At 39.1% G+C, this 144179-nt stretch overlaps 1 protein-coding gene across 3 annotated transcripts; it reads left to right on the plus strand.

The window, feature by feature from the left end:
• Positions 1-37784: 37784 nt before the first annotated feature.
• ST8SIA4 (ST8 alpha-N-acetyl-neuraminide alpha-2,8-sialyltransferase 4) lies at positions 37785-99052 on the plus strand. Of its 3 annotated transcripts, XM_068666515.1 has the most exons (5): positions 37785-38217; positions 42721-42852; positions 52823-53080; positions 62785-63078; positions 93885-99052. In XM_068666515.1, exons 1-5 carry the CDS (start codon positions 38105-38107, stop codon positions 94165-94167), a joined length of 1080 nt encoding a protein of 359 aa, XP_068522616.1. In that variant the 5' UTR covers positions 37785-38104; the 3' UTR covers positions 94168-99052. The 3 variants fall into 3 exon arrangements, with proteins under 3 accessions (XP_068522616.1, XP_068522617.1, XP_068522618.1); XM_068666516.1 differs by lacking the exons at positions 37785-38217; positions 42721-42852 and adding an exon at positions 43281-43393; XM_068666517.1 differs by lacking the exons at positions 37785-38217; positions 42721-42852 and adding an exon at positions 51738-51866.
• Positions 99053-144179: the final 45127 nt, after the last annotated feature.

Here is a 144179-nt window from a genome sequence, read left to right on the forward strand (position 1 = left end):
AAGCTCATTAAAGTTCCTGGTGTAGAGACTATCAGTGTTTCCATGAAAAAGAGCAGAATCTTCCCAAGAATGACCACAAGTCCACAAATTTTATTGTTTAACAATCAGTGACTGAAAATATCACTGGTGCATCTGATAGGCATCTGGAAAGACAGATGCATATCAGAAGCATAGCTTTTTTGAAAGCCCTAAGCCAAAATGACCTTCTAGTTACCTTGTAGTCTCAGGACTTCTTTCACTTGCGTCATTCTTGCTTAATTCTTTCTTACTTCTTTCTTTTTCCTTTCTTTTTCCTGAATTTAACAGAACTATATCAATGCACATCAGCAAGAAAATTGGTTTTCTGAAAAGCTGAGAAAATGAAATTGCCTCACTATTTTGTTCCTTACTGCAATGGTACAAGCATTTACATTACTGTTTTGGGTCAATTAGCGAGGGAACAGGAGTTGTGCTGAATGAGAGGTGAACAATTGTTTACATCAACACTTTTCTTATAATTACAGCTTCCTTAGATGCTTCTCAGAGAAGATTACACCAAGAAAGGATGCCAAGTAGAAAAATATTTCTGCTTGCTAGAGTTAAAGATCTCAGCTAACAATGAACCAGCTAGCATATGAAAAATATCAAAAGTAAACCTGACTATTTCTGAAATGACATATTATTTATAAAGGATACCTTTCAACAGGCTACTAGCATAGGTTTTCCCAAAGATAGGTACAAAATGTTAACAAAAGCAATTCTTGTTTTGTTATGTTCTGTTTTGGTTTCCTCAGAGACTCTGTTTAACCTGAATTTAATTTCATTTTTGTACAATTCTCTCAATTTCAATCAAAAGCTTCCCAGAGGGACATTTTTTAAAGTGCCTAGTGTTACCTTTAGATTAAAGTTAATTTTAGAATATTTTCAAATTTTGTATTAATATCTTTTTATTTTGATACAATTTTGATTAAAATTTTATCTTAAGCTATTTTGCTGTGAACATTACACTGGTTTATTTTATCACAAACAGGTGGCACTTAGTTACAAAAAAAAAAAAAAAAAAAAAAGCTGTTTCTTTGGGTCACACATGTAAAATAACAAGAACATAATATAATATTTACACTATCATATTGCTATGTGGTCACTGGACATAAATCCTCTATAAAGGATCATAAATGAATGATCCTTTAAAGCATAACAATGAAATATTTTGAAATAAAGGACAAATTGCAATGTGAAAATTGAGGTTTTTCACATTCCCTTTTAAGAGACATTCTTAAATACTTATTAGCTCTGTTAATTAAAATGGTGAAATATTGAGTGAAATATCTGGCACAAGATGGAAATTCTGAATTTTTAATATTTTTATTTTTAATTGAGCAAAATTCAGATTTTTAAAATAATATTCTAAATTTAGAAGTAAAAAAATTCAGACAGCATGAAATGTGCTGTAAAAATAAATTAATAACCTCGTAAAGTAGCTTTTATGACTAGAACACTTATTCCAATCTTATACATATATAACGGATGTGGAAGCAAGTTGTTGTAGTCCTTCTTTTTCTTCCTTTTTTGTTTGTTTGTTTGTTTTGTTTTGTTTTGTTTTGTTTTGTTTTGTTTTTCATATGAATTATGATTTTCCATTTTACAATCGATCCTTTATGACACAACAACCTTTTTGTATTGAATTATTTTTGGCTGTGATTCAGTAGTTGAATGTTTTTGAATATGGTCTAAAACTACTTTTAAAATAGAAAATGTACTATGATATCATATTTTAAAGACGACAACAGTGGCGAGTAAATCTTGATATTTATCAAGACAATATGGTCAAATCTTTTTATTTGCCTAGGCTTCCAGCTATGAAACTAGTCACTGATTTAGTGATGGAACATTTATTATTTTTTAAAGAGAGTACCTTGAAATGGTTTTATGGATTATATCTTGTTGCTTTGCAGGAAATGTATTTTTTTCCTAAACAAATATATTTTAATTTAAAGCAAATGTTAACTTTCTTTTCTTTCTTCCACTGTTAAATATTTTCAACTAAATTTGTCAGTAAATCCTTTGTTTAAATAAAAATTAATTTTATTTTACAGTTGTGGACAAGAAATTTAACTTCCTCGGGCTTCTTTGGCTGTATCACTATAGATTTGTATATAATGTGTGAGTTCTTTTGTTTATGCATTCTAATATCTCAAATTTATTAAAAGAATTATAATAAAAGAAATGCTCCAAGAAAGCATTTTTCTTGGAGCTAAGTATTCAGTAAAATAGGTAATATAAATCACAATTGTACAGTGCAAATGTGGTTGATCAAATGCTACTTCTCAAGCTGGCCTGTCTTTTCTGAAATAGGTATTTTAGTTGCAATAAACTTGCTTATAAAACAAACAAAAAAATGTTAACATTAATGAGATTTCAGAATGAAATACTTTGAAAGTTAATAAAAAAAACAAAACAAACAAACAAAAAAAAAAAAACAGAGTAAGTATTGACTATGGAAACTTAGCCTGACTGAGTTCACATATTATATTTTCCACAAGCCTTCCTACTTCCTTCAGTGTTCATAGTGGATACCGTTCATTTAATGACCTCCTGTTCAAACTATGCTCTGTGGACAGTGTTAATAACCTTCTCTTGAAATTGCTGTGCTATTTTTCCTTAGGATTTCACAGAATCACAGAATTGTAGGGGTTGGAAGGGTCCTCAAGAGATCATCGGATTCAACCCCCCTGCCAAAGCAGGTTCTCTAGAGCTGGTTGCCCAGGTCCAGATGGGCCTTAAATATCTTCAAGAACCTTCAACAACCTCCCTGGGCAGCCTGTTCCAGTGCTCCATTGCCTTCAACATGAAAAAGTTCTTTCACATGTTGGTGCGGAACTTCCCGCGCTGCATTTTGTGGCCATTGTCCCTTGTCCTGTTCCCACAAACCACTGAAAAGAGGTTGCCCAAATCCCTCTGTATCCCACACTTAAGATATTTGTAAGCATTAATAAGGTCCCCTATCATTAATAAGATTCAAAGGTTAATTAATTATTTTCATATCATAAATTTCAGGTGAGAGAATGACATTAAACCCATTTTTCAAAGATATCAACATTTGGCCACTAAAATACATTTGGCCTAGGATGAGGTTCTAGGAGCAGGGGCTTTTGCATATTGTTGTGTTCATATATTCAAAGTACAACTCCTGTTGACTTCAGTTGCTTCTGTAAGTGCTTGGCACTCTACAGATCATAATCCATGCATATTGGGTTTAAAATCCTATATTATGAACCCTTGGTCTCCTTCCTTTTCTCCTCTTACAATACAAGCAAAGAGACAAAGAAAAAACAAGGTACCTCCTCTCCTGGCTTGCACATTATCTTGAGCACTTAGCCTGTGTCAAAACCTCCAAGGGATGATGCTAGCTGGCAGTTCTTCACCTCATGATAAAACCCTGGAAATTTGTACATATTTTATACTGAAATATTCACAAGACCTTTACCACAGTTAATCAGGAAATATGGCTGGACTTGAAGGAAGGAATCCAAAGACAAAGGGAAAAGGATCTAGATTTCCAGGGCAGTGTTCACTTATTTTAACAACAACTTAGCCTTTTTCTTGCTTCATTCTAACAATAAATATTCTAGTCTGTTCATTCCATTGTTCTGTGAGACCAGGACACATAGAATGAGATGGGAAAAAAAGGTCAGGCAGTACAAAAAAACAAAACAAAACAAAACAAAAAACAAAACAAAACAAAACAAACAAACAAAAAAAAACACACAAAAAAAAAACTATTTAACTGTCTAAAAGCAATGGGAACTAAATAAAAGTACAAGCAACTTGATGGTGATACTTCCTAGTATTAAAGTGCTTAGCTCTACAAGCAGTAGTATTCTCACAATAATGATAATATTCTATCAACATCTTTTGTGTGTGTGTGACAATGGATATTGTCTCATGTGACCACTGTGGGTTGGAAAGACAGTGAAATGGCTTCTGGATGCAAGTAACATTGACATTTTTCTGCCTGATGACGTTTTTGCACTAACCTAACTGATAGATAACATAACTTCCGACTACCATAAGCTCTGGTAGCTTCATCATTTGATTAATTTTCTTTCAGATGTAGGGAAGTAGCTATATTCTAATGGACATCAACAAAAAATAACGTATATCTCATACTAGGCAGCTAAAACAAGCAAACAAAGAAACAAACAAAAAAACAGGCAGCTCTTATAAAATGATTCAGAAGGCATTTTGCAATATCTTTTGATATCTACAGTTTTAATTTACATACATAAAATGAAGAGTGGAGAAAATTATATTCTTTTTTTTTTTTTTTTTAAATGTCATGTTAAATGTCATAAAATATCATAAATCATTAGTCTTTTCAGGTTTCTTGCTGGTAAACTGAAATTATTGAAGGAGCTTTTGTTCAAAAATCTTTGCCATGTAACCAAACATTATGGGCTTTGATTTCTTTATCAAGAAATCATCCCAAAGATATTTGGTTGAATAGAAATTAAATCAAAAGTCTTTTAAAAATATATTTTTTATCCCTTTTGAAATACATGGTACACCGGAACTGCAGGGATTTGCTCTCATAGTTGATGCCCCTCTTTCTTTGTTGTCTTTGCCACAAAGAACAGTTCATTACAAGGCCCTTGCATTCCATAAGCAATGAAATCAGTGGCTTATTTTTTAACCTGTGAATGTGTGAGAACTGGCAAGGAAAAAATATAATAAAATAGACAGAAAATGCTTGCATTGTACTCATTTTAGAATAGGAATGGAATCAGACTTGAGCACAGGCTATGAGATTTTAATCTGCTTCCACAGAAGAAATCAGTACGCAACTATAAAAGGTGTTATAAGCATAAGAATGGTGTTAATATTTAACTCTATGGGGGAGGGGGGGATATGTTTTCTTGATACTTTACTTAGCTTAAACAATTTCTTCATCACAAACTTGCAATTAATGACAGTCTTATCTACCCTGCTGTGGAAGCTGTAAGCCTGATCATAGCTTCAAATTGGCATTTCTATCGTTGCACAGAATTGTAGAACCAGAGACTCACAGAACAGTTGATGTTGGATGAGAACTCTGAGCATAATCTGGTGCAACCCCTAGCTCTAGCAGGCCCTCCTACATCAAGTTGCCCAAGACCATGTCCTTTTGAGTACCTACAAGGGGAAGACTGCACATCCTGTCTTGGCAAACTGTGCCAGTGCCCTGTCACTCACATAGGAAAGTGTTTCCTGATGTTCAGATGGAACCTCCTGTCTTCCAGTTTGTGCCCATTGCCTCTTATCCTGTTACTGTGCACCACTGAAAACAGCCTGGGTCCATTGTCTTTGCACTTTCCCTTCAAGTCTTTATACTCACTGATGAGATCCCACCCTGAGCATTCTTTTCTCCAGGATGAACAGTCCCACCTCTCATCTTTCCCTTATAGGAAAGATGCTCTATTCAATTTGTCATCTTTGTGGCCCTTCTTTGGACTGTCTCCAGTATGTCCATGTACTGGCAGGCCCAGAACTGGACACAGTTCTGCAGGTGCAGTATCAGTACATTTTGTATGCCTAAACTCAAATGAAAAGAAGGAAAACATAAAAAACTCCTAAGAGTCCTCTAACACAAGAAATATATGTATTTCTGCTTTTTTTTTAACCACTACAGCACATCACAAGTTTTCTGTTCCCATTTTGAAGCTGGCACTTTTTTTTGAGAAAGAGAGAAAGAGAGAAAGAAAGAGAGAAAGAGAGAGAGAAAGAGAGAAAGAAAGAGAAAGAAAGAGCGAAAGAAAGAGCGAAAGAGCAAAAGAAAGAGAGAGAGAAAGGAAGGAAGGAAGGAAGGAAGGAAGGAAGGAAGGAAGGAAGGAAGGAAGGAAGGAAGGAAGGAAGGAAGGAAGGAAGGAAGGAAGGAAGGAAGGAAGGAAGGAAGGAAGGAAGGAAGGAAGGAAGGAAGGAATGAAGGAAGGAAAGAAGGAAGGAAGGAAGGAAGGAAGGAAGGAAGGAAGGAAGGAAGGAAGGAAGGAAGGAAGGAAGGAAGGAAGGAAGGAAGGAAGGAAGGAAGGAAGGAAGGAAGGAAGGAAGGAAGAAAAAGAAAGAAAGAAAGAAAGAAAGAAAGAAAGAAAGAAAGAAAGAAAGAAAGAAAGAAAGAAAGAAAGAAAGAAAGAAAGAAAGAAAGAAAGAAAGAAAGAAAGAAAGAAAATTTAACCATATATAGACATATATACTTATATATATATATATGTGTGTGTTTGTGTATGTACATAAATATATAGCCATATAGTATTCAAGCTTCAGGATTGGTCTGGAAATAGGAAAAAATCCTGCATAGTAGTGAGCTGCAAGTGCAGAAAACTGGTACTTGATGGAAAATGATGACATTCCAGCATCCTGCATAGGTACCCATAACCAGGACAGATATAACCATAAATAGGGAGAAGAGATTTTGCTGTATTTGTTTTGAAGAACTGACATTTTATACGTTATTTTACAAAGAAAACTATACATATTTTTCCCTGGAGTAAACTCATCCTAATAAGGATAATCCTTCATCTGATGTTACAGTTTTACTTATCTTCTTATATTTTGCACTGTCATAGCTTTCTGCAGTGTCTACAGCAGGGATGGTAATTTTTGTTGTTGTTGATTCTAGCTGGAGTGTACTTTTGCATTAGCATCACCTGTTTATTTTTAATATAATTCTTGCACATAAATAGTTTGTTGTTTAGGTAGTAAGATGAATGGTGGAGTACTTTGGCTGCAAAATAAAATGTGCAAGGTATATGCAAATGTATATCATCCAGAAGGATAAGATTCTCTCTGTGCTTTATTTGGGTAGACAATCAACACCTGGAGAGGTAACCTGACTTGAAGGTAGCACCTAAGAAATCAGTATTGACATTGCTCAGTAAGATTGTCCAATGAATTGAACATACATGTAGAGCTGTACAGTATGCTTTTCATACCTCCCTGGCCCCTTTCATTTACATTTCCTGTTCTTGGCTGTTTTATTGCCCGGCTTTTCATGCCTCCCTGGCCCCTTTCATTTACATTTCCTGTTCTTGGCTGTTTTATGTGTGCTTAGAAAGGCTTAGGCTGATTGTAACAATGTTCCAACTCTCTTTGACAGATATAAAGTCCTCCTCAACTTCACCTTTACAGGAATAGAAGAGAGGCTGACTGGGCTACTGTGCCCTTGTGAGGTCCCTCTTGGAGCGCTGCATCCAGGTCTGGAGGTACCAGAACAAGAAAGATGTGGACCTGGTAGAGCAGGTCCAGAGGAGGGCTGCAAGAATGATCAGAGGGCTGGAGAACCTCTTCCATGAAGAAAAGGTGAGAGGGGATGTTCAGACTGAAGAAGAGAAGGCTACAGGGAGACCTCGTTGCAGCCTTTCAGTACTTAAAGGGGGCTTAAAAAAAAAGATATGCTAGCGCAAGGGGAACAGTTATAAACTAAAAGAGGGGAGATTTTTATTAGATGTTAGGAGGAAATTCTTTAGTCAGAGTATGGTGAGACAATAGAACGAATTGCTCAGAGAAGCCATGGATGCCCCATCTCTGGAAGTGTTCAAGGCCAGGTTGTATGGGGCTTTGAGCAACCTGATCTAGTAGGTGGCATGCCTGCCCATGGCAGGTGTTTGGATCTCTATGATCTTAAAGGTCCGACCCAAGCCATTCTATGATTCTATCATTTCTGAATACCAATTTTGCCTAAAAGATATCTAACTCAATCCTGCTCAACCATGGAAAATCATTCCTTTCTTCAGACCCGAAGCTGTTGATAGCTAGAAAGCAGTCTGAAGGAACATTTTATTTTAGGCTTTCCTGTTATCAGTGTGGTTAGTGTGTTGGCTGCTGTTGAGTCCATTAAGCTCTGTGCTTATCAGCTTCTGAAAAGTAATGATATCTTCAGTATTTCATTGTTCTTTTGTGGAAGCACAGAGACCAGAATATTTATTGCTGTCTTACACAGGATACAGGTCTACATTTATTTCCTTACAGGATGTTTCAAACCTAAAAGACATTATAATGAGGGGCATATAGAACATTGCTTCAGCTTTATTGTAAACAGAAGAATTGGCCAACAAGACAATCCAGAGTGAGCTGTGCTCTGCAGAGTTGTACTTTTCATTTGTGGATATTCCAGGCTACAATCACAGAGTCACAGAATCATCTAGGTTGGAAGAGACCTCCAAGATCACAGAGTCCAACCTCTAACCTAACACAAACAAGTCCTCCACTAAACCATATCACTAAGCTCTACATCTAATCGTCTTTTAAAGACCTCCGGGGATGGTGACTCAACCACTTCCCTAGGCAGCCCATTCCAATGCTTAACAACCCTCTCAGTAAAGTTCTTCCTAATATCCAACCTAAACCTCCCCAGCACAACTGTAACCCATTCTCCCTCATCCCTTCACCAGGCATGTGGGAGAATAGACCAACCCCCACCTTGCTACAGCCTCCTTTAAGGTACCTGTAGAGTGCAGTAAGGAGACTCCCTGAGTCTCCTTTTCTCCAGGCTGAATAATCCCAGCTCCCTCAGCCGTTCCTCATAAAACTCATTCTCCAAACCCCTCACCAGCTTCATTGCCCTTTTCTGGACTCTCTTGAACATTTCCATGTCCTTCTTGTAGTGAGGGGCCAAAACTGAACACAGCACTTGAGGTATAACCTCACCAAGAGCCAAGTACAGGGGGACAATCACTTCCCTAGACCTGCTGGCCACACTGGTTCTTATGCAAGCCAGAATGCTGTTGGCCATCTTGGCTACCTGATTATGCTGCTGGCTCATATTCAGCCGACTGTCCACCAATACTCCCAGGTCCTTCTCTGCCAGGCAGCTCTCCAACCACTCATCTCCCAGCCTGTAGCTCTGCTTGAGGTTATTGCACCCCAGGTGCAGGACCCAGCACTTGGCCTTGTTGTACTTCATACAATTGACCTCAGCCCACTGGTCGAGCCTATCCAGATCCTCCTGCAGAGCCTTCCTACCTTTGTGCAGATCGACACATGGCCCTAACTTGGTGTTGTCTGCAAACTTACTGAGGGTGCACTTGATCCCCTCATTCCATATCATCAATAAAGATAGTAAAGAGAACTGGCCCCCTGGGGGACTCTACTAGTGACCAGCCTCCAACTGGATTTGACTCCATTCACAACTCTTTGGGCCTGTCTACCCAGCCAGTTTCGAACCCAATGAAGTGTACACCAGTCCAAGCCAAGAACAGCCAGTTTCTTGAGGAGAATGCTGTGGGAAAAAAAAAAAAAAAAAAAAAAAAAAAAAAAAAAACCTTACTAAGGTCAATGTAGACCACATCCACAGCCTTTCCCTCATCCACCAAGCATGTCATTTTGTCATAGAAGGAGATCAGGTTAGTCAAGCAGACTGCCTGACCTGTCTTTCATAAACCCGTGCAGACTGGGCATGATAACATTCTTGCCCTGCAAGTGCTATGTGATGACACTCAAGATAATCTGTTCCATGAGCTTTCCTGGCACTGAGGTCAAACTAACAGGCCTATAGTTTCCCGGGCGTACCTTCTGACCCTTCTTGTAGATGGGCATCACATTTGCTATCTGCCAGTTGACTGGGATGTCCAACCAAGCATTTCTCTAAGGTTATACTTCATTAGAGACGGGATTGCTGAAAGGATGAGGTGTGAAGGTATCAGAATGAAGGGATAAGATATTAAAATATCTTCTACTACCAGAATAGAAACAAAGCTGTATTCACCACCCTTAGAAAGGGCTGTGGGAGGATCAAGGAAGCAAGACACCATTGAGTTTAGTTTCCATACTAGAAAAATGGATTGAAATATTAAGGGAGGGGTGTGTGTGTGTGTGTGTGTTGGGGGGGGGGGGGGGTGTTGAATTAATTGATATTAATTGGTACATAAAAATGCAATACAATTGACTTCTTTTACAGGGTAAAATTATACTCTATAAATCTATGACCAGTCTTTTGAAGGAGTCAATGAGTATGCAATTAAGGATGATCCAGACAATTTACTGCTCCTATATTAAAGCAAATCTTAACATATTCAACACTAAATACACTTAGGAAAAAACTTACCTGTCATAGGATTAAAAAATGATCTTCATATATATTAACAACTGATTGGGAGTCATTATAAATGGCATGTCTGATCATTCTAAGAAATGTACAGTGAACCTTTACAAAAGGAGTTTCCCTGTGGTCTCTACCATATGTCTCTGACATTTCAACCTACTCTTTAGAGCCGATAAGACTTTTAGTGGAAGTGAGAAGTGAGCCAAGTGTGGCTGGTTGACCTCAGCTGGCTGGAAAACACCCACACAGCCACTCATTTATTCCCTGCACCCCTGCTCCATAGGAGGAGTGACAGAATAGGAAAAAGAGTGAAAATAATTATGGGTCAAAATACAGACAAGGAGACTGCTTGCCAGTTACTGTGGATGGCCAAATGGGCTCAACTTTAAGCAAGTTTATTGCCAGTTCACATATTTAATTGCTGACATTGGTATTTGGAAACAAAAAGACAAACCCTAAAACACATAGGGAGGAAAATTAGATTCATGAAGATTATACAAACTAGATTCAATAGGAAAACAAGATGTACCTGTAAGTGACACAAAAGAACCACTGAATGTGAGTAATTTAAAAAACAGCAGGGAAACACCTGTCAATCATCCCATAGGAATTAGGAAGGACTCCTCTAAAAAGGTGATGCAGGCCACAGCCCACTTGAAGTACCTCTATGCAAATGCATGGGAAACAAGCAGGAGGAATTGGAAGCCACAGCACAATTAGAAAACTATGATCTAATATGGAAATGTGGTGGGACAAATGACACAGCTGGAATATTGGAATGGAGGGCTTCAAGTTTTACAGGAGAGACAAGCAGGGAAGAAAGGATGTAGACATTGACCTTTATGTTAAGAAATGAATAGATTGTGAAAATTTGTTTCTGAAAAACAGCTAAGAGCAGGTTGAGAACCTGTGGGTAAAAATTAAGGACTAAACCAACAAAGGACACCTTGTAGTTGGGGTCTACTACAGGCCACCTGGTCAAGGTGAGCCTATGGATGGGCATTCTTGCTCCAACTACAGGAAGCATCATGCTCACAGGCTCTCATCCTCCTGGGGGATTTCAACCACCCAGATGTCTGCTGGGAAAGCCACATGGCAGGTGATAAGCGATCCAGGAGATGCCTGTAGTGCATTGAGGACAACATCCTCATCCAGGTGTTATACATGTCAATGAGAGGAGAAGATTACTGGGCCTGGTACTCACCAATGCAGAAGAGCTCATTAAAGTGGTTAAGACTGAAGGAAGCATGGGTTGCAGTGACCATGCCCTGGCTGAGTTTGTGATCTTGAGGGATATAGGCCTGGCTAAGAGCAAAGTCATGACTCCGAACTTCAGAAGACCCTGCTTCCAGCTGTTCAAAGAATTAGTGGATGAGATCTCATGTGACACAGTCCTTGGGGATGGAGAATCTGATCAAACTCTTTAAGGGCATTTTTCTTAGACCACAAGAGCTCTCTATTCACATATGTAATGAATCAAGCAGGGAGGGTAGGAAACTGGCATGGCTGAACAAGGTCCCACAGGTCAAACTGAGGCAAAAGAAATAAATGCACAGATAGTGGAAATAGGGCCATGTGCCCTGAGAAGAGTACAGAAATGCTGTCCGTATGGGCAAGGATGGGATCAGGAAAGCCAAGGTACTGACAGAACTAAAGTTGGTGAGGAATGCAAAGAATAGCAAGAATAATGCACATGTTCTACATGTACACTGGCTGCAAAAGAAAGGTTAAGAAGAGCTTGACATCTCTGACAAATGAAGATGGAGAACTGGTAACAGATGTGGAGAAGGCTGAGGTACTTAACAACTTCTTTGCCTTGGTCTTCATTAGTGATCAGGCCGATGTGAATTGTATGAAGTTCAACAAGTCCAAGCGCAAGGTGCTGCACCTGGGTCTAGGCAGTCCCAGACAGGAATACAGACTGGGAGAACACACTGAGAGCAGCCTTGTGGAGAGAAACTTGGTTGTTCTGGTAGACAAAAGGCTCAACATGAGCCAGCAGTGCGCGTTTGCAGCCCAGAAGGCCAACTGCGTCCTGGGCTGCATCAACAGAGGTGTGACCAGCAGCTCAAAAGAGGTGATTATGCCCCTCTACTCCACTCTTTTGAGGCTCCACATGGAGTACTTTGTCCAGGTTTGGGGCCCCCAACACAAGAAAGGTGTGGAATTGTTCAAAAAAGTCCAGAGGAGGGCAACAAAGATGATCAGAGGGCTGGAGCACCTCCCCTTTGAAGTAAGGCTGAGACAGCTGGGGATGTTTAGCCTGGAGAAGAGCAGGCTCTGGGGAGACCTCACTGCTGCCTTTCAATACTTAAAGGGGGCATACAAAAGGGATTGAGGGTCTCTTTACTCAGGTGGATAATGATAGGACAAAGGGGAATGGTCTTAAACTAAAAGAGGGAAGGTTTAGGTTAGACATTAGGAGAAAATTCTTCACTCAGAGTAGTGGTGAGGCACTAGAACACCATCCCTGGAGGTGGTCTGGAGGTTTGATGGGACCTTGGTCAACCTGATTTAGTGGGTGCCATCCCTGCCTACAGCAGGGAGAATGGAACTGTATGACCTTCAGTGTCCCTTCCAACCCAAATCATTCTATGATTCATTCTTTGATTCAAAATACCTCCCACATTGCCAGGCTCACTGTCACTCCAGACTTCATTCTTCTAACCATTATCATCACAAATTACAGTCTGTCCCTTCAACAAGCGGTGCAAATGGTTTAGTCAGGATAGAGCAGTTTCTCTCTGACACTCTGTTTTGCAGTTTTCCCCCAGTATGTTGTGTGTTCTCAACCCTGATGGGAGGGTACCTTCCCCTCCATGGAGCACCTCCTCCTCTGGCCTCAGTGCTCCTGCCATTTTTTCTCAACACAGATTTCTTCCCATCTCTTTTCCTTCTCCATTGTTTTTTGACTAAACTGGCTGCTGCTAGACTAAGGAACAGGCTAATAAAGCAAACATCGTGTCTGGGGTCTGCTTCTCAAGGGAAGCTTGTTGGTGAGACCTTCTTGCTTCACTCGTTGAGGCAATCAGCTCTGGTGCATGCTGCAGTGGGGAATTTCAGAGCTGATGAACTACTAAACTCTCTGATAGTCTTAGTACACATTGAAAACATATTCTTTCTAACATGTAGTATTTTTCTTTGGCAATTAGATCCCTGTTGTGTCTTTTGAATTCCCAAATTAATTTCCACAAGTTAACATGGAATCAGTAATTAAATTGAGAATGCGTACTTTTACTTCCATCTTGAACTTTTAGCTTTTTTGACCAAAAAAGTTAATGACTAGGTGAATTGAAAATAAATTCCATTATGGTACATTATTTACTTTTTCATAGCCCTGCTAGAGTGCAGTCACTGCTGAGTATATGAATCGTTTCAACGTGTTGTATTTATTTGGTATTCTAGTGTACTTTTTCCATTGAGAGATGTTAAGGTTATTATTAATAAATATGCAGTTTCAGAGTGGTGACCAATCTGCTTGAATTTTGGTAGCAGTAACATGCAGAGTTATGACAGCAGTAAAATGTAAATTTTGATTTATAATTCAAGGTTGCATTCTCTAACCTCTAAAGGTTGGCAGAGATATTAACTTCATTGCTGAGAGGAAGTGTGAGCATGTATAATGTGCATGTAATAGAACAAAAGCTCCAGTCCAAAAGTATATGAAGCCCATGTATTCTTTTCAGCCATTTGATATTTGTTTCATAACTGTCAGACTTTTCCTTCAGTAAATGGCAGGCAGTAAGATCGAAGATGACATGCTGCAGGTATCAACAATATTCTAATTAAACTGCTCACTCACCTCTGTATGTACTTCAACTATGCAAGCAGTGTAGTTAAAATACATACATATTTGTCTGTGTGCAATTAATTTTTTCCCTCCTTTGTATTACAATACCATTATAGCAACACTAAAACACTAAAACAAACAGCAATTTGTTTTTTAACACTGTTATTTAATTGAAGGTTTTCTATGATATGCGTATGATTTGTCAGCATCATTTATCAGCATTCTCCATCATTTATCAGCAGTCCTGGCTATCAGGGGAGGTCCCAGGAGACTGGTGGCTAGCAAATACGACATCCATTTACAAGAAGGGTTGGAAGGTACACCCAGGAAACTATAGGCCTGTTAGTTTGACCTCAGTGCTAGGGAAGCTCATGGAACAGATTGAGTGTCATCACGTGGCACTTGCAGGGCAAGCAGGCAATCAGGCCCAGTCAGCATGGGTTTATGGAAGGCAGGTCCTTCTTGACTAACCTTATCTCCTTCTATGACAAAGTGACACGCTTGATGGATGAGGGAAAGGCTGTGGATGTGGTCTACCTTGACTTTAGTAAGCCTTTTGACACTGTTCCCCACAACATTCTCTTTAATATTGTTATTGATGATATGGATGAGGGGATTGAGTGCACCCTCAGTAAGTTTGCAGACAGCACCAAGTTAGGGCCATGTGTTGGTCTGCACAAAGGTAGGAAGGCTCTGCAGGAGGTTCTGGATAGGCTCGACCAGTGGGCTGAGGTCAACTGTATGAAGTTCAACAAGGCCAAGTGCCGGGTCCTGCACCTGGGGTGCAATAACCCCAAGCAGAGCTACAGGCTGGGAGATGAGTGGTTAGAAAGCTGCCAGGCAGAGAAGGACCTGGGAGTATTGGTGGCTGAATATGAGCCAGCAGCATGCTCAGGCAGCCAAGAAGGCCAACAGCATCCTAGCTTGCATAAGAACCAGTGTGGCCAGCAGGTCTAGGGAAGTGAGTGTTATGAGGAGCAGCTGAGGGAGCTGTGATTGTTCAGTGTGGAAAAGAGAAGGTTCTGGGGTGACCTTATCACACTCTACAGGTACCTTAAAGGAGGCTGTTGGTCTGTTCTCCCACATACCTGGTGAAGGGCAATGAATGGGTTACTGTTGCACCAGGGGAAATTTAGGTTGGATATTAGGAAGAACTTCTTTACTGAAAGGGTTGTTAAGCATTGGAATGGGCTGCCTAGGGAAGTGGTTGAGTCACCATCCCCGGAGGTCTTTAAAAGACATTTAGATGTAGAGCTTAGTGATATGGTTTAGTGGAGGACTTGTTAGTGTTAGGTCAGAGGTTGGATTTCGTGATCTTGGAGGTCTCTTCCAACCTAGATGACTCTGTGATTCTGTGATATTTCTATGAGCATGCATTGCCCATGTATGTTTTCATATAAAACTTACATGTCCATTTAGTTCTGGGATGAACTGGGAACATCTATTTTCTTTGTGGGGGCAGTGATATTCTGAGACAAGGCCTGACATCATGTGCACTGCTGTTACACCTCCATCATCTTGGCTGTGGCAGTTTACATTACATTTCTGCAGTATATTCACCATGGTTATTCTCCTCGATCTTGCCATTGACCTACCATAGTTTGATCTTGAAAGACTTTTTAAAAGTTGATAATTTATCACTTAATTACAGTTGTTCAGTTCATATCATCATCACTTGAATAATAGGCCTTGAATAATTTTTCTGCTTTGGAAATCATAATAAAAATTATCTTTGATAGAAAACTGTCTTACCTCACAAGTAGATTGTGATTTAATTATTTTTGTTAGTATTTAGTTTTGATTTCATATCTCTCCATATTCACTTGTTCCAAGAACTATGGCATTATATTCCTTCAATTTTTGTTCTCTGCCTGCATGTTTTCTGTTTCAGCAGACATTGATTTTATGTTTCTCAAATCTATTTGTAGAGTCTGCTTCTCCTATAGCAACTAATTTATTGAAAATCTTTTGTTATTAGGACTCATCAATCTAGCAAATAAAATACCATTAAAAAAAAATAATAAAATTCTCTGTACCTTTTCTTAAGATGGGCATTTGACCTTCCTCTTCTACCTTAGGAACTTTAAAAATTATATCTTTTTCTATTTGCACCCCAATACACCCACCCCCCCAAAAAAATTTGTATTCATCTGCATACCTTTATTTTATAAAATTGTATTTTGATATTTGGAAACTTAATTTGTGCTATGTTTAGAAAGTCTGTTTCTGGATAATAGATTGCAATATTCTATTCTATATAACTGAATGTTTTCAGTCAAAACTTTTGTTTACTTGTTTGTTTGTTTGTTTTGACCCCAAAGGATTTTCAGCTACTTGGATTCCCTTATGAAAACTGTTTCCTAATGCAGATTATATTAGTACTTTGGCAACAAAACACCACTTATGTTTGGCTTAATACAAAGGAAAATTCAATTTGAAGATTACTGTCACTGAAAGTACCTGTACTGTGCATTATCTTTTTCAATATGAATATGTATTTTCCAAACTGGACTACAACTTTCATGGGAGAGCAGAAACAGACTTTCAGTCTGTATCACAGTGACTAGGGAAAATAGAGTATGGTGTAGTGTAGGAGCCACCATCTATCATCAAATTTTAACCGTGCAAGAAAATAATGCAGTGACCCCTGAAAAACAAAGATCCCCATCAGACACTACAACAACATTTCCAAAACAGAACTTTCTGAATTTTCACTGAAAGGTTTGTTTTCCATATACAGGAGACAGTGAGGAGGGAGGCGGGGGGGGGGGGGGGGGAAGAGGGCGGGGCGTAGGGGTAGTGAAAATTTTTTCAAATATGCCTTCCCAGAAATATCTTTTTGATGCATTATGGCAGTTACTACTCACATATCCCTGAGCTGCAGACATGGTTATCTTTAATGTTCAATATGCATGTCATGCTCCTATCATAGTAACTTTCAATGAAAGTGTAAGGAGAGTATTAACTGGAATGCATTGACTTTATGACTTGTTGTTATATAAAAGTAAAGCAATTAAATTGTGCCATGACTGTGCATCCTGTCAAATTGCAACTCTCAAGCAGATGTTTTACTGCATTCAATCTTTTTATACTTCATTGTCATGGAAGTAAATGAAGTTTTTAAAATGAGAATTGTATAAGATACATAAAAAGGATTATTACAAATTTTAAAATATCACTTTATAGACAGTTAGCTTGGTAAGTGATGGCATAATAATGACAAATCACCATTTTTCTAGAGTGCTCATTAGTGGCAAGACTCTCTACAAACCTTAATTTCCCTGTTACTAGAGGGGAGAAAAAAAAAACGAAAAAAACAAAACAAAACAAAACAAAACAAAACAAAACAAAACAAAACAAAACAAAACAAAAAAACAGAGGCTGGTAAGTATCTGCCATATTTCAAAGGGAGCTACCAGCAGCAGAATAGCACAGGTATTTATATGTTTTTAATACAACCCAATGTTAATGGCTTTTGTGTGGTGACTATGTGTTTCCATTTTCTAACTGTGTGCAAGTGTATAGGACAAATTCCATCAGAGACAAAAGAGTCAGATCCCTGCCTTGAACAGGAAAAGGAGATACAAAAGACTATTTTGGGTAAGCTAGATGCATTTGGATTGGCTGGGGTTGATATTTAAAGATCTGACTACATCTCACATTCAGAGTAGGTCATGTAGAGACAAACTTTGTAGCGGTAGGGATGGTAACAAGAAGAGACTGGCTCTAGAAGCTGAATCAATCTGTTTGTAAGTTTGCTGTGGTTGCCTTATATGCTTATATGCTTCTGGTCCTGACTGTGTCACTCTCACGGTGTTTAAGTAATGTTATAATTCCAGAAATAAATTCAGAAAAGTTGGAATTATTTTCACATAAATGAGAGACAAAATAGTTCCCAAAATAGGTGTTATTGCTTCTTTAGCGGGTATGCCATTTGAGTGCTTATTATAATAACAGCTAGGAATAATTGAGACTGATGAATTCTAAAAGGATTGGCCTATTTTACTTATATCTTAGCCAAAGTGATAGTTTTTTAACTCTACAGCAAGAGATTTTTTATTTTTTTTTTCACTGAAAATAGACTTCATGGTTTAAATGTCATTGCTAACTTTATTTCTGACACTCAGCTAAGGTTTAAAAAAAACCTTTTGTTCCATTTGTCAATGTGTATACATGTTGTCATATTTTCAGGTTTACACAAAGGAAAGAAACAACTTACAGTAGTACATGAAAGAAGGAGTAACTCACAGGACATATGGCATCAGAGATAATTTTTATTATAAAAAAAATAGAAATTGAACTTAATTTGAAATTTACATAGCAGTTGAAGTTTACTAGTGAACCCAAGGGTATATAATACATTTTTTTTTCCTTCTGTTTTCTTTTTGAACATCAAGGACTCAGTACTATCTGGATGGATACCTACCAGATGTCTCATCAGTCCAGTGATTCTGTGATAGAAAAAATGGTATAAGGTTTCTTCTTGCAGTTATTAGATAGCTGAGGATGACAAATGGAATGAGAGACCTTTCTCCTTTGCCTGTTTTACTACTTCAAAGTGTACTGTCAGAATGTCATTTACAGGTGTCCATAATCTTTGTGTGTATCAGTATAATTTATAATTTTAAGTTTCAATTTATCAACATGTCAATTTATCATTATCAGTCTAAAAATAATAGTACATGGATAGAAGACATTTAGGTATTTATATTTGAAACTTTTAAATAGTTTCTATTTAGATAGCTTAAAATAATTTAACCATTCAATAAACAAACTTTTATTTTTTTATAATCTTAACTGAAAAGAACATCCTTGTTCAGAAAATTGTCACACAAGTGATTCTCTAAATTAGGGCTAGAAAGCAGAAAAACAAAAAATTATGCAATTAATCAATTCTAACATATTAAATATAAACAACATACTACTTAACAAGAAAACAAAATGCTTTAGGATTTGATTTAAAAAAATGGATACATGGAATAGAAATGCAACAGGATTTAAATCTTACTTTTAGCAAAAGGTTCCAAACATTTAAATGTTCAAACATTATTTTTGAACTCTATTCAAAGCTGGGGCTACTAGGCAGCTCCTCTACACTTTAAAATTCACTCAAAGCTTAGGAACATTTAACAGCCGGGGCTGTAGTACATTCACATACTAGGAAGTAAGTTATTTCTTTTGATTTTTAAGGTCTGACACAACAGTTATCCTTGGAGCATTCTTTCTTGGAAATTGTTCAAATGAAATGATGTGTTGGATTTGAGAAACATCTTATCTCAGCAACATGTCCAGTGTACTTTTGCATTTTTTATCTTTTGAAGCTGCAGTTAGATTAATACAAATATAATATGTGATCATATAAAAAGCTGTAACATTTGTATTGAATTTCCTCATTAGCAGAAGTTTTGCTGAAATTAAGATAGCAACAGCATAACTACAGAGCATTACTCACACTTAAGCCTTTAACCTAGGCCCCAAACTCCACATCATGTCCCACTAAGGTGAACAGAGTTGATCAGTAGATGCTTAAGATAAAATCCAAATTGAATATGAATGGATTCTGCCCTTTGAGAATCACATGCTAGGAGTGGGTGCAAACTGAGCCAGTTTCTGTAGTACTGCCTCTGTGCTGCTCTTGTTTGGTGCTTTGACTTCTCAGTGGATTAATTCAACACCTTGTTAAAATTCTCCTTGTAGGTAAGATAGGATCTCATGTGAGAGTGAGCGTGTGAGAGTGATTCTTATCCTTTAAATACTTACAAAGTGCAGCCTCTGAAAATAATATGTGATGACTGCAGTCGCCTGTCTACTTTAATGTAGTTTAGTTTTCAAACACAAAACTTGATTATGGATTTTAACAGACTCAAAAATCTTCCTGTATTTGGCACTGCTGCTTAATCTGTATTTATTTCTATAAATATTAGTCCACATATGCACCCTATTTCTAATTTTAGATTATGAATATAACTATGCCATTTTAGAAGCCTCTCCATCTGTTCTTAAATGTACCCAAAAAGTAGAATGAATCTGAAGAAAATATGGAAACATGCAAATAATAACTGTAAGAACTAGGCGGTATCATAAACAGGGGGCTTTAGTCTGAAATCCTTCCAATATTTTCATGATCAAAAAGAAGGCATTATCCAAAACACAAGCAAATTATTATGAATGTGATTTCTGAAATAACACAAGGGAAATACAGTCCTGCAGTACATACTGCAGTGTAGTGGTTGGTGCTATCTCCTTCTATGCTCTTGCTATTTTACAACCCAGCTACAGATCTTGAGGAATTCATGTGCAAGATATTGCCTTCTGAAGATGATTTTAGTCTGATTTTTCCTGCTGCCTCCAAAGTGTGGTGGAGTCCTCTCTGAACCACTTAGAACTGTAAGGGAAGACAGCGGCTAGCATTCCAATCATATAGTCCAACCATAAACAGCAAACAATTCTTGATATTGATATGTGAATCAATCCATATAACATGCTTGCAAGCACTGGTTAGTATGCAAAATCTAAATCTAGTGTCTGATAAATGTTTTAATGTTTGTAAATACGCTGCTAATCTTATGCCTAGAGATAAGTAAGTGCTTCCATAAAGCCAGTCATCAGAAAACCTTTTTTAAAAAAATTCTTTAATAGGCATTGCTTGTGTGCAGGGGAGCAGTATTTTTTTTTTTTTTTTTGCCTTATTCTTTTTGCCTTAAGTGTTTTTTGCCCTTATTATTTTATTTAAAACCATTTGTCATTAGTCTAAAATTCCTTCAGATTTTCCCCTGAGAACCCTAAAACAGAAAGTGAGAACATGGACTCAGTCAGGGTATCATTTTGTCAGTATTCGTTGTCAGCTTTTGTAGATTCAGTTACTGCTCAGATAAAAAACCAATTTGATCAAATGTTGAACAATGGTAAATCTGTGCTTTCATATATATAAAAATCTTACTTAGTGGGAGAATGGATTAATTTTTTCAGATGGGCCAAATGTAACTTAGTTACATTAATTTAGCATAGGATATTTCCTAAAATAGAAGTTCTTTACAAATTGTGCATTGTCCTCAATCCTTTATGAGGCAAACTGATTTGCTAAAGGTAAAAATGATTTGAATGGACTCTGTTCTAGCAAATTGAGTTTATTTTGCCTAAAACGTTAAAACATTCTGAAGTACTGTGTAATAAAACAGCTCAGCCTACAACCAAATAGTAAAATGCATCTGGAAAAAGAACTTAAAATCTTGTCTCTAAGTACCCTGACTGAGTCAGGAATTTCTGAAAATGGACTCATGTACATGCATACTACCATCTTAGGACAACACACATTCTTTAAATTAAGGAGAAAGTGTTTTGTTTGATTGATTGTTTTTTGATTATTTTTTTCCTTTAAATATTTTGGAAAATGAATATCTCCATTTTCTGTTTTTGACTGAGCATTCTCTAGTAGATGGTCTTGCTTCAAATGCCAAAATATATATTTCAAAATGTGTGGTTGTTTTTTTTACTTAGTCTGATGTAATATATGAGCTAATTTTATAACGTACACTTGTATGTCTGAAAATTATATGTTAAAGAGCCTGACAAACAACAGAATCTGCATCAACACCAACCACATATTGTTTCTTTCATCAGAAATTTTGTTTATTTATTTATTTATTTTAATGTAAAAAGCACATTGTCATTGTTGCTGCTGTTATTGATTGTGTGATCTATTGTCTCTTGTCCTGCACGCCTTGGCATTTTCCTACAAGAAAATATTTATTGCAGACAGCTTATTTCAGTCAGTGACTTATTGATGTATGTTTCTTCTGTGATATATGTTTTAAATAGGTGTAGGTTTATAAATTTTAAAATTTAAATGTTTTTAAATAGGTTTATTTTTTTTTTCTTTTTCTGTATGCTAACAAAAACACTTGTGAAATAGAGTTTTCACTGACTCCAAAGATTTGGGCTTTGCAGGGAAAGCCTCCTTTCTAATATGTCCTTTTATGTTATATCTAACGTGGCCACTGAGTAGTTTGTGGCTGGAATATTCACACACATATGACCTAGCTTTATTACAGGCCTGTCAAAACATGGGCCTGCAGTTTCACAGGGCATTGTGCTATTTGTCCCAAACCATCCCTTCAAGCATGAATCAAAGAGTTATTAAATTCTGAATAACATGAACTAACAGCTTTTCCTGATCCTGGTGGAATACATCATAGCTTCTTGAATCTTTCAGATGAGGAGAATTTCACACATCTGATTTCTCTATGCTGTGATTTGCTTAGAGAAGAAAACAAAAGCTTTACAGAGACTCAGACTGAGAGGTAGGAAGGATTGTGAAGGCTTTACTTCACTTTTGCTGATTTATTACTTTTTTATTAATAATAATAATTATTATTTATTTTCTCAAGCCATGTAATAAAAACATGACGTACAAAAGTCAAGGGGAAAAAAATCTAATTGTCTGGTCTCTATCAGATGCCTAATGGCATCAGATGTTACCAGTTGTTACCAATGTTATGGAAAACTACTGGCTTTAACATCTGCTCTTACACACCTCCTTAGCTGAACAGTCCAGAAGTTTGGAAAGAAAGTCATCCAAAAGGCTGCCATATTGGCAGCCATGTGTTGAAGGATGTCAGTAAGTTTAAAAGATCAAAGAGATGAATTTACATATCCACCTTCCAATTTATTTATTTATTTATTTATTGGGGGAAAAAAAAAAAAAAAAAAAAAAAAAAAACACAGGAGAAGCCCAGATATTCACTTCCCTGTTGCTGTGAAACCTCAACTCCCATTTCAACTTCATTTATACAGCTGAGAAGACCAACTGTATAAAGGCTTCAACTGGGAGCTCTAGTTTTAAATTGTTTTCACATCTCAGATACAGATTCCCTGAGGAAGGACATCATCACCTTGTGTTCAGAGTGACTTGTCACTGCATGAAAAGTCAGAGCAGCCTGGGGCTACAGGTGAGGACTGATTGCCCACAGAAATGGAAGTGGAGTAGAAATGGAGCGGCTGGAAGGAGAGGGAAGGTATTCATTACAGCAGAGTTAATTGTGATTGTAGGGGACCAGCTGATGTGGTAGCTTGCTTCAGTTAATGTTCTTTCAAGACCTGAGACAGAAATCAGAGATCAGCTTTAGTTAATATGGAATTGGAACATGCTGATGTAGTAGTTTTCAACTGCAAAGTCATGAAGAATTGAAACTACAGAGGAGTAAGTCTTCCAGTCTTGATTGATTAAAATGAGTCTTTCTTAAGAGAAAGATAATAGTAGCTGTAATATGGAACAACCCCTTACAACAGAAAGATTAATGCCCCAAAGACTTACTGTACCAAGGACAAAAAAAAATTGAGATAAGAATAAACTGTACTTTAATACAGTGACTGCAAATTCAAATTGCCTAAAATAATAAAATCTTAATCCAGAATGTAAATAAAGAAGATGAAGATACATACTGTGATAACAAGCAGAAGACAGTGCATTACCTGGCAACTGGTAAAAAAGATGCAAGAATTGCGGCAGGGTTTGCATGAGCTGTTCAGCACCCATAGAGCATGTACAGTGTGTGTAAAGAGAACATCTGCAGAGCAAGCTTAAATGTAAGATTTTTACTTCTACTTTCCTCTCCTGGTGAATATAAGAATGAGATGTGCTTCAATAGAGCACTGTACTGCTAAGCAAAGTTATTCAGCATGGTTTTAAAAGCTTTAAAAGCTTTACCTTATGAAAATGCTACTTTCCTTGAAGAGTAAGGGATCAAATCCATCTTTCAGGAGTTTGAACACATTTCCCAGTGTTAAGGGAGTGCTCAGTAAGGTAAAATCTAAAGCTGAATGTAAGTTAGTGACACACAATCCAATCAGAAAAACTTCCAGTGTCATAAAGCAGACAAAGCAAAATAAACAGGCAGTGCTGTGGAGGTGAGGCAGGGTGAGAGGGGAAAGAGGGATGGTGTGGAAGAATGAGGAAACAACACAAAATCAAACAGAGAAAATGTTCTTTATACAAACCCAAACACTGGTGGTCTTCAGGAAGAGATGTATCCTTCAGGGACAAAAAAAAAAAAAAAAAAAAAAAAAAAAAAAAAAAATCATTTGTGTGGTGTAGAATCTTTCAGCAAATAAACAAGTCTGTGAACATGTAACAGTGCAAGATTCTATTTCTTCAATTTGTTTGTTGGGCAATAAAACAGAATAGCACAGATTCTCAGATTAAAAATTAATCTAACAAGGAAAAGGGATTTTTTGAAGCAAGCCTGAGCTCATTTGTCACCAACTTGCTTGCTGACTGTCAAAGTTGCTTACCAATAAGCACATATTTTTCTTCAGTCTCAGTTCTAAAATCATCACCCTAGTAATGCTGCATTGTGAGATGCACACCTCAAATCTTCATAATCCGAGATGCTGACAGAAATGCTTGGAGGAGTCTTAGATTCAAACTACATCCTGTACTAAGTTTTCCAGGGAAACTCTGAGAAAGGTGCTGCTTTGCAATGGTGTGATCAAAACCAGGTAATACATCACAGGTGCTGAGGGTCAATACTCTCAAATGGAGGAAGACTCTTGTATCATACTATAAAATCTGCAAGCTATCTATTTTTGGGGAAGCCAGCACCACCTGGAACTCATCAAAAACTACTATTGGCCCAAAGGGCTTCCCAAGCTCCTCCTCAAAACTGAGAACAGAATATGCTTGTGCTCCATATCAGACTTCAGACTGGTAGAAACTGGCCCCAGAACAAATTCAGCTGCCAGGGGAGGACTGACATAGCACACTACAGCTCTGTTCTGTGTCCTTTTCTCTTTGCTTTGCATGCTCTTTTTTTGTTTTGTTTTGTTTTGTTTTATTTTGTTTTTTGAGGCAAGGAGGTGGAGAGGAAGCACAGACCTAGACATGGCACATCTGTGATATGCATTATGGAAATTCTCAACAGGGAGCATACAACTAGACAACAGTACTTTACAGAAGCTGAGCAAAAGCATTTCAAATGATTTGTTTATGGCACAAATCTATATTAATTATCTACTTTTGTCTAGCCTAGGCCCAAGAGAGACTTTACCCCTATTCAACTATTCAGTCAGCTGAAATAGACATATAAAAACCATTTGTCAAAATGCTGCCCAGATAGGTGGTAATTTCCTGTTTAAGCACTTTGAATGTACATTTGTCTCTCTCTGTAATTAGAGTATTTTTACATTCTGTGGTTTACTGCACTTCATGTGTGTGTGTCTGTGTGTGTATATATATATCTATGTATATGTTCTTTTTCTTCAGACAATAATCTTTTTCAGGAAGGGCTGAAACAGGGATTTCAAAATCAAACATCCCTTTAGCTTTAATGTTAAAGTTCACAGTCTGTTATAAGCTTGGTAAATCAAATTTTCTTTCCATAACATTTCTCTGAACTATAAAAATATTTACTATGCTCTTTATTTCCATCAAACATAGTTATATTTGGTTTTGTGACATAATTTGTTTTTAAGAGCACTAAAACTTAAAGTATTCTAAGCAAAACTAAAAAGTCCTCTGCATTTTATTTAATGCAAATCATATTTTTAAAAGTCAAGAGAAAAAGTCTCTGAAGTTGATACAGTGCTTACATTTTCTTCAGATGAAAAAGTCTTAAAATTGAAAAGCTTTTAAAGGACTTCTATAACTGTGACCAGTTAAGATTTTGTATGCTTTTCCTGAGTCATCAAAATATGGGAAAAAAAAATAAATCCTCTACACCATCTTTGAGCAGGTTACAACTAATAGTATTAGATTATTAATGCAATTTCTATGGGATATGTTTGTGTTTTTTTACTTTTATTTTTATTTTTTTCAGCCTGAGAGATAATATTTGATGAAATGTAATTTAGTTAAATTAGTTATCTTTCATGACATGTTTTTTTTATATTTAGTGGGTTCATCTTTTGAGTATAGGGCTGGAAGGCAGGAGAGCTGAAGTGATATCCTAACCCTGCTGAAGTCAATGAACATTTTAGCATTTTCTTCAGCGGAGTCAGAAACTAAACCTTAGATTTGCTTCATGCATTACCACTGATCTGGGTGGCAAAAGGAAAATTGCATTACATTGTGTGTTTTTCCTGCCCCAGTCAGCATCAGTCTCTCCTATGTGAACTGTAATTTTTGAATATTTGCCTATCCTTTGGGAATTTAAATACCTAGTACCCTGATTATCTATTGCTGGAATGCTAAATTCCAGTGTGCAGAGAAATAAAATAGAAAGGGGAAGGAAAAAAAAATAAAAATAAAAAATGAGAGAGGCTATTATGATATTAATGCCCTTTAGAGAGAGAAACTTGCCCTTCCTAAGCCACTGCTTAAAAATCTTACTTGGAGTGTGATAGACCAGCAGTTTTGCCCTCTCTTAAGCATGAGGCTATGGAGTTTCTCTTCCTTCTTCTCCCACTCAAACTTTGAAACTGTCATCAAAAACTACCTTGAAAAAAATAAACTCAATCACAGCAACACAAGCTGAGACTACAGCTTCACCAACAGGTTACCACAGGAAAAGATGTACCGTGAACTTGCATTGTCTGTTGGATGTTATACAGTAACTGTTTGCACAGGCACTCTTATCACCAGTGAATACAAGATCATTTTGAGGTAGCTTACCTGTCAAGAAAAAGGGGTTGCTCATTCAACTGCACATACAAGCCAGAAAACCTTCTCAGATGGAGGATTTGAGTCCAAATCCTTTGTATGCTGGGTGAGTGCAGAACAGATGAAATTACTTGTAGTTGTAACCTCACCTACCAACCAGAAATTCAGTTTTGTATATAGCAAGTTTCCTTTTGTTGAAACTTATAAAGATGCCACAAAGTGTTGTTGAATTAGTTTTCCAATTAGAGGGGGGAAAAAACAGAGAAAAATTCACAACAAGCCACAGTCATGATCTCAGCAAATGCCTCAAAGTGTTGCTGTCAAACAGAGATAAGTAAGAAAATATAGCTTAAGGCATATGGGAAGCTCTTTTGTGTGATTTTTTTTTTCCTAACACAAAGCAAGAAAAGTCAGGCAATTTTGTAGTATCTATACATTTTAACCACCATTAAATTAAGCAAAATTAAAAATAGTGATAATAAAAATGGGAATTAGTTTCTAAAGTATGAATGGCTCCTGCTGTGGTTTGAATTCAAACAAAAGCTTCCATCTCTACCTCCAAATCTACAGTGCCTAGGTGGATATCCTGCTGGGAACTATTAGTAAAATGATGGTTCTCACTAGGAGATCATTCATAGTTATTAAAATATAGTAGAACCTTACAAATCCATGTACCATATAGCTTCTCAGAAAGAGATTTATTTTTTTTTTTCCATTTCTCAGACATGGAAAATTCATACAGCAATCTCTCGTTTATATCTTCTCTACGATGTGTTTAGGAAACATATTGCTCTGCATGTAGTAATGAGTTAAGGAACGTTATAAATCAATGAAAATAAAGCATAGCTTTTCAAATGAATGAAAAATTTATTTAATACTATATCTCCCTTGCTTTTCTAATTGTGATTACCCATTTGCAAAACCAAACCAACCAACCAAACAAAAACCCCAAAACAAACAAGCAGACCAAATAATTTCCACCAAGCATCCTCTACATTAATAGATGTAAAGCCAGAATTATTATCTGTTTCAGATAGTTCCTTAAACTTGATTTCTGCTGTGAAAACAGAGGAGTTGATAGTCAGCTGAATATGAGCCAGCAGTGTGCTCAGGTGGCCAAGAAGGCCAACAGCATCCTGGCTTGCATAAGAAACAATGTGACCAGCAGGGCTAGGGAGGTGATCGTCCCCCTGTACTCGGCTCTGGTGAGGATGCACCTAGAGTAGTGTTCAGTTTTTGGCCCCTTGCTACAAGAAGGACATCGAGGTGCTTGAGCGGGTCCAGAGAAGGGCGACGAAGCTGGTGAGGGGTCTGGAGAACAAGTCCTACGAGGAGCGGCTGAGGGAACTGGGCTTGTTCAGCCTGGAGAAAAGGAGGCTCAGGGGCGACCTTATCGCTCTCTACAGGTACCTCAAAGGAGGCTGTAGCGAGGTGGGGGTTGGTCTGTTCTCCCACGTGCCAGGTGACAGGACGAGGGGGAATGGGCTTAAGTTGCGCCAGGGGAGTTTTAGGTTGGATCTTAGGAAGAACTTCATTACTGAAAGGGTTGTTAGACATTGGAACAGGCTGCCCAGGGAAGTGGTGGAGTCACTTCCCTGAGTTAGAGATGATCTGGCGACAGTTTGGACCTAGGCTTTGTTGTATGCATGAGCAGAGCTACCCCAATGCTAAGGTTTGTCCGTGATCCTTCTTCAACTTCTCTTCTGCAATATGAGCATCAATTAGCATCATAAGAAGGTGTTTGCAGTCTTTTTAAAGTATCACTAATTTCCCGTGACTCCTAAGGAAAGTCTCAGAGGGGCTGGACTAATGAAGGTTTTATTGATTAACTCTCACAGTCTGGCCTGGGAATACTTAAACCGTGGGCCTAGGTTTAGCGTTGATAGAAAATATGTCCCGTTCCCTTTATGAAGAAAGGAGTTGGAGGGTAGTGTAATCAGAGATGGGAGTTCTTACTGGAGTTGTAAAAATTTACATTTAAATTGTGTTTATTATTTACAGGTTGCTAATCTGCAAGCATGCACATATGACCAGAAACATTTTTGACTTTCATTCATTTAACCAAAAAGAAAATTTTAAGTAAACAGCAGTCTCCTTGCTGATCCAAAGCAGAATATTATCAAACTGGTGAAGTGAACTTGGGGCTTGAGCACAGGTGCAGGTACCTTCAAGCAAAGCAGACAACTGTTAGTCTTCCTTTTAAAAATTATTTTTTTCTTTGGCTAGCACAGGAAGGATGAATCAAGGCAAAAGACAGACATAAGTATTTCTTACCTCAGTTTCTTCAACATGAATGCGTTAATCATCCTCCTGCATTAAAGTGGTTTCTTGTCCCTTCTCTAGACTCCGCTTTTGTTCTTCCTTCTTTCTCATTGAACTAGATGAAAAAGTTTCCTTCTCTGACAGTACCAGAATGATTAATCTGTCCATCCCCATCCTTCTTCTGTATCTACTTCCTTTCTCCCATTTTCTTCTATTAGTTTCCAAGTGTTCTCTAATCCTTATTTCTGCTTCCTATTTTTTTTCTGTTCATCCCAATTATAAAAAATACAGGATGATCATTTTCCCTGAAGGCAGACTGTCTTGAGTCTCACTGAAAACAAAATATGGGTAGTAGTGCTCATCATTATTGAATTTCATGCATATAGCCTCTAGGAATATGATGGTCATTTTGATTTAAAGCAGTGTGTTTTTAGCCTTCCTGAAAGGCATAGTAGCTGACAGACACTTTGAATTAGCAGAAAATTTGCATATTTATACCAAGGTCTATGGGACATTCACAACATCCCATGTCACAAAGGAAATGAGGAGATCATGACAGCTGACAATGTCCTGTTTTAGGTTGACCTCTCTCTGCATGATCACTCTTCTTGAATATTAATCTAGTTTATATTTCACAACTGTAAAAAACTGTGCCTGGATCAGGGAAATCTGCAATGCAATAACTACAGTAGTGTGTACCCCTAAATTAAACATCTTTCCTTGCTCTTACACTGCAAATTCAGCTGGGGACCTTCTGCACGGGTTAAATACATGACTGCAGAAATAATGTAAAACAGAGAATATGTCTTAATTGGGATTTAGTTTTAACACTATCTAAGGACCTACTGTAGCATTTTTTCTAGAAAGAAGTTATCTTCCTATCACACACACAAAGACACTGCTCAGAGATTCATGTAAGCTTATTGCAACTGTCTCTACACTATTGATCCTGCAGTTGTTCTGTAAAGCAATTGCAAACAGTAAGTCATCATTGCATGTTAGTCACAAGAACAAAAGTAGCAATGAATTTGAATACAGATTCTGACCTGCTTTTAGTGTCTTTGAACATCACAAGAAATTTAAGCATCCCTAACCCAAACCTTGAATCTTAGACAGTGGAATAAATGCAGTTTACAATGCAGAAATGCTTACTGGTTCATCTTTAATTCTACAGCACATAGGAAAGCTATTGCATTATAAAACTGATGTATTTGAAATGCTGCTATTTGCAATACTAGTAATGCTTAAAATGTAATATAAGACTATGTTTCTAGAATAATAGCAAGTAGATTACATTTCAAAGAGAAAGACATCTTAACAAAAGCATGTATGGATAATGACAAATAGAGGCACAGAAGATATTCATAGTTTGTCTGTAAGAGTATTTCTTTTGCACAGTATTAGTGTTTTGTGCACATTAACTTAAGCAAACAATGGGGATGTCTGGTATCTTTGCTTTAGCCATGAATGGAAATATTTAAGGATATTGATGTTTGCATGAAAACAGATCTGAGTACCAGTTTTACTTAAAAATATGATAAAGAATCATTCAGTGTTTTAAATGATGTTTCTTTTATACAACAAAACTTGAATAGTTGATACTATTAAGCATGTTGCATACAGCAGAGTTTAAATTTGTTAAGCAAAAGCAAGAATAAAGCATATTCCTGAAATAGAAGCATGGACATGACCTTGCTACAATATTAAGTATTCTGTAGGAAGCTATTAAACAAGAATCAGATACGTATACTTACTGTAATTTGAGGAGATTTACATTAGAGTCACACACACACACACACACACAGTAGTTAGAAGGGACCTGAAAATGTTGCCTCATCTGTACTTCCATCATGAGTTAAGAATCCAGAGATTTGTGTAACTTGGTCCAAAAGACATCCAATGACAAAAATGTTATAGCTTTCCCAGGCAATCTCTTTTAGTATATCTCTATCCTCAGTGTTAATGAGGACAGAATTAAGTCAGAAGATATTTTCTGGGCACCCACATTCAACATGAGATAGTCTTAATGCAAAAAAGGCTTTATATGGTAGTATGTTTCAATGAATGTAAATGTCTCAAGTCTTGAGCTACTTTTTTCAGCATGAAATGCAGTCTTTTCAAGAACTCTTTGCCGTAGGAACTAATTAGCAGTCTGAAATTTGAAATGCTTAAATGCATGATTATTTGTATTATTCACATTTTTGCTCCTCCAGTAGTCTTCATGAAAGAAATTTTTCTGTCATCACCAGCTGCCATGAAATAGGATTTACTGAACATGTTTCTGGGTCCACAGAGCTAAGTCATTCTTTTAATTCATATAAAATAAACCATACTATTTGATATAAACTCTATTCATTATTTAAATATCATTAGATTGTATGAGAAAGAGGAAAGCATTTCAAGGCATAATTTAGATAGCTTGTTAGAGTTATGAAGTGCTGTTGATGATACATTAAAGAAAGGTAATTAAAGGAATTGGTGAAGTGCTAGACATGAATGTTTAAATTCTTTATATGGTAAACTCATTTTGTATTGTAATAAACTTTGGCATTGCAAATGAAATACACCACCTGGCCCAATTATGTTACATATATATAATATATCTGTATGCTATATACCTCTGCCTGCTACTTAATATATGTAAGAGCTGAAGGATAAAGGTATATTAGGAGGGAGTCACAATATCATAGAATAACCTGAGTTGGAAGGGAACCACAGTGATCATCGAGACCAACTCCAGGCTCCACACAAAACCGTACAAAAAATCAGACCATGCATCTGAAAGAATTGTCCAAATGCTTCTTAAACTCTTTCAGGCTCGGTGCCATGACCACTGTCCCAGTGCCATGACCACCCTCTGGGTGCAGAATCTTTCCCTAACCCCCTGCCTGATCCTCCTCTGTCCCAGCTCCATGCCATTCCTTCGGGTCCTGTCGCTGTCCCCAGAGAGCAGAGCTCAGCGCCTGCCCCTCTGTTCCCCTCATGAGAAAGCTGCAGGCCACCATGAGGCCTCCCCTCAGCATCCTCTGCTCTGGGCTGAACAAGGGAGTCCACTCCTCCTCATACATCTTTCCCTCTGAACCTTCTCCAACTCTGTAGCCTTCTTTGGGATGCTCCCTGATAGTTTTGTGTCCCTCTTATATTGTGGTGCACAAAATAGCACCCAGTACTTGAGGTGAGGCTGCGACAGTGCATACCAGAGCAGGAAGTATCACTTCTTTTGACCAGCTAGCTATGCCATGTTTGATGCACCTCAGGGTGTGGCTGGCCCTTTTGGCTGCCAGGGCACACTGCTGACTCATGTTCAACTTGCCATCAACCAAAACCCCCAGATTACTTCCTGTGGGGCTGATCTCCAGCCTCTCATTCCCCAGTCTGTATGTATAGTCAGGGTTTCCCTTTCCAAGGTTCAGAATCCAGCACTTGCTCTTGTTAAAATTCACATTTGGTGATTCCCCATCCCTTTAGACTGTCAAGATCTCTCTGCAAGGCCTCTCTACCCTTGATGGAGTCAACAGCTCCTCCTAATTTAGTATCATCTGCAAACTGAGTATGCATTTTAGTCCTGTATCCCAACCATTTATAAAAACATTGAAGAGTACAGTCTCCAAAACGGAGCCCTGGGGAACCCCACTCATGACTGGCTGCCAGCCTGATGTAACCTCATTTACTGTAATCTTTGAGCCCAACCCATCAACCAATTGTTCACATATCATATTGTTCACTTGTCCAGCTGTATGCCAGACATTTTATCCAGAAGGATACTGTAAGAAACAGTATAAAAATTTTGCTGAATTCCAAAAAGATAGCATTTACCGGTTTCCTTTGGTCAACCAGATGGGCAACTTACCATAAAATGAAATTAAATTGTTAAACAGTACTTGCCTCTCATGAACCTGTGTTGGCTGCAGCCAATGACTGTGTTGTCTTTCAAGAGTTTTTCCATAGCTCCCAGAATAATCTTCTCCATCACTTTACCGGGCACTGAAGTGAGACTGACGAGCCTGTAATTACCAGGGTCTTCTTTCTTGCCTTTCTTGAAAACTGTGACTACATTAGCCAACTTCCATTCAACTGGGACCTCTCCAGATTTCCAAGATCATTATAATTGAGAAAGGTCTCATGATGACATCAAACAGCTCTTTCAATGCTGTGGGATGAATTCCAGTGGGCCCCATGGATTTATGTGCATCCAGCTGGAGCAGCATATCCCACACAAGTTCAGAGTTGGCTGGGAGCTTATTGTTCCTGTGGTCACAGTCCTCCAACTCAGGGCTCTGGGAATCCCAGGGTCCATCATAGATGTTAAAACAGAGGTGAAGAAGGAATTAAACATCTCTGCTTTGTCTATATCTCTATTTGTGAGATGACTAACCTTGTCAAATAACAGACCAATATTATCTCTGGTGCTCCTTTTACTGCTAACATACTTTAAAAAAAGCCATTTTTGTTGTCCCCCATCATATTTGCCAGCTTCAACTCTCGTTTAGCTTTGGCCTTGCAAATTTTCTCCCAACACTGTCAACAGAATCTTTATGCAGCCTGATCTTGCTTTCAAAATTCATACTCTTTCCTGTTTGTGGTGGTTTTACTCAGATGGGCAGCCAAGCTCCACCACAGCTGCTCTTTCACTCCCTCCCTTCAAAGAGAAAGGGGGAGAAGACAGGATGAAAAGAGCTCAAGGGTTGAGATAAGGACAGGGAGATCACTCAACAATTATAGTCATGGGTAAAACAGACTCAGCATAGTGAGATTTATATAATGTATTACCAATTACTAAAAAGCTAGAAAAGTGGGGAATGAAAGAAATAAAAAACATCTTCCCCCCATCCACCCTCTTCCAAATGCTTCCCTCAGGCAGCACAGGGGAATGGGGGAAAAGGGCTTGAGATCAGTCCCTTGTGCTTCATCTCCGCTTGGTCTCCACTGCTCCTTCATAGTCACTCCCTGCCCCGCTCCCCGTGGAGTCCCTCCCACGGGATGCTGTCCTTCCCGAACTGAGCCTGCGGGGGCTGCCCACAGGCAGCAGCTCTTCAGGAACTGCTTCCACATGGCTCTGTACCACGGGGTCCATTCCCTAGGAGCTTTTTGCTCCAGCATGGGTCCTCCACAGATAGCTGTGGGGGCAGCTCCCCCCAGACCCCCTGCTCCTGCGGGGGCTCCTCTCCACAGGCTGCAGCTCCAGCCCAGGGCCTGCTCCTGCAGGGGCTCTCCATGGGCCGCAGCCTCCTCCAGGCCACATCCACCTGCTCCACAGGGGACTCCTCCACCCATGGGGCTGCAGCATGGAGATCTGCTCCATGTGGGACCTGCAGGGGGGACAGCCTGCTCCACCAGGGGTCTCTCCCTGCACAGGACGCAGGGGAACTGCTGCTGCCTGCCTGCAGCACCTTCTACCTTCCTGCTGCACTCACCTGGGGGTCTGCAAGGCTGGGTCTCACTACTCACTCCTCACTCTCCCAGCTGCTGTTGCCCAGCAGGTTTTTTTATTTTTTATTTTTTTTCCCTTTCTTAAATCTGCTTTCACAGATGCACAAACAACATCACTTATTTATTCTGCTCAAAGCAGCAGCAGGTCCCCATTGGAACTGGATGCAACTGGCCCTTATCTAATATGGGGCAGCTTCTGGATTCTTTTCACAGAGGCCACCCTGGAACCTCCCAGTACCAAAGCCTTGCCACATAAACCCAATACATTTTTCCACCCAGCATTCCAGGATGAGATCCCATTCAGACAACTGGCCTTCTGTCCCATTTGCTTGACTTCTGACACAGTGGAATTGCCTACTCCTGTGCTCTTAAAAGGTGATCAGCATCTACAGACCTGAATACATTTAGGGGGCCTTACTAGTTTCTTGAGCAACCTACAGTCTGTTCTCCCAAAATCTAGTAGCTCTTTGACAATTTTTTCATACAGTCAAAGACATTAAACTCAACAGTTCCATGATCACTGTGGCCAAGACAGCTAACAATCATGAATTCCACTATGCTTACAAACAACTAACTGTGTTTAAAAACAGAGCAAGGAGGGCATCCTTCCTTGTCATCTCCCTTAGCACCTGTATCAAAAAGTTATTCATCATACTTACAGAACTCATTATTAAAGCATGCCTTGGGAAAGACTGATGGAAGATCTCATCAATAAATATCTGGAGGGAGGGTGTCAAGAGGATGGAACCAGATTCTTTTCAGTTGTGTCCAGTGAGAGGACAAGAAGCAATGGGCAAAAACTGAAGCACAGGAGGTTCTGGCTGAATATGAGGGGACATTTCTTTACTGTGAGAGTGACAGAGCACTGGAACAGGTTGGCAACAGAGGCTGTAAAGTCTCCTTCTCTGGAGGGAAGGATAACCTTCTGTTCACAACCTGCCTTCTCTTCTCTTCAGAACCTGCCTGGATGCCATCCCACACAATGTGCTCTAGGTGATCCTGGTCAGCAGTGGGGTTGGACTAGATGATCTTCAGAGGTCCCTTCTAACCCCAGCCATTCTGTGATTCTGTGAAAGTTTTTTTTTGTTTGTTTGTTTGTTTTTTCTTGTTGTTGTTGTTGTTGTCTTTTCTCAATATCTATTCTCACTAAAGTATAAACAAATAGTTTACTTTTTAATAAGTGAATAAAAGTATTGGATACTTGATGGTTCAGGGCTTATAGCCAGAATATTAGACAGATTCCTCAGGAGTGCTGGGAGGATCACACAGCACTCATAATGGTATTTAAAAGCACATACATATTAGTAAGTAAATAAATAAATAAAACATACAAAAAAAAAAAAAAAAAAAAAAAGAGCAAGAGAACATACCAAAACCACAATAAAAAAAAACAGTCCTCTTTCCTGGATGAGACTGTTGTGGCTCCCTGGATGTAGAGTCAGTCTGAAGTCAACATTTTTGGCCTCTTCATATGGTGGAGATGGGTTATAGGAAGACTGGTTGCAAGCAGGTGAAGCACAGACAGAAAAGTGCACTGCTGATCAGAGATTTTCCTCGTGGCACCCATCCCCATTAGTTTTAAATCCTCTTGGATGCAAGTAGGCCAACCTTTGTGTGGGGTGAAGATCAGTGTGGGGTGAAGTCAGGGGAGCCAGGTCTTAACCTTAAGGGGGTAGAAAGTGCAGCTGAAAGCATGGAAGCAGAAGGCATGTTACTTTCTGAATATGCACATGGCCTGGCACAAAACCAAGAATGGGTGTGGCTAATGGTGATATTGTAAGCTGCCATTGGTGGTTGTGGTACTGAGTAAAACCACCACCGAAGATGAGAGAATTTGGGATCTTCTGTATGCATTGTGGTATCTGTTACTGATGAGCCAATCTAACTACAAAAACAATGTAAAAATAATGTAAAGTATGAAAAAGAGTATTACAAGTATTCAACAAGGCTGACAGGACTGATGTAACCCTAGCTTTCATGCCTAACAAGAGATACAGTTTTTACAACTGTGTCAAGATAGGATTTTGCATTGGATCTATTTGTTTTTCTAGAAGAAATTTTCTAATGCCAATCATACCAAGTGAAATTTGAAGTTCACACTACTAAAAGATAGAAAGGGTTTTTCTCCTTTTGCTGCTGATGCTATTGAGGTCACTTTCTGAGACTAGGTTATCAGAGCTACAGCAGAGAAGAGCACAGAAAACACAGCTTCATCTGGCTTGTATGAAAGGAAATTGCAAAGTTTCCTTTCCACTGAAGCTGAATTAAACCTTTCCTACTAAAGAAATTGATTTTTAAGGCATTAAAACTACTACCAGCCCTGACATTCTCAAGGACTTCCCAAAACCTTTCTTCACTTTAAATGCCTGTGAGTGAATATTCTCTTGGGTAAGAAAAATCCCTACTAATCTCCAAATTTGCTTGCTTCTTGCTGTGAAATATCTGATCTTAAACAGTTCTGGAGACAGCATTTCAGACTACATACACACAGGGAAGGTTCTGTCATCCCACATGTGGGTAGCTCCCTTAAGTTAAGAGGAGAAGGGTCACACTAGATTTGTCACAAAACCTTCCTGGATCCTCGTGGGAGAAGAGTGAATGTTTCTATTGAAGCTTGCTCCATAAATGCAGACTTAAGTGCTATAGGCAGATCCCTGTCACACCGAATAAGGATGGTGCAGGACAGCCCAGTCACTTTGAAAAGGGTGAAATGATACTGAGAAAAAGGGGATATAGCTCACGATTTCTCTTTCATGTTGCATTATGCATTTGAAAGTCCTTTTTTTTTTTTTTTGAGGTTGACTTTCAGAGAAATCGTCCCAGCAAAAGTTGGCAAGTCATGACAATGTGCATGATGGCTGAAAAGGGTCTGAAAAGGGTCGCCGGGGTGCAGGGGGCCAGGCTCCGGGACCAGCCTCCACGGTCACTGCCGCTCGCCTCCCCTGTCCTCCTGCCCACGCCGCAGTCCGTTCTGGTGCTGCGAGGTTGGGAAAAACCTCCCATGTGCATCGGGAGAGAGGAGTTAAAAAAAGAAATAAAGAAACCCAGAGCAAAACAGCAGCAGAACACAAAACCCCCATGCTCAGGAGAAAAGGAAGCTTACACTTTCTTTGCGATTGCATCGCGAGCGGCAGCGGCTTTGTGCGGAAACTTTCCGAAACACAGCGGCGGACGGGGTGCAACGCGCTCCAGGGCAGAAAGTCGCCCCCTCCCAAATACAGAGGGGCTACGGCGGGAGAGGTGGGGGCGGGCAGCCGGCCCGGTCCCGGGGGATGCTCCCCGTGAGCCGAGACCCCCCCCAGGTCCCCACTCCGCGGCGCCACCTTCGGGAACCGGGGTCCAGGGTCTGAGTCTGGGGTCCGGGGTGTGGGGTCTGAGGTGTGGGGTCCGGGGTGTGGGGTCCGTGGTGTGGGTGCCACCCGGCCGTGTCCCGCCGGCGGTGCTGGGTGCCCGCCCCCGTGCGGCGCCCATTGGCCGCGCTCCGCCCGGCGCCACCGCCCCGCCGCGGGGAGGGAGGCGCCAGCGTCGCCCCCGGGCCGCCGCCGCGATCGTAGCGGGGCCGCTGCGGAGCCGGAGCCGAGAGAGGAGGAGGAGGAAGAGAAAAAGGAGGAGGAGGAGGAGGAAAAAGAAGAAGAAGAGGAGGAGGAGGAGGAGGAGCGGAGAGGCAGCACACGGACTTGTCCCCACCGGGCCGAGGGAAGCGAGCCGCCGCCTGCCAGCTTGGCTGGCGGGCAGGGGAGGGAAGGGGGAAAGAAAAGACAAACTAAACGCCAAACAACCCCCGGCGTCTGATCCCGCCTGCGTTTTGTCTTTTTCTTTTTATTATTATTATTTTCTCTCTTTTTTTTTTTTAATTTTTCTGAAAAAAAAATTATTACAGTCTTTTTGTCAAATTGTGCCGCGCGTGGAGTTGTTTTCCGCACACCCCTGACAAACAAAGGAAAAAGGGGGAGGGGGACCGCGCTTCGCAGAAGACATGCGTTCAGTCAGGAAGAGGTGGACTGTGTGCACCATAAGTCTCCTCCTCATCTTCTACAAGACGAAAGAAATAGCGCGGACCGAGGAGCGCCAGGAGGCACCGCTCGCAGGGTAAATGCGGTCCCCGAGGGGGCGGCGGGGCGGTGTCGCTGCCTCGGGTCCTCCCCCGGCGCCCCCCGGCCGCCCACCGCAGACCCGCGGTGCTGCCGCCGCTGGGCCGGGGGCGAGGTGGCCGGGGGGTGGCCGGGGGGTGGCCGGGGGGTGGCCGGGGGGCAGCCCGGAGGATGCTTACCTGGCCGCGGCTGCTCCCCGAGGGCCGGGAGGGGAGGTGGCGGTGGGCTGGGGGCTGCGGCCGCCGGGTCCCGTTTGCAGCCCCTTGGAGCCCTCCCGAGGCGAGCGCCTCCCTTCCCGAAGTTTGCCTGGGAGCCGCGCGTAACTTGGGCGCTCCTGGGGGCATCCCCTCGGCTCCTGGGACCCCTCTGCTGGAAGCCCCGCTCCCACGCCGAGACCCTGGGTTGTGGTTCCCCCGCCCCGCCTCCTGCTCGTCTTCGGCTGAAAAGAAAAGGCGAAAAGTCCCTTGCCGTTCTCTGTTTGCACCTCAGCTTTCTGTTTCTTTGTTCCTCATCGCGTCTGCGTACGTGCATGCTTGTGTTTTCTCCCTTTTATCCCAACTTACAGCTATCCTGTAAAGAAGTTGGATTTTTAGCCAAGGGTGTTTCTTCTCTGGGAGATGTGATTTTTTGTTTTGGTAGGAAGGATGCGTAAATTCTGTGGCAGCATAGCGAGCCTTGGCAAAGGCGGGGAGGGGTCTCACGCTTTGCATTTGCTTGTGCAAATCTGCTGCGGGGAGATGGATTCACCGCGGGTTTTTGTCCTTTGATGTAAGCCCTTACCTTTATTTGACGAGAAGGAATAAAGGCGTTGTAAGTGCCCAGGAGAAGAAGCTGGGGCAACCCCAGCTTCCTTATCCCCCCGCACACACCCCTTTGGCACCATGGTCCTCAGAAATAAAGCAGTAGGTGTGTCCCTGTTCCCTGCTCCTTGTACAGGCACATCGGTGTGGGAGGGGGATGTGGGCACACCTGGACACAGCTGGACACATCTGGGGGACAATGGCCCAGTGCCCCCCCAAAGCAGCAGGCTGGTTGTGTCTCTCTGTGTGTACAATTATTGATGTGGTGCTTGCTTCCCTTGGTGTTAAAGGTTTTCATAACTTGCTGGTAACTTTCCCTATTCTTCAGCTTGGGTGGAAGCCCAGTTTCTTCTGCGGTGCTGTGGTATCCACATACTTGCAAGACGTACAAACGTGTAAAATGTTCGGTTTATAGGTGCACAAAAATACATGTGAGAATGAATCTGTGAGGGAGAATCAGCATTAACCAGAGATACCTATGTTTCTTAGTACCTACTCCTTCCTGTCAAACTAGAGGTAGTTGCTAAAATGATTCAGAAATTAGTCACTAGGTAGAATCCATACATATTTGCATAAAAAGCCCCCTACGTCTTATGCTACATTTAATTTGATGTGATTTAAAAGGTACTAAAGAGACATGATGCCTTAATATTAAATGAAAAAAAATAGGTGTATTTAGTCATAGGTATGTATGTTTTTAACAGCAGTTTAAGATAGAGCCGTAATGTACTTGTGCCCAGATGTTTAGTGCTATGCCTACTTTGGTAAGACTTCTTGTGCAGAACAGGGCTGCTTGCTTTGGCTGAGGACGTTGCAGTATGGTCTCTTTTCCCATCCCATTGTCCCATCCCTTACCGTAGGAGGCAGAAAACAAAAGGCAAGTGTACTGCTACCATCTGCCACCACTGTCGATGTTAGGCTTGCCCTTCTCCCGAAGGAAGAGCTCACAGGAATGCTTGGTTATTTTTGACTGGCCTCATGGGAAAACAAAGTGATTTTTCCATGGGATGTTTTACTTCCCACAGTAGCACAGCACTCTGAAGGTGCAAGGTGCCCCAAGGTTGGGGTTATTGGTGGCAGTGCAGGTGAATCCCAGGTGTTCTAAAATGTACTGTTGTGTGATTCCTGAGTATACGGTGATACACCTTAAATCAGCAGTATTTTCACAGAAAAACTTGCAAGGACAATAATTGCATGAGCATGCCATTCTTCAACTAGTCAGTAATGCCCTTTTAAAGGTTACGCAAGTAATGAAACACATGCATTATATGGAAGCAGCGTTTTTTAAGCTGTGTTAACTTATTCTGATTTAGAATATGCATTTTAAAACTTTAAGGCAGTTATTTATATTTAATGAGCTGTATTAAGGAGAAGAGAGAGTCTTATTGTATTGGTCTGATTGGTCACCAAAGCAAGGTAATTCAGTCAGGGTTGACACCATCTGCCAGAAGTTGCCATCATTCTACAGCAGTTGTTTCATTAACATCCACCAGAGAGGACTTGCTGTGATTCTGGAAGATAAAATGAAGCCCAAATTTATTGCACAACTTTTTACACAGTGAAAAAATTTCTGGAGTAAATTGAGCTTTTTATGCATTAGTCTATTTAATATTATTTTAAGTGAAAATTAAATGAAACTACTAAGTAAAAGGGAGGAAAACATGTAAGTGAACGTTTGTATTCATACTTTAACACAAAGTGCCTAGGACCTTATTTTGGCTCATGAGAATGTAATTCAACATTGTGTTATCGTACCATACATGTATAGCTTGCTGCACATGTTAATGTGAGTGTAGAAGACAACCACATTTCAGATGCTGTGGTACTTCATGTGTTGTCTACGTCATTTGTTGTTACGATGTGTCACCTATATCTCTGTTAAAGTGTCTACTGGATAAGGTTTAAGGCAGCATAAACAGGAGACATCTCTGAAATACTTCCTGACTGTGCACTTTACCAGGATGTATTTTGGTAATTTTTCTCTAGGTGTAAACATTTTATCTTACTGCAGGAAAATACATCCACATCCATTATGGAAAATTTTAATGAACAGAAAAATAAAAGATAACAGCAACAACAACAACAACAATAATAATACTTACATTCTGATTATTGAATTTAGAGCATTCCACATCATTCTCCCATCTGTTAAGTTAGTGTGATTAGGACGATTTGCATACACATCTTGTACGTACAGAATTGCTTATAGTGGTAGTTTTTTCGGTAGGTGGCACTCTTACCTATGAGTCAGTGCGTGTCAGTGCTGCAGATTGTTGGCATAGTGGGGATGAGGGAGGGAGAGCAGTGCAAGTGATGCTGGGCTGTTTTTGATGAAGTGTAAAATACTGGTTTATTAGTTACAGTGGCTTTTGCAGTCATAGCAGTTTTTACAAATGACAACCTGTTACAAGTTTTGCCAAGTTAGCTTAATAAATGTCCCATTGAAGGATAGTTCAAGTTCGATCTGCTATATAATTTGCTAAATACTAATACTTAGAACAGATATGTACTGCAGTAATGTAGCTGTAGCTCCCATTAAGGCCCAGGATCCAATTGTTTTATGAACTTAAGGCCATATGAAAACAGTGATTCCATAGATGGCTGACAGTCTCACATCTTTTATCTTACATTTTATTATTGAATGGTTGGCGGTCAGAAGTTCTGTTTGCAAGCAAAGTTTTTATTATTGATGGTATTTGAGACAATGCTTATTTAACAGATAAAGAGATTTCTGTATAATATTGAGATACATAGTCCTTCTCAAGTGCAAGACATTGTACATGGTAGAATGTTACATCTAGGGTATCTGATATATTTATTACAAAACATTTTATGTAAGTATACATAATATCTGTTTTTGAACTCAGTTAAATGTTGCCTAACTGGAAACAGTGTGGAAGATGATGAAAATATATGGAGATAAAAAGAAATTTTAGACCTTATGTCTTGTGGTGTTTTAGAGTCTCTGTTACATCTGAGTGACCCTGTTGCCGGATATCTTGTAACTGGTAACATTTTTGCTACTCCATCAGATGTTCAGTGGTCATCAGCAATAGCTTGCTACATTTTTTATTTTTTTAAAGTAACTATCAAAATTTACGAGTATGATGAGATTGGTGAAGAGAAGACTAAGGCAATTGAGGTTGTTTGGGTATGTGCATACAGAAGTTTCATGGCATCATAGGGTAATTTTGTGGGCTTTATGTCATTAAACTCCAGAATCCCGTGCATTAAAGTCTGTTAGTATCAACAGAAAGGAAAGGGAGGCTCCTCGGCAATTGTATATAACATGACCGATTGCTGGGGGAAGGATTGAAAGTTAACACTTAATTCTTAGTTTAACACTGGAAATTTGGAATGCAGAAGTGCAGAATCTGCCCTACGTACATGCTGAAATTCAGTCCAGTTTCACAATTTGGAGCTTATGTGTTGTTTTTGTTTTTGTTTTTCTTCCGGTCTGTTTCATTACAAATAAAAACATATTAAGGCTCTTAAATTGCATATACAAATATTAGTTACAGATGTCCCATAGATTTCTTGTAGGTACAGCTTATTTGCTCTAGCAAACAGAATATGCAAGGGGAGATAATTGCTTCTGTTTGTTGTGAATAAATTAAAATATCACTGGTGATTGTGAAGTAAATTACTTAAAACCAAAGTTAACTTTAACTTAACTGTGTTTTATCTGTATTGCATTGCAGAGATGGTGAGCTGAGTTTGAGTAGATCAATGATCAATAGCTCTGATAAGATAATCCGAAAGGGTGGCTCTGCTATCTTCCAGCATTCTGTAGAAGGTTGGAAAATCAATTCTTCTTTAGTACTGGAGATAAGGTAAGTTTCTTAAATAACACACAGCTCATTTTGTATTACTATTGCCTATAATTCGTGTGGTATAGAAAACAGTAATTTGATTTACAGTTGGAGGTGGATGTTTTATAACTGTACTTACTTAGGGTGCAATGTTAAATGCAACTAGATGACAGTGGACACCAAAATAAAGTCATCCTTTATAAGATTGAATAAAATGTTTTCAGATGGCTGTGTCAGTAAGATCTTGAGGACAGTGTCTGCATTATGTGTGCTGTGTAGAACCCTTTTGCAGTTAGTGGTGAGAAACTGGCACTTCTAGGACATGATTTTCTCTCATCCTAAAGGCCTAAAATAGGGCAGATGGGAGTGATCTGAAAGTACCTGATTTTCTTCCCTAACTACAAAGAGCGCTGAGGTAGATGACTTAGATGTAGCCATCAAGAGCTCAGACATCAGGTGCTGTGAATTCAGCCTCATGTGCATCTGGTCTAACTCACAAGGTCAGACACTGGCAACACCGACATCTCATGCAGTTTTCATTTCTCTTGGTGAGAACCAAGAGGTGAGAGCCTTTGACTTATGCTGAGGGTAGGAACACAGCAGAAGAATTACAGTGGTAGTTCTGATGCGTTGTAATAGAGTGGGTCTATCCACACTGGGACCTGAGGGGAGAGAAAGCAGAAGCCTCCTCGTGTTTTCATCATACCTTCCTTGTCCTGATCAGTAAGATGGCCAGTGGGAGAAGTGCGTGGGGCAGGGGTCAGCAGTGTGAAGGGCTAGGAGTGAGACATGGTAGAAAAGAGACATTTTTAGTTCCAATTGGTTAGCTGAGTAGACTTGATTTTTGGAGTATTAGGATGATGAATAGGAATTTGAGCTAATTAAGATGTAGTTTCTAAGTCTTTTTCTGTGTCTTTTTCTACTTTTTTCTTTCTACTTTTTTTTTTTTTTTAAATTAATGACATCTTAGCCAACCCCTTAAGCAGGCAGTGTGTTTCCATTTACAAAAGCAGGGCTTCTCTGAATGAAAAACTTGAAGTGTTTTTTTTTTTTTTTTTTTTTTTTATGATTACCATTTATGTTCTAATTCTAAAACAGGTAGAACATATGATTAGAACAGAAATTACTAATGTGTAAAGGGTAGTAAAAAGAGCAAGTGGAATACTTCCCATTCTGGAAGTCTTGTGCTGTGATGGAAGAAAGGCATCCCCACTGGGACAGCAGAAGAACAGAGTCAAGGATGGAAAAAGTAAGGTGAATAGGCAGTGAGTTTTGCTCATCTTGGTAATCTGGAGCCTGTAGCTGTGCCTCAGCTGTCTGTCAAGAGCTCTGTGGTGCCCTGTGGTGTCTCTATCCCCTGGACTAAGGAACCCTTGGAAACCTCACTGATTCTCAGGTGCTTGGGGTTCCTGCTGGTGGGGTTTCTGGCAGTCACCCTTAAAATGCAGCTGAGGTGTGATCCCAGGCCTCAGGACTGAAGTTTTTCCCAAGAACGTCTGGTTTATGTAACCTATATTGGTCGTGAGGTAATGGTCAAGTTCTGCTCCAAAGGTAGCCTGAGAAAGATATGCATGTTTCGTATACCAATAACAATATTTAAAATTTATATGCATGTAACTGACAGTTTAAGTTGGAGAAATAGTGAGAACTTCAGAAGAACACTGTTGAAATTTCAAATCACACGTTATAGTTCTGACAATTAGAGGAAAATATCACATTGGTTTACTTATGAAGTAAACTGATCTGGAATCCACTGAGAGACTGTAAGCAGAAACAGGTGATAATTCTTCTCATAATAATTCCTCCCCTCTATCTATTTTTTTTTTTTAATTATCTTATTTGAGGACCATTTAAAACAAATACACCTTGCTGCTCAAGTCAAACAAACAAGTAAAAATAATACAACAGATTATTGAGTGAAATTAAGAGAGAAAATGAAGCTTTGGTTATGCTCATTTTTCACCGGTTTTGGAAGCAAAATATATTATTTAGAAAAAGGGACAAACAGTAGAGAGCAACTTAGATTTTATTTTATTTTTTTAAGCCTGTACCTACATGAGTATCATCTCAGTCCACCAAAAACATGAGTTTCAAAATCAATACTCTTTTCCTTCCTGTTGGAGGATGGGAAAGTTATTTTATTTTATAAATAATGTATTCTGAAGAAGCCTATGATGTGATTACACGGTGCTTTTTAAAAATGGTACAGTGAAGGATGCTTTCTGTCTCAGTAGTTCGGAGAAGAAAAGCATATATCCTGAACATTGGTTTAAGCAGCAAAGGTTCCATCAGTGTAAAGATTTTCTCTGAAACAAGAGAGCATAAAGCTGAAGTTATTTAGAGATGAAATAACAATCATTAATGGGGCAGAGAGCCTGTGTTTCCACTGAACCAGTAAAAGATTTTAGATTAATGTGAGTTAGGGACAAAATTTGGAATACAGTATATGAATGGAATCAGGGCTACCAGCCAGTCCTGTTTTATTTGCTAACATATGTAGCATATTCAGTTACGGTATTTATCTGTGAGGGAGGGAACTTTTGTTGTGATTTTACTTGAGGAACCCTTCCTTGTGAAATATGTTCCACACTAGGCGCTGACTAAACAACATTCATTCTTCTTTCACTTTTACAGGAGATTTGCTCTTTTTTTGGAAGAAAGGAGACCTTTCTTCTGTGTCTCAGCAGTGAGGAACATCTTAGCCGTAAATATTTTTATACTTACAGACTTACCAGGACTAACTTCAAATGTAGCTAGCAATCTCCTAGAGTGCTCTCATGGTTCAGCTAACTGTTCTGCCCTCCAGAGTACGTTGTGTGCACTGTGTAGACCATGAAGATGATTCACATTCTATTATAGCAACTGTTAACGTGAGTGGTGATAGTCTTGTGGTGTGAGATTCACCTTAGCAAGTAATGGTAGGAGAGAAATGTGGAAAAAAAAAAAAAAGAAAAAAAAAGCTAGCATCTTTTGAATAACATATAAAAAGTTATCACTTCTTAGCAGTGGAGACATAATTTGTGAAACTATTAGTATGTAACCTGAAGACATTTCATAAAACTTGTAATCACCCATAGATTGCAGCCACTTTGTGTCTTATATCAGCTTGACAGCCACAACAACTGTTTTAAAACATGGAAAATATTTGTTAGTGAGTTTTGCTTTGTGCAAGGGCTGTTTCTTAATAGTATGCCTGGACATAGTTGTCCGCTAGCAGAAATGTTAGACTTTGTTATTATTCTGTGGTGTTTTCCCTGTTGACCAATGGGCTCTGTTTTTTGCTCAGGGTAGTGACCAGTTTCTGTCAACAGAAAAGATCCTATGAATTCTTGTCCAGGTCAGACTCAGTGAGAGTCAGTTAGTGAAAAAGCTTTTTTTATCAGGACTCTACGGGAGCATGACAAGTCTCCCCTGAGTTTCTAATGCAACAGGATGTTTCTGGGATTTTGCAGCCAGAAAAGACTGGGGAGTGTAGCAGCTGTTTTGGGAGGACAGCAGCCCATTTTGGAGATGCTAACCAAGCATTAGAAAAAAATGCTAGGCTTTTTGTGATTGAGATGGGAATGGTGGGTATCATTAATTACTAGAGACTGTTGCTGCTTTGCCAGTCATGATTGCTCTAGGGGGAGAGTGATTTTTCCACCTGATGTTACCTTCTGATTGCCGATAACTTCTTTGAAAAATAATTAGTAATTCCTGTGCCTAAGGGAAGAAGACTGCTTGCTCAGCCTCCTTTCTGTTAGAATGATTTCAGTCACATGGAAGAGAGAGAACCCACCTTCTGCAAGATTTTATGTCTTAAGTCCTTCCTACTTTCTGTAGCAATATTAAGGCTTTCCTGTTACAGAAACTAGGAAATTTCTGTGGCATTAGGGGTTGTGCTTTCGAAGGGGAGAAGTGTGTTTGAGATAGTACAAACCTGCCTGATGGTACTAGCCTACTAAATAGAACTGATGCTAGCACATCTGTGAGCTGTGTGAACCAAACCACAGCTTGAGGTTTCAGTGCTCGACTTTCTTCTTCCAATTATTTTTGATTAAACGTGGGAATATATTTGTGTTGGAAGGAACAGATAGATATTTTGAATTGCAGGAAAGCAAAATGAAAAACCGATGTGTGCTTAGGGTGTATTCATCTCTTTGCAATGCGATAGAGAACTCGATGAGTGGAAATTTCCTGTCAGAAATGTGTGAGAACTTGTAAGATGCAAACAGTGTAACTAAAAAAAAAAAAAAAAAAAAAAGCAAACAAACAAAAAACACAAGAAAAAGCACATGTGACTTGCCCATTAGAAGGGTTTTGATTATTATCATTTTTTGTCTTTCAAGTGAGTAGGAAACAGCAATGATAAGTTGCTGAAGTGCAAGCAGTAAAGACTGAACTGGCAATGGAGCAGTGAAATTGCTTGAAGCATTTCGATGAACATCTTAGGGCCAGCTGTGCTGTTTCCTTCAGATCCTCTGCATCTCCAAGATGTGCAGACTGGGGCTTTCCAATCTAGTATAGTCACAATAAACCTTAAAGGTTTTTTCCTCCTCAGTTCCTTATGTCAATGAAAACTAAGTGTTCTCTGTCAGTTGTGGTGGTTAACTCCATCAACTCCTTTCTTCTGACTCCAGCTTCCTTTGACTCATTAAAAGCTGGCATATGGCTAGTCTTCATATGGTAAGCAGCAGTAGTGTCATGCTGTGTTTTTTTTTGTTTTTTTTTTTTTTCTGGAAATCACTGAAGATTTTTAGCTTGATTAGTACATGCTTCAGCTACGGAAGTGACCTTTCTGGTCAGGGGAGAGCGTGGGTGCCCTAAAGGGCATGAGGAACTGAGATGGAGTCAGACAGCAACTGCCTGTAATACAGCACTTACGGAGGTGTGGTCCTTCAGGGGCTGGTGATTGCCCAGAACATTTCCCTGGTTACTTGCAGTTATGCGTGTTTTTTAACAAACCAAAATCTTTGAAAATTTTCAAAGTTAAATGGAAGGAAAAGTCTGCAGTGACTTCAGTGGGACATGGGAATGTCCTGAGTTTGTGACGTCACTGGACTATTGCTAGTTAAATATCACAAACATTTTGTATGGTTTGTTGTACAAAAACAAACAAACAAACAAACAAAAGAGCCCAAAAAATCTAAAACTTGAAAAGCCTACGTTCAATTTAAGAGAGATATGAAATCAGCACTTTAACAGACTGTTTAGTTACTATCAAAACGATCAAAACAATATTTAGAAATTGAAATAATCATTTATGGTTAGTTGCCTTACAAAGCAAATAAAATCATTTGGATACATGTAGTTTGTTTAGTTAGCATGTGAAAAATCTTCCATGCAGTTGTGTTCAAGAATCAGAGCTGCACTGTTAAAGCTGGTTAAAAAACCTAACTGTTCTTAGCTTGTTAGGGGGCTCATTGTGATCAGTATGCATTGAGAGAACATAAAAAAGGATGTCCAGGACAGGAAAGATAATTAATCAAACTGAACTATTCATTTTTTCCTTTACAAATACAGTTTGGCTTTATGTATCAGTTTCATTTTCAGTGCTGAAGGCAAGCAGAGAGTTGGAGAGCACTACTCCTTTGGGACAGGATTATTTTTAGCGTTCTTGAATAAAAACAACAAAACAAGAAAGAACTTGGACATAACACAAAGTCACAGCCTGCCCCTGTAGATTGCTCCAGCTCCTGTTTGCCTCCTGAGGTGACAGGGGGTCTGCGAGTGCACCTGACTATGGTCTGACCAAGGAGGAATGTGTAATTCTCTTTAGCGTAACTGAAAGGGAGTTCTAAGAAAATGTGTTCAAGGGAAGCAGCATTTCATTGGCAAAAAAGTATTCTTTACTTAGGTCATAGTTCTCGGTGATACCAATGGCTGAGAGCTGCTTTCTGCTCTCCATGTGGAGAATGTGAAACAACATCAGGACTTGCAAGGGTTAGAGTAGAACCTTTGGGAAACCAAGTTGTTTAAAAGGCCTGAGTAAATCAGTTGGAGAGAGTCTGCAGGAGAGCAATGAGAAGGTCAAAGACCTAGAACAGATACGTGTCCTTGAAAAAACAAAAAGTTTTTTGTTTGTTTGTTTGTTTGTCTTTTAAGTTGGGTGGCTTCCTAGCCTCAGTTAAATGAAGGCTGTTGCCAATAGTACGGAATAATCATCTGTCACATACAAAGTGAAAGGAAAAAGAACAGCTGCAGCTGTTGCAAGGAAGCACTAAGAATATTGTGCTCCAATAAGGATAGGGAAGCTGTGAAATAGGTGCCATGTTTGCTGAGTCTCCACCACTGGAGAGGCTGTTAGGAATATATTAGGTAAACATGGGCCTGCCTGATGTTGATAAATTCATATCTTCAGCAGGGCAGGGTGTAGACTGGGTAGTTGTTCAGTCCTTCTCTGTTTCCATAATGTGGTGGGTGGTGAGCTAGCCTGGCTTCCTGGATGCTGAGATTGCTGGTCAGAGGCTTTCCCAAATGGCTGGAGCTCCTGGCCAGATGAGCCCTGGTACTCCAGCATCAAGGCATTCCGGAACTGCCTTTTACAGAAGTAAGGATTTTCTCAGGAAAAGTGGAGACGGAGTTGTGGCCTACTCTGGCCTGTACTGAGAGGCTGTATGTCATTGCTCTTGAAGACTGCTTGGAAATCTATTTGCAATCCTAGAAGCTAAATGTTTCAGTGATTCTTTTTCTTTTTTTTCTTTTTCTGTTAACCACACAGTTCAGAGACAAATGAGCGTGAGGCAGCCGTTGCCTCATGTAGTTCAAAGAATACAAACTCAAACTAGAAAAATGCACGTAGGTAGAATAATGTCACCACTTTGACCCAGAATAATACACTTTATATTGTTTGGAAAGCTATTTCAAGAAAATGCTGTTAACATGTACTTTATTGGATAACCAGTAGTTGTATTCAGTATTTAAATATTACGAACATCTGGTTTTGGTCATGAAAGAAAAATCCCAGGCCAACCACAGGTTGTGACACCATGTTTCTGTGAGTCACATAAACATCTTGCAAACAGCTGCTGGGATCCAGCATGAGCCACATCTGCCTCACCTGCCCACAAAGGGCTCAGGCCACGCCCCAGGTATTGTTTTATTCATCAAAATAAAACTGTAAGGCTACCTTGGATAAAACAGGTTTTTTTACACATTCTAGCGTAATGTTGCAGAGGCTTCATTTATTTAACACTTTTTCTTCAAGGTTCACTAAAAATCATGCTGTTTTTTTCCTTCCTCTAATTGAGCTTGCTTTTGAATTTTATACGCAGCAGGATGTGAATTAACACTTATTTTAAGTTATTTTGTTATATCCATTTAGTCAGAATAACCTTGTTGCGCTATTTTCAGGGCTCTGTGCCCTGGAACAGAATAGATATTTAAACATGTTTTTATTATTAACCATAATCAAGACTGATTGAGACACCCATGTATGTTTCATACTTTTAGGTTTTGTTATATCCCATAGTTTGTTTGTTTTTTTTTTTTTCTCAACACTTACATGAAAACGGGAAGTACTGCTATCTCCATGGTACAGATGAGTCAGTAGCACAGAGGAACTTAAAAACAATAACATGGACGTCTGCATTTATAATCATATTTCTTCTAGTATTAAAAGATACTTGGATACAGCCAGGTAATTACGAATTTTAATGCTAGCATTGTTACAAATCTCTTATTGACACTGTTTCTTATGTTCACTGTAAAATCTGTGCACTCAATTGAATGTGCTAATGACAACTTCAGGTTAAAAATATAGGAGATGATATTGAGATTCAGTGACTTTTGCTCACCTCAAAATCTTACTGAAAAAGAAATTCATTAGACATTTTGGAAACTGCATCCCTGTTTAATGAGTGGTAATTAATAATTCTCATCACTTAAAATACTCTTAGATCAGGCAAGTCATTACTTTTTTTTTTTTTTTTTTTGTAGCCATTTCTATGTCTGTTGCAGAGTACCCACAAAATGAACTTATCAAACCCATGGGAATTTTAATTTCATTAAACTTACAGGCTGAATTGAGGTCATTACTTTGCTTTACAGAACACTTTGCATGGCCTTTTACACCATTTGCTAAAAGTTTTTGGTACTTGGGATTTTAATATTCTCCACCCTTCTCCATTATTCTGAGTTCCAAGTATGCCTTAGTGAAAGCTGTCTTTGCTCTGATGCTGATTCATTCATGACAGATGTAAAAGATAGCTCAGGCCATTTTTTTTTTCTCCCTTGTCCTCGTGTAGGAAGTGAGAGGAAACACTTAAAAATATATATTTTTATCGTGTTTCATTTCCCTTATGGCTTTTAAGGTCAATTCCAGAGTGAGTGCTTTGTGGAACTGCAAGGGTTAGACTTATTCTTCCCTCTCAAGGCAGTGACACAAGAGCTGGCTGGTGGGCATTGTGTGTTCCTATAGTTCATCCCTTTTTGCGTGAGATTATTTCCCCTTTATGTCTCTCAGTGGGTGTTGCAACTGCTGGAGTGGCATCTCTAGTTATCTCTTCCTGTTTTGATCTGCTCTAAGGAAGTTCTGCTCTAAAAATTGATTACGTAAAAATAGCATTGTGTTACTTAACAGATTTTCTATTCTAAATCCCATTTTACCTGCTGACAGGAGTGGAAAGTGTAAAGTTACTGCTCTTTTTCTTGTCATGTAAGTGTTGCAGAGAAAAAAAATTGCTATTTGTATTAACACATAGTGATACCCTGCCTGAGTTCAACATGACCTGTCTATTACATATGTTTAGTGGACTTAAGTGTGTGCTTAAGATCAGGTGTGATTCTCATGCCTGCTCACAAACGTTCATGCTTTGCAGAGAAGAGGTGGGTACAGGTGCATCAGGCTGTGCTCATTTGCAATCCTGAGCTAACAGTGGCTCCTGCAGCTCTGGCCTGGGGTCTTTCACAGCATTTTATCCCAGGGACAGACATGTACTGCAGCCTGCAGGAGGCTGCCAGTGCAGGTATCAGTCTGTAAGTAGCTGCAGTCATTAAAAGAGTCTTTTTGAACTGGTGTACTTAATGTGCTTCAGCTTTTACCACCCCGTAAGCAGGTACAAATTACCATGATTTAACTTTCTCAGCTGACATTGAAGTATGCACACTTCACCTGTTGTTTGCTGTGCACTGGGACTATACAAATGCTTAATTATAGTGCACTTGATCTGTGGTAGCTTGTTAAACCCTGTTATCTTGATCATGTGTGTCTGAACCCTGTTAATAGTTTAAACATTTAATGGCAGAGAAGCAAGCTAGAGGATCGAGCTAAACTGATTTAAAACAATGATTGAGTTCCCAAGAAGTGTTTCTATGAGTTCAGGTAACAGCATGAATAGACCTTGAGCTGCAGTAGTTTAATTTGCAGCATGTTTTTAAGCAGATTTTGCTTAAATCAGTGTAAAGACAGTAGGGGTTCTTATTTCAAGTTAATTAGAATAACTCTGGATGAACTTCAGTTAATTAGTATTAAGTTTATGTTAAACTCAGTGTGTTATAAACTCAGTGTGTTATAAACTCAGTGTCTTTATAGTGTAATAATGAATTATAAGAAAGCAGGACCATTACTGAACCAAGCTGATTTGAGAGACATGAGAGTACAGTGAAACATCTATTTCCAAACTCATAAATACATCATATTTTTAATTGTCATGTTTCTATGAAAAGAAACTGCTCTAGTCTTTTTGGAAATAGGTGAATATTCCAAAGCTTTGTACAACATTAAAATAGTATATATTGTCTAATTTTTAAAGTCATCTTCCCTTGGTCTCCAAGTGCTTTCATCTCTATGGAGGGATCGAAATTTTTCACTGCAGTATTTACAAGTGATGTTGTAATCAAGATTTTAATCCTGGAACACCTTTTCTCTAACTCCATTCTAGAACATGAGGTGTGACCTTAGTCTGTCTGATGCTACCTTCTACATTGTGTTATATGCTCTGTACAGTCTTTGTTACTATTAGATTAGCAGTGAATTCTGTGTCTTATCTGTGCATTTTTTTTGTCAACCCAGGAAGAGTATACTTCGATTCTTGGATGCTGAAAGAGATGTCTCAGTGGTCAAAAGCAGCTTCAAGCCAGGAGATGTAATCCATTATGTACTTGACAGACGTCGCACCCTAAACATTTCTCAGGATTTGCACAGCCTTCTCCCTGAGGTTTCTCCAATGAAGAATCGCCGTTTTAAAACCTGTGCAGTTGTTGGAAATTCTGGCATCCTTCTGGACAGTGGGTGTGGAAAAGAGATTGATAGCCATGATTTTGTTATAAGGTGAGTTTTCTTCGGCTTTTGATGATGCGACCTGCTCTGCTTCTTGGGCAAAATCTGGGAGAAATGCATTAATTTGAGATACTTTCAGATAATCCCTGAAATGTGTATTGAGCAATTAATGCGAAACTGTATCCTTCACTATGGGATTCCCCAAATTTGAATATATTCCTCTATTTTTTTTTTTACAGAAGGATTATTTTTACAGTGACAGTAAAACAACAGGCACATGTGGCTGGAGGAGAGAGATTCATGCTACTTATTTTTGCTGCTTGTTGTTTTTTTATTACAAACAAAATAATCATTCTTATGGAAGCCATGGTGAAATAAATGCAAAATGTTCTCTATCAAAAAAATATATATATTTCTTAGCCAATTGAGATGGCTTAGTAAATTACTATGTTACCACTATGCATCATTAGGTAAAATTTCAGTGTGATGTATTGATGCTGACCAGACGGCTGCCAATTAAGGTAACTGGAAGCCACACATGTTAAGTGTTTTTACATTGCTCTAGAAATGTAAGTTTGGGAAAAAATAGTAGATATGCTTCACTTTTTATTCATGTATCTTTCAAGTTTGCACAGTGCAATACCAGTGGACTTCACAACTTCACATGTTAATAAGAAATGAATAGGAGTAACTGGTTTCAGTTAGAGGAGGTTAAGCAAAAGATAGGTCCCCTTGATTTTGGAGCAGAAGTTTCCGTTGCTTTGCTATGAGAAGGGTGGAAGGGCAGTGTTAGAATACAATACAGAAAAGTAATCTGTGATAACAACCACTTCTTCTCATGTGAAAGAAAGATGGTGGTAAATATATACATACATGTGTATATATATACGTATATACATATATATACATATATACACATATTTACCACCATTTTTCATCATATATATATATCAAAATATGATATGGATATATATATCAAAAAGAAAAATTACAGTTTTTCACCACTTAAATCAAAATAGGTTATACACTTGAAAGTTGTATTTGATTTGAAAAGTATACTAGCAAACTGAAACAATAACAAGCTACTCATTCATTTTTTTAATGTTTTTTTTTGCTTGTACCAGAGCTGATCTTTCAAATTAGCATAATTATTGCAGATGGAAGCCACAAATATACATGTATACCACATTTTTTAATATCTTTTACCCTATGGCATGGTTTTGTACTTTCTTATAAGTTAAATGTAATTCATTTAACAGAACTTCAGAGAAGTTAATACATTTAATTTTGTAGAGGAACATTTCTTTGAGAAGGTAAACTCAGGAATGCCATTCAGAAAGTATCAATTCAAGCATGTTCTTTTACCTAAATCATGAGTTAAATTTCATTGAAGTTAGATGCATTTTCTTCCCCATGTTTAACTTGACATGAAGCTAGGTAGTGATATCTTGGGAGCTTTTAATTAATTTAAACCATATGAAGCAAAGGTAAGATTCTGTAAGATCTGTGTATGAATAATAAAACTGAATAGGAACATCAGAAAGTTACAGCTGCAGGTCACGCTTTTTGACTTGAAAGATAAAGCATTTGGTGTGTGAGTAGGTAAAGCAATCAGTATAAGAAGTAGTTAGTCTTGAGGATAATAGCACATCTTTGATACTGCAATCTGTAGACAGTTCTAATACAGATAAGGTTTTGGATTTACAAATAATACTTTGAACATCACAAAGTTCACCAATTCGCCATGGTCAACCTATATAATTATTTATGTATATTTGGATGGTATACATGTATGACTTAACTGTACAAAGTAAAGAGCAAGAAATTTATTTGTATTCCAACTTGAAGAGAAAGGCAAAGCATCCTTCAAAATTATAGTTTCCCGTATTCCTCTTCTGTTCAGAAAAAAAGTTGTATGTATCGTATGAAACCAAATGATCTAATAGTACCAGTGCCCTTCATAACCATTTACCGTTGGCTTTTAGGATTCTGGTATTAAATTGTAGCATGGCACACAGTTACTGTTTTTGCTTTCACCCAATTTTTCTAGGATTAAAATGTACTTATTCTACTTACTACCTGACATTGTTCTGAAAAACAGTTAATGTACATACAAAGAAAATCATCAGTGCAGCCAGGTGTGTAGAATGATAAACAACATTTATATAGAACTTCATGATGCTGACTACATTATGCCTAAGTGCGATCAAAAGTATGCTGTGCTATTTTGGTTAAAAATATAGTCCAGATGATTTTGACAGTATTTTATGTTCTTCTCTATTAAAATCTGAAGCATAAGTACATGTGTTTGAGAGAGAGTTTTTTCTTAGAGCAGGAGCTCTAATGCTAGATCCAACATGATTAATCCCATTGATTTCATGATTAAGCTGATGTTGAAGGTCTGTGATATTGAAAAGGACATGGTAGACATCCAGAAGTAGTTGCAATAAGGTACAATAAACCCCAGTATCCTAAATTTTAATGTTTCTATAAAGGTGATATGAAGATGTTAGTTATAACTAATCAAGACAGAGAATATATTCTTTTCCAAGAGTAAAGAAGGTAGTCAGTACCTAATATTCTGGCAGATGCTATCAGGCTTAAATTAGTGTCTTGAAAGTCATCCAAAGTTGCTAATAACTGGCCATTGTTCTTTGAGACATTCCAACTTTCTGTTTAACAATGCTTATAAAAGAACAGTGATCCAGCAGAGACACAAGATAATTAGAATACTGCAATAAGAAGATTTAAAATTAGACATCTAAACTAGAGGCAAATAATAAGCATGCCTGCAATCCAACAAATTTACAAGTAACACAATGCAAGTCTTCTTTAGATATTTCTGAAAGTGCATAAATAAGTCATTTTTGCAAGTGAGGTAATATCTTGTCAACATAAGCAGATTTACTGTATTTACTGAAGACTTTAAAGTGGCCTCTTTTTAGTCACTTGGTCACATAGGGTTTTATTTTGTTCTCATGGCATCAAAAATCGAGTCTAGGGACGTCTTCTGACAGGATAAAATGGATTAGTTCCACAAGTTTAGTAAAGTCATGCTTGCTTTGACAGTAGAAAATGTGAACCATCAAGTTAAAATAGGAAACAGACTTTGCTGTAAAAAAAAAAATAAAAAAAACAGTGATGACTATAAACTACTTTCCTGTTTCTCATAACTATTTCCTTTTACTGTTGTTTTTTTTTTGATGTAGATAGATGTTGATACTATACCCAGAAAAAGCTCTGAAGCATTCTAAAATCTGACTCCATAAAGTAAATTAGAATTAAAATATAAGATAATTAACCTGACTACACAAAATGTGTGAAAGGCACCGTTCTTTTGCAGCAGCTGTTTTTCACATGGTGTTGTTTTCAGCTGCTTCTTGTTTCAGCAGCTTCTTCTTTACCTGTTGGTTCAGATATATGGTGCTCATTCTATCTGAGATTTAAATAAGATTTACTCTCCCATCATCTCCACTTTCTCATGCCGGAACTCTCAAGCCAGGGCTCTGCCATCTGCGTTACCTATTACAGAACAGATGAGCTAGTTATGGTAAGTGGCACATTTTGTAATGCAGTAGTTAAGTAGAACTTTCTGAAAAATAAAATTGTTCTAGATATGTGAGGTAAAACCATGATACTAAACATTGCCAAGTAATAATTTTCAGATTATTGGAATTATTATTGGAATTACTTCTAACAGCCAAGAAGTACCATAATAAATTCAGAAATACAGTTCAGCTTTTGGTTTTGATTCAAATGATGCCAAAGATCAGAGGAAACATATTCTCCCTGCTCCTTTCTTCATCTCCACTTCCTTTCCCTCCTTTTTTTTTTTTTTGTTGTTGGTGTTGTTTTTTTTAATTTGGTGTTCTTGACAGGAACTTTGCAAAGGCAGACATGAAATAGTTACAGGGTGTTTTTTGTTGTTTTTTTGTTGTTGTTGTTGTTGTTGTTGTTTTGTTTTGTTTTTTAGTTAAAAAGAAAAAAGGGTAAATAAGTAGTGGAATCTTGTGTTTTTGTTTTATGACAATCCTTCTGGAAAAGTCCCTTTCACTTTAGTTAGCCTATGTGGAGAACACAGCTGAAATATCTTACACATGTGGACTGAAGTTGCTTGACTGCTGTAGAGCTGTTTTGACAAGGAACAGCCACAAGAAGATATTAGTATTTAATTGCTTCTTAATATGTTTGTTGTTTTATCCTGTGCACTGAGGAAGATAACCCATCCCACTTCCTTCCTGATGTCTTCTTTTTGTGAGCAAGCAATTGTGATGTGAGCAGCCACAGTTAGCAGCTCTGTTCAAGAAGAAAAAGGAAGAGAGAAAAAGAAGAAAAGGACTGACCTGCTAACTTTACTCTGGGATGTGTTTTTTCATTTCAGGAGAATAGCTTAAAATTCTCTACATCTCTGCTAATCTTAATATCTAAGTGAAGAGTGGCAGTACCTTCTTTTTTCTGTGTTGTTCCTTAAATTTATAGGAAAAAAAAACTAAAATTTGTCAGAAGCATAAGATTGAGGGTATTAATTTAGTTACATTTTGAAACTAAATTTTTGCTGTTGTTATTACATGTAAGTAACAGCTTTTATATCCAAATATTTATTTAATGTTCCTTTCTTGGAGCATTACCATTGTGCCAGTGCAGTCAAAGACAGAGAAAGCAGATCTGTTGAAAGAGAAGTTGCCAGTTAAACAGACTTAGTTCAAAACATGACTCTTCCTTGAATAATGTTATTACTATCTCATTAGACTGTTTTCAGCTCTTAAATGTGTCAGCTCCTTTTTGCCCTCTAGTTTCCTTCATTAGCATCAAAGTGCTAAACAAATATGGCCTTCAAATGTTCTTAGTGCTTTAAGTGGCCTCCTATAGACATGAGTAGCCTCTACCTCAGAAGAACCCTGCTAACCCTACTGTAACTTCCATGCTGCACCAGGAAGCCTGTTGTGGGGACAGAACACCAATGCAGAGATGTATTCTTATGTGCTGACAGAGCAAAGTGTTTGACTCCATAACAGCTGTTGCTACCTACTGTTAGACCACAACACTGGATACATTCTGTAATCACAGAATCATAGAATGGTTTGGGTTGGAAGGGACCTTAAAGATCATCCACTTCCAACCCCCTGCCATAGGCAGGGACACCTCCCACCAGACCAGGTTGCTCAAAGCCCCATCTCAACCTGGCCTTGAACACCTCCAGGGATGAGGCATCCACAGGTTCTTTGGGCAACTTGTTCTAGTGCCTCACCATGCTCTGAGTGAAGAATTTCCTCTTGACTTCAAATTTAAATCTACCCTCTTTTAGTTTAAAACCATCCCCCTTGTCTTATCACTACACTCCCTCACAAAGATTCCTTCCCCAGCTTTCCTGCAGGCCCCCTTTAGGTTCTGGAAGGCCATTGTAAGGTCTCCCCAGAGCCTTCTCTTTTCCAGGATGAACAACCCCAACTCCAGCTTGCCTTCACAGTAGAAGTGCTCCAGCTCTCTGATCATCCCTGTGGCCCTCCTCTGGACCCACTCTAACAGATCCACATCTTTCTAATTCTGGGGGCCCCAGACCTGGATGTAGCACTCCAAGTGGAGCCTCACAGTGGCAGAGCAGAGGGGGACAATCACCTCCCTCCCCTGCTGCCCTCAGTCCTCTGTTGATGCAGTCCAAGATGCAGTTGGCCTTCTGGGCTGCAGTTGCACAATGATGGCTCAAGCAGTGTGCATAAGCATTTAACATTCCAACTTTGGAACAACATTTTTTTTATTTTTTTTTTAAGGAAGTTAACTATTAATTAGGTAATATAGGAGGTGATTTAAGGATCTGAGTTTAGAAGGGTAATTCAATAAGAAATTACTTCTATAAACCCATATACACATGCATATACTTATACACATGTATGAGCATGTACACATGTTCATACATTATCCAAATGTCTCTTGAACACTGACAGACTTGGCACATCAACCACCACCCTAGGAAGCCTGTTCCAGTGTTTGATCAATCTCATGGTGAAGAAGTTTTTCCTAATTTCCAGCCTGAATGTGCCCTGGTGCAGTTTTGTGCCATTCCCTTGTATTCTATAATTATGAACATTTCCCATTTAGGTTTTGTCCTAAATCCTTCTCTCAGCTTTTCGTTTTGTCTCATTAGACCAATGTCTGAACACTTCTGAAGAAGAGCGCTTAGAAGAAGTAGGGAAGCAATTAGTCATTGTATTAGTGCAAGGTAAAATTGATGTAGCTAGAGCTTCTGTTTATATATATATAAATGCTTATATATGTATATAATATATATTATGTATATATATTATATTATCCATAGCCTGTTAGTTTTAAAGAATACACTTGCAATTAATTTTATGGGAAAACAAAACAAAATGGTGACAACAGTAAAAAAGGAAAAGCAACTCAAGAAAATCATTATTTTGCAAAGTTGTTTTTGCTGGGGCAAGTAGCATTTCATCGTTTTCTGTGTAAACAGTCAATAGCTTGGGCTCAGGAGAAGGAGTTCTACAAGCCATCATATAATGTGATGGATGTGCTCAATGCTCATGTTTACAGCTATTTTTGTAATTGCCCAAGTCAGGTCTTCAGTGCTATGTGTGGCTATTAATTTCAACATGTTCCTATGATCTCAGTATGAGTAACTTTGCAGTAAGTTTGTTCTGCTTAGTTGTGACCTGTAGTCTGCTTTCTTGGGTTGGCTTAGACTTTGGAAATGCCAAAGTATTTTCAGAATGAAAGGGTATGTATGTCATGGAAAATAATGCAGAAATATTGCAGAAAATTGTGTTTTGGGGTCAAGTTTCAAGCAGTATTGTAGTTTCAAAGTGTCAATAACCCAGCATGTGAAAAGCGGAAGCTCAGTAAATGACAGTCTTCTATACTTCCTGCTGGATTTGGTATAGCAATGACAACTTAATACTAATAAAAATAATTAAAAAAAAAAAAAGGTTTTATTTATTCTGTACAAATTCCCAGGCACTTAATGGCAAAACTGTGCTGCAAAGCCCCCCTCACCTACTCATCACTCTTGTGAATATACTTGGTGTTTTGTACCTTACCACAAATGAGCTGGAATTAAAGAATATAAACAGGGTAGGGTATTACATTGCCAGTTTCAGAGCTGCTGAGTTAATAAACTTCTTTACTTACTTAATAGAAAATAAGTATATGTTTATGTGTGTCCATGTATAGGATTATTTTTTTTTTTTTTTAATGAAAGTGTCCTGGGAATTGGCAATGTGAGATTATTGATATCTACTAGCAATTTAAATAAAAATTGCCACAATTGTATGAAGCTATAGTATAGCATAAAGGTATATTAGAGATCAAAGCTCAGAAACAGGTAACAAAAGCTATCAACATATACTCAGGTGTACAAGCAAATACACAATAGCCAGTGTTATTAGCACTGAAACATTCCTTTCTATGAAATTTTCTAGCACTCATCTGTAAATATGTATAATCTGGTACTAGTAGTTTAGGGTGAGTGTTAAAGTTACGCAAACCCTTGAATACATATGGAAACACGTCTGACGTAACAGTTCTGTTTACTCCCTACTGAAGAATTACTGGAACTAATATTTTCCAACTCTGTAGATAAATATGAAGTAAATATTGAATTCTGATGCTTCTAATTTAATGAGCACTAGAATTATTCATTGAAGGAAGTAAACTCTAAGAAAATTAGGAGTGGCTTAATGAAACTAATGCTCTTATTTCTTGGTCAACTACAACTGATATGGTAGTGTTTATTTTCTTAACACAGCTAGAAAGTACTGTAAAGCTTATCTTGTATTTGTGTTCTGCTGAATTAACAATGTCAGCACTGGCAGGGTAACAGCAGCTAGTTACTTCTTTGCAAACAAAGCCTTACAAAGTTCACATGTACTTTATTACCACATCATTTCAAACTTCAGTACTACTACAAATACGTATTTGTATACTTGAATTTTTGAAAGATTATATGCTAAGAGGTGATTAGTATTTGGAATAGAAAATGTCTTACTTTTATATTTTTAAAATGTCTTAATACCTGATTAATACTGTAATCAGGTATTCAATGTGAGACACTGAGCTTGAAAAATATGGTGCATAAGATTGGAAAAAAAAAAAAAGTTTTTAAACAACCCCATTGTTATATTTGCTATTTGCTTTCTTTTATTTTCTACCTGAAAAATCTGAATATACAGCATGTTAAGAATTTATGCTGCTAGATAGATGCTGTAAACCTTTCTAAAATACAGTAGTTAATATTAAACATACTACTGTTGAAACAGTAATGACATGCATTGCAGGTAGACCTTGTGTTTGATATTTTTTTTAGGCTCTGGTTCAATTTACGGTGAAACACTGCTTTAAAACTGCACATGCTTTTAAACTGAAAAAAAAAAAAAAAAAAAAAAAAAGATTTAGGCACTAATTCTGTTGACAGATAAGAAAAGAGCTGTCCAAAGAAATAATCATATTAGAAACATATGGCCTATGTTATTTGTGCACACTATAAATATAATGCACAGCTTTTTAAACAAGATTATATTTGAGCATAGGTTCTTCTCAAAGTTGAACAAAGAGAGAGCTTTGCAATGTTAAGCTCTGTCTCATGTTTGTAAGTAATAGATGTTGTCACCTGCATGTAACTGACTGTGCTGAAAAAAAATCCTGCTGGGCAAGAATCCTATGTTGAACAGTCCATCCTTAGAAGAGCCACAGTAATTCATTGAATTTCATGGGTTGATTTTAAGTTTTCTGTCTGATTATTTTTAGATTTTATGCAACACAAAACTTTTGAGAACTCTAGATTAAAGGTTCACATGTTAATGTTTTCACAACAATTTTCAAAGCAAGTAAAAATTTTTGTTTTGTGTGTGTGTGTGCCCTAACAATCATTTTCTAGAAGACTCTTAGCAGCCTGTAATACATGCAGAGGGTTTGTGGAACAGATACGTAAAAATACAGAAGAACATAAATCCATTTGCTAAGAAAACTTACATCTGCTCACATGTCATCAGAAACTTGAACAGCTTTATCTCCTCAGCATATGTAGCGTTTATAGTCTTAAGAACATTTATTTCTGAAGAAGACTGGACCACTTTACGTCACAATTACAGAATAAAAATGTTGTTCTGAGGAATTAGCATTATCATGCTAGATCATGAGATGGTGTTAGTATTTGCAACCTGCCTCCAGTGCTGCTTATGGAGACGTGAAATCAAATAAAAGCTAAATTTCAAAACATCTTCAGTTGCAGTGATAATCTAAAATAGAAAACAAACAAACAACAACATTAACTTTATCATGGGCTTAGAGTTAATTTGTAAATGATATTTAAATACGCTATTGTACAAAAATGCAACGACTAACCTGTATAAATTATACCTTAATTGGCTGATTCGGTTTCCTTTAAGACTGTGAGCAATTGGTAACAAGATGACCAATGAACGCTAATGACAGGTAACAGGTGTTAGAAGGCATACTCCAGCTGGCGATGCATGTTAAAGCATGATTACATGGCTTTCAGTTGTACAGAAAGCTGTCTTCATCACAGAATTACTTACATTCAATGTTTGAAAAAAAAGTCTGAAGAGTGTTCAAGGTGGTAAAATGCTATATGCTATCACACCTATTACCACTGGTAGCTTTCCTTCATGTAGATTGAAATGGACTTGCCTGTTCATTTTCAGCATTTCTTTCATGCATACATTTTTCTGAGTTAATATTTCATATTTATTTTCATTTTCCATTGATTTCTTCCTCTTCAGGTGCAATCTAGCTCCTGTGGTGGAGTTTGCTGCAGATGTGGGAACTAAATCTGATTTTATTACCATGAACCCATCAGTTGTACAAAGAGCATTTGGAGGCTTTCGGAATGAGAGTGACAGAGAAAAATTTGTGCATAGACTATCCATGCTGAATGACAGTGTCCTTTGGATCCCTGCTTTCATGGTCAAAGGCGGAGAGAAGCATGTGGAGTGGGTTAATGCATTAATCCTTAAGAATAAATTGAAAGTGCGAACCGCCTATCCATCACTGAGACTTATTCACGCTGTCAGAGGGTAAGTGTCTGGAAAAGACTGGTCTGTCCTTGGCACAGTGAAACTCATAACTAGAATTCTTAGCAGTCAGAAAAAAAGAGCAAGTAAAATGTTAAAAGGATTAACATATTTCCATTATTGTTTTAATGGATTGCATTAATGATGAAACAAGCTTGTTTGCTAATAAATGTCCACTAATCTGGCCTGTTCTAATACAAACAACTGAAATGCATTAGCACAACAGCTTTTCGCTTCTGCTTTTATGTACAATATATCTATGATCATTACAGTGAGAAATTGATGAAAATTAAACTGTATTCAAAGGATATGTGGTAATCTTAGCAAATCAAAAGACAATGAAAGTGCTGCATGTCTTCTTTTGGGCAAGGCTATGGAGATAAAAAATAAATTTAGGTAGCATAGGGGGGTAAAGTAACAACCATATAAGTAACGAAGTCTGGCAGATGTGAAAATTAGACCCTTCCCAAAATGTCTGGGATTTGTAGCACACTTTCTATTTTTGAATTTAGCTGGATGCTTGGTCAATTCAAGAACAGTGACCAGAATCACTGAAAACGTTAATGTGACAAGTTGTTGAAAAAAGGTGTATGTCCATGCTTCATGCAGATACTTGTTTTTTCAAGCTCATAATCAAACAAGACTTTTAGTTGAAGGCTCCAATGTCTTTGCCACTCCAAATAAGAGTATGTAGAGCCATTTACACAAAACATTCAGAAGATAATGGTATTGTAATATCTGTTATGCGAATTATGACAGTATGCTACTACTCAGATTTTTTTCCTTGATCTATCCTTTGTGGGTTTGGGGAAATGTCTTACCGTATTGGTTTGTACAACAATTAATAGTTATGTGTCTGACTGAAAAGCTTGCTCTGTTACAACATGAGAAATAAGAACAGAGGGAGTTGATCTGATGACCCAATACAGTATAAGAATATGAGAATGAAGCTTATAAATATGTTGTTCTTGAGGATATTAAGGCTTTTGGACATGCTCTTCTCCTCCTACCATGCTTTAGATAGATAAATGTGGCATTCTTCATGTGGTATAATTCTAGCTGGGGAAAAAAAAAAAAAAAAAGGCTGTCCCTTTTGGAATTCGTCTCCTATGATTTCTTGCTGTGTTGTTCAGTTTGCTGGTGGATAGTTGTATTGTTGCACAGTTGCAATTTAGCTATTTATAGGCCTTTACTGTGTTGAATTTTTGTATATTCAGGGTTCCTATAGCACATGGATAAGTGCAGTAGTATTTACAAGTGTGTATAAATCTGAAGAAATTAAATTCACTTTCAGTTTAAAAACAGTTGTTCTCATTTCCATCTTCTAGATCTATGCAAAATTATAAAATGTGAGTGTTAATTCAGAATATTTAGTTTTTCAGTTCACCAACCTGAAACTTCTGTACAGGGGCTCAACTTAGAGAATCAGCATCTTTATTTTCTCTTTGAAAGAAAAGCAACAGAAGCTGTCATCAGAATTGCTGATGAAAATTTAGACTGTAATGTATGTCAAATTATACCTAGCAATGTCATCTGATATAACTACACATTTTTGTCACCTTGTTGAATCTGTCCTCTAATTCTTAGCCCCTCCACTTTCAAACCTTCTTGTTTTATCATATTGCTTTTGTTGTTGTTGTTCTTTTGGGAGATAACTCAATATAACCATATATTCTTTACTGGTTTTTTTGTTTGTTTTTTTTTTTTTTTTGTAATTTGAAAAAGAACAAAATAAGTCAAAAATTACATGTGAAATTTATCTTTAGTCTAACAACTTCAAAAATTGTGACGCATGAGGCAAGTATGCCTTTATGAGTCAAATTTGGAAATGATACAGCTAGCAACAATGCATTTGGAACAAATACTCTTTAGATTTTATAGAAGGCAGACTTAAAACACCAGCCCATAATAATGAGGTTTGTATTACAGAAGAGTTAAATTTAGGGATCAAGTATTGTCTCTTTTAAGGATGAATTACACCTCTTTAAGATCTCTTTGGTTTATATCTTAAATGGAATACCATGGCAGTATGAGAAATAGATAAGCAAAAAATATTTTTAAATTAAACCATGCCTGAGCTAAAAAATAATACTTTCCACAAATAATAGTATGATTGAATCTTTCCACTTTGAATGGTAAGACTTGTCAAGACTTAAGCGAGTTATGAGTGTAACTAGTTTGAAACTAGAGTGCAGCTAACTCCACTGCTATTTAAAGCAGTGTGTGCAATTTAGCTACTTAATCTTAGTTTTAAGGAAAATCTTCATAAAGCTGTATTCTAGGTGTAGATATCTGTTGTACTTATGTTTATTTCAAATCTACTGTAAAGTGATAACTTATGAGCCTTTGAAGAGACACTTCGTAAGATGAAACTCCTATAGAACATTCCTTGTCATATGAATCTGAACTATTTGTGTATTTTTTTTGTTGTTGTTGATAGTTTTGCAAGGTGTGTGTTTTTAAGCATAAGTCTTTGCGACCATGTTAAGTAAACAGTGATGATCTGGGGAGGGCCTGTGGTGCTGCAAAACAACAACAACAACAAAAAATAAACAGAAAGCGAAGACTGCTTTTAGTTGGATGAGGAAACAGGAAATCTACCCTCAAAACTGCATGTTAAAACACATAGCAAGACCTGTGCAGAGCATCTAATCTCCTTAACAGGGTGTCTGAGCACATGTGCAAGATTGAAAATGCAAGGTTTATGCTACATCTTAAGGTGTCTTAAGCCATAATATGGAGATGGAATTTGAGTTTTTGCGAAAAAAAAATGATAAGGAAATATGAGCTGCGGGAGGTATTTTCTGTAAATTGCCTTCCTTTACATGAGGAAGTTATTGGTTTATACACCTGCAACCTTTGTTTTGTGGATGCGAGCATTCTCAAATACTTCTATCTTCGTGTCTGAAAGAATAAATGAATGAATTAATGAATGATTTTTATTAAAATATACAAATTCTTAGAGTGGACAGACAGGAATGTAGCATTTGTAATCACTGTCCTCCATTAATATTTGTAACGTCCCCAAGTTCCTTTCAATCTTTATTCAAATAAAAATCCACTTTTGTTTCCCTTTTCTTGTCTTGATAGTGTCAAAGCATTCCGTCTTTATTTGAGAATAAATTATTACTTAATGCAGGGTTTTTACTTTTACATATATTACTTAATGCATTTGAAGCTAGTTAGTGCTACTTTAATTTATACTTTAATGATAAGAGAATCACTCAAGAAAGTCCGTGTAGCTCATGTTGCTTCCTATATTGTAAAATCTTCCCAAAGTCATAACAACTAAAACACAATGAAAGTTTTCTTCAACTACTCCAAAGACAACACCAGGAGGCTCAACTGAACTAGTGTCTTTAATTTGAAAGCATTTGCTTATGAAGATGAATAAAAGGTCAAATTTTGAGGGCTGCACCACATCTATATCATTTAGCTGGGTGAAATGAGGCTTATATTTGAAACTTAAACTTATTTCATTACAACTACAAGTCTTCATAATCTAAAAATAAAAAATGTGTTTCAGGCCTAACAATTGCCTAAAATGAGAGAATATGTATTGTTTAGAATAGATAGAATTAAAAATTCTTTTTTTTTTTTTCCCTGAAAAACAAATTGCTCATGTAAATTTAATTGATATCAAGAATTCTTTGAGTTAATTCACCTAACATTTTATGAAAAATATGGAAATGTACTGTATTTTGGGCTAAATGATTTAATAATGCTCATAGTAATTTTAATTTGACATAACGTAGTAACAGAGATGAGTGATGCTGAAGAGACCAAGCTGATAACCATAAGATTTGGAAAGGATTCTCTCTATTATTTTTTATTTGTACCACCCTGCCATATTTTTCAAGCAATTTTATTTATTTTTTTTCCTTCATCTATCTTTAAAGCATAAGCTTCTTTCAAACATAGGACACTAATTTTCTTAGACTGGTGTTCCAATCTAGAATCACTACATTCTGCATACAGTTTTAAATAATAACAGAGCAGTTTTGCTGCAATCAGATATTGCACTGAAATTCTGTCTCTTATTTTTCCTTCACTTTTAATAAAAGCAACTTTCTGAGTTGCACATGGTGTTTGGGAATTGTTTTTGATCATATTGTAGCATTAAAAAAGCGTATTTTGATAACATTTTGAAAAACTTTTTTCTGTCCATTTGCACAGGTTTTGGGTCATAAAAAAGGTAATGTGGTGTTTGAAAAAGAAATTGCTTTTTGGCAGATTCCATGCCTTATTAAACATCTGTGAGTGATAGCTACTCCTTTAAAATCTCAGAGGGATTCAAAGTTTTGAGAATAGATTATGTAAATACTAAGTCTAACATGGTAACTTTTTTAACCAGTACCATAAATTTTAAATGGCTGATGGATTCAGATGTTAGACTTCAGTAGAGACCAAGAGGATCAAGTAGTTTCATGTGATAATTTATTTTCTCTGTTTTTCTTTTACACTTGAACACAAATTTTGTATTTCAAGTTAGAACATGGAATTTGGAACGTGATTTGGGGGCAGATGGGTGATTTTCTCATGAAGTGTTTCTAAGCGTGTTTTTTTATGGAATTTTTAATTTAATTGTGCACATGTTATTGACAAAATAATTGAGGTAGTCAGTACCTAACAGAGTGTAAGAAGGAAGTAGAATCTATAGATGAAAAGTTCAGTTGATTAAAAGGATTCTATGTTCCCTGATGACGCATCTAGGAAGGCTAATTACAAAGTAATTACGATGTACAAACCACATTACCTTTTTTTTTTTTTTTTTTTTTTTTTAGTTGAATTTAGTAACAAATTTCAAAAACCTTGTTTTATTAATAGATCTGAGATTTCAAACTGAATCCTTTCATTAGGATTATTTTTAATGATATATTATTCCAAGTAAGTGATACTTTTTGAGGTGTGGAGTGTGTCTACTCTCAGCAGCAGAGCTCTACTGGAAGATGCGTTAAACTGCAAGCAAATGGGAACTGAGTTTACTGGGATCAGGATCCAGTTGTTCTATGTTACATTCAGTAGTAGCAGACAAACAAATCTGAAAGATCTGAGCAGATGCCTTCTGCTATGGATCGTGCCCTGCAGTTCCCCAGAGGGAGTAAGGAGGGCTCTTGAGGCTAGACATGATGTTAAAATATTAGGTTGAGGCCAGGGTTAACTCCCAGAGCCCACGTCTGCCTATCCTGGTGCATACTGGAAGACATAAGCTAAGGATGGAGAAACCCCCTCACCCTTTCCAGTGCCATCTTGTCTTCTGTAGTGTTCTGAGAAGTTTTTTCTCATGTTTCCTCCCCTGATTCCTCAAAACAAAGTTCTCACACACATCTTAATGTGTGAGAATGTTTTCTTGTCTTTTTTTTTTTTTTTTTTTTTTTTTTTTTTTTTTTTTTTCCTGTTGGAGTCATCCCATGAACTATTAGTCACTCGGCAGCAGTAAATTGTTGCAGTTGCTTCACATAAAATTCCTTGGCCTTTTGGGTATGGAACAATCATGTGGACATCCTGTGGGATTTGCCTGGGCTCTGCTTGCTTCCTCCTTGCTACTGCCTGTATGAGAGTGGTATTGGACTTGATCCTACATTAAACACAGCAGAATTCCCACTGAAAACTCTGTGCTGTGCCTGTGTAAAGAGTATGCTGTGCCTATTTATGGTCGCTTTTCAGTGCAGAGTCTTTTTCCTTTTGTTAGTGAAACCAAACAGCTGGTGTTTGAGTAGAGTGACCTTTTACACAGCTTCACCGCAGCTCCAGAGTCCTTCACTCTGGGAAATACAGAAGTACTCTGAGAAACTGAAACATGCAGAAATCGAATAGTTCTCCAGCAGCTTTGTGCTAGTAAAGAAACAATTGCTGGGAGCAATCAATATTGTAAAACACCTTTCTTTCTTGTACTGCTAGGAGATTTGTTTTTCATTGCTAAAATATATTCCTTAAAAAAAAGATGTTTTCATGTACATAAATGACAATCACTGCAGAAAACAAAAAAAAATGAAAATCAAGGCTATTAGGCTGAAAATAAAATAATATATCTCTCATATCATGTCAGACAAATATTCAAAATATTTGGGAAAAAAACAAACAAACAAACAAACAAACAAAAAACACACGGCTGCCTACTCTCCAGTGTAGTACACTCCCATTTTCCATAAATGTGAGTGTTAAAATAGTTATGTGTTACAGGTACCCTTCTGGCCATGAATAATCTGTCAGTAGAGCTGGCTTTGTTCACTAGGTTTTTCAAACAAATAGGATGCCAGTCACTTCAGATTTTCGGAACTTGCCTGTTGTCTGAACTCTTTCCTAGTTCTCTGAATTCTTGTGAGAGGAGGAGCTGGCACTTCCCTTCCTGAAGCTGCAAAGCTGCTCTTGGCCCAGCAGCTGATGACCAGGAGAGCAGGACCATGGCAGACCAAAAGACTCCTCTGGTGTAGAGGTTCTCAGCATGTTCTTCACTTTCCTTTGCACAAGGTTCTCATGTTTGGGGAATGTTTAACAAGATCTGTCAAGAGATATGACACTTCTGGGGAGGAAAAAAACCATATTTTTAATGGGAGCAAACCCAATTAAAGTAGTGGAGGACACAAGAGGGAAATTGAACATGTCTGGTTTTTATACGGTATATTTTTTGTAGTCACTAACTGAAGAGTTAAGACCCTGAAGAGTTTGGTCATGACTGTAGGGAGAGAAGTTTTATTCTTATTTTCATTCATCTGCTGATAATAAGATCCTGGTTTTGTTTGTTTGTTTGTTTTTGTGCTTGTTTTTCTTTGCTGCATCAACTGCTTTGTTCCTAATTATCAGCAATGAATGTACTTAGGACTTGTAAAATTTACTCTCCTAAGGTTAAATTTCAGTTTCAAGTAGAGGAAAGCAATGAAATTAGTTATAGGAAAAATAGTAAAGGAATTGATTATTGTCAAGTTTTTGATGTTTAGTTTGTTTACTGTGAGCAACAGCACTGTGCCTGATGTCAGTGACTGTTAGCAACTAAGTAGGGAATAAATTACACATAGTTTATTCATACAGTATATTTATATGTTTAAATTGTACAGCAATTTTGCCACTGTTCTTTTTCTTTTTTTTTTAATCTTTGTGTGAAAAAACAAACAAACAAACAAAAAAAACCTTAATTTCTGTGTTTCTGAAAAATATAAAAATGTGTTAAATTAATTAACTCTAATTTCTCCATATCCTGTAAAAGTAATTGTAGATGTTCAGTGGAAAAGCAAACCAGAAACTGTTTTTATTTCTACAGAGAGCCACCTTAGACAGGTACTGTTAATAGGATGAGGAATAGCTTTTCTGTTTTTATGATACATCAGTTGAACTGTCTGTAAATTCTGTATGATACACGTGTGGATGAGAAGATTCTGTCAGTTTTACTTCCTATTTTAAAGGAAGGTGAAAACTTACAACAATTCTACTTTTGATTTGACTGGAATGCTTAGAGTTTTCAAAGATGTGTGTATTTATCTTTTATCTTAGTGAACTTTTATGATGAGTAGCAGTTGTGTGGAGTATCTAACCAGTAACTGATCTTTTCCTATGATTAGTTAATTACTGATGTAAAGTGGAAATAAGCAAACAAATATAGCTTTAAATGATCTGGATAAAAATGGCCTTGCTTCTGAACTTTTCAGTAAAACCGAAGAGCATTGTTATGATACGATAAATTCTACTAGTTCTAAACATATTAATATCTTTTACCAAATTGACCCCTCATCTGAAGGAAAAAAAAAAGTAAGTAGGCTAAGTGATTTTCTCTCTTGATATATGTTACATGTGTTGTTTTGTTTTGTTTTGTTTTGTTTTGGGGGGACAGAAGAGAGATGGAGAAGATAGAAATGGATATACATACTTGTGATTGCTCCTTTTGTTGTTCCGTGACACTTCTGAGTGTCACACTGACTTTAAACAGAGCTAGAAAAACAGCAGTGCAAGCCATATTTTTCTACATGGATGACTGTGATAGATGACAGGTGATGATGGCAGGCCCTGAAGGTTACCTTTTACTTCAACTCAAATAATTGGATTGTTTATGAAAGTGAATAAACAGTTCAGTCCTTCAGTTAAATAATATGCTAGCATAAGCCTTATAATGGTGTCATTGTAAGAATTAGCAGTTTGGCCTAATGTCTTTCATAGTGTCCCCTTTTAACTCACTCAAGCTTCTTCAAGAACATCTTAATGGGTTGTCTGAAGTCTTTGGGTTCCTTTTTATGCATTGAGAAAGACTTCAATTTAGGCTTTTTATAGCTAAAGTTAACAAATGTCAAGGCTAATAGCTACCATCCTCCCAAAGATAGTTTGCGGGGAAGTAGTCTATGTCTTACACAAGCTGTTCAGGATTTAGAGTACTTCCATTATATACAAGAAAAGCTCTTGTTCCTTCCACTTTGTGAGATTTACTAAGTCTGGCTGGGATGGAGCTTTCTTCATAGCAGCACTGTGCCAAAATGCAGGTGCCATTTTTTAGATTTGTGGCTAAAACAGTGCTGATGATGCACCTGTATTTTGGCTATTGCTGAACACAGCTTGCAAAGCATCAAGGTCTTTCCATATTTGACCCCAAAAGGAGTAGTCTGGGGTGGACAAGAGGCCAGGAGGAGACAGCCAGGACAGACGACCTGGGATGACCAAAGGCATATTCATAATGTCACACTTGGCCAAATAAAAAAAAAAAAAAAAAATCAGAAAAAGAAGAGGTTTTTGTCTTCCAAGACAGCTGGTGGTGAAAGCCTAATGGGCTGGGCCTCATCAGTCTGCTTGTGGAAGGTGCTGAGATACTGCCTTTGCATTGCCTTTTTTTTTTTTTTTTTCCTCTTTCATTCATGTTGTAAGCTGTCTTTATCTTGAACCGTGAGTTGTCATGCCCTCTTCCTCTTCCTGCCCTTTCCTCCATCCCACTGGGGAGGGAGCAAACAGCTATATGAGTGCTTGGCTGCTGGTCACCACATGAGGGAAGGAATGTATTTGAGTATGTGCTAAATTAGCCAAGTATAGGCTTTAGGTGACTCGAGGAAGTCTTCTGGCCTGTTTGGCTTTGCATTAGAGAATTAAGAGACTTTGCATGTTACAGGATGAGATAATGAGTAACATTACTTTTTTAAGGCACTCATGAAATTAGAAGGCAAGGCGGTTAGGTCAGTACTGTAATGTATACAGAGGTTTTGAGCACAGAACATATTTTGAACAAACATGACTGGTCAGGTGGTAGTTATGTGCTTTCTTAGAGTTAGAAGACACACCATAGCTGATTTAGAAACTGGGTGCTTGAGTTTCAGGGGGAGTGAGATTTAAATCTCTTGTGAGGCCTCATTTCCTTCCCACGCTAGACTGAAGATTCTGCCTTGCTGTACATCTGTCTTAAGCACCACTTTCAGCAGAGGATGGTTCCTCGAGATACTGTTTTTAGGTCTCCTGCTGTCCTCATGCTCCTATGTAGACATGAGGACACATTCATATACGTGTGGGAGATTAAGTTCTGTGGGGATTCATATTATAGACATACTAGGATGAGTTTGCTGCACTGAAGTAATTTTTTTTGAGGTTTCTCCTTCAGACTTCAGGAAGTGAATTTACAGGCCACAAGAAAAGTTGAGTACAACCTGTATTTGTGAAATGTAAAACAAACAAACTAAAAAACACCTCCTTTTATTTTTACATTGTTTTTCAATATTTCCGTATTGAAACATTTGACGTACCTCATGAGCGTTTTGGAGACATCTTATTTGTGTTTTTCTTTCTGTTTTTTAGTGGGCACAAGAGTCGCTATTTACATTCTTTGAAGCATGCGTTTAGTGAAATACTCAAAGAAAATTGACTTTGAGAAAGTTATTGCTAGATCTTGTATTTCTTTTTAAACTTAGTTGTGCTTTATTGGCTAGCAGTGCGATAGAGCAGAATTTCCAATCCGAATGAGTAATAGTTCCCTCTTACAAGTCAAAAAGACCTGCAAAGTGATCTAAGACCCTACCAAGAGTAAGAGCAACTACTGTTTTCAGGATGTTTATGAGGCTCATGAGTTTTTTGGTTTTTTTTTTTAATATTTTTTTCCTTCTTCATTTCAATGTAAATATGGGTACACTCACCAGAGGTGCAGAGAGGAAGGAGAGGAAATAGTGGGCATATCAGAGTCATACTGAAACCAACAGGTGGCATGTCTTAGTCTTATGTCAAAATCTTTGACATGTAACATGCAGAAATGTGTAATATGCATAAGGCCTAAGAGGATAGTATCCTCGTGATTGTTCCAGAGTGCTCCTACAATGTAAAATTCATCTGTGCGCTTTGCAGACTGTTTGAATGGCCCTTTTCACCTTTAATCTATAAGGGACAGAGGAGCACTATGGAACACAGACCATGAAACATAGCTCTTGATGACAAGAAGCTTTCAGAAAATAATCTTGAGTGTATTTTTTGTTTATTTGCTTGATATTTTATGTTTTAGTTCCTTTTGCAGAGCTAGGAGTCCTTTAAAAATGACACAGGCAAAAAACTTCAGGGCTGATAAAGACAGGATCCAGGAAGGAACATTTCTTTCAAAGTGTGTTCTCCTTTCTCAATAGTGATGTACACCCACTGGGAAGCTGCATAGCCACATGAAACCTCACAAGCATAGCTGTGAGCCTTGCAGTGGAAACTGTGTGCCTGCTGTAGGGAATGGGTGTAAGCTGGTGCAGGGTTTGACCTGTAGACCATCGATAACCATTGAGATTTCTGCTGCTTGCAAGGTGTTGTTGTGTGATTTTTATTATTTTATTTTTTTTAAGTAGAGACACTGATGAGCTTTAGTTAGTGGAGTTATCTGAGTCCCCAGGGATGCTTCACAGCAGGAACAAATCCACAGGGATGATGCTGTCTGGCTGTTGAGTCAATTAAGAGGTGAACTGCATGAATTCTGGGAAGGGAGATGAGCAGGTTTGCGGGTATGTGGGTAAATGAAAATTTGGCTGATGCATTTGGAAATCTCAGTTATGTGATGTTGTTGGTAGTGAACATCTGTCCTTTTCCTACTGAATCCACCTAGAGAGCAGTTGGCTTCTCACTGACAAGGGTAATGCAGAAGGGCAATGTTGTAGATTGCTGGATTTGGTTGACCATCTTCTGGTTTTAGCTTATGTGATTGCCAAGCATTTGTTGCAGTTTTGTTACCATGATTGTCCTCTGAAACAGGTGAAAGAGAAGAGGAAATCTGTCTTTCTTGTTTTGTTTTCAATTTCTTTAACTTGTTTGTAATATACAAAGCAAGTTCAGGCAAAAATATCTGGGAAATATGCCAAAGAGTAAACACACTTTGTTCCTGTAACACTGATGGTTTGAAATTGAGTAACTTGCATTCAGACTGAAGATCTCCCTTCAAATTTTTGTTAATTTACATGGCTGAAGGTAACTTAGTAAAGCCATGGACATTATACCATGGCTAGCTAAATAGTAAGTAAGTAAGGGAGTTCATTTTTTTCTTAAATATTTTAACGAAGAAAGTGACAAGTACTTCCTTTCTTTGTAAAAGAAATATTAAAAATGCATTCATGCTGCTACTTTTTTTTTACGTAATCTTGCAGTTAAGTGAACTGATTTTTTTTTTTCATTATATTTACTTTTTTCTTTATAACAGCAGAAATAAAAGTAGACAACTACTCACCTAGATACCTTTATTGATGCGTTTAAAAATGTAGGAAACACACAAAAATAAAGTAAGTTACACAAAAGAGAGGACATATCGCTTTTTTTTTTTTTTTTTTTTTGCATGTACTAACCAGTCACTACAAAGTGGTTGCTGTTATTTTTTTTCCATATTTCTCTATACTCCTTTCTGAAATATGTAGACAAAAAGAGAAATTAATGAAGAAAGCTGTCACATCAGCAAAACTTGGAAGCTAAAGATGGGAAATCTTTCTGAAGGAAAAACATACAGTAATCTCCCTACCTGAAAACCACAGGAATTTATGTCAAAAAATACTTGAAAAAATAGTAGTGAAATCTGTAGCCTTCCTTATAGGTATCACATGTTTATTTCTGAGCTAGTGTAGCAGTGACCAAGAGCAGTTTTTTCACAGCATGTCTTTATGAAACCAGTTAGTGCGCTTGGCAGAGCTCCAATCATATCATATTGCTGCTAATTGACATTATGGTTGGTATTGTTTGCAGTGACTCTAGAGCTTAATAGAATGTGAAAACTGAGCAGCAGTCTGTCTTTATAGGTGTTTCTTTGGCATGGCAGCATGTGGACTCCTCTCTATTAGTAAAGAGTGTTTTTCGTATTTGATGACCTTTGTAAGGAGGTGAATCTCTCAGTTCTCCTGAGTTGTGCAGTAGGTTGTAGTGCAACAAATTGTTTGTATTTGATCGTGTTGTTCAAAATGTGCTTTTGTGAATGTTTTTTGTTTGTTTGTTTTGTTTTGTTTTGTTTTTTGGCTGACTGTAGTTTTGTAGAATCTTGATCCTAAGGAATAATTTATACCTCCTTATTTTACTGAAGTAGTTTACTTTATTTGTATGAAGCCTGTCTCTTTTGGTTGATTAATGCAATGACAGCTGTGGGATTTACTATGGTAAAATCAATAGTTTTTATATCTGATTAATCTGTTCTGGTTCACTGCATTGATCAAATCTAAGTACCTGCAATCGATATTTTATATAATAATCTCTAAAAGGGAGACTCTAAATTGAATTGATTAAATCAAATGATGTCAAATATGATTTTTTCTATATAATTGAAGTTAGTCTAACAAATAATGTAACATTGAACATGTTCTTTTACTGTATCTATCAGGACCTGCTGTTAGACATTGAGTTCAGCCTTTCGGGGGAGATGAACATAAGCCAAAAGCAGTTTTAAGCTGTTTATCAGTCCAGTGAGCAAAGTGCATCCTGAAGATGTGCTCAAGTTCACAGTTAGCATTTCTCAACATGAGTTTCAGTATGCTGGAGCATTTCATTAATGTCACTGATACATGGCACAGTCCTCATGTTGTGATCATGTACATAAATTGTAGATTGGACACAGAATATAATGTTCTACAGCAGAGAACTGAATTTCCCATAGTTGTGTCTTTTTGTCTTTTTTAGGCTAGATTTAATATTTGATATTAGAGGTGCAAAAACACTCAGGAATATGGGACCCATGGAATATTTGTTGTGGTGAACTAAAAATTTAATCCAGATTTTTCCTGAAGTGATGATGACAAAACTCAATAATTCATGTAGGTCCTTCCACTGTTGTGTTCCTTATATTTACATCAGTAGGAAAAATTAGATCTAATTGTGAAAGGTAACACTAGCACATGTTGTTAACTTCATGCCAATCTGGTGACATGTTGCAATTTTCAGAGGAAAAATGTTAATCAATTCTAAGTTGTAGTAATACTTTCATAAAATTATAAGAATTCTTTTTAAATAAACATTTTATAAATGTAAACTGTTTCAAACCACTTAGCTAAATCCCCCAGTCAGTCTGCTGCTCATTACTATTATTGTAACTTTTCAGTAAGACTACATTGTTCTTTTTCCCTTGCTTAGCTGAATTGTCGTTTTTATTAAAAAAAAAAAAAAAAAGTATTTCCCTGTTCTTCATTTGATATAACTTTCCCAGAGAAGCATTGCCTGTGGTTATAGAATCTTATGCACTCAGTCCCACTCTTGTATTGTTGGAAACCCATCTCTTTTCCCAGTCTGTTTGGCCATGTTTGACATGGGAGATAGCTTTGCATGCAGTTACTTTAAATGAATGATTTGTCATGACCTCACTACTTCTCAGAAGAAGCCAGGGCCCTAGAGAACAATTCAAACAAGTACCTAAGTTCAAGACTAACCCGTGGTTATGTTGTACTATATTATTATTTAAGTGATATGGGCATATATTATTTCAGTTGTAACTAACTTTCAAAATTAAAATAGAACATTTTGCTACTTCTTTTATAGCTGAAATATGATCATGCAACAGAAAAATTATCATTCTCTATGTAGTAAAACAATCTTCTAATAGATTGACATGAGTTTATTAGAAGTTTTATCATTACTGTGAATCATAGAGGTCAAATTTGTTTCTTGGCTGTAGTTGTAGTTTCTTTGCTAATTGTGGTGGTTTCCTCAAAGGGGGAGGGGGGGGAGGAATATGATGTGAAATAAAAGGGCTCACGGGTTGATAAGGACAGAGAGGGAAAACAAATAAAGGCCTTACAGAAGCAAACAAGTTTTCTCTACATATCATATAATATCTTAGGTTGGAAGGGACCTTAAAGATCATTTAGTTCCAACCCCCTGCCATGGGCAGGGATGCCATACTTCCCATCAGTAAATGATGTTCATCTACATCCTGGGAAGCAGGGCCTCAATACATGCAGCAGTTATTTGGGAGGACAGACGTTCTGATAACGAGAGTCTCCCCTTCTGTTTCCCATTCCCCACCTCTTATTTCTGGGTGTGACACCAGACTGAATGGAATATCTCTTTGGTTTAGGTCAGCTGCCCTGGTGATGTCCCCTCCCCAGCTCTTGCCCATCTTCATCCTACTGGCTTTGAGGGGGGAGGTTTGAAAGGAGTCCTGGTGCTGTGCCAGCACTGCTCAGCAACAGACAAAACACCAGTGTGATACCAGTGCTGTTCTAGCTGCAGGTGCAGAGCACAGCTCTGTATAGTCTACTGTGGGGAATATTAACTCTAAACCCAGTACACTGATCCATGCCACTGTCAAGGAATTGACAAGAAATTGTTTCAATAGCCTTTCTGAGGCTTGAATAACTACTTTGAGGCATATAAATAAAGACCATATTCAGGAAGTGAATATGGCTGGTAGAAAACTTATTTATTACTCTTCTTGATCTCTGCTGTTGAAATTGCCCCAGTGGGCCATGTGAAATCAGATACAATCTTAGATTCTAACTTCTCAGTTTAAGCCCCAACAGTGGGTGGGATACCAGCCTTCAGATTGTGTTGTCCAACCTTCAGCTGGAGGTGGACTTCTCGCACTGGAAAGCAGCCCCATAAAGAGGGATCTGGGGGGTTGTGGTTGAGAGCAAGTTGAATATGAGCCAGCAGTGTGCCCTGGCAGCCGGGAGGGCCAACCATATCCTGGGGTGCATCAAGCACGGCATTGCTAGTCAGTCGAGGGAAGGGATTGTCCTGCTTTACACTGCACTCTACTCACAGTACCTTGAGTACTGTGTGCAGTTCTGGGTGCCACAGTACCAAAAGGATGTAAAACTGTTGGAGAGTGTCCAGAGAAGGGCAACAAAGGTGGTGAAGGGCCTAGAGAGGAAGACGTATGAGGAGTGGCTGAAGTCACTTAGCCTCTTCAGCCCAGAAAAGAAGAGGCTAAGAGGAGACCTCATTGCAGTCTACAGCTTCCTCACGAGGGGGAGTAGAGGGGCAGGCACCGATCTATTCTCCTTAATCGCCAGTGATAGGACCCATGGGAATGGAATCAAGTTGAGGCAGGGGAAGTTTAGGCTAGACATCAGGCAGAGGTTCTTCAACGAGAGGGTGGCTGTACACTGGAACAGGCTCTCCAGGGAAGCAGTCACTGCACCAAGCCTGTCTGAATTTAAGAAGCATTTGGACTGTGAACTTAGCCACATGGTCTAAAAGTTTGGGTAGACCTGTGTGGTGCCAGGAGTTGGACTCAATGATCCTTATGGGTCCCTTCCAACTCGGGATATTCTATGGTTTTATGACTCTATATCAGCCCTGCTGATACTACATAACAAATTTCTGCCTACAAAGCCAGCCCACCATCACATTTGGTCTGGATCACCCCTTTCAGCCCATAACATGTGCCAGCAGCAGGGAGTAGCATAGTATCTCTTGTACCACACTGGTATGGGAAGGGAGCCCTAGAAGAGGGCTCCTGTGTGACCACACATGAGTACTGCATCCAGTTCTCTGCCCCCCAGAAAAAGAAGGACATGGACCCTGATAGTGTGGGTCCAGAGAAGGGCTACAAAAATTATCAGAGGTCTGGATTACCTCTCCTTTAAAAGCTGGAAGAAAGGTGGCTCCAGGGAGACCTTACTGCAGCCTTTCAGTATTCACAAGGGTTTTATAAGAAAGATGGGGATAAACTTTTTACCAGGGCCTATACTGATAGGACAAAGAATAATGGTTAAGATTAAAGACTAAAAGAGGGTAGATTTAGGCTAAGGATGAAGTTCTTCATTGTGTTGCTGGTGAGGCGCAGGAACAGGTTGCCCAGAGAAGTTGTGGATGCCCCATCCCTGTTCAAGACTAGGTTGGATAGGGCTTTGGTTAACCTATGTCTGGGAAGTGTCCCTGCGCATGGCAGGGGGGCTGGACAACATGATCTTTGAAGATTTCTTCCAACCCAAACCATTCCATGATTCTGCAGTTGTAAGAGGAGTGGAGAGGGAAGGGAGGTTGTCCAACAGTCTTACTAGTTGGGGAAAAGTTGTCTTCAACATTGCTTTTCTTTCAGTGTAGGAAAGTGTTCTCCTTCAAAACCTGCGTGATTGTGAGTCAGTGTATGAGCTTAGGCTATAAATTAACTAATATCTTGAAAATCCCAGAGAAACAAAATACCTGTCTTATGTGATAGCCTTATTTTGCTGTTAGAAAATGCTGTTTTTTTGTTTGTTTGTTTACATTCTTTACGTATTTTGCCTATGTTTTTCATACTTTCACTCTCTGTTTAGCATTTTGTTCACCTCTATATGTGTTTCTGTGTATGAAAGTTTGATATACCAAAAGCTTTTTTTTCTTTTTTTGTATGAGAAGAATCATCTTGTGTAATGTCCAGCATTGCTTCAAGTAACTATCCAAATCATTTAACAGTTTTAAATGGAAAATATGCCTTTAGGTTTGTCTCTATGTACCGAGCTCTGCAACTTCTGTGGTCTATTTCTAAATTCTGGAATTTTACTAATTTACTAATTCAGTCAATCAGTAAGTAGGCAAATTTTGAAAAAAATATATATTCCCATAAAATAGGTAGCTATATTTTGCTGAACAGAAAATTAATTGTGAAGGCAAAGGTATTTTATTCTGTAAGACCAATTAAATTCTCTTGTGCCATTTACAATATGATCATGATTCTTTTTCTTCCTCCCTTTCATCCTTTTGGTTCATCATTTCTGTTTATTCCAAATTAATCCCAATGATCTTTTAGAGAAAGATATATGTAACATTTAAAATGCATATGAGAAGGAAAAACAACAAGAACAACAAAAACAGTCAACTCCTTAAAAAATACTTATATTTCTTGTCAAATTTACTTAAAATTGATATGCTTTCTTTTGCCTACTTCCATAACTGCCTTGTTAGGATTGGGCCCAGTGTGCTTTCCAGAATGGAAACCCAATACTACTTCTCCTGCTGAGGTTTTTCACTAGCACCATTAGCATGCTTAAGGTTTCTAATCATTATTTCCTTGTGTGTGTTGGTGATTGAGAATAGGGATATAGTGGTGTTCAACCAGTTACAATGAGTTTAGAGATTCCCTAATGTATGTTAAATCACAAAGGAAAACTGCAGAGCTTAGCACTAATTAAAGTTGCTGGTCTGATGAAGTGTATTAGAGCAGAGACATTCTCTAGTTGAAGCACATTAGCAAATCTGTGTGGGCAAAGTAGCACATATCTCTTCTGTTGTGCTTAGCATATTCACCAGTCATGAGCATTACCATTAACTCAAATTCTCTGAATGTTTTGCTGTCTCCACTCATGAGTAACAGAGGACTGTTGCTGTTATCGCTATATATTATGTAGGTCTATAAGACTGTGTGATAGAAATGTCTTTCCAGCCAGCAAACTGTCTCACTTAGAAAAGCTTTGCTGGGTATTTTGCTTCTTCTTCCTTGGTCATGAAAGAGAATCATGTAGTGAAAGCCTGGGTTTTCAGAGACCTGAAGGGCCTACAAAAGATTGAGCTGAACTGCCTTTAAGATTATACACGAGTTGTTTATGAAGTTCCAACCAAATATTTCTGTTTGATTGAATTGCATGAGATTTGGAGATACTTATTTAACAGGGGACATAGTGTGGCTCATATTTTCATATCATTAATGAAATTGTGTCATGAGGAAAGATTCCTGTTAGGCGATGTGGATCAAATGCAAAGCCCTACTGAAGAAAGATCAGAAAACTTCCAAATACCTGAGATTGCAACTTTTCCTCCAACATGGCCTTTGTAAGATTAGAATTTTGTGCAAAAGCACAAAGTAACTTGATAAGGAAGTCTTAAAAATAGTATGTCAATGTTACAGGATGTGTGTACATTCCAGCCTACCCAGTAAGGCTATGAGAAGTTGGTTATTGTGAAGTGAATATACGGAATGTATAGACATGTAATTAGTTGGAAGTAGGTCAAGCCCAGTCTGCCAATATCATTAAGCTATAAACAGTTAAATTATTCAAGCTTCTATAGTTATCTTTACTTCCAACTTCTGCAATTGGGATCATCTTTATCACATTTAAAATGTCCTTATTGCATTGCTTTTATTTTGGTCTAAATTGTCTTGAAAAATAAGTAGCTGTTTCCTAGATGATGTTCTCCTTCAGAAATGCAGTTGCACTCTCACATACATCTGCACACAGTTATTCCTTTTTCTTCTTTTTTTTTTCTGTTATTTACTTACTTTGCGCTTCACAGTGGCAACCAAAGCATGACAATACCAAGTAAGACCTAGTTTGTGTGCTAACATAGTTGCAACCATTCCTTCTTAATGAGTACCAAACCCAGTTTAGATTTGGCACCTTTTCTCATGATCTTCATTCTTGACAGATTTGTTGACTTTGAGGAGAATAAAAAGGACATCACCTTCGTTATTAGGAAATAGATATTATAGATATTATATAGATATAGATATTATAGATATATCTATCTGTATAAATATGGATGGATGGATGGATGGATGGATGGATGGATGGATGGATGGATGGATGGATGGATGGATGGATGGATGGATGGATACATGATAGATGGATATGTTGCTTTTTCTAGGACAGTAGGCTTGTTTTAACATGAAACTTCGAAGAACAGCCTAAACATGCTAATTACAATCTTAAAGAAATATTTTGGAAACTGTTCCTGCCACCATTTAAGTCAATATTTAGCTGTTATTGGATGTCCATACATGAGTGGTTTTAGTTTGAATCAGGGCATTTTTGAAGTAAATGTCCTGATCCTTTACTGTTCTTTATGTTATGGAAGGGTCTTAAAGCACATTATTTTCAGGTGAAAATAAACTGGGCTATTCCTGTGTCACAGGAAGTATGTCCCAGCTGCAAATGGACACTCAGTTTGTGGTGCCAGGTGGAAAAAATATGTTATGTACATGGTGTGGACATCCCATACTCAGTACCAACTGTCCCACCCTACAGAGGAAATCCTAATTGTCCACACTGCTTGCTAATGTAGACCTGATTCCAGATGATGTATAATAATAATGTAAACTGATTCCAGAGGGACCAGAAATCCAGGTAACTGAATAATGAAGTATATATTCCTCTGTTAGTATCTGGCTTCAGAGATTCTCTGTATATCATGGAATACTCACAGAAGAGTTTAAACTATTTTATCAAAAAATCCCATGTAGCTGTAGCATTTTCAGACTAAAGTCAGTTCAAAACATCTGACAGGCCAGTAGCATGTAAATAACATTCAAATTCAAAGTAGATAATTTTCCTCATATATAATCTCCTTTGCAACCCTTATCTTTAAACAAGTTATCTTTAAACACTGTTATGTCTGTATGTCATTCATTTGACCCAGCCACATGAAAGTTGCTTTCAGTCACAAAAGAAAAATATACGGGCCTCTGCTAGTATCTCTACAATCCTGTTTTCACATAGCCCAGAGACTGAAACTTAGAGAAAGATGTTTCTTTACAGACTGGTTCTTTATGAACCTGCTAGACCAGGTTAGTACACTATCACTTTTATAGTGATGACAGCTGTTCTTACCAGATAAATCTGAAGTGAACTATGTGTTAAGTCATAGTTTTCTTTCTTATACAAAGTCTTTTCAAAGATAAGTACAATTATTTTTTTTTAAATATACATAGATAAGTATTCCAACTATTTCTGTAGATTAAGTGCAGAATTAATTGGATTGTGTAGTATTGGATAGCAATAAATATATGTTGTTTATTACTTAAATAGTGGGTTCACTTTCATTTCTTTTTTGTTCTGTAAGCTTTGCAGATACTGTTTCTTGAAGTCCTTTCTTCCAGGGTTTACTATTTGCTGCTGGAACAAACCAAGTGACATTCAACTTCTTCAAGAAGGAGAGTGTTTCTAATAGAAACTGAAATTTCTTTGGAATTATAGAGAATATTAAAAAAAAAAAAATCTTACTTCTTGCCTAAGAGTCACTTGTTTACTTACTCTAGTAAGTTTTGAATGGCTTTATTATCTGTCTGGATATGTAGTCATTAGGTTCTTCAATTTCTAAATAGTTTAGAATTTTATTCCTATTATTTATTTCACAGAACTTTAAGATAACTTCCATTAATCAATTTCATAGACTGAGCATTGCCCATACTAGTGTGAAAATAAGAGTATTTACTAAAGTTTCATGGCTAAGTAAGGAAACTAACTGTCTTCAGCTGAAGTATGTTTTGTAAAAACAGGCTTGTGTAAAGGCACAACTTTCAGGCTTAGAACAGGCTTGGATAAAGACTTAGAACAACTTGGATTTTTCTAAAATTTAGAATTTTGTTATAAAATTTAACTTTTTTTTTTTTTTTTTCTCTCCACATTCTGGAATACCTAAATCTTGTCACATATTGGGGAAGCAAGTTTAAGCCTTCATGTCCTTTGCAAGTTGTCTGCACTCCCATGCTGTATTACAAAGGGAGAATGAAGGAGATCCTCTTTCATCTGCTTCAGTAACTTCTGAAAGAAAATAGGAGTGTATTTCATGACAGCAGTGGTCAGGTTGTCAGGTGCTTAGTCTTGCTTAGCCTTGCAGAGGTGTGGACAGTGTGACCTTCTCCCAGCCTTGTAATAAAACCTTGGCCTTGTAGGTACGCTTTGAGGATGCCCTGTGCCTGTTAAAAATCAGGTTCCATCTCTATGTGCTGCACTTTTCTTTCAGAAGTTACTGAAGCAGGTGGAAGATGATGGCCTTCACTCTCCCTTTGTACTACAGCATGGAGTGCAGAGCACTTCCAAAGGACATGAAGGCTTAAACTTATTTCTCCAAGATGTGACAAGACTGAGGCTCATATTTTCTGTAGTCATGCTGTGGCATGTATCTGTTGGAAGGCTTTTCTGAAGAAAGGGTTGTTGTCTCTCTGCCCTGTTTTAAAATCAAAACAATATATGGGCAATTTTGAAAGTCCTTGTTCATGAAGAATGGGTCAAAAACTCTGCAGCATGGGATCTTAGTATACTAAGACTAATGATGATTTAACATAAAAAGCTGTTGTCATTGATTCAAGAACTGAAGAAAGGGTCTTTTCCTTTGGTTGGATGTTCTTATCAAATATCTGAAGAGATTTGTGCATCCTATGATTTTCTTCTAAATGTAGGTCAATATTTCTTTTGTAGACGAAAATTGAAGAAGCCTGTGTGGGTTCTATTGAGAGTATTGTGATGGCTTGGAAATATTATGGAAATGGGTCAAAGACATTCTCTGTCTTAAAAGTATCTTGTTAATTAGCCATGAAGTCTCTCTACTTCAGCTATAAGCTTTACTGCCCCATCCTTCCAAATAATATGTATTAGATGGCTTATGGCTGTAGAGGATTCTAGCCATTACACCAAAATCTTTTCATGTATGAGCAACAGATTCATATGCTTAACTGTTCTTAACTTCGACCACCGTTTCTTTATTCACTGGCAACAGAAGTGCAGTGTTATGCTGTATCTTGATATTTCTTTATCCTTAGCTGATCCTTTCTTATTGAGGTGATTTGCCATAAATTGACTAAAGCACTCTGGCAGCAGATCATTCTAGAACAATGGTGCAAAGTAGAATAGTCTCCTGTACAGGGAATTTGGACTATTTTATTTTGAGATAGGTAAAAGTAAGCTTCAATATGTTCTCAATTATTTTGCCAGAGACAGTAAAGCCTGCACGCAGTGGTTAAGATTCTGCAGAACGGTTGTTAACACTGAAGGCAGCCTGCTGGCCATGCCCACATTTAGCTGTGGTGTTACAACATACTGTGTTCACCATTAATGTCATTAGTTCTTTTCACTCTCTTTATCAGGAAGATTGCCAGGCAGAGTCCAGGCTCTTGAGTGTTATTAGAAATCTGCTTCATATGCAAGAATTTGAATTTACTTGCCAATGTAAGTGAAAGAATAATAGGAAAACAAAAATGAACCCTTAATTTTGATGTAGTGAATTAAGCTTACAAAACAGCAAATGACAGTTTTGGTGAGTGTTTCAGATTTTCATTAAGTGCTATGTTCTTTTGCTGAAACAGTTCTTGTGTATACCATTTCAAAATAGAGTACATTGAAAACTATAAAGTAGGTCTTCAGCAGTGTTTCCATACTGGCTGTCACACTCACAGTATTATTTACACTAATTCTTTCACATTTTTGTTATGCAGTCTTCTGCCTAAGGCATATCTCAGTAAGGAATGGGAAAATACATATTTTTAATTAATACAATCATATAAACTGAGAGGGTTAGATGAAGGGTTGTGGAATTTTAGTGAAATTTTAGGCTTTGACCACAGAAAGGTTAAGGTCAGACAAGTGATTCAACTTCTCTTTTTTGGGAATAAATATGTAACTGACTACATTTACAAACATAAATTCCTAGTAAACTGTCTGCTGCTCTTGTGACAAGATACCTCTTTCTTCAGTATAATTTGCTATTTGCACCATGTTATCCAGCATGCCATAGAATCATAGAATATCCCGAGTTGGTAGGGACCCACCAAGGATCATCAAGTCCAATGCCATGCTGGATCTAAGACCATAAAAGTGTCTGTTCAAGTTGAGCTCTCCCTAGCTTGTGGTCATATTGATGCCAGGTGCCAACACATAAAAGTAACAGCAGAGATGCCAAGTTGTGTTCTTCTGGTCAGCAGTTTAACAGATCCCTGAGAAGGAGCTTCATCTGCAATGTTGTATTTGTGGATGTTACCAATTTGACACTTCTTAATAGGTTGGCTATTGTCATCCAAAACATCCTCTAACAATGAATTTCATAGTTCAGTGGTGCATTGTATGAAAAAGTACTTTCATCTGCCTACTTTAGATGTACCATTGAATATCTCCATTGGGTCCATAGCTTTTATGTTGTAGTACTTGTTTTAAAGTTAAAAAAAAAAAAAAAAAGCCTGTTCACCTTCTTTACACACTACATAAGTTTGAAACTTTCTTAGTTTTCTCTTTTTTATACTACTCTGCTTTCTGTCTCTTCATGCATAAGTTACTTTTTTCTCCCGTTACCCTATGTCAGGTTTTTTCTTTTTTTTTTTGAGGATATTTTTTGAGAGAGCATAAGTGAGACAATATACAAGCTCTAGCTTCTTCATGTGCCGTATCAAATTTCTGAGATTGTTAACTTGAAATACTCCCTCCATTTAGTGGCTGTAGATGGAATTTCTGTGACAGGCAAATGTGTATGAATAGGTTCACACAGGGATCAGCCTGCCACTCAATGAACAGAGCTTGATATGTAATCTTGCAGAGCTATTCAGTGTTATAAATACATATGTTTCCTCAGATTCAGTCCTTTCCAGAAAAGTAATTAAAAGTGCAGTGGGTTATACCCAGACTGATTCTGATCCCATTTATACTGAGCAACCCTGTGGAATTTGGTATGTAGACTCAGCAAGTAAAAACATTAAATATGCTAAATTATCTGATAATTGAAAGTAGCCCACCGGGTCAGATTTTCCCTGTTGACTGAGTACAGCCTTGAGAAAGAATATGTCACGTTTTAATCTATTCAGAAGTCACCTATTCCACATGAGCAGAGTAAACAATTGTTATCTGAATTCTCCAGTTTATGTAATGAAGATTGGCATCAGTTCTTCTATATATTACTCATTTGTGGCAAGCTCATTTATCAACTATCTTTAAAGTGGATGTCTATATTTTTTGTGTGCTTATTCAAATTTATTTTTTGTCAATAGCTGTGGGGAGTCATTACCAGGTAGTAACACGTTATTCAATTAACATTTCACGTGAAATCATGCTGATAATAGCGCATTCAATTTTTATAATTGTTAAAGGTATCTTGCTAGATGTGGAAGCCTGGTGGTTTTGACTGCAATTAAGCTATAGGTGATATTTTCATATTGCAGAAACAGGTTCAGTATTTTTAAAGGACAAAATATTGAGGTTCCATAAAAACATGAGTGCAAGTGTCAAAGCAATCTTGTACCAGTGATTACTGGGTATATAAAAGTGATGTATGTCACATACATTAGTGTTGACTTTTACATCTTTAATTGCTTTTCTTGCAGTTTTGTACTGTAGAAGGAGTTTTGCTGCTCATACTCCTTTCCTTCATGGTTCTATTCATTTTTCAAGATCATTACAAATTATACCAATTTACTGCTGACACAAGGCTTAAGACCAATGTACAGTACACCTGATTTGTAACTTGCACTGCATTGTAACTGTTTCAGAACCCAGTGGCAAAGAACTGGGTTGAAGTGTTGTACTTGTGATTGGAGGTAATCATTTTGCCAGGTGGTTTACTGCCTGATCAAAGAAGGAATTATTTATATTATATTCTGTTCACACTCTATGTTTCATTTGGTTTCACTTTCTTTCAATTATTTTTATTCAAGGTTGAGTTAAACACTTTGAGCTCAGCTGAGGTTAAGAAAATATGACTTTCTGAGGATTGAATGAAATAATAAATTTAAAAACAACAACAACAACAATAACAAAACAAGTGTATACACACACACACACACACACACACTCTAAAGTAGATTTAGAAAGCCAGATCTTAGGTATTCTGAGAGTTTGTTGACTGCAATGGTAAAAAAAAATCCTTAAGCTTCTATTTTTCTAATGTAATTTGCTTGATTCTGATGGAGGTACAGCAAGTGTAAAGAGTCATCCAATTTCTGCTTCTTTACGTGGAGTGGAAAGACTTCTTTCAGTTTCTGGGATAAGAAGAATTGACATGCAAGTATCTCAAATGACAGACACATAACAGTAAAGGTATCGGTAGTTTGCCTTGTTGGCTCACATGCAGCTTTTGACCAGTTCTAACCTCTGCATGCACCTCTGAAGAAGTAAATGAATTATTGAATTGTATATCTTATTTTTTTCCTTGAATCTAGCAAGCTCTGTTTTTATTTTCAGTCCTATACTCAACTTTTTGCCCGTGCTATCTCCGTTCATTTCAGCAATGTTTCCTATTCCACAATGTCAGACCATTGTGTTACTTTCACATAGTAACAGGACACATCCTTGCAAAATCTCTCAATATGCAACTTTCTATTGATCAAGTACTACTGCTGTCTGCTGATGATTATAGTTTTATTCTTATAGAAATACAAAAATAAGCTTCCACAAGAAAATGTCAAAATCTTTTCTAAAAGTAGCAGTTAGAATTTGTTTGTTGTCAGTGTGAATAGGAATAGAAACGATCTTATGTGACAAAGGTGAGTCACATAAAAGGAACTTGCTTTATGAAGGGACAACTGCACTCTTTTACTAAGTTTAGCTGGTAAAATAACCACGCATTTTATAAACATTCTACATTTTGTATATGAGTGGAGGGCACTGTGTCATACACCTCAATGACAGCAAGGCATTAGGCACTGTCTTCCAGAATACTCTTGTATTCAGTTTAGGATATTATACTGTGGATGACTGGACAACTAGCTGGGTGAAAATCTAGCTGGATGACTGGAGGCATGGACCAGCAGGACACTTAAGAAATTCAGCAAGAACAAATGTGGAGTCCTACAACAGGGAAGGGGTAACCCTTGTAGCAATACACGCTGTGGGCTGACCGAGTGGCTGAGATCATCTCTCCTGGAAAAACCTGGGCATCTTGGCAGGCAGCAAAAACGTGTAAGGCAAGAGAGAATACAGTAAGTAATGAGAAGCCTTTTCCTGTGAGGACAGACTGGCAGTGGCTTTGGGGATGGGCAGGCAAACTCTGCAGTCTTTTTCTAAGCTACCTATCTTCAAGTCATCAAAGCTACAGAAATGAAGTGCTTTTACACATTGGCACATTTCCCTAAATTAAGTAGTCTGCTTTACAGCATGGCCACACAACGGAGGTTTTTTAGCACAATTATCAGGAGATCAAGTCACTGGAGTACTGCAGTGATGCGGTATGTGACTGCAGCCAGATACATATGGGCTTAATAGTGGACTCCAACTTCTAACACGGCAAGATTCACCTCTTCCTTTGTAGATTTAAATTACTTCTCTATCCTACCTGAAAATCAGGAATTGCCTGGTCATTAGTGAAGATCTGGAGACAAGTTGTGAGAAACAAATGATCCTCTTTTGGATCTGTGGTTCTGTTTGCTTTTGGATCTGTGTGCTTCCCTCACCTTCTAATCTTAGTTGCACAGAGAATTAGTGCATATCAGATAAACAGGTAAGAAGAATATATTATGGCTTATCTTTAAGTTTAGGCTTAAACTGATGTTATAACAAAACTTTAGAAACTGAAAGCAGGTGCAAAAAGAGCATTTACAACATCAGGTATCTCTAAAATTCAGCCTTAACAAAGTTTCATATTTGAGTAGCTAAGTGACTAAGCTTGAGTGACTTAAAAGATAACACATATTTCAGTACCAAAATCACAAAGGCTACTCACACCACACAGTCCATTTTATCAATTCAAGAAGAGGTTGGGAGCCAGGAGTTTGCAAAGATCAAACGTGCTGCAGGAAGCTGGAGCTCTGAATGCCTCTAACCATTTCATTCATTGAGTTACTTGTATTCTTTTGTTCTGGGGCAGGATTTATGCCAGGTTGCAAACTTTCAAAAGTAAGCACAACCAGTGCCATGTTTTGAATTCAGAATTTGGAAACCAATAAGTTAAATGTCCTTTATCTATGATTTTGGACTATGAAAAGCAGAAGAAAGGATTTGCATTTAAATTCTAAAATTGTGAGAAGCTCTTTATTACATCTTTAATCCTTATTCCTGTACAGAAACTCTCACTAAGTAGTTGTTGTGGCCTTTTAAGATATTTAGATATACCTTTTTACTGCTAATTTTCTTCATCACAGCCATTTTCCTATTCCTGTAAGGTTGAAGTTCAGCTTAGATGATAGCAGTATTTTACTAAATGCAACAAGTTTGATTACTGTTTGGCTAAAGACACTCACATAGATTCATGTAGATAGTTGACTGCATGTGATTAGAGTGGGCACCAAATTACTTCTGAAGAGGGAAATGCTAGCTTCTACAAAAAGTAAATAATTGTGTTTCAGTTTCAGTCTGTTTTATATCTGTGATGCAAATTGCCAAAAGTGGTCAGCATTGTTTTTTCAATAACATCTCTACAAGCAAACATTAAAATAAAATTAAAAATGAATTAAAAAAAAAAAAAAAAAAGAAAGAAATGATCACAGAATAATTTAGGTTGGAAAAGACCCTTATAATCATCAAGTCCAACCATCAGTCTAACGCTGCCAAGTCTAAACCATGTCCTTCTATGTGTCACATCCAAAGATTTCTTATATATTGCCAGGGATGGCAACTATCCTGGGCAGCCCATTCCAATGCACAACCACCCCTCCCATGATGAAATTCTTCGTAATATCCAATCTAAACCTCCCCTGTTGCAACCTGAATCTGTTTACTTACATCCTATTGCTTGTCACCTGAGAAAAGAGACCCACACCCATATCTCTGCAATCTCCTTTCAGGTAGTTTTAGAGAGCAACAAGGTCTTCCCCCAGCCTCCTTTTCTCCAGATGTTCATAAGTTTCCCCCTGTTCATAAGTCTTGTTTTCTAGTCTCTTCACCAACTTTGTTGCTCTTCTCTGAATGTATTCCAGAAACTCAGTGTCCTTCTTGTAGTAAGAGCGCCAAAACTGAACACACTATTTGAGGTACAGTCTCAACACAGCCAAGTACAGAGGGACAATAACTTCCCTAGTCCTGCTGGCTAGACTATTCCTGATATAAGCCAGGATGCTGTTGGCCTTCTTGGTGACCTGGGCACACTGCTGGCTCATCTTCAGCCGGCAGTTGACCAAGAGTCACTAGAAACTCCCCTTTGATTGTCTTGTTTTAAAATGATGGATAATTTTCTCAGAGTAGGAAGCAAACTGCTTAATATCTCCAGAACTTCTGTCCGAAAACTCAGGTTTAGGAAAACATTGGAAAACTGGTGTATAGTACATGAGTCATTTGTATATGTAACTATTCCCATTGCATTTGCTTCTCGAATATGATTTCTACCATCCTGTTTGTTTGTTTTTTTACAGCCAAACAAAATTCTGAGTCATTCCCTCTGTGGACTTTGGAAAGGCAATCAGTCAGCCTAGAATTGCTTTCTGCTTATAGAATCCTTCAGTTTTCTAAAAAGAATTTGACTACAATAGAAAAAAAAAAAAAAAACTCTTTCATACATATATATGTCTGTGATTTGAAAAACATCAGCCTTTAGGGCCTGTGTATTTTTGGAAAAGAGGGAGACTGAAGAGGCCAGGTTCAATGGGATGATTATTTTTAATGTTGCATAGCACCTGATGCTTTTAAGACACTTAAACATTCGATTAAAGACATATTTTTTGCTATCTTTTCTCATTCAAATGAGTGGATGTTATCAAGTATCATCCTGCTATATCCCGAAGTGTCTTTAAATTAATCTGGTTGTATACTCTAAACTGCAAACTTATTGCAACCCTGTTTAACAAATAGCTAACTCTGGTCCAGTGCGGCTAATCTCCCTTGCTGCCTTGTCTAGGCTGTGGTAGAAATAATTAACAATCTACAGTTACCTCAGAAAACAGCAATACAGTGCAATGGTTTAGGTTTGTGTGGCAATGCTATGTAAGGTCCTGATTTGTTTCCCTACTTGCAGCTGCTTGTTTCCACAGTTTGACCAGGTTTAGGTTTCTATATGCCTTTCAGTGTTTCTGTAAAGTGTTAATAAACTCTATATTGAATCAGGTCCAGGGAAAGCATTTTACCAGTACTTCCAGACTGCTATTATTTACTATGTATATTTACTATATATATTGCCAAACCAGGCTAGCAGTATTTCACTGAAGTTTTATTTTTAAAGACTGGGGGTGAAAAACAATGTTGGTGACAAATTTTGAAGGTACCAATGTGAGTTACATGCTGCAATCCTGTTCAGTTTTCACATTTGTTCTGTATCTACCCACTGTTTGTGTCTTTGAAAACTCCCTGTGGCTTCTAAATTCACAATCAGACACATTATTACTGGATCAGAAAAACAAACAAACAAACAAACAGTCCCATAGCTTCAGTAGGATTGTGTGCATAAATAAATACAAACCATTTTTCAATTATTAATGTAAGATTTTGACATTTTCAAAGACTGCCATTAGCAAACAGGAAGCTTTGAGTAGTTACTCAGAAGCAAAGTAAGTAAAGCTTCATTTGTATTAAGTTCTGTAACGTGTTACATTTCGTATTTTTATTTTTTTTCTATTTAGTCAAATAATCTGTGAAATAATCACTTGGCCAGAGTAGGGGTGACTTGATAAGGTGAACTGCATGCTGCAGGAGATTAAAGCTTATAGCAAGAGGCTGTGTTGCCTGACCTCTGGAGTGAGGAGGTTAACTGCAATTTTCTAGCATTTGCAGAAATTGTGAGTTCTTATTAGGTTTAAAGCCTGAACTGAGAACTTCATTTAGACAGCTTTTCTTCAGCACTGTCACTTTTCTTCTAGGTGGTGTAAAGGCATGCCAAATCCAGTGTCACCATTCATGATCTCAGCTTAGAGAGAATAAACTTTTTGTTTGTTTTATATTTAAAATAAATGTAAAAAAAAAAAAATGAATAGATAAAAATAAGTTTAGAATCACAGAATGGTTTGAGTTGGAAAAGACCATTAAAGATCACCTTGTCTAAACTCCCTGCCATGGGCAGGGACAGCTCCTACTAGACCAGGCTTCTCAAAGCCCCATCCAACCAAGCCTTGAACACCTCCAGGGATGGGGCATCCACAGCTTCTCTGTGCAACCTGTTCTAGTGCCTCACCGCCACCATAGTAAAGAACTTCTTCTTTATATGTAATTTAAATCTAGCCTCTTTTAATTTAAAACCATTAGTTATTTTCCTGTCAGTATTGTCCCTAGTAAAAATCTCTCCCCATCTGTTTTTTTTATAAGCCCCTTTTAAGTACTGAAAGGCTGCAATGAGGCCTCTCCAGAACCTTCTCTTCTTGAGGCTGAACACTGCCAGCTCCATCAGCCTGTCTTCACAGGAAAGGTGCTCCAGCTATCTGATCATCCTTGTGGCCCTCCCCTGGACTTGCTCCAGCAGGTCCATGTCTTTCTCTTGTTGCTGCCTCAACCTGCTAGCTAGCTACAGTTTTTTTTTGATGCAGCCCAGGATACTCTTGGTTTACATTTCTAGTTCATGTTCAATTTTTCATCCACCAGCACCCCTGGGTCCTTATCCTCAGGGCTGCTCTCAATTCATTCTTCACCCAACCTGCATTTGTGTTTAGTATAGTCCTGACTCAGACACAGCACCTTCTACCTGGCCTTGTTGAGCTTCATAAGTTTCACACAGGCCCACCTCTCAAGCCTGTTAAGGGCCCTCTGGATGGCATTCCTTCGCTCCAGTGTGTTGACACTCCAATGTGTCATGTTGGTGTCATCCACAATCAGCACTTTTACATGACTGACATGATTAATTCACACCAAGTTGTATGAGATATTTTAACGTAATTTTTTTCTTTGCAGCTATTGGCTGACGAACAAGGTCCACATCAAACGACCCAGCACTGGTCTCCTCATGTACACGCTTGCCACCAGATTTTGTGATGAAATTCACCTGTATGGATTTTGGCCATTCCCGAAGGATTTACATGGAAAACCAGTCAAATATCATTATTATGATGATCTGAAGTATCGGTACTTTTCTAATGCCAGTCCTCACAGGATGCCATTAGAGTTTAAAACTTTATATGTATTACATAACAGAGGAGCACTTAAATTAACAACAGGGAAATGTGTACAGCAATAAAGCACATGCAAAGTACAGTAAGAAGTACAGAAGATGCACTTCATCATAAAGATGTTGTGGAATGGCAATGGGATCCCAATGAGGATATGTGTCAATACCCGCTAAGCCATTGGAAAAAGGAATTTTATCAGAAGTACATAACCAGCTATTATACCTGTAAAGTGCTATAAAACTAAGCTATCTTGACTGCAAGGGTTCAAGTAAGTGCCACTTTCACTAAGAACAAAGCTTGAATGTATACTCAGTAGTGTTTACAGAATCCACTGATACATTCATCATGAATTAAAGAAGAAAAATATAGCCTGCTTACTGCTGACTTGCCACTGTGGTCAGACAGCCCACAGAAGAAATCCCCCATGGATTGAATATTCTCTTGAGCAAATAAACCAGGCTTTTGCAGGAAAAGAGAAAAAAATCATGATGGGATTGAGTAGAGAAAGTGAAGTCCATAAGATCAAACAAATAAGTAAATGCCTTCAGTCAGGGGACTGTTTCTGATCTTGTATTATAACCTCAGCTTTTGTTGCTGTTTTTCTTATTGCTGTTGGTTGAATTTTGTTGTTTTTGAGTATTTGAATCCTTAAACTGTTTTGAGAATGTTATGAATAATTAAAAGTAAATATCTTATTGAATTGTCTTGGGAAAAAAAAAAAAAAAAAAAAAAAAAGAGGTGGGAGGGTGGAGGGAAATATCAAATACTTTGTCAATTGTTGTTGTGTTGTATCCTGCTGTCACACAACCTTTAACCTCCCAATTGTTTTTCTAGCTACAGCTGTCAATACATGGAACCACTCAGAGATAGGTCATTTTGAGCCATTTTTTAATGAGAAGTGTTTCTGTTGTGTTCAGATTTGAAGACACACTTACAAAAAGGTGCCCTTATTTTTGGTACCAAAGATTGCTCTTGTAGTGTACACTATTTTTCCTTTCCTTGAAGAAATAGAGTAGATTTAGTATGATGTTTCTTTGCTGCTGAAGGGAACATGTTTTTTAAGTTTTGAGTGAAGCATCTCAAAGCAAAGACTCTTTACTTACTTTGCCTATAGAATCTAATTCTTCAGAAAAATCTGCAGGAGTAAAGAAGCTATTTCATGCATTCAAATATAAATATGATTTTTATTCCTAATTGAAAGGAAAACAAAGTCTAAAGGAACTCAGGTGACATAGTGGAACATGTTTAAAGAAAAAAAAATGGTTTAGCCAATTAAATGCAAAATAAATGAACTGCAGATCAAGCAGTTCTTTTAAAGCTTAAATTTCTAATGGTGTTGGATGATATCTCTAATATACCTCTTTTCTGTGAGCTTGATGTTCTGATATGTAATTGCCTGAAATAACATAGAGCTGCATTATCTTACATTGATTTTTCTGAGCATCTTGTTTATTCATGAAAATGAGAGTTCTTTTCCTCTCTTCTTTCAGAAAAGAGAAGAAGGAATTACATTAGGGTAGGGTAGGGTGGAGTGTCAGTGCCACTTGTACAAAGATACAAAATGTGTGTGCATAATGATATGTGTTATCTCTAATGGAGCAGGTAAAGGAAGAACACTGTGGTTCCACCATTTTCATGTCAGTCTAGGATAAGAAGGAGACATGCAGGTACAATGTGTGGGTATTTTCTTGCTGTGTTTTCAACTCTAGTTTAGGTCCTCATCTCCAAATATTATATTCAGTGCATCTCTTGAACTTTGAGCTAGTCTGAGCACTTTCATATGTAGCACAATACTCAAAAACATTTACTAGCTAAAAACATCACTTGTTACCTATTTTTCCTCTTAAGTTCACATGTGTTTCATTATGCATGGCCAGAGGTCTGTGATTATGCAAGTGCAGTAGGGTAAACCACTGCCTTGTAAACATGTTTGCCAGAAGTTGATGGGAAACAGAAAGTCATTATGCTGTACCTAGGACACAGTAGCATCTTTTCTTATTCACCTGTCTCTCCTACACAGGACAGTGTACTTCAGCTTATGTGGTCATAGCATGATCACCACTGAAACCAAGACAGCACTAGGTACTAGGTAGTACAGACCAGAATGTATTTAATTCTTGTTGATCAACCACATAGTGTTCTATGTATGCTGTATAAACCTGTAGTTTAGGACAAGGGTATTTCCTTGATGAAGGGTGGCCGCATTCCTCTTCCTTCTGTTAGGGTTTTGCTGCTGTCAATTTTTTAAAACATATTTTATATACATTGACTGACTTTCCCTTGTTGAATTCACAGATGACAGTCTCACAGAAGCTCAGAAAAGCACCTGATGAGCTTTACCTTTTACTCTGAGAACATCTTTTGTTCTTCACTTTAGTGTTAGGCCAAAAAGGGAATTCAAGTAGACTAAAACACAAACTGACAGTTTATTGTTGTTGCTGTTGTTTTTGTCTTGTTGTTTTGTTGTTTTGTTTTGTTTTATTTGTTTATTTAACCTCAGGGCAGGTTTTAGTCACAGAGAATCGCACAGAATGGCCAAGGGTGGAAGGGTTCATCTGGTCCAACCGCCTTGCTCAAGCAGGGCCACCTAGTGCAGGTTGCCCAGGACCATGTCCAAATGGCTTTTGAACACCTCCAAGGAGGGAGACTGCACACACTCTCTGGGTCACCTGTCCCAGTGCTCTGTCACTGTCACAACAGGCTTGTTCTTTCCCAAGTGCAGGACTTTGCATTCTTCTTGTTGAACTTCATAATGTTCATGTCAGCCCATTTCTCCAGCTTGTCCAGGTTTTTCTGGATAGCAGCATGACCCTCTGGCATATCATCCACTCCAAAGATTGCCTTTGTAAGTCAGCAGATGAAGAAAAATTTGTCCTGAGCCAAAACAGGCTCTTGCAAAACAGCAAGAGTCACATTTGATTCTCTGTGAATGAAATCAACTTTAATACACAAGCCATGGAGTCCAAACTTCCACCTTGTGATTAATGTCTGATAGGGTGATTCAGGGCAAGGTTTCTCAAATGTGCTTTGACACATGCTGTGACAGTAGCGCCTGCTTCCAAGGCAACAGTAGCTTGTCTATACCTTTTCAAAACTGGGCCTTAACCTGCAGACTTCATATTTCACACTTCATATTTCACACTTCTGGCACCATGAGCTGCAGTCTTGTGGCTTTTTATCCTCACCCCCAATGCTTCTCGAAGCACCATCCACTCAAACTGACACCCAGGTGTGTTTCCACACAGAAAGCATAGTGACTCCTCACTAACCCATCTCTTGTCTCACCTGCCTCAGCTTTGTCCTGAGTTGGACTTGTAAGGAGGTGAGTGGCAGGTTTCAGAACATCATCTGAGGCAATTAGCAGTTAAATCTTTGACCATGCAGGTTTTTACAAGTGCAAAGAGACTTTTTAGTCTATTGCTCTTGTATGAATTAAAATATATATACATGTATATGCATGTGTCCAGATGGAACCCAAAGCTTCTGGGGGTCCCTGGCATGTATGCAGTTTGGCGTGCTGCAAAGTGTCCATTTTGAGGTGCTTTGTGACCATCGGTTATAGTACAGTGACCCGAGGTTGGACATGCTCAGATGTTTTCCTGTTAGCCCTCTCATTGCTGGGAGGCTGTGACAGTGGACTCATTGCAAACATCTTCTCACACCCTTCCCTTAGACGTCATGGCTCTATATTGCCCTGGAAGTCTTTGTGTATTTGTATCTAGGCAGCCCAGGTCCTGAAAGAGACCAGTTAACTTCCCCTGTGTGACACTTTCCCTACAGATGACTAGGGAAGGAGAGGGATGCCTTAGATGAATAGGGACTTTACAGCAGAATAAATTTCACCTTGTGGTCCTTCTCAGTGCAGCAGTCACCAGGTTAAGCCTCTGTAGCTGCCTTGGATGATTTCTCTTTTTCATAAACATTCATATATCGTGTGTTGCCTACAGCACATATCAGATAAGCAGGCTTTATTATGATTATTACTTTTATCATCCAACACTATCAACAGTTAATATGAAGTATATAGGATAAAAATAAGGATCCCTAATACTGTGACAATATCTGCGCTGTTGAGGATCATCTGTGGAACACCTATGGACTGAGTGTTCCTCAAATTCATCCTCACATAAATCGTATCAATTGCCAGCTATGGTTCCTAAATGTATGTTAAAAATAAGAACCGGGAGCTACATCAGGACAGCAGACAGTGTATATTTTTCAAATTGCTATGTTAATGTTTCTGTGGCAGAGAGTTTTTCTCTTATATTTCATAAAAATAATAGATAAATACCTTTGATTGTTACGTTTTCAGCGTTGGGACAATTCTTTCTCCCACAGCTCTGAGCCACTCTCCAGACACAAGATCTATTGAGCCTTTCAAACTTTGGCCAGTTTACACAACCTAATGTCTAATAAAAACTGTACCATTCTTTTGTTAAACAATAAAATCAAGACATTGATGACTTGAGGACAGCACCTTTTTTTTTTTTTCTTTTTCTTTTTTTTTTAAAATTTATTGCAATTTGAAGAAAAAGAGCTGTGGGTTCAGTACCTTTTATTAGTGTTTGATCTGGAAAAGTGCTGAGCACTCCTTACAGTGACTTTCCTGGGTGCGACATGTCCAGGATTTAGATGGGGATCTAGATTAGCATATTTCAGGATATGACTCTGAAATTGCACATTATTTATTTTTAAGAGCACTGTTACTTTGTGTAGGGAAAAGCACAATTCTTCTAAACGTAGATAAAACAGAGGAAGAGCGTTTACAGAGAGCATCATTCCTGCACAGTACTATTGCTACTGAGCATATGTAATACAATTTCTGTGGTTTAAAGTATTGATATGTATTCTGTCAGGATTGTCATGTCTGACACTTTAATATTATTTCAAGTATAGCTATTGGGGATTGTTTTTTTTTATTTGTACAACTGTAAAATAAAGATTTTTTTTTCATTTTTTTTTCTGCTATATTCTCTTCCATATTCCTTTGTAACACAGTTGTGATAGTATTTTTCAATTACATGCTTATTGTAAAGATATGTGAAAGGAGAGAGTGTGTCTGCTCGTTTAAGGGTGTCTGTTCAAGGACTTTCTCAACACAAAAGGGGATATTAAGAAAAGGAGGAAGCCATAAACAAGAACACAGACAGACACAAACCTGACCGACAAGTAACAGAGGTATTAACCAGGACTGAGTCCAGTCAGTCACGCTGCTGGTAAGGATACCTGGAGTGTGAGAACGTTCCTTCCATTACAGTTATCTGATTGAAGACCTCCTCAAGTGGGCACTGAGGAAAAGGGGGAAGCAATAAAGTACACAGAGACACAAACATGGTAAACAAACGTAATGGCAACAAAGACAAGACGGTCACTCACAGTAACGTATGGACTGTCAAGAAACTGCACATGAACTGGGACTTAGTGACTGATGATATGCAGACCTGAGGGTCCAGGATATCGGAGGGGGTCACTGGGACTGTGCCAGGTGATGAGGCAATGAGCAGGGAAAAGGGCCAGGGGGCAGAAAAATGGGGAACAGACAGAAAGGGTAGGAAAGGGGCCGGTCGCGTGTGAGCCTTAGCCGGTCAGCACGTTTGTCTGGCCGAGCCCTGCACCTGATTGCCACAGCCTATCTTGTCTCCCCATTAAATCCTCTCTCAGCAACCTCTCTGCGTGATCTTAGTCTCTGTCCTGGGGGGAAGGGAGGAGCAGCAGGGGCTCGGTGGCAGCTCCTGGGGACTGGGGTGAGTGGGCTGGCTGCTGGCTACCGGCGTCAGACTGCAGGCATCAGGCGGGTGGGGGTCCCATGCTGGTGCTCAGGGCTGCGAATGTGGGTGCCCATGGATTGAGTGTGTGCACTGGTGAATTCAGCCAGCTCCAGTTACAAATCATAGATTCACTTAGGCTGGAAAAGATCTCCAAGATCAAGTCCAACTGTTAACCTAGCACTACCAAGTCTACCACTAAACCATGTCCCTAAGCAGTACATCTACACGTCTTTTGAATACTTCCAGGGATGGAGACTAAACTACTTCCCTGGGCAGCCTGTTCCAATACTTCACAACCCTTTTTTTTCCTAAAGAAATTTTTCCTAAAATCCAACTGAAACCTCCCCTGGTGCAACTTGAGGCCATTTCCTCTTATCACTTTTTGCTTGGGAGGAGAGACTGACCCCCACATCACTAGGACTTCCTTTGAGAGACAAATAGAGACAAATTTTTCCCTGACCCCCATCTGTGCTCAGCAGCAGGGGCCCAGCACCAAGACCAGCCACTGCTCACAGAGCTGCTTTGAGGATTTCTGCCTCATGACAAGCCCCACTGGCAGCACTGTAACAAAAGCTCCTACAGAGTTTCCACTCCAAGAGGTGGTGGGTGGTAGGCCTCTGTGTGGCCTACCAAACCCCAGGGAGCCCTGCACTTACAGGGCCAAAAGCAAAGCATACCATGGTGCTACTGGGGTCTTGCTGACCAGCCTCCCATGTTGGCTGAGGGGGCAGCTACAACTCTGCATCCTGGCCATCATCCAGCTCCCAGCCCTCCTGCTCCCAGGGGCAACAGTTGGGCCAGCCCAGGGGGCAAGGAGAACAATCTACTGCTTCCTCCTGTGGTGCAAAGCAAGTGACACTTGCTTTGCTTTAGTCTGTACTCACAGCTCCAGGAGTACCAGAGTGGTACAGACCCACAGGACAGGAAGTGAAGTGATTTCAAGATAAGTTTAGTTAAGAAGTTTGACATCGGACAGATTGATCACTCTTTTCAACACTCCCATCACAGAGTTCTTAAACTCCCATGGTGAGCATCTTCTTGTTGATAAAGGTCAGTGAGCACGGTTGCCATCATGAAAGTAGCCCTTCTCCTCTACCCGTGTTTCCTAAGCTGTGTGTCTCTACGGGAGCACCTAAGCTGCCTCTGCTGTATCACAGACCTCTCCATGCAGTCCCTGGGGTTCATCACCTCCCTGCCTGCCCCAGAGACCAGGAGCCTGTATTTGCAGCTCCGCTAACACACTAAGGGTCTTTCCTACCCCCTCAGAGCTGGCAGGCAGGCAGTATCTCCAAACTTTTGTTTTCAGACATAGAGGCAGATGTGCTGAAGCACAGTGTGAAGATGTTGCTCTAAACCTGGGAGAGAAATAACACTTATGGGCTGTGTTTTCCTTTCTCACTGTGGCTTGGGGGTAACTAGCCCTGGCTCAGCATGGTGCCAAGGCTGTTTTCTTCCTGCCAGGGAGAGCAATTTAAGCTGCCTTTTCTGTTTCTACTTTGCACCAGGTACTGACCTCCTCTGAGAGTCCCCTGGGACACAAGTTAAAGCAAGACCTGCCTGTCCACCCTCCCAGGCCACAGCACAGTCTCTTAAGACTGGAATAACAAGCTGATTGGCTTCTAATTGCATGTAATTAAGAAGCCAGTAAGCCTCTTTGAATCTAGCTCTTTTTAAGCCATGTGAGTTGAGCACTGTTATTCTGAGAGAGTGTAGGAATCAGAATTAGAGAGCAGCCCAGGGGACTGGTGGCAGCTCAGTTAACATCATTTAATGGAGCAGCATTAAAGGCTATGGTTACCCCAGGGAGAACATGGTGCCTTGGCCTGTCGTCATGTTTGCACCCACTTTAATTTGTCTTAGGGGACACCCTGGTAATACATGGTGTTTCTAATCCTGGTAAAAGAGATCCTAGAAGATTTGGGTTTACATCTCCAACCTGTAAATACTCAAGAACCAGGTCTGATATCATTACGATACCTTACAAGTAAGACCTCTCACTTCACAATGGTTGACCCTGAAATGTGTATTGTCAAATGCTTCTTATTAAACTCTTGGCCTTCTGTAAAGGGATGTAGAGTTACTGAAAACAAACAGATGAGGAAGTCCGTGATCAATATGAGCGCATTCAGTCAGCTGAGAGTAACTGAGAGTAAAGCTTCTTGACAGCTCACTACTCTGAGCTGTGATAAGTCCTGTAGGTGAATTGTAAATACTGAGTTGTGGCAAAATACTGTAAGTGTTAAAATAAACCACAGATACGTGCCACCTTCAGGAAACACCCTACAGCTTCCTTGGGAAGAGATGTGTTGCAAATTTACACCATCCACCCCCACTCAGTATTAAAGGTCAATTATGAGTTTGAGAGGAAAGAGGCTTTAGGCTTTGTCTAAAGCTATACTGGAAGCCAAATAAGCTTCTGGAGTCTCAGCTGGATGAATAGGGCAGGATGTCCCTCTTAGAATATAAAAAAATCCTTTTTCTTCCTTTTGGATTACTAGCGTTGGGATTGCTCAGCATGTCACCTTGCAAAGGAATGCCTTCTCTCCCAGTATTAGCATGAGTAAAATGCATCGTGATCCATTCATCCCCATGTGATTTTGGGGAGTTCTTGCTTTTTTTCTTTTTATATTTTTCCATGTAATGGTTCAAAAAACTGTCTCATTACTGCTACTACACAGCCTTGTGAACAGACAAGGCTGCCCAGCTGGCATGTCTGCCAGCAGGCAGAACAAGTGTCCTCCTCTGTCCTAACTTTTGCACTTTATAGGCATTTCGAGTCTGGCTGGTGTTACATGAATGGATAAGTGTCTACCCTCATGAGGCCCTACATGGAGTGCTGCATCCAGGTCTGGGGTTCTCAACACAAGAAAGATGTGGACCTGTTAAACTGGGTCCAGAGGAGGGCTGTGAGGATGATCAGAGAGATGGAGCACTTCTCCTACGAAGACAGGCTGAGAAAGCTGGGGATGTTCATCTTGGAGAAGAGAAGACACCGGAGAGACCTTATTGCAGCCTTCTCAGTACTTAAAAGAAGCTTTTTAAAAAGATAGAGAGAAATTTATTACACAGGCAGATGGTGATAGGACAAGGGGGAACAGTTTTAAACCAAAAGAAAGGAGATTTAGATTACGTGTTCGGAGGAAATTCTTCACTCAGAGGAAGGTGAGTCACTGGCACAGGTTGCCCAGAGAAGCTGTGGATGTCCCATCCCTGAAGGTGTTCAAGACCAGCCTGGATGGAGCTTTGAGCAACCTGATCTAGTGAGTGGCATCCCTGCCCATGGCAGGGGGTTGGAACTGGAATATCTTTAAGGTCCATTCTAACCCAAACCATTCTGTGATTCTATGATGACAAGTAGTGACTAAAACTAGAATAGGGTTGTCAAAGCAAGTGACTCAGCTTCAAAAGAGGTAATTAAGAAACAGGAGTCAGTAAAGGTAAAATTTTCTAGTTATCACTTTCAAAATTTTGTTAGGAGAACTAACAGCTTTTAGGCAGCTCCATCAGTCCTTCATTTGTTTCTCTGTCTTTCCCCTTACAATTTGCATATTATCCAGATGAGTGTATCTCTCAGAAGTGAGAACTGGGATACATTAAAGCCTGTTGCCCAAGGGCAAGGAAAATGTTGTTCAGTAAAAGTGTCTCTGAACAAGACTCAGTGGAAGAAGGGGAGGGAGTTTCTGAAGTTTCTGATCATACAGTGGTTTACAACAAACAAAAATCCACACTATGTTTACATCAGAAATCTTGAAGTAGGATAAAATTGTTTATTAATACATTGTATTTAGTTTTCAAATATACATTATCAATATCCATCTGGCAAGGTATTCCTTTTCTATGGGAGCTTACTAGTACGTTTGGATGTGATTCCCAGGAAACATATCTATTTTGTCTCTCCTTCAGAAAGACTTTGCACTGGGTCAGCACTGACAGCCGGCCCAGTGGTATGGCTGTGGATGGTCTCAGCACTCTGAAAGCAAACACACTGTCAGCTGCTGGGCTTGTGATGGTGCCACTGAGTGTATTCAATGTACAACATTCTTCAGTGCAGAATGTCAGGCATAACCCCTTTACAGAATGGGTCCCAGATACCTGTCAGGGCAGCCTGCTCATTATGAATGCCACATGAGTGTCGGGGATCACAGCCCAGCAGCAGAGAGCTCTGCCTGTGAACAGTGGTAGTACTCATGGCCTGAGCAGCAGCAGCACACATGGCCTGCTTGCTGCCAACACGGCAGGCCCTGCTGTGGGACTGGCACCTGTGGGTGTGCAGCTGCCAGTGCACCACAGACGCCACGGCTCTGAGTGGCAGTGGGTGGTGAAAAGCTGTGTTTTCTTATTTTTCTGAGACTATATTGCTACACAGTCTCATTTAAGGCACCACATATGTGGGAAAAGAGGTGGTGGTATTCCTAGGGGAAAGGGCAGACCTGGGGTCTCACATGGAGCAACAGCAGTGCACCGTGTGCTCAGCCCTGTGTCTACCTTCAGGAAGGCATGTGTCATGTGTTATCCTTGGCTTGCCACTTGGTGCCTACCAAGCCACTCTCGTGTACCCCATCCTGAGTAAGACAGGAAGGGAAAAGGGTAGTGAAAAAACATTTAGGTCAATATAAGGACAGGGAGATCACTCACCAGTTACAGTCACAGGCCAAACAGAATTAGCTTGGGGAAAAATAATTTAATTTATTGCAAATTAATAACAGAGTAGAAAAGTGATAATAAATAATTGTGGTTGATTATTATTATTATTATAATCTTCCCAACCCCACTTCTACCCAGGCTTAAGTTCACTCCTGAGTCTTCTACCTCATCTCCCCCAACCCTGAGTGGCACAAGTGGATGGGGAATGGAGGTTGTAATCAGTTCATAAAGCTCCATCTCTGCTGCTCCTTCCTCTTCACTCTGTTCCCGGGCTCCATATCCATATCCCTTATGTTTCTGGCTTAGTGAGATGAACATGTGTGTGGACTAGGTGAACAAAGGATCTTTGAGGAAATCTTTCATTTTTTTCAGACAGGGTAGAGGTCTGTGCCTGAACAGAGATCAGAACAAGAGCAGTGGAACAATGAACAGGAGCAGCGAGAACTGAAGTATCTACCGAACTGTTCTGGTTTCTAATCATTCCTACCTGCTGCACAACAGGAATCTCAAGTCATTTTTAAGTGTGTAAATGGGTGCAGCCAGAGGGGAAAAGTCAATGAGGTGCGTATACAGATGGACAACCTGAGAATTCCAGAAAAGATAAAGAGCCATACTGACTGGGCAACTACAAGGTTAAAAATAAACATAACACATCTACATTTGCATCTGCCTTTGTCTTTCTTTCAGGGCCTACTTTTCTATTTTCCTCTCTTCTTCAAAAATTCTTATCCTCAACAGTGTGTTCAAGGATGCCTTCACTATTATCCTGAAAGATTCCAGGGTGTGCTTTGCCAAACCTATGTCTCAGCAGCAGTACCACCATAAGCAGCCCTGTCTTCATCCCATAACTACTCCTGTCTTCCTCAGAAGAGTTCTGCTGCCAATAAATAAATAAATAAATAAATAAATCCAAAATTTGAAATCAATTTGAATTAAAAACAAACAAACAAACAAACAAAATAACATAATCATCATTATCAACAACAACAAAAACAGCTCTCTGTGTTTCATCCAGTCTCCCCATGACCATAGCTCCTCTTATGAACAGAGCCAACAAGGCAGGGGCATTAGCTGTTAAAGTATGAGGCAGAAAGACTCTTTCCTTTCCTCCCCACTAAGTCTGTGCTGAGGCATGCAGACGAACATTTCTGGCACCACAATGACACCTCGTCTGTCCTCCTTGCTCTCCAAACCCAGAGATGCTCGAGCGACGTGCATTGAGCCATTCCTCCACACTGGTCTGCACAGAAAGCAAGTGTCAGTATTTGGGCTTTAGGTGCTCCCAGGCCACTCTCTGCAATGTGTGCCTGCTCATTCAGCTGGGAGTACTCCCTGGGCTAGCTCCACATGTCACGGCCTCATCTGGCAGCCCCACAAGCTTCAGGGTGAGCTGCTTGTGGCATTGATGGGGAAGCTGCTTCATCAGGCTAGAGGTTGCAATGCCAGAGGTTACACTTCTGGCACTGCCAAATAACATGACTGCTTCTCTCTTTACTGCCTTCCTTCCCTACCGTCACAAAAGTTTGTGTTTCTTTCCTACTTATTTTCAAGCTGACTCCTTGTTTGTGTCAAAAGTCTTTTTTGTGATTCCTCGGTTGCTGTTTAATCCAGCTAGTGGTCATCTTTCTCATTAGTATTATCACTGTGGGGCCTCTCAACACCTAGGGATTCTCAGCAGAGTTTTGTGTTTTCCATTCACACACACTGTTCAAATTACATCCCTTTTTAATCAGGTCTTATTATCCATGCCATTTTGCTAAGTATGTGCGTCTTCACAACACTCTGTTCCTCTTGCAGAGCATCTAATCCTTAGTGGCACACTCTCCAGCACTGATTTACTTATTGCTCCTCCCCAGCATACTCTTCAAAGTGCATGCCATCAGCTTTCCCATGAGTAGCACTAGAAATTCTTTCTGACTCACACTTCATGCTGCTTCTTTTCCAATTGTAATCTGCAAGTCTGTGGCAGCAATTTTCTTGCATACTGCTACCTATCTCATTGCTTGACGTGATGCATTTGAAGACTCCTTCTCCATACCATTGCAAAATTTTCTTTACTGTTTGTTTACCTTATTATAGTTCTCTGCTTGGAGTTGCCTTTTTAATCATTTCCTAGGAACACAATGTGCTCCCTCATTCCCCTTTCACCACCAAGGCTAGTGTTTGATTCTGTGTTTTTTTATTGTTTATTTATTTTCATTACATTTGTGAGATGAGTCCTCCCCTTTTGGGCAAAGTGTACTCTGTCCCAGGAATGTGTGCTTTGATTCATTTCAGAAGAACTTCTAGCAAATCCTACAGATTATTATTAAGAATATACCAGGTTATTTTGTTTATTCTACTTTATCTGCTTTTCAGAGCACAGTTCATTATCTCTGAACTAGCAGTTGTTTTTCTGCCCTCTCAATTTGCTGTCCATACTAAAATGAGTGTTTTAGTTTTTGTACATCTCTGTATCAAATATCCTCCTCTGAAAGTATTTTCCTATAGCAACAGTTAGAGTTATGAAATTGCCAATTAATCCATCTACATATATAACCTTTGGCTTCAGCCTCATCCACAGCATGACAAAAGTGACTGGAATGACCAAAAAGCAGCTGTCCTGATTCCTGAGGGAATGTTCAGGCATGGAAGGAGCTGTCCTACCCCTTGCAAAACTTCAGCTTTAACCTGGGTCTTGCCAGGTCATACATGGTGCCTGTTGCATTAGGGTATTGAAAACATCCATTTCCCAAGGGGGATATCTCAAAGGCTCAGATCTTAAGAATAGTTCAAATGATGAATTTGAATCAAACTAAATCCAATATATCTAGTATTCTTTAAAATGTTGTGGAGGCAGTAGCCTGCTTTTCTTCTCCGTGTGGCTGCTCACAGCAAGAGGATCCCAGAACAAACTGTACCCAAAAAGAAGAACATTACATCTTTAGAGCTTTCTTCAGAGCTTTGGCTATTGTCCTGCAAGTCTTCACAATGCCACTGCCATAAATGCAGCCTCCTGTGTACTGGCCCACCATTAACATTAGGCTGTAAACAAGCACTGCCAAAAAGCAGACATCCTGCCCAGGGCTTTCTACAGATGCTCAACATCTTTTACTAGATTTAATAGACAATCTCACATGCTACCTCCACCTAGATACATGAGAACTGCCTGGATTTCCAGGCTAAGATCTTTTCCTGGTTGCAAACTCCATCAGAGTAAGAGTTGAGTCTAGCTATGACAGTATATCAGACACTGGCTTACTTTTCCTCACGGGAAACAGACAAACTGTCCATAAAGAGAAAGCATCTTTCCAAACTCAGTGAAGCTATTTACATCCTCAGATTCTTCACTGTTCCTTCTCTTCCTCTTTGTTTCTCATCCCTGGCTGCATAAGAGTTCTTGCCAGGAGACCAATGGAGGAGAGGACACAGTGGTATTTTTCCACTGACATTGTAGAGTCAAAAGTTGCTGCTGGGAACATCTTTGTGGTGGCATGAAAGGGTTTTAAGCACAATCCTTAGCACCACCCTCAGGAGAGCTCTTGCCGGGACATGCTGTTCTTGGAGTATTTTCCTGCTACAGGTGTCTCTGTACATTTCCTTGCAGATTCAGGAAAGGCTGAGCTGGCTAACTTTAGGCATCACTAGAGGACAGTCATGATCAGACAGTCTTTTCTTCACTCTGACATTTGGCAAGCCCCAAAGCATAAGACAATAACAGTGAGAGGAATTTGTTTACAGATACTAAATAAAGCACTGAAGTCTGACTTTATGGAGAAATTACATGACCTGGAGAGCAGGCTGATTACAGCCAATGGGGATATCTCAGTGGTTAGTGCACACTACACAAAGATGTACAGGCATTGACAGAATGAGAGCAGGTTGCATACACCTCCCTGGCCATACAGTCACAGCATCTACTGGCTGGAAGGGCCTCTGAAGGTCACCAAATCCAACAATTTGCTAAGAATGCCCACATAACTATTCTGTTGTGAAGAATGGACTCTTTTTTTAAATAAATGTATTGGCCAAATACAAAGCCCTGCACCCTCAGAAGAATAGCCCCTTGCACGAGAATATTCTGGGGGCCACCCAGCTGCAAGATATTTACAGAAAAGGACATTGACCAGGAGTTGCTTGGTCCCACTCTGCCCCCTATCCAAGCGGGGACCCGATCATTATGTCCATCGCAGCCCAAGGACCAGCAAGAACTGACCACAAGAAGCTGCCAGGAAAAGTGACTGTGTCCTTTGGTAACTCCATGGGGGAATCTGGCTGCAATTTCTTTGAATAGTCACTGCTCTTGCACAGCCTCTAGACCTGGATGTGATGCTCTGGGGCTTGGACCTGTGCTGTCTGAGGGCATCTCTCCTTGCAGCCCAGTGCCATGGACCCAGGCCTTCTGTTCTTGGAGGGTTTCTTTCCCCTAATTTGAGCACCATGGGATATGAAGCACCCCAGAGATATGAAGGGCATCTCTGCTCTTGTTTGAGCATTTTTGAGACCAGCCGAGTGGTCTTGCTGGACCTCTTCTCCTCACTTGAACAATGTGGCACTTGGTCTTTTGCTCCTGCAGGCACTCTTTCCCCAAAATAGAACACCGTGATGGCTGGGCCTCCAGTCCTTCAAGGACTTTTCCCATCAGGTGGGTGCCATAGGTCCTGGTGCTATGGCTTTGCAGGGCCTCTTTTACCTGACTCAAGCACTATGGCACCCAGTCCTCTGCTCTTGCAGGGCTTCTAAGCTGCCATTCAAGGCCTGTGGGCCTGGCCAGCCCACTGGTCTTTGAGGACTTCCTTCCCCTCGCTTGATCAGCCTGGGGCCTGGCCCTTGTGACCTCTTTGCCTGGCTTTGAGGGCTATGTTGCCTGTTCTGCTGCCACTGCAGGTCCCATATGCCCTGATCCAAGTGCCACAGGGAGGACATGTGGTCTTGCACCACCTCAGGGCACTGAGAGGGCCCCATGGGGCTGGGCTCTCTGCTCTCGCAGCATCTCTGTGCACTGCTTTGTCTGCATGGGACTGCCTCCTGTGCTCTCTAGGCACCCACATTGGGACCAGGAGACCTGGCAAGACTCACAGGCAGTATCGCATGGTGTTCAGCTCCAGGGGAGGAGGCACAGAGTGAGCAGAGGGCCAGGCTTCATGGTGTTTGCTCAGGACAAAGAGAAAAGCATGGTGTTTGCTCAGGGCAAAGAGAAAGGTGATTGTGCTGTCACCCTCCAGCATAGGTTTTCTGTATACTTTTCAGGATCTAGCCTTGGTGCTGGCATTTTGTTTCCCCCACTTCGACAGGACCCTCTGTGATGGATGGGTGCTCTCATTTCCTTCCCTCCTACTGCAGCCATGGACATCCTTGGCTTTCTTTGAGGCAAGGGCACACTTTCACCGTCTTGCTGCATTGGCCTGAAGTTGTGAACCATGGCAAGGGCAACTGCATGGGGCCCTGAGGAGATATGTCCAGGGCCTCACTTTCCAGCTGGAAGTATTGGTGCTGAGCACAAGCAATGTGATGGCTGCAGTGGACAGTGGTACTGTGTAGCACCAGGCGCATGTGTGTTGACCAGAGTGCTGCCAGGTGTGTTGACCAGAGTGCTGCCAGTTTGCGTTCTATAGGCAAGGAGAACCTGTTGTGATGTCTACCGCTGAGGGACAATGACATCCCCGAGATATCGCTTGTGACCACATGGCCCTCGCTGCTTATATCTGGGTGCAGTCTCACCTTGCTGGCTTGTGCCTGCACTCTGGCTGAGTGCTAACGCAAGGATAAAGGATCACCTTGGTGCTGGTGTCATGCTCTGGGAGTTGCTGACAGCAGCTGTCAGTGCCCTTTCCAGAGTCATTGTATCTTCCCTGGCCCTGCCAGGCTCAGGCAGCCAGGACACCCATGAGGCATGCTCGCAGCAGCAATGAGTGGTGTGGGGCCACCTCTTCTGGGGCAGCTGGGAGGATTTGCTTCCTGAGGGACCCTGACCCTGATCACACAGGGTAGCAAAGCAATAAAATTACAAGAAAAATTCTCAGTGCTGCCAACAACACATTGGTTATTGCCATCCCCACCCCTTCTGCCTTTCCCCCCTCTTCCTGTTGCTGTGCCCACGGCCTCATCACATGCCCACTGCACCTGGAGTCTGATGGGGTTGGTCTGGTGGGAGAGGGTAATGCTGTCTTTTGCCAGGAGGGCTGGGGTGTTTGTCTCAGTGCTTCTTTCCCCAGGTGCCCAGCACCACTGCTCTGCTCCCCCTGAAAGTGCATGCTGCCCGGCTGCAGGCCTGCAAGTGATGTGGTGGCTGCAGTGGACAGTGGCATTGTTGTAGCCCCAGATGTGTGTGAGATTACCAGAAGGCCAACCTGTGCCCCATCCCCATCACCCCTGGCCTGGGCTACTGCTCAGCACCCCTCTTTTGCCCCATGGTGTAGGGATGCAAGACACGGACTCCTGATGGCTCTCGAACAGATGTTTATTGCCCTTTTTCACTACTATATATACTTTTCCCATAGCCCCACGTGCTGTCCACATGCCTGAATCTGTCATACAATTGGTCAGGGACCCTCAGACACGCACCTCAAGCCAGCCAGCAATTGGCCACTGCGCCAAAGCTCATCTTTAACACTGTAGCCAATTTTCTTTATCTCGACCTTGCTCAAGTTTTTACTTCTACTGCTTGTTTCCTCATTATCTTGAATCCAGGGACATGTGAAACAGTGCCGAGCCACCTGCAAATTCCTTACCCACACCAGGGGGCCTTGGGGTTCTGCCCTCCTGTCAGCCTGCCCTGCTGGGCACATCGTGGCACTGGCGGTGCCCAGATACCCCCAGAGCGCAGTCATGGCCTGGTGCTACTTCTCTCTGCAGCAAGCCTGGGTTGTGCCCTGCCCAGACAGGAACAGCATGGAATTCACTGAGGGGAAAGGCAGGTGCACCTCTGTTGTTCCTCTGGACCTGAGGAGGAACAGCCCCAGGCACCAGGACGTGATGGGGCTGCCCAGCTGCAAAGGAGTTTTGCAGAAAAGGAGCCAGGGCTCCTTGTTGACACCAAGTAGAACATGGACTGGCAATGTGCCCTTGCTGCAAAGAACTCTAACAGTGTTCTTGGCTGCACTGGAGAACAGCAGGTCAAGGGAGGGAGTATAGAGCAAACTGGAGCCAGCAGGTCAAGGGAGGTGAAAGTCTCTGAGAGAGGTGCTCAGCTTCACTGCTGGCTGAGGGAAAAGATGCAGCCATGTCCACTGACCTGGGCAAGACACTGGGACTCCAGGAGCCAGGTTGGGCCACAGCAGCCAAGCAACAGCAGCCTGGGATTTAGTGGCTGGAGGGGGTGGCCATGATCCTGATTACTATAAAATGCTGAAGGTGGTTCACAGTACAGCAAAACTTACCCCATGAGGGATAGAATTAACCTCTATATAAAATTCAAACCTTAAAATAAAATGAAAAAATAGCTTGTAGAAATCTGACAAAATATTGCAAAAACCCTACACTATGTTTTAAAGACTCTTAAATCAATCAAGAAAAAATTCTATCCCTTTACCAGCCATGTTGCAGAAACAAATACACAACCCCACCCTTACAAAAGAAACTAGAAAAAAAAAATCTCCTTTTCCATAATGTATTTGTTATTTTTATTCTATAATTTCAGACTCAGCCTTCAAACACCATTGGAGCTTGTGTGTATTTGAGAATTCTATGACAGTCAATATTTTGCTGATGTGTGTTCTTTTACATAGCACAGATGCAAGATTTTGCTGAATCCTGCTTATGGTAGTATTGTGCTATTGATTAGATTATTTTAAATGACTGTCAGTACTTATTGGAAAACTGGTGCCTTTTGATTACCTACCACAGCAAAAATGTAAGCATATAAATGATTATTAGTAACTGCGACCATGAAAAAATCTTGCACTATATTGAAGATCTACTTACACTGACAATAGTTAGCTGTGCTTTCTCCTGCATCCTTTAACAGCAGACTGGTGAGCCTTACCTTTCTGTGCTTGTTTTATGCATTCTTATCCTCTTTTTGTCTTTTACAACTCAACACTAATATATCCCTAAGTCATGTAGATGTTTCTGCCATTTTATTATTGCCAAACCTGAAAGACATTTGAGCTGATTTGTTGTGATTTAACCTGGCAGGCAACTAGGTGTCACACAGCCCTTCACTCACTAACCCAACACCTCCCACTGTGGGATGGGGGAAAGAATCAGAAAAAAAAAAATGTTAAAACTTATGGGTTGAGATAAAGACAGTTTAACAGGATAGAAAATGAAGGACAATAATAATGATGATAACAATAATAATGATGTATATTATTATTAATTATTAATGTGTGTGTATATACATGCTTATTATAATATATATATGTAGCATTTATATTATTTATATATTATTTATATTATATATAAAACATGTGGTGCACAGTGCAATTCCTGCCAACTGACAACCAGCTGTGGGTTTCCATGGCAAGGTTCCATGCCCCATGTTAGATAAGGGCCAGTTTCAGGTGGCTCCAAAGGGACCCTCTGCTGCCTAGAGCTGAGCCAATACATAAAGTTGTTGCACCTCTGTGAGTGCAGACTTAAGAAAGTAAAAAAAAAAAAAAAAAAAAAAAAAAAGCTGAGCAACAGCAGCTGGGAGAGAGTGCTCCAGGCAGGCAGCATCAGTTCCCCTGCAGCCTGTGCAGGGAGAGGCATACTGGGTATGCAGGGTACCACAGGTGGCTGGGGCTACGGCCTCTCTGGCCAACATGTCTGCAGCCAGGAGGCAACATGTTCGGAGGCTAGGTTTTACTCGCTAGTTCTTTTCCATGTTGTTTGTTTCCTCACTGACATGGATTTTTATTTTTAGACAAGCATAAGGCAATTTGTTGTGTGGAAGCAAAGACATGCCAGTGGGAAAACCACCAGCACCTTGAATCTCCTGAACTGCTAGAGAGGGAACTGGATTTGCTGGAGTTCATGGAGAGTGAAAGGAAAAGAATTGGTTAAGAATAAGAAAGAGGAATCAAGGCACAGAAGAATTGATGCTGGGAGGGAGAAGAAAGGAGAATTGTCGTATTCTTACTGTAGGGTCACACACACATACATATGAAAATTGTGGCAACGTATGGAGGTTCTCATGCTGCCAGAGGTTTTCAGGGTGTATGTTCAACTGTAGGCAGAGCAGGCTGTCCCCCTGCAGCCCATGGGTCCCCCATGGAGCAGATCTCCACGCTGCAGCCCCCCCATGGGTGGAGGAGCCCCCGCTGGAGCAGGTGGATGTGGCCTGGAGGAGGCTGCGGCCCATGGAGAGCCCCCGCAGGAGCAGGCCCCGGGCCGGAGCTGCAGCCCGTGGAGAGGAGCCCACGCAGGAGCAGGGGGTCTGGGGAGAGCTGCCGCCCACCCGTGGGGGACCCGTGCTGGAGCAGTTTGCTCCTGGGGGATGGATGGACCCCATGGTACGGAGCTGTGTGGGAGCAGTGTTTGAAGAGCTGCTGCCTGTGGGCAGCCCCCGCAGGCTCAGTTTTAGAAGGAAGGCATCCCATGGGAGGGCCCCAAGGGGAGCATGGGCAGAGAGGGACCGTGAGGGAGCAATAGAGGAGAAGTGCTATGGATGTGCGGACTTCAACACCCGTTCCCTGTTTCCCTGTACGGCTTGGTGGAAGAGATTGGATGATGAGGGAAAGGCACTTTTGGTTTCTTTCCTTTGTTTCTCACTTCTCTAACTTGTTAATAGGCAATACATTTTTCTAGTCTTCCTGTGTTGAGTCTGTTTTGCCCATAACAATAACTGTTGAGCAATCTCCCCTATCCTTATCTCAACCCTTGAACCCTTTTCATTGTATTTGCTCCTCCTTTCCCTTTAGGAGGGAGAGAGTGGTTGTGGTGGTGCACAGCTCCCTACCTGAGCAAAACCATCACAAGCCCATACCCCTGAATCCCAGTCAATCCTTCCAGTTTGTATTGTTCTGCATGATGTCATATTGGTATGGGACATCCCAATGGCCAGTTCTGGTCAGCTGTGCTGGTTGTGTCCCCTCCCACCTTCTTGTTCCCCCCCCCAGCTTCCTCACTGGCAGTGAGGAACATGAGAAACTGAAAAGTCCTTGACTTAAGCACTGGTCTGCAACAACTAAAACAGCAGTGTGTTATCAGCATTATTCTCATCCTAAATCCTAAACAGAACACCATACCAGCCACTAAGACAATTAATTTTATCCTAGCTGAAACCAGGACAATATCCACCCCTTATTCCATACCATTTACATTATGCTTCGGTCCCATACTTTTTGTTACATACCAAGTAATCACCACCTCTCTTCCCTTTTGATATATATGCACAGATACCATATAGTCCCTCTCAAATGCCCAGTGAGTTGATTTTGTCTATGACTTGGGCTCCAACTTTCATAGCAGTTCTTTGGGGTAGAAGAGATGCTGTGTGGTATTGGATTCTTGCATGATGATGCCAGCTCTAGTTCCACCATTGCTACACTTCTCCTGTTTTTTCTCCACTGCACTTTGCTCAATTCCATCAAAATTCATTCTTCATTAATCTGTGTGATTCTTACTGTAGTACCACTATGTGACATATAGCATCCTTATTAGTCATGAAATATAGCATTATATACCAATTAGCATCACACAAGTCAAATCCTTGGCTATTCTCACCCCAAATTACATCCCCTTGAGGTACACATTGGACTTTACCATCTTTCCGTATTATGCACCAAAAAGATCTTGGACTATTTTCTTCCTTTTCTCAAAAACTTTCATATTGGACATAAGGGAATGTGTGAGCAAGTCTTGCTGATCACTCCTTGGTTCTCCAGCTGATGAACTAGCTTATGAATGGGAATTGGAGAATGTCTGTTGGTGTGATACTGTCACCAGTGCACCGTTGGAGCAATTGACAGCTGCTGTTCTTCAACCCTCAGCAACCTCACAACAGAAGGGTCCTCCCCACAGCAAGGTAGAAAGCTGTTTGGTCATCTCTGTTTCCAAGGCAACTATGCCAAAAGCCCACTGGTACCTGTTTAGGTTTTTGTACATACCCTCTCCTGAGGCAGTTTATGCCAAGGATGCTCAGAGCCTCTGAGCCAGTCACATTAGGGTATTTCCAGGTAAGCTCACTTCAGCCTCCAACACAGTGAGCTATTAGGATCCCCCTGTCACAGTCCAATAAACCTTTCCTCCACCTGGCTGCAGGCAGGGCCCCTCTAGTCCTGGTCATTGCATTCAAACTCATTACTCACTTTTTGTAAATGTGAATCAAATGTCCCTTCATTAAAGTCAGAAATAAGATCAACCCATCTACTCTGTCTGGAGAACTGCACATTGGAAACTGGAACAACAATTTCTCTGGAAGGACTCCCTTTTTTTCCATTGTTTTTCCTTGCATCCTTGCACCTCTAAGGTCAAGGTAGATTTTCCATCCCACTTCCTCATGTCCTCCCTGTGGTCCTGCAGATAAAACTAGAGGGTGGCCTGTGGTGTGTACCCGCTATATCCTCACTTTTGGGCAGAGGGATGCTTACTTGTAATAGCTGAGACAGAGGTTTGTAGAGGTGAGGGGAAAGACTTATTCTCCCTCTCTTTAACCTGCTAAACTAGTTTCACCACAGACAAAATGCAGACCTATAAGCAAGAAGAGAGACTTTCTTCATACTGCTGGAGTTGGCCAACCAATTCATCCACCACGTCTCCATTTTCCAATGAGATGGCATACATTGATGGTGTGCTCTGTACAAACTTCTGCCATGTGGGTCACATGCACTTGACTGCATCTGGATCTTTGGGTAACTGTTCATGGATAACTGCACTTTAAAGGTATCTGAATTGATTTAAGCACATTCTCTAAGCCTTAAGAAACCTGATTAGCAATACAAAAGACTGCTTCTCAAAGGAGTATTGCCATGGAAAGTGTAATTTCCACTTCCAGTTTAGTTGTCCCTTTATGGCACTTAGATTATAATGGTGCTATCCAAGTGTACAGATAGCTAGACAGCACGGTAGAGAGGCTGTGATCTCATGGAAAAAGAATAATTCTTTTCTGGAGACCAAAATGTATTTAAAGTGTTATGGAAACATAAAATGGCAAAGATGGAACAAAAAGAATCTGCTCTAAAGGAGATAGTATTCAAGTCTTAATGTTCTTTGATGGTTTTAGAGTAAACAGGAAACATGTCTCCTTGAATACAGTAGTAATTTATGCCTAGATCAAACCTGGAATATGCTTTTGTTGGTCAGATTTTGTGCACACTTACACTGGACGATACCTGAAGAAATGCCATTTATATAATGCCTGCAGAATCATATCCATTGACATTTTCTCTTCCCTTTATCCATTGTAAACACATGCACACACACACCAAAACTGACATGACATGTTTATAACTGACATTTATTTTATTTCTGTCTGGTGATCTACTGAAACATGGCAAGAATCCAGAAGGTTCACTGACAGAGCCTTAAGTACAGAGCAAGAGCTTTGTGCACAAAGTTAGCTTGCTCTTTCCTAATAGATGCTCCCTGCTACTGAGATGTTTTGGCTGGTAACACGTCTGGGCCTTCACAGCCCACTGCCTGTCTGTGATGCCTGCTGTGTTCTGCAGCACAGTTGGAGGAGTCACAGTGCAAACTGTTGCCATTCGCAGTAGGTCTCCCTCCAGCCCTGATGGAGTAGCACTATTAAACAGCAGCCAGCCAGGCAGGCTGGCAGCAAAGTGCTGTTTTTTTGTTGTCGTTGTTTTTTGTTTGTTTGTTTGTTTTTGTAATTGGTTGGAAACAGAGTGTTTATCAATATGGTGATAGGTGCAATATAAATATAAATAAAAATAAAAAATACATTGACATAGACATATACATGTAAATAAACACATCAGATATTACATGCACCTCAAAAATTCTGCTGCTTTTAAAGCTTATGCCTAGAGTTAGATGAGAAGTTTTGTCTCATCTTTCTCCTCTACAGATGAGCAGCTCTTGAACCATCCTGTGCTGAAGAGCCAGGGGGCATCTTAGGACTCATCTCCTTTCTGAGAGGTCGTGTGAAGGTTGGATTTCTATCCTAGAGTGGAAAATGTGGACACATCCAAAATACAAGTCCCATAAAGCTCAGGCAAACATTATAAAAGAAGTTATTTCCAGTCAGGAATGGCAAAGTGCTCCAAATGCCAAAAGTACATGTATACGTATTTCCAAATATAATTAAAAAAAAATAAAAATAAAACAAATAAGAAAAAAAAAATAATCTCAGCTCAGCTCTCAGCTCTTTGTCTGATCCACAGAAAAATGCCTAAGCAACATTATTTTTGATCGTATATCTCTGGATTGATTATTACCATTGTGTTTCATGAAGCAATCCTTAGAGTTATTCTAGAACACTTTAACTGGGACTGCTATATTTCTCTTCACAACTAGACCATTTTTAGGTGACTGTTATTAAGGTCTTTTTCTATTTTCTGTGGCTCAAGAGTATCTGAGTGTAACTATTATGTCAACATACAAATAACCTACAGAGAACAATTATAAGTATACTGAAGTATAATTTAATTCCTGCCTTGAAACGCAGACTCCTAGTAATGGACACTCAAAGGCATTCCCAGAAATCCTCCTTCTATAGGCAATCCTCCTAGCACACTGGGATGCTATCCAGGAGTTAAGCTCCAGACCAATGTAAAGAAGAGAAACTAATTGGCTCTAGAGTCAGATTGGACATTGAGAATCAGCCAAGACCTCAACTGGCTGAAAATACGTTCCGTACATTGAATTAGTACTTCCATATAATCATCATCATGCTTAATATTAATTTATATTTTTAACAAATGCATGCTTTTGTGCTCTTTTTAGTTGACCTTCTTGCCTCAAGTTATTATTCAGTCAGTTTCTGAAATCACAACAAAAAGAAATTAATCATAAAATCATAGACTGGCTTGGGTTAGAAGCTAGATGACCTTAAAGATCAACTACAACGCCCCTGCCATAGGCAAGGATGGCTCCCACTAGATCATATTGGACAAGGCACCATCCAAGCTGGTCTTGAACACCTCCAGGAATGGGGCGTCCACAACATCTCTTGCAAACCTGTTCCAGTGCCTCACTACCCCTATAGTGAAGAGTTTCCTCCTAATGTCTAGTCTAAATCTATCCTCTTTTAGTTTAAGACCATTCCCCCTCATCCTATCATTATCTACCCGAGAGTCCTTCTCCATCTTTTCCATAAGACCTTTTTAAATACTGAAATGCCACAGTGAGGTCTCCCCAGAGTCTTCTCTTCTCCAGGCTGAACAGTGCTAGCTATCCCAACATTTCTTCAGAGGAGAGGTGCTCCAGCCCTCTCATCATCTTCATAGCCCTCCTCTGGACTAATTCTAACAGATCCACATCTTTCTTGTGCTGGGGGCCTGTAGTGGGTTTACCTGGCAAGGTTTTGGTAACAGGGGGCCATAGGGATGGTTTCTGTGAGAAGGATCTAGAAGCTGTCTTAAATATGTGAGAGCATATTTAAGACAGAGAAAAAAACGCTGCGCCACACAGCAGCTGGGAGAGTGAGAGGAGTGAGGAACAGCCTTGCAGGCACCAAGGTCAGTGAAGAAGGAGGGGGAGAGGTGCTCCAGGCACCAGAGTAGAAGTCCCCTGCGGCCTGTGGTGAGGACCATGGTGAAGCAGGATGTCCCCCTGCAGCCCATGGAGTACCACGGTGGAGCAGGGTTCCACGCTGCAGCCCGTGGAGGAGACCACGCAGGAGCAGGTGGCCCTGCACCAATGGAGGCTGCCGCCTGTGGAAGACCCCTGCCCGAGCAGATTCCGGGCCAGACCTGTAGCCCGTGGAGAGGAGACCATGCAGGAGCAGGTGACCTGGCAGGAGCTGCTGCCCGTAGGGGAGCCAGGTTGGAGCAGTTTTCTCCTGAGGGATGGACCCCGTGGTATGGACACATATCTGGAGCAGTTCTGGAAGAGCTGCTGACTGTGGGAAGCCCACGCCAGATCAGTTCATCAAGGACTGTATCCCGTGGGAGGGACCCCACAGCACAGGGGACGAGAGTGACTGAGAAGGAGCGGCAGAGAAGAAGCACTGTAGACTGACCATAATCCCCATTCCCCCGTTCCCCTGTGCCTCTTGGGGGGAGGAGGTGGAAGAGGGAGGTTGGGGGGGGAAGGTGCTTTTGGTTTCTTTCCTTTGTTTCTCACTTCTCTAGCTTGTTAGTAATAAGCAATAAATCTTACTATCTCCTTATGCTGAGTCTGTTTTGCCCGTTACAATAATTACTGCATGATTTTCTCATCCTTATCTCAACCTTTGAGCCCTTTTCACATATTTTCTCCCCATTCTTCTTTGAGGAGGGGGAATGAGAGACCAGCTGTGGTGGAGCTCGGCTGCCCACTCGAGTGGAACCACGACAGGGCCCCACACCTGGACGCAATACTTCAGGTGGGGCCTCATGAAGGTAGACTAGAGGGGGACAATCACCTCCCTCCTCCTGCTGGTCACACCTCTTTGTTTGCAGCCCAGGACGCAGTTGGCCTTCTGGGATGCAAGTGCACACCACTGGCTCATGTCGAGCCTTTCATCCACCTGAACTCCAATGTCCTTCTCTGCAGGGCTGCTCTCAATGAGTTCTTCTCCCAGTCTACTCCTGTCTGGGATTGTCTGGACCCAGATGCAGCACCTTACATTTGGACTTGTTGAACATCATTAAGTTCACATGGGCCCACTTCTCCAGCCTGTCCAGGTCCCTTTAGATGGCATCCCTTCCTTCTTTGGTATCAACTGCATCACTGAGCTCAGTGTCATCTGCAAACTTGCTGAGAGTGCACTCAATCCCATCGTCTATGTCATTGATAAAGATATTGAAAAGCACCTGTCCCAAGACAGACCCCTGAGGGACACCACTCTTCACCGGCCTCCACGTGGAGATAAAACCATTGACTGCTACTCTCTGGGTGTGGCCATTGAGCCAATTCCTTGTCCACCATATGGTCCACCCTTCAAATCCATATTTTGCAGATTTAGAGATTAGGATGTCATATGGAACTGTGTCCAAGGCCTTATAGAAGTCCAGGTAGATGACATCAGTCGGTCTTCCCGTGTTGACTGATGCAGCATCATAGAAAGACACCAGATTAGTCAGGCATGATTTACCATGAAGCCATACTGGTTGTTTCAGATCACCTCCTTGTCCTGCATGTGCCTTAACATTGTTCCAGGAGGATCTGTTCCATGATCTTTCCAGGCACAGAGCTGAGGCTCAACAGTCTGTAGTTCCCCAGATCTTTCTTTCTACCCTTTTTAAAAACAGAAGTGATGTTTCCATTTTTCCAGTCACTGGGGACTTCACCTGACTGTCATGGTTTTTCAAATATGATGGAGACTGTCTTAGCTTTAAACTCACAAAATGTTTCAATAAAACAGAAAGGCTGGAGTGAGCTGTTTTAGTGGATGGTAGCGAGTAGGTAGATACAGTCTTGATTTACTGGTACACACCTATTCTCAAATAGTACCTAAACAAACAAACAAAAGAATATGCATGTACTAGGTGTGCTGTCCACGTAATGCTACTCAGACTTCTGTCTTGTCTGAGTAAACATTATTCTCAGAGGCTTCTGTTGCTTTCAATGACTGACGGCTGCTATTAAATTCAACTAACCTGCCTGCCTTGCTATCAGCTTTCTCAGATGTAGGTTCATGACTCAGCATCTGTTGGAGCATACAAAACCTTATCTCCATCCAGTGCTTTGCTGGGCTAACAAAAAAACAGCCTTGGGTCCAATAACTTCAACAACAGTGACTGAGCAGTTACTTACCACATTATTTTCCTGTATAATACCCTGATAAAAGAAAGCAACAGTGAAACTGAAGGTTAATGCCATTATAATAGCAAAAACAACATAAAAACAAACAAACAAACAAACAAAACCAACCAAACAAACAAACAAAACAATAACAAAATAAGAGCAGATGCCTTCAGGTGTTCTGTTCCACTCCTAATGAATATACAGGATTGACACATTCCTCTTTGGGATAGTCCCTTTGCTCTCTAAGTTTTCTGTGCTTACTCCTGCTGAATCCTTGGCAAATGCAAGCTGACTCCTAAATCTGTGTGCAAAGAGAGAATATTTGAAGAATGAGGCAGCATTATGTAGCGATGCATCAGCCTGGAAGAAGAATAGCTGCTGTAGTATGGTACTCCATGTGGATGAATTGCTTCTTATAGAAGAAGAATGGAGTAGCCTGGGCACTGCATCATGGTAATGCTCTCTACTCTGCTTCTACAGGGCATAGAAGAGTGCTCTGTAATATACAAACAGCATTCAGTGCTGTAATAGTTCTAACCCTGTTCATCAGACAATTCACCCTATGAGTTGTTAGAATGTCTAAAGCTTGATTTTACATTAAGTAGTGTCCTGAGGTAACCTCAGCTCCTCATATGACAGCAGTATCACTGTGTGTGCACCTTTCACTTTTCTGCTTCCACAGTTTTCCAGAATCCTCTCACTGAGCTGCTTCCCCCTACAACAATCCCATATCCCTCCAATACCCACTGCTGCAGTACGGGACAGAAGACTGTTTTTTTGAAGGCAGGAGAAGCTGAAGTCAGGCAAATAAACATGTCTATAATTCCAGTTCGCAGCTATGCAAGGGCTGATATAACCATCCGAATAAACCTGTACCCTAATTAGGGATCTGGCTGTTGCTGCTGAGGAAGTACAGAATGTAGCTTCTCTCCCCTGCAGTAGCATAAGAGGTGCCCACAGTCCCTCTGTCCTGTAACTTATTTTCAAAAAGTTTTAGGAACATAATGACAGCTAGCATTCCAGCAAATGTGGCTGAATTTGGTCAAGAGTTTATTACAGAATCACTGAATTACTGCAGTTGTTAGGTACCTTTTGATCATCCACTCCAAACTCTGTTGCTCAAGCTGGATCAGCTACAGCAGGTTGCCAAGGACCCTGTCCAGTTGGATTTTGAATGTGGTGAAGTCTCCATAGCCTCTCAGCAGTCAGTTTCCTTGTTTCACCAATCTCACAGTAAAAAAAAAAAAAAAAAAAAAAAAAAAAAAGTGTTTCCTTGTGTTCATATGGAATTTCCTGTTTTTAATTTGTGCTCATTGCCTCTTGTCCAGTCAGCGTACTGTACTGAGCAGTGTCTGGCTCCCTCTTCTTCATTGCCACCCATCAGGTATTTGTACACATTGATGAGACCCCTCTAAGCCTTCTCTTCTCCAGGCTGAACAGTCCTTTCCTCATGTGAGAGGATGCTCTAGTCCCTTAACCATTTTAATGGCCCTGTGCTGAACTCTCTTGTCAAGTTATTAAGATGAACTGACAGACAAACAATGGTGTCATATAATCCTTACTGACTTAGCAAAACAGGTTGAAGTGAGCTGTAGGTAAGGGCAGAGATATGTGACTTTATGAAAATCAGGTGCCTGAAGAGAAGCTAAGTGTTTATTTTGTCAATAAAAGTAAATCCTTGTTCAGTCTGTACTAGTACTCCCAGTGTTTCAACCCCCCTTGCTGGTGAGTATCAGTTGAGAAAGAAAGGCAGGTGAGTAGAAATCCAGTCCATACTCTCTACCTGTCATTTTTAGTGTCTTCTTATTCTGAGCATATGAAGAATTTTGGAAAGATGATGTGAAAATACTGATAAAAAAATTCCAAGACTCTGGTGAATACCTAGACTAGATTATAGTAATGTGACCACAATACGCTTGAGCTCATATTTAGCTGACTATGTCGAAGCAATGAACCCTAGACACACTTATGTATTGGTTAATTCCAATATTTTTAACAGGATTTCAATTAATAGGAAATGTATTTAAAACATATGGTTGTCTTCTGATCTTCGTTTATAGAGCTAAATAGAGGAATAAATCTGGGAGATGGTTTGCAGTCAAAAATGTTTGCTGAAAGAAGACGATGATTTTGGATTTGCTCCAATTTCCTGTTGAAACCAGTAGTAAGAAAAAGAGAACTTTGTGGTTGGAAAACAAGTGGTTCTCTAAAAGTTGGAAAGATTGTTCTTGTCTGTATCCTGTTTATTTGTGGTATAGCCCATAACACTAGAATATATGTTTGCAATCATTTGGCATAGAAACAGTTCTAATAGAGAATATCCTGTTCTGTTCTGTTCTGTTCTATTCTATTTTCTCTATTTTTCTTTATTCTATTCTATTTCTTAGCAATTACTTGATTTTTTTTAAATTAGTATACTAGCAAAGTGTTACTAAATTCCAGTTTCAGTTCAGTTGCTGCCTTAATGAAAGTTAAGTGAAGCATAGAAAAGAAGTAGCAGAGTTAAGACAAATGTCCTTCTGTTTTTATATTGTGCACATCTAAGTGGGGCCTAGACAGTAAGCAGATGATCTAATCTGATATAGGAATACTTCTAGTGAATTAAAATTTATGATGTAAAGTTCAAGGATGGTGCTCTGACTTCATTGTGTGGATGTTTTTTGTTTGTTTTAATGGAGGTGTTTTTCTCTTCAGTGTGTTCTTGCTTCCTTTCTGACTTGATATTTTTAATAGAACATGTAAGGTCTATATCCTATAAGTACCAGCCACTATGGAGAGGAAAGTTAGAAGAAACCCTGCAGACCAGGATAACTGTTTGCAGCCAATCTTCTGTTACAGGACAGTCACTCTATTCTCACCTATGTAGGTTCTCAGCTCCAGCTAGTGGGGAGAGCTCAGCAACAATAAAATTGTGTAACCTGAGGGGAAGCTGTCAGTAACAGTGAGTAATGCCCTGTTAGCTCCCATACAGACAGCTCCTACTTCCAGGTCAAAACTTGGAAAGAAAGGTTAGACATGCAGCTATTGAGAAAGAAATAGGAGAAGTTCTATGGGAAATGACCCTTGTGTTATTTATAACAGTCTTTGGACTTCACAGGAGATGACAGTACCCTCTGGCAGAACACCATATGGCAGAATTATTGCTCTGAAATATCTCCGGTTGATGGTAGTGTTGTTTTGTTTAGCTGATGAAGAGAAGTGTAGAGATTCTAATGTAAGACAATTCTTCCTGAGTTGCCTTGACAAGCTAGTAAATATTATATGGAGTAGAATATATAAAACACGCAGATACATATTTACTTAATTTACAAAGTGTAGACATTTTGTTGACTGTCTAGATTAGTTAAATGTGTTTGAATCAGTAAAGATGATCAATATAAATTTTAAGCAAACTTCTAAATTGCAAAAGGCAAAAACTGTTGCTTTGGAATGCAGAATGCATTGTAAATCGTTGGGTTATTTTTGATAATCAGCCTACGTATGAGGCCAGCTTACTTTCTGATAATGATGCAGGCAGGATTGCTGTCCTACAATTTTTTATGCTCGCATAAGAAAGAAGTCTGTTACACTTCTGTTGCTTGACTTAGGTGAAGTCCCCAGGTTCACCTGTGTCACTGTCCTGGTTAATACTGGAGTAAAACATACAAAATATGGACATAGAATTGGCTTAGGTTTTACCTGTTTGAAAGTGCGTTGTGTCTGATGAAAGTATGTTTTCTTCAGTACTTAATCAAAGGAGTTTTCAGAGCATGCTTTCACATGCACACAAACTCCCAAACACCTAATGCAAAAATCTGAAAAACATGTAATTTGTTTTTAGATTTGATTTGGGCTAACAGTATGTTTACAGCTTTTCTCTGCTGGTTTCTAGGATAAATTGAAATATTTCCTGCCAGTGGAAATTTATAGTCCATAGACAGTGAAATTAGAGCACAGTCACTGTTGTGGTCGCTTTGTTGCAGTTAGGGTAGAGCGTGGATGGGAAGCAGATGCAGCAAGAGCATGGTAACTGAGTACTGGTATTTTGACATGTGTCTGAAGTAGCTAATATGTGAATAAATTAGTTTTATTGAAGAACAGAGATTTTGCCACTTTAGGAAAGGCATTCTGGAATAAAGATTAAAAATACAGGCAGAAATAAGCAAATGAAAGGAAACTTAGTTGAAAAGAGCCATCAGTAATAGTGAGGTAACTGGCAAACTATGAGGACTATAAAAATAATGTGAGAAAGAGAGAGACAGTGGGTATTTAGAAATCTGATGTTAATGGAGTGACCCTGTAGCTGTAGTATGTAAATAGAGTGTGATCAGATGTGCAAATGTGCTCTTCCAGCAGCTGGGGCAGCCTGGCTGCATGAGCCTCTTGGCAGCTGTGAGGAAAGGGGCAGGGTTAGGGCTGCTCATCATGGTCACTTTTTGTTTGAGGGCGTTACTGGGGTACAGAGGGAATGGCGGGGGTGTGGCTCTTTTAAGTGCTTCCAACAAATGTTTTCTGTGTGAATTTGTTTTTGGAATAGTGTCACAACAAAGCTGTTCATGTTATTAATGGAACGGGTCCTTGTGCTCTTGGCTGCACAAATTTCTCAACAATAAATATTGAGGAGGAAGAATATGCTTAGCCTCTTACGAACTGCCAGTTACAGATGGTGACTTTGAGGATAACAGACCAATACATTCTCATTTGGGTAAATTCATGAGGCATCCATAGGCTGATAATCAGTTAAATTTAGTGTTACCTTCTTGGCATTGACTGCAGCTTCTACGTCACTGATTCATTGATTTGAATTTGAGCTGAAGTGCTCAGGCTGTTTGAATCATAAGCTACTTAAATGAGGTTCATTAGCACAGAAGCTTCATAAACATTCCTATTCATACCTTCAGTTTACGGGTCCTTTAACACAGTAGTTAGTGTGATGCTACACAAATGTATTGAAATGAAAAAACATGAAAAAACAATGTTTTCTATGCAATACCTAGTGTGGACAAAGGGCAACCATGAATCTGTTCACATTACCACATGCAAATCATTCCTTTCTTAAAACAAACAAACAAACAAAAATACTACCTTTTAGGTTAATGAGCAAGTTCTGGAGCAGGCAAGTATGCATCACAGGTGACGGCTATCAGGCTTTCTCTTACCTTAAAAGATATCTTGCAGCAAGCCAAGAATTAGAGATATCTGGTAGCTAGGTGGTTTTAGTATGTTATGTGTGACAAACACACATTGTGGGTTGGTTTGGTGGTTTTGTTTGTCTGTTTGATTGTTTTAATATACTGCTGTGAATAGCCAGTAGGATGCAGAAATAATCCAGGAGATAACATTTTCTATATACAGTTACACAGGGAAAATACCAGGAGCAAAAAGTGGAAAAAAAAGCTTTGAAAGGAATGAGTGTCTAGAAGTGAAGCCAGACAAATTCAAAAGCAGAATCAATACCATTGTAGCAGGGAGGGTGGTTAAAGACTCTGACATACACTAGAGATAGGTGTGGTGGCCTGGAAGAATGAAACCATTCTGGAAGAAGTACCCTGTTGAATCTAGTAGAAAGAAAAGGACTACCACAGGGTGTAATAGGTTTAAGTCTGAAGCAAGGCTTTTAGATTTATTTTTAAAAAAAAACTTTTTTTTTTTTTTTTTCCTACTCTGTTTTACAGAAACAAGTCCTTTACTTTAAAGTGGAAAAATGTTCTGTTTGGAACAATATAAACGTGAGAAGCTACAGACCAGGGAAAGAGGGTATATAGAGCTATAAAGCTGGAATGTATTTTGTGAACCTCATGTGTTAAGAAGAAGCAGGTGACAACCCCTCAGTGCTGCACATCCCCTTAGTGCAGCAGGAGAGGCTGATGTCACATGGCAGTCATGTCACCAGAAGAGTCATGGCAGTTCAGTCACCTTTGCCTGTCAATTCAGCTAGGATAAGAAAGGGTTCCTGGTGAGTGCAGCAGAGGCAGCTGCTGCCTCACTGAGGAAGAGGGATCTTTAGGATCATGGAACCATGTTATTTTGAAAATTCCTGTTAGCTCTTTTAACTACCCTGTGGTGGCTTTTGTCTTGCATTAAGCCCAATGATTTCTGTTTATTAGAAGGCAAAAATTACCTCGTTCATCACCAGGAACTTTTGTTCGTTTTCTCAGGACTCTGAACAAGGGTGTAAACAAAACTGAAATGTAAGGAATTTATGCACCACTGTCTTTGTCCACTTCTGTCAAAAGACTTAAGGAGCAAAGTGGTGACTTCTCCCTTTATTGTGGTCTTTTCTGGAACATGAATTTTAAATAACAAAGAGCTATTAAGCCTTGTATAGAAACAATTCAGAAAACTCCAGTAACCAGAAGCCTTTCTGTATACTTTGGGAAACAGTTCAGTGCTTATGGAACAAAGTTTCATACACAGACTTAAAGTACAGGAAATGATTCTGCAGCAATTTTACATTACTGCTGCACTGCCAGAAGCTTTGAGGTGGAAAGGAGATTAATGATTTTTTCTTGAGGATAGCTTGGATGTCTATAGCAGTGTGACAGGCTACAAATGTGAGTGGAAATCAGTCTCCCTTCTCTAAATACATTCATAACTGATCCTAAAGATCTTAAATACTGAATCTGATAAGTTAAATGAAAAAAATATTTTGCTTGATGACAATGGCATCTTTGGCTACAGGCATTTAAAACCAAACCAAAAGCCTGAATCAATGGGCTAGAAATTTTGAGGTAACAATATAAAGAAGGAGTGTCTCCAAGTAATAACTATTAAAACATATTTCAGTCCACCTTAACTTGTTGAATTTACCAGCCAGGCCACTTCCAACTCAATACAAAAAATAGTAAATTACATTGTGATGGCTGTTTGATGAGCTCTCCATTCTGCTCTTGTCTGTCTTACTCCCACAGTGGGTGAGGAGCAAAAAAGAAAAAAAAAAAAGCTGTCCTATTTCAGTGCTGAAAGTAATCTTGTGATTAGCAGGTCATAGAACCATAAAATATCCCAAGATGGAAGGGACCCACAACGATCATTGAGTCCAACTTGGGTGGTCCACAGGACTACCCAAAAATCAGCCCATGTGTCTGAGAGTCTTGTCCAGATGCTTCCTGAACTCCGGCAGGCTCAGTGCCATGACCACTGCCCTGGGGAGCCTGTCCCAGTGCCTGAACATCTCTGGGTGTTTCCTAATACCCAGCCTGATCTTCTCCTGTCCCAGCACTATGCAACTCTCTTGGGTCCTGTCGCTTTCCCCAGAGGGCAGAGGTCAGCAAAAAGGTTCTTCAGCATCAATGAAATCCAAAGAGTCTTATTTAAGAATCATTATTACGCTAGATCTCACTACTAAAGAAAAGGAACAATAATACAGTTAGACTACAGGGGAAAAAAAAATCTCAGTAATAGTAACAACACAGTTTATGTTATAATACAATCACTTAGTTTCTGCTTTTTCTCTGCTCCCTCTTCTCCTTCAGGTCCTTAAGTGAATATAGTCATTCTCGTGGTTCATGGTATGTTAAGGGGAGTTATGAGCTTCTGGAGTTGTTTGCCATGATAAGTGTAGTGTTCGCATTGGTGGCTACTTCTTTCTCACCCTAAGATCCACTTGCGGGCATTTTTATATTTACCAATGTACCTCTACATCTTGCTATTTCTTCACTAGTCTGCAGCTTCTGTTTATACCCAAATTTACTATATGTATATTTTAGATGCCTGTATATGTTGGACACTTTTTTTTTTTTTTTTACACATAAAATCAGATTTTTTTCTAGCTCCAGGTCTGCTTTTTTTTTTTTTTTTTTTTTTTACCTAATTACTGGTGAGTGATTTGAGATGGTGGTTCTTCAAGAGCAAGTCTGTGCCCCAACACTCACCCTATTGTCCTATGACACATTTTGTGTCTCATGCCTATGAAGCTTTTGGTGTGGTTCCAGGCCTGACCTTCTCAGCACAAAGTCAGAATATTATCTCATGCTATATCTGATGAGTGCTGCTTGCTATCTACAGAAAAATCACTACTGTGCCATGGAAGGATACATATGTGTTACGACAAATTAGCCATAGACATTTGGTCAGTTAGAAATTGCTGTTGCCACAATACCAGACAATGCAAAGAAGAAGAAAGAAAAGATCAGAGCAAGCTAGTGACCTCAGTCCTGTGGCCCTGAAGACTAGCTTCAAAGCTCATGGCATATTACTAGCAATGTCAATAGGATTTTACTGGGCTGTTTGTTTACGCACGAGCGTAACAGCAACCTGTGAAATCCCATCTTTCAAGTACCACTGACCAAACACTTCTGTCTTCTGAAGTGGTTTCTGGAGTGGTTTCTCTTCCTATTTATTTATTTATTTATTTATTTATTTATTTATTTATTTATTTATTTATTTTAAACCACAAATTTCATCTTAGAACTAGAAAAACAACCTGAATGCCTCTCAATTCTTTATTTGTTGAAATCAGGTTGGGGTAGGGAGGGAAAGGAAGTACAGCATTTGAATTTAGTTGCAGATTTGTAATAAATCTGCTTCAGGAAAAATGTATGGACTAAAGATATTGTGATATTGATGATTATTTTTTACATGTAATACCTTTGTGTTGCATTAATCTTTGGTTAAGAGAGCACAGAATAAATGCTTTTGACTTTGTCAGACACTTGTAATCATAAAATATGCCATTTTTGATTGAACAACCACACTAAGATGACTATTGAAGCTAAAAGCATGCTGAAGATACTGAAATAAAAGATAAAATAGAACCAGAAATGAACAGATATAGTGTTTCTTAACTAGGGATATCACAACTTTGTAATCCATATACTGTTCTCACACACATACACACACACACACACACACATACACACAAAACAGTTTGGGAATAATTACAGAGTGCTGATTAATTCAATCCAATTTCTGCTTAATTAGCATATGTATACATATGAATACAAAGGTGGTTTTTGTTTTTGTTTTCCTCTTCCAGTGTCTCAACCAACACTGAGATATAAAAAAGAAAAGGGTAAGCAATTCAATTATTTTTCTCTGGCCAAGTCCTTGCCCTTTCTTTTAAAGCAAAAGGTCAAAGTCTTCAAGTAATGTTCTGCTTTTTGTGAGCTTACATAGGTATATAAGTATATATACATAGGTGTAAACTAGATTTACTAGAGAGCACAAGCCATTACTGTAAGCTATATTTTGCAAAGTATCACTATCAAATTTATCATATTGCCTAAGAAATGACAGAGCATCTCTTCAAATGTAATATCTGACGCTGGAAAGTCAATAAAATCTTAATCAATCTTTTTCAAGCTCCCAGATATTAGGCAATGATTAGCTGGTCAAAGATGATTTTCAATTTTCAGGCTCTTTAATGTCAAAATAATGTAAGCCTACCTAAAAGATTTGCTGAGTGAAAAAGCAATATAGCCACCCGTTTACTTGGCAAATATATGTGAAAGAAGAAATGCTAGCTGGCTCACTTCTCTCTTAATTGTATAAAGTAAGGAATTAATGCAACCTTTCTAGCATTCTCCAGACTTACGGTCCAGTCCTGGTTTTTGAGGGGTGCCTCATGCTTTTAAAACAAATTCTCTTTTGTACATGGCCAGATAGCAGATAAAAACAGCAATGTTTTATTATCACTTACTGAGAATAAATGTCTATAATGTAAAGCCTATTTATCTTCATTCAGGTGTAAATTTGCAGACACATCAGTCCCTTGGTTTATATATTTCCAATCCTTTCTTCTTTTCTTTTGGGTGTTATCACTTCGCATGTATACTTGTCTAGAACAGTGAATGGGCACATTAATTTTCCCCAGAAAAATACATCAATCATAGCAAGACTTCCATGAGGTTTAGAAGAGTCATATAGTCCTTAACAAAGTATATTCCACTTCGGTCATGTAGAATAAAGTGAAAGGTTGTGCTAAATTGGTATTAGAAAACATTTTGATGGTGAAGCAGATATGGAATTACTCCAAATATTCAACACAAAGTATTCTCAAATGACCAGCCACACAAGCCTAATATTCAAGATGAAACAGTTTCAAAGGGTATGCTTTTCAGAACTTGATTGGTAAGACATTCTGATTTATTTTATTTTATTTATTTATTTATTTATTTTTCTGGAGGCTCCTTCTGTTTTGCTTAAAATATCGTCAAAAATATCTTCTATCATGATGATAGAAGAAAGCTGACACGAGTTTTGTTCAAAAGGACTGGAGATGACTAAAAGTATTTCAGAAGAGTCTATATATTAATTTATTTATAAATGATGAAATTACCATGTTGAGTAGATCCCATTACTGAAAGGGACTTACGTTACTCTGGGAAAATGCAGAAATATATGTACAGACATATATTCTGTACTGCTTATGTACAAAAACAATTTTTCAATAAAGGTAATTGGTATTTGGAAACTATGTACCTCAGGGATGGTGGAATTAGTCTTAACAATAACAGAGGACAGGAAAGAAACAAGAAATGGTATTTCCTTAACTGAAGTTATCAGTGCTCACCTATAGTTACCATTGCTTATATACACTTTATTTATCTATGTAAGAAAATGAATTATCTTCATGTAGGTTTAGAACTGCAAACCCATTTCAGATCATCCCTCTCATTTGTTTTCTGTTATATTTCTACCCACATAGTTATTCACAATTTCAAATATCAGTGAGAGTAACAGATATATATATATATATATATATATATATCTGTAACAGATAGTAACAGATATATATATATATTATATATATTATATATAGAGAGAGAGAGTATATATATTACATATATATATATATATATATATATATGTATATATATTCAGCTGGATTTTACCTGGTGAAATTTATTTACTAGAAAGTATAAGATATCATGACAGGGAAAACTGGCTGGTTATAAACATGCAAGATCACTCTTCTAGACGACCTTCATCTCTGGTGGAAGTTATGCCTTTTGAACATTCCTGCCTGCTTTCTGTGAGGGACACAACAGAAGTTTTCCCAACAGAGACACATATCAGCTTGCTGAGAAGTGCACATAGTTGCAATTTTTGCAGCAAAATATTTTCATGCAGTTGCATAGAATACTTCCTCCTGTATTATTAGTTCATTTTAGTTCATTTTTGAGGCAGTGCAGCTACCCTTCTTCAGGACTGTAAGCATACATTCTGTCTATTTAAGAATATTTTAGGTAAAACCTATTTAATAAATATCATATATTTTTTGTTTGTTTGTTTTTCATTATTTTAAGACAACTTTTAATACAAGTTGTGTAAAAAGCAATTGGTTAATATATTCAAAAGTTTCAAGTCTATTGGAAAGGGAGCTCCTTACTGAAATGCTGTTTAAAATAAAGCTTGGTTTTAAAAGACTGTAAAACACTAGCTTTTCATTCCTCTGAGTATTTAAAAAACAAACAACAATCTACAACTCAGTACTTAATAACAAAGGTCTGTATGTATGCATCTGTGTCTTATTAAAAATGTGATTGTGAAATCTCATTTTATATAGGAGTGAGTGAAGGGAAATAGGGGGGTGAGGGAAGGTGTATGTTTGATGTTCAAGGATCAGAGCAAGCCCTAAATGCCAAAGACAAAAATAAAGTCTTTATTTGTCACATATATTCTTAACATTTATCATTGACAAGACTGTAGCTACTCCTTTTACTCTGATTATCTTTAAAAAAAAAAAAAAAGAGAAAGGGTTCTTAATGGCTTTCTCATCTAAAATGATATTTCATGTTTGTGTTCCACAAGCTTTGTCCTTGGAAAGCAGATAACATTCATACTGTCATTTTCCTAACTCATTACCTTATATCACTAAATGAATGTGATCAAAATTGGCCTGCATATATTCTTTCCCCAAAACTATTTAACTGCTTAATACCATTTTTCTGTAAATGTGTTTTGTCAGTTTTTCTATAAAATATGCATGGAATGTTTATGCAAATTTTCAGAGGACAATAACTTTCAAATATATGTAATTTAATGGGATGGCTGCAACTCTGGCATTTTAAGTTTGACTGATAAAATAAACAAACTGCAAAGTCAGATTGTCCATCTTTGTGTTCCCTGATCCATGGAGCAGCCCCTCAGCAATATCAAAGTATTCTTGGAGCTCAGCTGAGTTGAGCTGAAGTGGCCTTGGGAGACCTGTCAGTCACTGAACTGTTAGAAGGCAGAAATCCTATGATCTGTGGTCATTCTGCCTGCAGAAAACAGCATGGGAAGCACCATAGAAAACCCAGCACCTGCAAATTTTTTTCTGGTATCAGCAAAATACAGTAGAGAGGTATATCTTCCTTTTTAATAGAGCTGTTTACAAAGACTGACAAAGTCCCTGATCGCTCTATGCAGAACATGAATTACTTTGCATTACTGATCTCCTGGCTGTTATAAGGTAGTTGGCAGTGTCTGTGGCTAGTGGTGAGATGCCTACAGCAGAGGTTCTGTGGGCAATTCTCATCTTGATGAGAAAGTCACCTTGCACATGTTTTAGCTTGTTAATTTTCCTTTTTTCCTTGTGTTTCCTTGTTAATTTTCCTTGTTTTTCCTTGTGTTTCAAAAACAGGTAGCAGTGTGCAGTTAGCAAAGGACATCTGTGTAATTCTATTGTACACAGCTTGGCACTGTTAATCTTATTTGAGAGAGCTAGTGTCTTCTGAAAAGTGCCTGGATGAGGACTATAGGACTAAACATTGCTGGCATCAAATACAATCATAGAATCATAGAATCACAGAATATCCTGAGTTGGAAGGGACCCTTAAGGATCATCAAGTCCAACTCTTGACACCGCACAGGTCTACCCAAAAGTTCAGACCATGTGACTAAGTGCACAGTCCAATCTCTTCTTAAATTCAGACAGGCTCGGTGCAGTGACCACTTCCTTGGGGAGCCTGTTCCAGTGTGCAACCACCCTCTCTCAAATACCCTCATGCTAACCCATTGTTAGGCAGATGTGTATGTAATTGGTTTGTATACCACAGGCATTCATATAGTTTTAAAAATAATCATAACTGCTAGTGAGAATCAAAGGAATACATAACTCTTTGATGCTTCTTGTTGCTAGAGTGAAAACTGTTAATTTTTAGCAATGGGTTTTAAAGAATCTACATTCCTCCTGACTGAAAATTTAACTGAAATAATATACAGGGAAAAAAAATACATCTGAAAGGTAATAAGCTGTTATCTTGTGTTTTAAGTTATTCTGGTAAGCATGATGCAAGATCTAAGTGATAGGATGCAGTCACAGCCCCTATCATACCACCACACCCTTTTCCTTTCCCTGCCAGTAACAGACAGAAGAGGAAGTTAAATCTGGTTTTGCTGTTAAATTACAGCCAGTGAAAAGAGCTTTACTGCCAGACAGGATGTCTCTTGCATCCTGTTCATTTCAGAGGCTACTGTGCTGGACAGACACAGGGAACAGTAGCACAGTAGTACTTGGGAGTAGCGTGGAATAGCCTGAACACCAGTGACGACTGTGAATATTGGTAGAGAAACTGTCCAATTGAATGGGACCATTTCATTCTGTATTATGTTCTGATACAGGAATGGATCAAAACATAATACCATCATGATTTTCAAGGTGTTTTGTATGTCTTTTTGTTTGCAGTTTAGCAGATATTCTAAAATGAAATTCGTTAAAAAAAAAAAACAAAAAAAAAAAAAAAAAATGTGGAAAACAGTATGCAAATCACATTAATGAAAAGTATTGAACGGGCATTTAATTTATGACCAGATGCTCAGAGTTAAGATGGCTCATTGGGAAGTTCTCAATAACTCTTCACATCCCTGTGACTCACCTTCAGGCTGTCCGGTTGTTCTAGCAGAGGCTTTTAGTTCCGTGTTGATCCCATTTTTCAGGCCCCCATTTATATTATTCCACATTGTATGCTGCAAGACACCATGAGGGATGAATGTGTTCTGCTTGAAGTCTGTTGTTAGCATCCCAGAAAAATGGCTGTGATTAGACAAATCAAACTCTTTTAAAGAAAGCAACCATAGCCCAGCTGAAGTGCTGCAGATGATGCCACCCTATTAAAACACTGTCTTCATTATAATCAGTGGCTATAATAGATTTTATATAGTGCACACAGGACACACAATGAACTGCCTCTTGCAGACTGAATCTTCAGGAGGTAACAAATAGGGGGTGGGCTGTTTGTGGGGATTTTATTTTATATTTTTGCTTGTTACTTCTGTACTCCAAATTATAAAACTGCTAATGATTCTCAAACTAACTTAATATAGAATGACCCTTAAACACAGTTTGACGGAAGTACAGCTTTTGTTCTAAGTACATCACAGTGCCTGAAAGGACAGAACCTGAATAGCCACTCACCATTTCACAGCTGAATGTGTAGCAAAGAGATTAAACTCCATGTTTTAAGTGCAAAAATCCATGTTGCACTTGGACTCACTGACCAGCTTAGTGGTAGAAAGGCATTTTGGAAACATTTTGATGTCACAGCTTTGCAGCACAGTAGTAGCCTCTGACAGGGCTGACCAGTTACCCTGAAAGGACGTGGCAGTCAGTGGATTGTGGATATGGCCAGTTGGCATGGGCAGCAAAAAAGGGGAAAACTTCTGGTTTAGAAGAGTTTCAGAAAAATAAAGATGACAATTAATTTAACAAAATAGGAAAAATGATGGCAGGGAAATCTTTGTTGTGAAGATATGTTTACTTCTCATTAGAAAGTTGCTGGTTAGATGTCTGAAATAATTTTTGATTATACCAAGATAAAGTTCTCTCCTCATGTTCTCTCACACACTCTCACCTGTACCCCCTCTGTTTTCTCATTCCCTGCCTCTCTTTCTCTCCTCCACAGCCCCCCCCCCCCCTTCATGCCCTCTCACTCAGTTTCTTACTCCTCTCCCTCTCTCACTTTCCCTTCTTTCTGTTTCTCTCATTCTCTCTCCTCTTCTCTGTCTCTTACCCTCCACCCCTGCCTTCCCTTTCAGTCTTTCTTGAAAACAGATTTCCTCTGGATGCCTCACAATTCTAAATTCTTGAACACAGAGATTCACTATCAACCCTTCTGCCACAGCAAGTTACAGTAAGAAAGCCTACTTTTGTTTTAATCCTTACCAGCCTTTTGAAAACCTTAGTAATGGATTTTGTCAGGGAAGTCATAAGCATAGTAAACATGGAGACTTAGACATGGTAAAACAATCAAAACAAAAGTCCTGGGATAAAATAAATGCATTGCAATTTTTAAACATACGGTACTGTGGTCTCTGCTCCAGTGTTCAGTACTCCCTTTTACTTGTCTACATAAAGTCCAAAATTGAAGACAAATAAGCTGCTTTGCAGCTGAGTGTCTGAGCTGAAACTGGGCTATATGAATAGCAGCTAATTTGGATGTTCGGTCCTTGACTTCTGATGATTTGATTTCTGCTTCTTGAAGTTCAGTCAATTAAGAATGTAGAAAGCCCTCTCCTGGGTGTCCTTGCTGTGTCCCTGAGCTCATGACATTGATTAAATCTTATTTGATATGAAGCTTCTGAATATATATACATAAGATTAAGTACAAAATCTTAATATTTACTTTACTCTATAATACTTGTAAAAGTCTCTTATATTTTGATAATGACACTTGCATTTCCTATGTCTTCACATCAAACTCTTATCAATGGAAGGCATTTTAATCAAGCTCATGTGAAAATAACAAAACGGAAAATTCAACTAGTAATGCTGCTTTTTCCCCCTCTGAGTTTAAGGTAAACAGCATTCTGACAAGATATGTAGAAATTATTTTCTCACCTATATACTATTTCTTTAACTGATGACCCATTTAAATTAGCTATAATTAATGCTTGTTTAATTAAACATGTAGGTGATGTCTTGCAGGGAATGTCTATGATTATCTTTCATTTTTGATCTCCTAAATGTTTATTCAGAATTGTTGTACTCCTTTAGCTTACCAATCTCACTCTTATATTTTATGCCTTCTTTCCCCATGTATTGGATTTACGTGGCAAAGTTTTGGTAGTGCAGGCCGCAGGGATGGCCTCTGTGAGGAGCCTAGAAGCTGCCCCATGTTAGATAAGGGGCAGTATGACAGCTCCAAAGGGACCTGCCTCTGCCAAGCCAATAATTGATGTAATTTGTGCCTCTGGGAGCACAGACTTAAGAAAAAGAAAAGAAGAAGAAAAAAAAAAAAAAAAAAAGAGCTGAGCAACAGCAGCTGGGAGAGAGTGGTGAGAACCATCCCTGCAGCCCCCCAGGTGCGTGCAGCAGGAGGGCAGGAGGTGCTGCAGGCAGGCAGCAGCAGTTCCCCTGCGGGCTGTGCAGGGAGAGGCCCCTGGTGGAGCAGGCTGTCCCCCTGCAGCCCATGGGTCCCCCATGGAGCAGATCTCCACGCTGCAGCCCCCCCATGGGTGGAGGAGCCCCCGCTGGAGCAGGTGGATGTGGCCTGGAGGAGGCTGCGGCCCATGGAGAGCCCCCGCAGGAGCAGGCCCCGGGCCGGAGCTGCAGCCCGTGGAGAGGAGCCCACGTGGAGCAGGGGGTCTGGGGGGAGCTGCCACCCACCTGTGGGGAGAAGTTTGCTCCTGGGGGTTGAATGGACCCCGTGGGACTGAGCCGTGTGGGAGCAGTGCTTGAAGAGCTGCTGCCTGTGGGCAGCCCAGGGGCTAAGAGTGGCTATGAAAAAGCAGTGGAGATCAAGCATCAGGGACAGACCGCAGCCTCAGTTCCGTTTCCCTGTACAGCCTGGTGGAAGAGAGTGGTTGGGTGAAAGGCATTTTTGGTTTCTTTCCTTTGTTTCTCACTTCTCTAGGTTGTTACTAAGAGGTAATAAATTACATTAATATTCCAGTGCTGAGTCTGTTTTGCCTGTGACAATAATTGCTGAGTGCTCTCCCTGCACGTATCTCAAGTCTTGAGCCCCTTTCATCGTATTTTCTCCCCCTTTCTGTTTGAGGAGGGGGAGTGAGAGTTTGTTTGTGGTGGAGCTTAAAACCACCACACCCCATTACCCTATTTTAATTTTTATTTTTGAAATTTTCTTTAAACAAATCTTCCTGAAGTTACAGGTTAGAGGGGGAAATGAAACTATTTAGGTTTTTTCTTTTTCTTTCCTTACTAAAGACTGCATAAAACAGACTAAAGCGTTTTTCAGCCTAATCTTAATCAGCTATAATGATAGAAAAGGAAGAATAACATAAAAATGTAAGTCTTGAATAGTCATTTATAGCAGATGATGATATATTAAACCAATGTCTGAAATGGAAAGATACTATTATTCTCCTTTACTTGCTTCTAATGGGTTCAGCTTTGCAACCAAGTATATTTCTTTCTCAGCTCGGTATTTAGCTGAGGTTGATTAGTGGGAGTATCAGCTAATCTTTATATTTGCTTCTTATGGTTATTTCATTTCAACTGGTTTGTGCAGGTTTAATTTGGGATCTTTTAATTTCTGTAGAGAGCAAAAATGAAAATCAAAATCTAAGGATCAAGCTGAAGAATGACTAAAAAGAACAAGATGTTTGAGAAGAAGATGAACCAGAGGCAAAGAGACTATCAGTCAAAGCATTAGCTGACTGGTCATTAGGCCACTCATTGCAGAAATGGAAAGGGGCCTTAGAAACACTCTCCTTTTAGTACAATTTATCCATGTCATCTAACTCATTCACCGCTGTTGAGGATAAAGCAAGTAGCAAACATGCCTAGGTGCACCAGGGTGGACACCTTAATAACTACGGGATGTGCATCCATTTAATGCTGACAAAATCTAAAATGATGGTGTATAATTGATGTGCTGTTGAGCACTTTACATATGCAACCAGGAATGCATAATCTACATCACACATCCAAGGAAAGGCTTAAACTGACCTCTGTCTAATCCCAGGCTCATACCATGGTTTGCAGGGGAGTTTGTAACGTGTGTTTCTAGATACTCCACAAACCTTCCCCTGAGGCAAACATGTTTCTTGAGTGACTTATTATAATTGATTATATCAGAATAAATTGAGTTTTTAAGAATCAGAAAGAAGGTTAAAAAACAAAACCAAAAACATGTACATTATATCATGGAGCGACAGAGTGAAGTAGGAATATATAGTGGAAGCACTTCCCTCCCCTTCAGACGGTGAATTTTATGTGTGCATAAACCAAAACAGATGAAGGGGAAAGAAAAAGAAAAAAAAAAACAAAAAAAAAAAAACTTTTTTGTAACGCACGAAAGCATTACAAACTGAGTGCATGAGAAGGGAAATATGCTCACCCTCATGATTCTAGAGACTTTCTCTGAAGTCTCCAAAGCCTATTGCAAGGCTTTTTAAATTATGAAGTCATAGAACATCCCAGGTTGGAAAAGACTTTGAAAGATCATCAGGTTCAACTTTTCATGGGAGATGGAAGCGTAGGTGAGTTTATCTACATTGTCCAGTGAAGTTTTGAAAATCTCCAGAGATTGGGATTCTACAACAATTTATCTCACCCTAATTTTTTTGTAAATATATATATATATTTTATAAATATATACATATATACACACTTATATACACATATGTATATATTTTTAAGACCATCCTGTTTGACCACCATAAAGTGGCACACAGACTAAGAAAACATGAGAGACTTGGCAATTACAAGCTTTCCTGTTTATATTTTGTCAGCTCAGCTTTTGTTTCTAAATTCATGAATTTAGTATTGTAACAGAGACTTGTATAAGGACCTGAAAGCACAGATGTTAACTTCTAAAATGAAACTGTTCCATTTCTATACATTACAAGCCCACCATCCATGGGAAAAAAAAAAAAAAAAAAAAAAAAAAAAAAAGGGGGCACTTTAAAAATTGGATTTAATAAAGGTGAATGGCTGTATAAACAGGGAGCCTGCTACTCTACAGTCTCCCTCACATGGTTGCCCCAGAACTTAAGTTTGGAGAATGGTGGGTACACAGCTAAGCTGGATCAGGAGAAGATCTTGACAGGCCTATATAACATTGTTATCCCAAAGAAAAAAAAAAAAAAAAGGGAACTTCTGGGGAATTGGAAGATATCTAGTCCCTAGAAAGTGCAAAATTGTATTTCTCTAGCCTCACCATAACAAATAATGATGGAGTCTGTGTGCTTTGCTCATGGAATACCCCAATTTGGAATGGACCCACAAGGGTCTATGAGTCAAACTCTTGGCTCCACACAGGACCACTCAAAAATCAGACCGCATGTCTGACAGCATTGTCCAAATGTTTCTTGAACTCCATCAGGCTTGGTGCTGTGACCAGTGCCCTGGGGAGACTGTTCCCATGCCTGACCTTTATTCTTTTATTCATGACTCCATGGCTGGGTTTCTGAGGTTTGGTGCCTACTTTTTCTAATACCTAGCCATTAGGGAATCTCAGGACTCCCTGACAACACACCCAGAAAAACTAAGATATTTTGTGTTCTGTAACTTCAGTAAACTGAGGTATTAGGGAACTGTTGTCTTACTGCTGAAGTCAGTCTGTTTCACATCAGGTTCTCTACAACACAGAAGTCTTCTAAATCGGTTTCTATTCTAAGCCCAGAAGTTCTTCATTTTCCTAATTCCCGATGACATGGAGTTAGTTGCTTGTTTTACTAATTCTGAATGTGTATTTGTACCTTTTTTCTCATAGGTTTAAAACATACATATACATAGATGTACATAGATACATATGGAGAGAACAGTGAATTTTTGAAGCAAAATTTGTTTACAATAGATAAACATATATATAGCCTAGCCAAATTGCGTATGATTCTTCAAGATTTTCAGTTCCTTGAAAAGTAGTGCCATTTTATTACTCTGTTCTATGTGTGTTACATGTTATCTTTTAATTATTCACATTTTTTTGTCCTGGAATTTTTATCTACCTTTGTTTTTGAAGGCTGTAAAAGCCCATGGTGTGTGGACTTAGATGAAAAAGGAATCCTTCTATGATATTGGCTGATATTTCATTAGCTGTGCATTGTCTACACCATTGGTAATCATTACTGGGCCAATTACTCTAATTTTGGAAAGTATGTCCCATCTTTGTCCACTTCTCTCTGGCATTTTAATCAACACAGAGCAGTCCTTCAGCCTGGCCATATTCTCAGAGAACTGTGAGCTTTGCTGGGAAAGGGATGATTTACTCCAGATTATGTTAATGCCCCCGTGCGTGCCCTGCCAGTGTCATGCTTCACCCCATTTAGTTTTTGCTCTGTGTGTCCCTCTTTCAACAGAAAGCAAAGATATGATGAAAAGTAGCCATTTCTAAAATCAATGCTTTCAGATCAGACTGCAAAAACTTTCCACACTGATAGATTGGAGAAATGAAAGTCTCACTCATTCTTTCACTTCCTGAACCAGTGCTTATCTGAATGATGTGGAAACACTAGGGTGAGGGAAGAGTGGTTTCATGCAATGCAAGAGTTTGCATTTGGAAATTTCATCTGATAGTGAAAACACTTAGGGTGAGATCATTGCTCTTTTTTTTTTTCCTCTCTCTTTTTTTTTTTTTTTTTTTATATTGAGTTTATAAAAATTATTCTTATTTGAGCTTGTGGGACCATGCTGTAACCACAACAAACTTCTGCAGTGTTCATATCATCATATGCAAAGATGACAAAAGGTTCTGTCAGTTTGGTTTCCTGCTAAAAGTGGTCTTAAATTTAAACTTGATCAAAAAAAACCCTATCAACTGACAAACAAACAAACAAAAATCATTGGTGAATGGAAATGTCTTCAGCGTATTTAAAACATAATTTCCATAGGTTTTTGATTTTGATTTTCTTTTCCATAGTACTTACTGATGGTTCCTAAATTTAGAAGGTGAAAATAAAGGATGGTGGGCCCTACTTTGAAGAGGAGATAAAATGATGTTTTTACACAGTCTGCCTTTCAGAGTAAAATAAATAAATAAATAAATAGGCCAATAGCTGTAGCTCCAGCAAATAAAAAATCTGTCTCACCTTATGAAGTAATTAAGCCTTTAAGTTCTGTACTTTCTAAAGAATGACAAGAATAAGGAAATTTTTTTACAGTTTATGATTTTGTCTTCACAGACATAGATCACACTGTAAAGTACCAATTAAAAATATTAAAAAACTGTTATTTGTAGGAAAAGTGGTATAGAAGCACTATAATATTTAACATTAAAGAAAAATCTCCTACAAATAATCTCCATTATTATTTTCATATATATTTTCACTGCTGAAAAATCAAATACATGCCCTTTATAGAAAACACTTTGAATCTTATTTTATAACCTGTGCTACTGTAGATGTGTTGGCTTAGTTGAACAGAGGTTTATGTGTGTAAAATGAAAACATGCAAACTTGACCTTAAGATATGCAGCAACTGATACCTAAGAAACTTGTATTAATACAAGTGAGAGTTCAGTTGAGAGGGGAAAAAAAAAAAAAAAAAAAAAAAGGAAAAACGAGAAACAAGAGTACTGAGTATTACTTATTTGGTAACTGAGCATAAATAGAATGAGAGAGGACATTAAGCAGACTAATCATCAGGGATCATGCCAATAGCACTTGTAGGGAGGTAATGACATTAACACTGTGCCTGTGAGAATATCTCCTTTCAACCTTTCTTTTCACATCTTTGAAAAACAGTTTTGACTGGTAGGAAGTGAGCTTTGGGACGTACCTATATGGTCTGACGTCAAACTATTATCCTATTAGAACTATCACAGCAAACAATTGAATGTCTATTTGGTTTAGAATAATTCTGGAGAAATGCCTAATGTCTCAGCTGTGAAATTTAGTATTCAAACATATTAAAAAGATATGTCTTCCTTCAGCATACTCATAATTCTGGAAGACTCAAACTTTTTCTATCCTATCAGTCTAAAAGGCAGTAAAAAGTGAGAAATTCTTCTTAACGTATCAACTCAAGAGCTAAGGGTCCAAAGGATAACTGTTCAGAGATACTAACTAAAAACTGTGGTACCTGAAATGGCAGCTTTGATTCTTGCTTGTTTCAGAACAGATGTTGCTTAGGGGAGACTTTCATTGACTGTATATTTTTTGGTCTGCTTTGAACATCATACTGGTTCTGGAAAGGCTTCTACAGGCATGTTCTATGCTTGTTTGTAAATCTATGCTACAATAATAGGCAAAGTAAAGAATGATTAATTCTTTATTATCAGTAACTTTTTGTTTACTTATTACTACAATCCATAATTTTATAGAATGAGTGAAATTGAATTAAAATATCAGTGTGTCCATGGATATATTTCCAGAAATTACTAAATAGCTGCTCACCATGAGTCTGGAGGATCTAAATAAAACTAGTACAACATTAAAAAAGTGGGAGGGGTAGTTGCAAGCTGTTCTGTATCCCAATAAATTATTTTGGCAGGATAAGATTTTGCTACACCTGTTGCTTGGAAAATAGTACCCTGAAATTGTGCAGTTGCAGCCTAAATGTGTTGCAGAGTAGCGCTGTTATTCAGATTATCTGGTGTTGCTGTTTCAGAGAGCTTATACTAAATTGGATAACATCATGCTTGAGGATTTCTATTAATTGGATTTGTTGATTTAATTCCCAGTTATTATTAATTCATTGATATATTGATTTGATTTCAGCATTGTTCAGTTTCAGTTATAGTTGTGTATTCATTAGGATTTCAAGTTGAATACACAGTCCATTTTCACTGAACTACAACAAACAACAACAAACATTTACAAATGTGATTTCTTCCATTTGTAAGACACTTGAGTATGTTTCCAAACTCACACTGTTGTCTTTCTCAATTTACTAGTATTTTCACCAAATGCTTTAGAATTTCTAGGTACCAAATACTTTAATATTTTTAGATCCATTTCTTCATTACTTTGCATCTAAACCAAATGTGTTTAGGTGGAAAAGATCAAAGGTAGGGCCACAAAGATGATCAAGAAACTGGAGCACTTTTCCTATGAGGAGAAGCTGAGAGATTTAGGACTATGCCACCTAGAGAAGGATTGGGGGAATC

The sequence above is a fragment of the Anas acuta genome, chromosome Z (assembly GCF_963932015.1).
Source record: "Anas acuta chromosome Z, bAnaAcu1.1, whole genome shotgun sequence".
Lineage (NCBI taxonomy): Eukaryota > Metazoa > Chordata > Aves > Anseriformes > Anatidae > Anas > Anas acuta.

Bases quoted from the DNA above. Each gene is read 5' to 3' on its own strand.
- ST8SIA4 (XM_068666515.1), top strand. From the start codon at position 38,105: ATGCGTTCAGTCAGGAAGAGGTGGACTGTGTGCACCATAAGTCTCCTC. The intron at 53,081-62,784 runs GTGAGTTTTCTT...CTTCCTCTTCAG, and splicing joins AGCCATGATTTTGTTATAAG to GTGCAATCTAGCTCCTGTGG. The intron at 63,079-93,884 runs GTAAGTGTCTGG...TTTTCTTTGCAG, and splicing joins CTTATTCACGCTGTCAGAGG to CTATTGGCTGACGAACAAGG.